The sequence below is a fragment of the Bombyx mandarina genome, chromosome 09, assembly GCF_030267445.1.
Source record: "Bombyx mandarina strain Sakado chromosome 09, ASM3026744v2".
NCBI classification, from domain to species: Eukaryota; Metazoa; Arthropoda; class Insecta; order Lepidoptera; family Bombycidae; genus Bombyx; species Bombyx mandarina.
Window position 1 is genome coordinate 2961617 of NC_143216.1, and position 144179 is coordinate 3105795.

General features: G+C 37.2%; 1 protein-coding gene across 1 annotated transcript; it reads right to left on the reverse strand.

Annotated features, from left to right (window-relative positions):
• Window positions 1-42087: 42087 nt before the first annotated feature.
• Window positions 42088-119706, reverse strand: LOC114240787 (protein amalgam). Its single transcript, XM_028171465.2, has 10 exons — window positions 119474-119706; window positions 54083-54180; window positions 51192-51396; window positions 50162-50320; window positions 48018-48146; window positions 47224-47361; window positions 46526-46675; window positions 46223-46330; window positions 45456-45560; window positions 42088-44963 (listed from the first exon to the last, which is right to left on the reverse strand). The coding sequence occupies exons 1-10, from the start codon at window positions 119562-119564 to the stop codon at window positions 44944-44946; spliced, it is 1203 nt and encodes a 400-aa protein (XP_028027266.2). The 5' UTR covers window positions 119565-119706; the 3' UTR covers window positions 42088-44943.
• Between the last annotated feature and the right edge of the window lie 24473 nt (window positions 119707-144179).

Sequence of the window (144179 nt, forward strand, 5' to 3'; positions counted from 1 at the left end):
TTTGATTTAAGGATGAAAAATGAAGAAAACCACAACACTACACGTCGCAAAAGAAGTTTCACTTCTCTCACGTGCATCAAGTTGCATGCGCACCATTTTTTTTTATTTACATTCTGGTACGAATCAGTCATTATTTATATACTTAATATCTTATCACCGTAAGATGGATACATACATACAATAAAATATATAATTTTTGATCATATCACCACATAAACTAAAGAAACATAAAGTTACTTCGCATTTACACGAAGCGAAATAAAAAAATAATAAGTTTTCTTCAAGTTTTATATCCGACATAACATTTCACTTCAAAATATAAGTCTCGTGTATCGTAAAAAAGAGAATTTTATAGTATTATTTTTACTGAGCGGTAATTTTATTTATTGGTCGTATATCATTTAATTGGTGCACTTGACGTTTTAATATTCTTCCTAAGGAAATACATAAATTCAATTCATCCGTAGCCGGGTGAGATTTAATTAAACTCCAATGAAAATCCTTTTGGTTTGAAGCTGCTAAAGATATGGAATATGAAAAAAGGAATACTTATTTAAGCATTGTATAGAAATGTCGTGAGTTTTATCAAGCCGCATGCGATTGCGCACTATTTAGCCCTAAATTATGACTTCGTGTATCAGTATTCGTGTATTCGTGTAAACAGAGATATAAAATGAAGACATAAAAGCTTTAATCCAAATGGAATTCAGAGATTTATCTGTACATACATACCTTTGAACACATATATACTAGTACATATATGGGTATTAAGTAAAATGTATTTTTTTATAAGACTAGCGACCCGCCCTCGCTTCGCTTCGCTTCGGAAACATTAAATTTTAATATTCATAGGCGAAGCCCGCCATGTTGCGCGCGGTACGACAATAACTGCAGGCGACGCCGCGGGGCGAAGCTAGTCTAAAAAAGTAGCCTAAGTTACTCCTTATATTATCAGCTACCTATTAGTGAAAGTCTTATCAAAATCGGTCCAGCCGTTCCAGAGATTAGCCGGAACAAACAGGCAGACAGACAGACAGACAAAAATTGTAAAAAATGTTATTTTGGTGTATGTACCGTATATATATTCATATGCATGTAGTAAAAAGCAGTTATTTCAATACTACAAACAGACACTCTAATTTTATTTATATGTATAGATTATTAATGGTTTTTGCAAGAAAACGTATGTTTTTATATTACTATCAGATTTCCTGATACTATATGCAAAGTTATTAGTTATATTTGAAATCTTTTCGATTATAATTCGAATTCAATTAAAATTCATATAATGTTATTGTTAGTTTATTTATTTATTTTACTATTTTCTTTGCGTTCGAATAGTTGAATTTACTATTCGCGTAATAAAATAATTAAATTGAAATAATTTTTACATCTATGGTACATCATTGTTCAACTAAAAGTCACAGCATGCTTCAATAAAAATTGTTCTATTCCAGAAAATTCTAGTTTTCTCAGATTTTGATATCGTTGAAGCCTATTTTATGTACGGAAAAACTTCAACCCTGGCTGTATTGTGTACAGTACATTCCCTGGGTTAGTTCCGTTGGGATTTGTTTGAGACCGTTCGGATTCTGTCTATCACCTTCATATTTTCTACCAGATTCGAAAGGATGTTAATGCTTAACAAAATAAATTATTGTCAATAGTGTGATTGCGAAAAAAAACCTGAATAATTTAAGGTTGTATAATGAATTCACCTCTGTATTCTACCAATGTGAAATGCTTCACCGGAAAGACCACAATATAATAATTTATGCCATAGAGGAGTGAGAGCACACGATTCATCTAATGCTAAAATATAACTGATTTTTTTTTTATTGCTTATATAGTCAAAGGAGCATGCGGCCCACCTGATGGTGAGTGGTTACCGTCGCCCATGGACTTTATCAATGCCAAGGGCAGAGCCAAGCCGCTGCCTACACACTTATGTGACGAAGCCTGCGATGATATGCCCTTCCGCAAGTCGACACTCGATAAAGTCGTTTTTTTGTTGTTGTAATAAGCATCAATTATCTATCGTATAAACCATTTTAAATGGACATTGAAACTAGTTTACATTTTGCAAAATTTACATGAGCTAAACCAATTAGTGATACTTTATCACTTAAACTGTTTTCTAAAGGATACAACTCGGTGTAAATTATCAAGGACTTTAACCTAAATCAAACATTGGTATTATTAAATTAAGGCTAGCATTTAAAATATTTAGGCATTTATTTATGTTATACTAGCTGACCCGGCAGACTTCGTAGTGCCTCAATCGATAAATAAAAGACAAAAGGAATCCGTCCGACGGGGGACACATCAAAGGACAAACAAAATTGTTATTTTTATTTAATTCCGAGCATTTTCATATTTATATATCTTTTAAACCTTCTCTGGACTTCCACAAATAATTCAAGACCAAAATTAGCCAAATCGGTCCAGCCGTTCTCGAGTTTTAGCGAGACTAACGAACAGCAATTCATTTTTATATATAGAGATATAAATTACTTAGCATTAGTAAACTGTTGGTGTGTAGAGTCTAGTTTTGTACTTACATTAGTGTGCACAGGATCGTTCTATAATATCGTTTATAGAGCATTTGATCTAGCCAAGAGTACCTACAGACAGACACATTAATTTCAAGCGTCTCATTGTCTAAGTACATTAAACATTTATCATTAGCGTGAACGTTTTTCTCGAAATACAATGAACGATAATATTTTATGTCGAAGTGATTTATTTCAAACGTTTTCATTGTGCTATTGTTCAATTTTTCATATAAATCGAACAATTTTTTGATGTTCATCATTAAATTGACGCCTCATCGAATCGGTTCGAAGTGATTTTTAAAACAAATTGCTAGGTATGGGACTCGACGAGATAAAAGTTGATCTTAACTCCATTTATACCATTATTTACATATTTTTATTATATTTTAATAGTTTAAGTAAAGTATCAGTTTGTACGACTATATAATTGAAAGTAAATGAGAGTGTTTTTTATTTGTAAATGACGGATCGTTTGGAATCTCTGGGTCTACGGGAGGGACTTCGGTTCCCTCTGTATTTTATACCGTGTGTTCCATGGGGAGTGCTCTGAGGAATAAAAGCGGTAGGCAGCGGCTTGGCTCTGCCCCTGGCATTTCTGTAGTCCATGGGCGACGGTAACCACTCAATATCAGGTGGGCATACGGCCCGTCTGCCTACAAAGGCAATAAAAAAAAATGTTTGAGATGATACCATAATCTCGTTTTTATCATCGCAACGCCCGTCACCAGAGTAGAGTTCATCCATATTACCTGGAGCCACTGCGTTCATCCACATTGTGTTTCCAGAGATCTTTTTGGCCACGTACCATCCGGCTTTGAAATGAGCTCCCCTCCACAGTGTTTCCCGCACGCTATGACATGTCCTTCTTCAAACGAGGCTTGTGGAGAGTATTAAACGGTAGGCAGCGGCTTGGCTCTGCCCCTGGCATTGCTGACGGCCATGAGCGACGGTAACCACTCACTATCAGGTGGGCCGTACGCTCGTCTACGGCAATATAAAAAATCTATACTTTTTTCCATAAATTAGTCAAGTATTCCAGAAGCTACTTACACCAATTTCAGATTATGCGTAGTACTGTTTAATCTGTTCCATAAAAAGGTAGAAATACCTACCGTTGCAGTGCCCCTTCCTCTAGGCACCCTACCACCAGTTATTATACAAATTACGTTTTTGCGGGGATTATTTTTATGATAAAATACGAACGTACTTCATTGACAAATTGGTACCTTTCCATCTGAATATTGGCATTTTCATATTTAGATACTAGTACACAAACAACACACCTTCGCTTTTAGACCACGACTTCGAACTAATAGTATCCATCACTTACACTAATAAGCTCATTCGAATTTTGAGGCGTAAGCCCCTACTTCTGTCGCGAATGTCATGCGGTCTAGTAAGAAAGGTAGATGAAAACTAGAATTCCAGAGTTATAGTGATACTTCGATAATTAACAGGTACCCCGGTAGCAATTTTCTAATGTCGAAGGATTTTATCGGTGACCCAGTGGGCGGTTTTGTTTAGAGCTTTGGGTAGCCCACCGATCCAAGACGCGGTGGTTGGGGCGTGACGACCGCTAGTTTTGGGTTCCGTGGGAGTTGGGAAAGTTGAATTCCGTACGTAACGCGTCGCCTTGCTCCTCGCCCGCTTTTATTGAGATGTCCCATCCAAAGCCTGGTTGTTGAGACACAGGGTTTTAGTCGGCTCAATTCAGACTTGCCCCGCCTACCTAACCCAATATATTAGGCAAAAATCGGAGGACCTATTCACAAGATAAAAAAGGGGTTTCATCAACTAGCTAAACGTAGGATGTCTGTTAGTTTATGCTATGAAGAAAACTCGACTGTATCCGTTTAGTATTGTTTTATTGGAATTAGGGATTACTTCAATGAAACTGTAATTAGATTTCTTTATAAAACACAATGAAATATATTTGGTCACTAAGTGACAATTAGTCTATAGTCGCACAGATAACAAACATAAAACAAAGCGGTCCGCAACAAAAAATTAACAAAGACATCTATGAACTACTTTATAAATTTATTTGATCAACATTTTTGCACGTTTTCAAAAAGTCATAGTAATGTTTGACAATAATAATTTTAGGTTTGATCTCGTTATAAACGATAATTTCGGTTTCTTCCAACAATTTCTGACAGTAAAAGAAACCTGCAAAAATATCCTTGAGAGAGAAACAAAACAAATCCATGTGTATGAAGAGCTCGTTAGATTCGTGACGTTTTAAGTACAATCTCAAAGAAAAAGTCAAGTTACGTTGATTTTTAATGAGTTTTCGCTGCTTCAAAGAGTCTTTTTTTTTCTCAAGAAAATGTAAAAAATAATCAGAACAAAAGTTAAAAGAATAACAATTATGATACATTGTGTGAACTTAACTAAGCTAAAAAATTGGTATTACATCACAATGTCCATGATTAAATTAGATTATGTCCCTCAGCTCGGATCTGAATCTAATGTCTTCGGAAATGGCTTCCATGATTTTATAATTGTCCGTGTGCTTGAAATAAGTCTTGCGAATGTAAACGGGCAAAAGACTTACTTGATATTAAAAAGTTTTTCCTGTTAAAGTAAGGCGGAACCCAAAACAATGTTATAAACATATGATTTATTACAAAGATGCCAATATCGCAGGAAGCTTACAACATATTCCGACAGCGCCGGTGTGTCTGCTATGAACACAAGGCCCGGTTATCTATTTATTTATACTAGAGGTCCCGCAGTTGTCGAAATTCGACTATAATTAATTGGAATTGTAAGTTTTTACACTATTATGATTGTATTTTATACTTCTATAATCACAAATTTCGCCAAGACTACACTATAGAAAATATAAACAAAGACAAACAATATTTAATTTTAATCTATTCTCAATTTGACCACAGACGTCAAGAACAAAAGTTTGACAATAAATAGTATGCATGCGTGTGTGCATCAAATACATGGTATGTAGTGTGTGTAATGTTTTCCTTATTGATTTAATGTATATTTTATGCATTATTTAAAAAAAAATATTAGCGTTGTGCACTTTTTCTCTATATTCTCTATAAGTCTGGAAAATTTCATACTCCTCCGTCCGCGCAATTTTCGTAAAAAGGGATACAAAGTTTTTACTTCACGTATTAATATATAGATACAAACCGTTTTATTACATGTTTTGTTACAAGTTCGAAAGGAGATTTATATCGGTAGCTGAGTTACAGATAAAATTGGATCCTATCTGATCGGCTGACGCGAGGCCTTACTTTTGAAAACTACAAATCTTTTGGGGGACAAAAGAAATTCTGTCACTATTTATTTGTTAACTTGTCGAAAACAATTTGTGGTAATCCCAAATGATATACGAGTTATTATTGGTCTTGCTACCAGTTGTTGCTTATTGAACACAGAACACGAAATTGATGTCTCAAGATTTACGTTCTTCCCATTTCCATCTGCAATTCGAATTTGTGAATATGCTTATGTTTTCATATCTATCTACATTATATCTATAGAAACATGTAGTTTGTCTCAAATGGTTTGGGTGATTTGGAGATAACAGAAAGCGTAAACTTGATATTTTTTTCCTACCTTTGCTGATAGCCTTGAGAGGCTATATCAGCTTCACCCTAACGTGTAGGTGAGCTCACGGGGCTCAAGCTGGAGTGGTGCTAACACTGGCCCCAGCAAGAGCAGTGCTTCGCAGAATCTACTACCGAATCGGAAACGCGAGATCCGGCGAGAAACTCAGTGGGCTTTGTCTGTGGGTTAATTCCCTCGTCGAGCCTTTCGTCGCAAGTGACGGGTTCGACGAGGACGGTGACCGGTGCTTGCGGTACCTAAAAGCACCGTAAATGGATCAGGAGTAAACTTGATAGAACATGGACTGTGTATCAAGAATTCCTATCAGGATGGTTTGTGATGCATTCAGAGATTATTCCCAAAGTCAACTCAGTTTGTATCAATACGTCAGGCTTAAGACACATGAAAGAATTCCTATGTGGCAAGCATGCATTCCAACTTCAAGGGCATTCGTCATACGATGCAACTGAGATTTCGGCTACACACCTCAAGGTCTGTGGTAGATTTTACACAATGGCATCTATAAGCTCTAGTAACCATTTTATCCCAGACTCGCCGCAGATTCACGGGTGAATCTTACTTAAAAATTGACATAATTAAAGGGTGTATTGTAAGATCACACGTACCATTTTGTATATTTCGGCTGTAAAACAACCATAGCACGTTTGAAGGATGGGAGCGTTGAGCTGATGAATCCAGGATTATATTGAATTTCTAATCTATTTCTCGATTTGGCTCCATTTACCCTTTAGCACCGGGCTAGAACAAGAGCTTAATATAATAATAAACAAAAATCATACGAGAACAGAACAAGAAAATAAAACTAAGACACCGGTCAAATAAAATACAAGATTTACGATGAACCAAGTTTTCTCTGGAGGCTAGCTGTTCGAGTTTAAAGTATTATTCGCTCTGTGACCTAATGTGGATGCGGACTCACACCAAACGAATCCTCCCGGGAAATTTGTAACGCAGCCAGTGTTTGAGATCCATACGTGTTTCTTAAGCGTCGACGTATTTATCACGTACTAGAGGTCCCGCAGTAGTTGAAATTCGACTATAATTAATTGGAATTGTAAGTTTGTACACTATTATGATTGTATTTTATACTTCTATAATCACAAATTTCGCCAAGACTACACTATAAAAAATATTAACAAAGGCAAACAATATTTAATCTATTCTCAATTTGACCACAGACGTCAAGAACACAAGTTTGACAATAAATAGTATGCATGCGTGTGTGCGTCAAATACATGGTATGTAGTGTCTGTAATTTTTTCTTTATTGATTTAATGTATCTTTTATGTATTATTTACACGTATTAATATACTTATATAGAAGATAAATGGTAAGTTGTTAAAAAAAATTATACCACCGAAACTATTTTTTTTGGCACTGTCACATAATTTGTCTGCTACCAGCCTAACTGAGCCATCAACCCAACATATTTATGACTGAATCATGGGTCATCGTTATTTAATTTAATCATTTTAAATAGTGTACTTATCGAATGCGAAAATAAATTCGATAGTACACATTAATATCTACAGTCTTATGAAGCAGTCAGAAGTCTTATTTTTTCACACTTGATATTCTAAAGTGTAATAAAGTCTAGTTTGCAAAATGAATGGTTGGGATTGAAAGCCTTATTCTTATTAATATACGTGTAATTGAAGTCATTGATTTTGATTTGCGGCATATGTCCATTTTGATGCACTCTGTCTCCATACCAAAACTGCCTCGCGGATTTATTTCATTTCTCAGTATAGTTACAACGGCTGCTCCACCCTTCAAACCGAAACGCATTACTGCTTCACGGCAGAAATAAGCAGGGTGGTGGCACCCACATGTGCGGACTCACAATAGGTCCTACTACCAGTAATAATTGCCGCAAATACGGTAAATCAATTTCTTGTTTAACCTCACTATGCTTCTAATGTAGATATCTATATATTAATACGTGAAGCAAAAACTTTGTATCCCTTTTTACGAAAATTGCGCGGACGGAGGAGTATGAAATTTTCCACACTTATAGAGAATATAGAGAAGAAGTGCACAATGCTAAAAAATTTTTTAATATAATTCATAAAAGATACATTAAATCAATAAAGAAAACATTACACACACTACATACCATTTATTTGACGCACACACGAATGCATACTATTTATTGTCAAACTTTTGTTCTTAACGTCTGTTGTCAAATTGAGAATAGATTAAATATGGTTTGTCTTTGTAAATATTTTTTATAGTGTATTGGCGAAATTTGTGATTATTGAAGTATAAAATACAATCATAATAGTGTACAAATTTACAATTCCAATTAATTATAGTCGAATTTCGACTACTGCGGGACCTCTAGTAAATTTAAAATTATGCATAACCAAAACAGACAATACGATTTATATTCAAAACAAGAAACGAGTGAGATCTTCCCCGCGCTTTATTAGCCGGTACGTATAGTTATAAAGTTATGCATAGAAGCCGCCTAAGCTAGCTCAGATGGAGAACTTCTGAACAAATAGAAGTTTGTGTCGGTTTGTGCATATTAAAGGTGTAGAAATTTTGGCGAGTTTTAATGCAATGTTAGTCTAATTATGAATTGTCTGTTAAATTTTAGCACTAGCAACCCTGAGGGTGGAGGGAATTCAATATATTCTAAAGCACTAATTGTATTTTCGTGTATTAGTCGATAGGAGATTTTTGAACTCTTTTTTTTTAGTAGCTGGCGTCTACGGGCTCACAGCGTGAATGCCAATCCATCTTGAAATGAGACTCTCTCTAATGTGATGATCTCTAATAACTGTATCTGATATTAAATAGTTTTTATTTATTGTGGTGATGGGTCGTAGGAGTCCTTTAATAATCATCAGGTGTTTGATGGTAACAATTGTCAACAAACTCCAAAACATCGCAGCTAAATCTTCGAAATAAAACAAATTAATATTTTGTAAGCTGATAAAATAATGATAAAACGAGTGTATTAACAGACGCGTATTCTTTATTCTGAATAATTTTCGAGTAGCACTAAGATAAGAAGAAAATATTAGATTTTAGCAAAGTTTTGAATTTAAGTCACCCAAAAATATAAAATAAATTTCATAACGATTTCAAGAACTATTAAATAGCTCGAGGCCTGTAAACTTAAGCGAAATACCAACTGCAAATGTTTTAATAAAGCTTAAAATAATTTCACACGATCCATCACAGCGCTAAAATTTTCTTTCAAACTACAAATTTAAAACGAGAGAAACGTCGAGTTTATTTTAAAAGTTTTGTTTTTAATTAAAACTGTATAAGTCTGTGAGAAAGAATCAAGTTTTCAAACTAACTAACAATGGCAAGGTACGACAACGTCAGCGCGAACAAAACCGAAGGAATTTAGGTGCAAGACGAAAAGTTTATTTAAAATTTTGCAACACCGCAACCCGCAAGTTTGTTTCGGGAATTTAGCAGGATTTATTGCATAATGCGGCGTGCCTGATGCAATGCGATGCGTTTTGCAAACCACAAAGCTCGGTTGAGTATGATTTGTATTGTAAATACGAGAGGTTTTAGTGTTTTAATTATACGCAAAAAAGAATGACGATCATTTTTCACGCACAAAAATTTAGTCTTCACTTCTAAATCTCATTCGAGAGGCGATAAACGTAAAAGTACATGGTAGCGATACGACTATATTGGTGTTCAAATCCTTGTAGGTAACGTATTTTGGAAGTAAATTACACTTATTGTGCGCTCGCCGTTATGTGAATTTTTATGTATAATGAAATTTTAAAAAAAACACTGTAGCACTCGGGGACTGCCGCGGTAAAGCTATTGCATAGCATTTTTTATCAAGTTATGCAATTATAATTAGACAATAATAATTTAATATTAAAACAATAAAAAACAAGACCACGCTATATTTTTAAACATCAACAAAAGCAAAACATTATCTGTCCCCTTCACACTCATAAGTTAGAGCGCGCCAGAAAGAGATGGACAGATTTTCGTAATGCGCATGCAGTGCGATGTCACGCCGCGCGCTTATTCACAAACACTACACAAGTGCAACGTGTGAACGTGTTGAACGCAAGCTATATGGTAGGTAGAGTATGGGGTGTTAGGTTTTATTTTCGTTACGGAATTCCTTGATTCGGCCGCTTCGCTAAAAGCTATGCAATAGCTTAAAAACTCTATAATAATCGTTCTACAAGTGTATTGTGACCCTGCACGTCCAGGTACGAATATTGCCTATTTCTGCCGCAAAACATTAATACGGGGAGTATTCAGGAGAGTCAGGAGAATGAAATAGCCGTTGCATGCATGTATGTATAATACAAACTAAATAGTTCTTCATTCATATGCTTGTTTGACAAAAAACAAAATTATTTTTCGCATCCACAGATTCGGTAGAATCTGGCGCCAAGTTCCGTTCAAAAATCCCGTTGTAAACGGAGCGCCAGACTACCGACTGTGTTTACTGTGAGCAGAACAGTTTTTTGAGGTTGCGAAATTTTATTTAATTCTACGGTACTTCTGGTTCCTAAATTGTATATTATATCAATCACTCACAACTTTATTTTACTGATATTAACTAGTTATATCAATTACAACAATTAATCTACTTGAAATTATTAATTTTATCACCACAAACTATGGCTCGCTCAAAAATTTCGATCCTGACTTTTTTCGATGTAAAAAGTGACATGCCACAGACTATAAATATTCGAGAATTGTAATCTACGGCCGCCAGGGTGCGCTGGAATTATTCCTATTTGTAATGGATTTTATGACCTGGTAACTGAGACCTTTAAGTCATGTCTTATTTTAATTTATATTCATATTTTTATGAAAAATGATATTATGGAGTGAAATGAAATGTGATATTATGGAGTGAAATGAAATGAAGATGATTAATTTGAGACATTAATCAAATGGGATGAAATGAAATGAGATGAGATGATATGGAATGAAATATAATCTCAGTAAAATGGTGGTGGTCATATACTAAGATCTCAGTGGACTTTTTGGAGGAAACCGAGAAGTTACGTACAGCGGCTTTGTTTAATTTTCCCACATTTGTGCACTTTCACAGATATTAAACAGTTAATAAACCACTATTATTACACATTTAAACCCGAAGAAACACTAAATAGACAAATTAAAACAAATCACACAACTTCACACCTCGCGTTCCCGCCAAAAAGTCCTTATTCCTACATAAACTGTAGCTTCAAGGGGATAGTTTGCAGTTCTTATTGAACGGTTTATACATTAAATAACGTTAATGTTGTTACTGTTAGTATTTTAGTTTAAGTACTGCTGAAGCAAGTACTGTTGTTACTGTTGGAGAAACAATTTTGTTTTGTAATGTAATACCGAAATACTTTACGAGATGGCGTTACAAAAAATCCCTTCCCAAAACTATAAAACCGTTGTGATTGTCTACGAATAATAAATAATATAATAACTAATATTTATTCGTAGGTGATTGTTTAAGATGCTATGAATATTTCGGTTTTGATTTCATCAAAATAACTTGAACTTTACTATTGAATTCCGAAGAAAATTCTAATTAAGGCTGAGTTAAGTTCAGCTTTTTATTTAAGCCTCTTACTGTAGTTTTTAAATTACATTTATGCGGACTGATGTTTCAAGGCTTTCAGATTTTAATTTTAAATTCTGAAATAATTAAGAACAGCGTCATCTACCCTTCACATTTGAAACAAAATTTAATTCGGTTTAAATTTGTAAAAGTTGATGTTGATTATTATTACACTGTAACGCAGCGTTCCGTTTCGCGGGGCAACAGCAGCCAAAGGGAATGTGACTCAGGTCCGTGCCGCGACGACCCACCCCGCGCTACCCGCGCCCGCGCATCTGTTGCATCATTCGCACCCCCAATTAGTGCGCGCCAGACTTTGAAGCGGAATACACGCGTCCCCGGTCGATACCGGAACTGACAACCCGAGAGTCTCATGCCAGTCGGGCACCTAACATTAAACTGGCAGCCCAAGCGCGGGCCCTTTAACTAGTATTTCGGAGTGAATCTACGTAATTACGACACGTACTCGTCGTCAGTCACGGCGTCAATCCGATTTTCAAGACGTTGAAGAAGAAATTGGTTCAACCGTGGGACCGACGCCAACATTTACCGCAAACAACATGGCGTCATTATAAGAAAGTCAAATGGCAGCATTCGAACGCCTACTCGACCGAGTTTTTGAGCATAAAACTCAACTCGAATCATCAGCAACACCGACGTCGGAGCCGACATCGCCGCCTTCCTCGACGCCCGCTCACCATTCTGGGAACTTCGCGTCATGCACGGCGCGGTTCAGCGGAGCGCCCGGCGACTCACTCGACGGTTTCCTTGACGCGGTCGAATCATACAAAGATTGTGCTGACGTAGGACACGCCATCGCGTTACGAGGACTCTCGATGTTACTAACCGGAAATGCAGCCGTGTGGTGGCAAGGCGTTAAAGCTAGCATCACTTCCTGGGACGACGCTTTATCATCGTTACGAAGCGCTTTCGGTGATTGCAGACCGCCCCATCGAGTCTACTTAGAGCTCTTCAAAATGTCGCAAGGACAAAGAGAGAAGACGGAGATCTTCGTTGCCAGAGCACGAGCCCTACTAGCTCGACTCCCACCTGGTGACCTTAGTGAGAAAGTTCAAATTGATATGCTTTACGGCCTTCTACACCGTCGTGTTCGTAAAAGATTAAGAAGACGAAATAACTTCATACGACACGTTATTAAAGAAAACGCGCCATATCGAGGACTCCATCTACGAGACCAGTCCGCCTGAATTTATTCATCATCCTCAGCGAGCGACGCCACGTTCATCGGGTAGTACCGTAGGCGAAGTTCACGCCGGTGCTTCGACTTCGCAGCATACATACGCGCGGATGACGCCGCGGAAAATATTCAACTCGGGCGCCGCTGGCGGCCCGCCACGCGACGACAGCGCTGCGCCGAGCACCGTTCGAGTCCTCGCGCCTCGCTACACGAACACTGATAATGTATCATCTACGTCGATTGTTAAAAGACTGTTCTGTGTTTATTGCAAAAAGTACGGACATATTCGTGATGAGTGTTTAAAATTAGCGTCAAAAACGAAATTCGACAACGAAAATACGCCAGCTGTATCCTCGTGTTACGGGTGTGGTACCAAAGGTGTTACTCGGTCTCAGTGTACAAAGTGTAACGCAAGTTATTACGCCGTTGACGCTGCACGGACCCGATCAGTCACATCCGATTTACCTATTGGTAAAGTAAATACACAGCTGTCAAGTTCAGTGAACTCTATTCATCGCGACAGCTCGTTGCATACAGCTTGCACTTCAAACACCGTAAAGTCGTCCATTTATATTAATAATCGTAAACAATGTTTTGTTGATAATGAAAATAATTATTATCCTACCGATTTTAAGGCGATTCTTCCTCCGCGCTTTTTCGGTACTGATAACAAGGTTAGACTTCAAAATTATTCTAGACTTAATCATAATATAAACAATAATATTAGTTCTAGGAATAGGCCCCTGATGCGTTACTCGAGTGGTACCGAACCAAAACATAGTTATTCCGAGGTACCAAGTGGCCGCGACAGGGTGACCATGATGAACGAAAATAGGGTGACCATGGAAAACGTCGGACATTTTTCGACGATTAATTCTAATGTGAAAAGTGTTGCCCAGAGTAACTCTACTGAGCACCAGGTTAGGTTAAGACCAATTTTAAGTGTTCAAATTTTAGGTATACGAGGTAATGCTTTGTTGGATACGGGAGCTAAGAGTAGCGTTCCCGGTGCGTTGCTTTATGAATTGCTGTTAAAGCATAACCATCCGTGTGAGGAAACCAGGCGTCGGGTGAGGCTTGCAGACGGTTCCGCGCGCACCCGCCGAGTTTTGCTCACTACTCTAGAAGTAAGGATAAGTCCCGAAAGGTCAGTAACCCTTGAATTTACTGTTTTTCCAGATGCTCAAAATAATGAAATTTTGCTTGGCATGGATTTTTTGGTGGCGGCAGGTATTGTGCTTGACTTTGCTTCATCCACTTGGCATTTTTCGGGAAAACGGGTTACCTATCCAATTGAATATGAGTGCCCTAAGCCATGCATGTTTGCTTCTACTGCTGACTTCCTGCGTGATGATAAGGGTTCTATGCTTGGCTCCGATGAACGGCAGCAGCTATCACATTTATTGCAGCAGAATGGAGACATCTTTAGGGTGGGGGGAGCCCCAACCCTTTACGCCGAGCACCACATTGATACCGGTGATCATCCGCCTATATCGGTACCGCCGTATAGGCTCACTCCTGTGCTTCAACAGCGAGGAGAGGTTCTCGCAATCGATTTGTTCGGGCCACTGCCAGAAGGAGAGCAGGGGGAGCGATGGGTACTCCTGGTAGAGGATGTAGCTACAAGATGGGTAGAACTCTACGCACTTGTTGATGCCACCGCCGTGGCTTGCTCCCGAGTCCTACTGGAAGAGTATTTCCTTCGTTATGGCTTGCTTATGCGTCTAGGGGTGTAACACGTAAGTTCATGCCACGACGGGATGGCCCGTATCGCGTAGTAAAAATAGTTAGTCCTACAACGTACTTCATAGCAGACTTGTCAAACAATGTCATCGGCAAGTATCACACCGCGGATTTAACCCACTCTCCGTCAAATTCAAGTACGGATCCAATTATGCCAAAGAGGCAGAGAGGAAGGCCGCGTCTTCAGACTAACAGTCCCAAGTTGGACTCGGGACGCGTTCCCAACTTGGAGGGGGAGTATGTAACGCAACGTTCCGTTTCGCGGGGCAACAGCAGCCAAAGAGAATGTGACTCAGGTCCGTGCCGCGACGACCCACCCCGCTCTACCCGCGCCCGCGCATCTGTTGCACCATTCGCACCCCCAATTAGTGCGCGCCAGACTTTGAAGCGGAATACACGCGTCCCCGGTCGATACCGGAACTGACAACCCGAGAGTCTCATACCAGTCGGGCACCTAACATTAAAACACTAATTAATTGAGCGTTTCATTAGCTTTTAAGCTGAGTGACTATTTATAATTTATTTTTATTAAGTAATAAATGAGCAAAAAATAATACTTAACAAAAAGATATGAAATCCGAACAAAAACAGTTTCACTGTAAAAAATTGCGCCAAGTCCACGTTTATAAAACTCATCTCAATAACATTTGCACTTTACAAAAAAAAGAAGACTTCAATAGCTTTCATTCTCTACAAAAATATGTGAAATACAAAAAAATACCAAGAAACCGTCATAAAGATGAAAAAATTAAAAAAAAATTGTTGAAAATTTAAAAATAAAAAAATAAAATTTTTATCGTACTTGGCGCGCGTCATGAGTACCCCAAAATTTTTCGGAAGAATTTCAACCCGAGAAAAAAACCATTTTGCTTTAATATACAGTGAAAGCTGAAAAAGTTACCCAGGTTGTCTTTTTCGCTCTTGTTAGCGTTTTATGAGAAATTGAGACAGAACTACGGTAATTTTCAACAGCTCTCACTATATACCTATGGGCTATTATATGCCAAATCGACCACTTTTGCGTTCGACCCCTTTAGATTCAGCTGAAACTTTATTATTCTTTTCTACCCTTTGAAAAGCATCTTTGAGAATTTTTTCAAATGTTTTGAAGCCAACGTATACATACGTATCGACTCGTAAGTAGCTTGTATTTGTATAAGCGAACACGAGAGGGTGTTAAGTTCAAATCATAAAAGATGAGTGGGAAATGAAAAAAATTCAAATAACAACATACGTATGAGATGTCGATTTTACTTAACTTTTGTAAAACTTATTATGAAATAATAATTCATTAATTACATTTATACATTTCATAGGTTGACCTACTTATAAATTTCTAAACATTGAAAGGATGTTCATTTATCCTGAAAATTTTGGGGTACTCAATGACGCGCGCCAAGTACGATAAAATTTTCATTTTTTAATTTTTAAATTTTCAACAATTTTTTTTTAATTTTTTCATCTTTATGACGGTTTCTTGGTATTTTTTTGTATTTCACATATTTTTGTAGAGAATGAAAGCTATTGAAGTCTTCTTTTTTTTGTAAAGTGCAAATGTTATTGAGATGAGTTTTATAAACGTGGACTTGGCGCAATTTTTTACAGTGAAACTGTTTTTGTTCGGATTCAAGCTACAGCGAACAAATTTACATGAGTGTTTCTATTGTTGTATTATTTTTATTAAAAATTAAATCGTCTGAGAGCAAATGTGTGCTGTAAATACGCTACAGCACCTCCTCGCCTAGACTCAAAGTAATGCACTTCGGAGACGTTTCTGAGAGTACAAATTATCATAAGCACCCTTTCTCTCTAAAAATAGAATGAAATAAGAAGAAAAAAACAAAACTAAAAATATTTTTTACCGTCTTCGAAAAAGGAGGAGTTTATCAAATTCGACTAAATTAATATATTTTATGTGTGTTAGTTAACACAGAACTGTTTTTATGTGAATAGATTTTCTCGATTCTTTTATTTATTTATACATTACATTGATGATATTCTCATTTTCTTCTATTGAAGTCAGTTTTATTTTTTATTAAAATTTGAGCATAATAATATGTTTTAACTAAATTATCTTTTGTTGGTCCACCATTTTATGTCTCAATATTGGTGGTATGGAAATATATATTGTATTGTGAACCATATTATACGATACAACATTTCTCTTACCGCGAAACAGTCAGCTTTTAAGTTTCATGAAAGCTTCGTATTTCAAGGGATGATTCAATAGTACATCTGAATTGATAGGGCGAGTTTGTCTATCTATCTAGTTTTTAATTGTGTAGTTAATACGTATCTTTAAGACAAAATGGAACACAACCAAAAAACGTGCGAACAAATTCAAACATCGCCGTATTTGTGTCTATAATGAACAGCCGTCAATATTCATTCGGAGTTGTCCGATTGCGCTGAACTAGTTTTAAGTGATGAAATATATGTTTTTCCTAATTTTCTCACAACTTACAGGAAAATTCTGTCACAGATCATTTCCCAACTAATATAAAAAAAGACGTGTGGCACTCGGAGACTGCCGCGGTAAAGCTATTGCATAGCATTTTTTATCAACTTATGCAATTATAAATCGACAATAATAATTTAATATTAAAACAACAATAAAATAGCATTTTTTATCAACTTATGCAATTATAAATCGACAATAATAATTTAATATTAAAACAACAATAAAATAAGATCCGGCGAGAAACTCAGTGGGCTAACTTTCAATGAATCTGCTACATTGTGAGTATTCCATTTTGACCGCGCACTCACTAGAGGGCGCTACATGGGATAGAGACACGCCTTTGGATGCTAGTTCTAACTCTCATTCGCCCAGAATCAACGGTTTAGCTAGTTTATTTTTAATGCCACTCCAATCACTGAATGAGTAGTAGGAGTAGTAATAAAATTCTTCGACTAAGCGATAGAAAATGGCACGCCCAACGCATTGTAATGTGATATAATTTTCTATTTTACAGTTCCGTTTGTCGCCGATAGATGGCGCTTGACGCAAAAGCTGAATTGCGCTATCGTTGTGTTACCCACGAAATTATATCACATATTTTGATAGTACATAAATCGGTTTAGACTTCTTACTATAACACTACACAAGCGCAACGTGTGAATGTGTTGAACGCGAGCTACATAGTAGGCGTAGTGAGGGGTGGAAGGTTTTTTTCGTTACGGAATTTCATGATTCCGCTCTCAAGCCGCACTCAAGGCCCGCGATAAAATCTATGCAATAGCTTAAAAATCATAAGTAATCAAATGTAATCAAGTTTTAGGTATATGTTTATTTATTTATTATTATTGTCAATGCACTGTCGATTGCATCTATAATTGAGGTGACATCTGCCATGTGCTTTTGTCAGTTTGTCAATGTTTTGTATTGATGATCACTTTATTGTTGTAACTAAATAAATAAATAAACTCTCCTCAAAGTTAGTTGGATATTTCTTCATTCGATTTTTCCGGTTTTTTTTCGGGTGCTATCGCCTTTACTATCAGAAGCACTGTTCGCCTTCGTATTCAAAATCCATAATTTACAGAACGGTAGCAAGTCAAAACAAAATTTGCGAACAGATGCAAATTTGAAATGAATTTTCTTTATTATTTTATTTCGATTCGAATACATTTTCCTCTATTTTATTCGTACTATGGCAAAAAGCACTCTCGATTAAAATAAATAGTGGACGGCCACGTTGATTTGTGTAACGTAATTGAAAAAAATAAAATTGAATTCATGAATCGCGCCTACCAAATTGTGGTGCTTTTTTTTTTTTTATTTGCCTAGCTACCGGAATTATTGTGTGTGCATGTCATACATGTTTTTTTTTAAAGGTAAGTGAACAGTTTTATTATAATTATTCAAGAATTTAAATTTTTACCTCATTTTTTTACCACTTAAGCAATAAAAAAAGCTCTAGAGCAATGGCTGCTTTTCCCTTCAAACCGAAACGCATTACTGCTTCCCGGCAGAAATAGTTTGGGTAGTGGTGGTCGCCTTCTATTTATCAGGTAGGCAGCAGTGCAGCGTTATCAATAACCATGGCAATAGCTGTCTCTCATCAAGTTTTGTTGACAATAGTATGTACAAGTACTAAAGGAAATTTCTTAAGTCAAAATTAGTCGAATTTAAAAAAAAATATATAAGTTTCAGAATAAATCAAATTTTCAATATAAACAAGAGGGTATAGAAAATCAACATCACCGGCCAATTGTTGAGTTGTACGCCACCTGTCTGTCGCATTGAAGGTGTTAATTCTCGATTCAAATTTTTAATTGAATTAAAGTGGAACAATAGCGAAATTCGAGGTGTTTCGCTTATTTAGGTACGTTTCAAGCGGTGCTTGATTAATTCAATTAGTGTTAATTTAATTTTTTTGTTAGTCGCTCCTGCTAGCCTTGGTCATGTTGTTCGATTTTCGTTTTGAGATTTGGAATTAGAAACACTATATATTAAATAATTGGGGTATTTAAAATTGTGTTTTATTCTATACTAGCGACCCGCCCTCGCTTGGCTTCGGAAACTGTAATTTATTATTGATTTCACCACTATTTAATGGATGTTATTATACATATAAACCTTCCTCTTCAATCACTCTATCTATTAAATAAAACCGCATCAAAATCCGTTGCGTAGTTTTAAAGATTTAAGCATACATAGGGATATAGGGACAGAGAAAGCGACTTTGTTTTATACTATGTAGTGAAGTAGTTGTATTGTTACAATTCAATCAATATCAGTACAGTATAAAAGCATTACTGCTTCACGATAAAAATGGGCAAGGTCGTGCTACCTATCCGTGCCGACTCATAGGACCTCCTACCAGTATCAGTAAATATCAGTAAAATATCCAGTAAATAAGTTGCCTATTTACTTTTGGTGGAGCGCATTGTGAGTTTACACTAATAACAATCGCCATCTTGCGTAATTTAAAAAAAACTAGTGTCCCTGCAGTAGTCGAAATTCGACTATAATTAATTGAAATTATAAGTTTAAACATTATTATGATTCTATTGTCAAACACTATTATAATTCGATAATATAATCACAGTATTCGCCAAAACTGCACTATAGATCAATAAAATTAAAGACAAACATTATTAATCTATTTTCAATTCGACCACAGACTTTAAACAATAACAAAAGTTTCCCAATTGACAGTAAACAAAGAGTAAAAAACAAAGACATGGGGTAGTGTGTGTAATGTTTTCATTATGCATTATTTAAAAAAAAAAATTGCATTGTGCACTTCTTCTCTATATTTTCTATAAGTGTGAGAAATTTCATACTCCTCAGTCCGCGCAATTTTCGTAAAAAGGGGTCCAAAGTTTTTGCTTCACATATTAATATAATAATATAGATTACAAAAAATCCCGATATTTCTTTTCATTTTAATTTCCAGTCAAATATTTACTTAGACTACACCGACGACCACATTTTTTTAATGAGAGCTCTCACGAATAAATAACTGATTATGTTGCCAAATTGGACGTGGTAAAGTTGGTAGTTACTCTCTCATTATCGTGTGCCATTTTAATTGGGCCTCGTTTCAAATTAATTCGCTACTAGGTCAAACACTTTTTCGGGTTAATTGAGATTGATAAGTGTATCAAACATTTTAAATTACCATAAAAAATTGATTTGAAGTATTTTTTTATTTCATAATAGCAATTTCTTATGGTCATTGTATACCTAGTCATTATATAGACGTTATAATATATTAATAGACATTTTAGGCAAGTTTTAGTGACCTAAAGACGGACCTACAGATAGTCAACCACTATGAGATTTGAGTCCTGAGTCTCTGTTTTAAGGTATAACGGCCACCTAACCCTTCCAAACGAAGTAAATTACCGCTTTACAGCAGAAATGATTGTATCTAGCCCTTCGCGACTACTACCAGTGGCTATGCAAACGTTATGTTAATGGTAGGCAGCGGCTTGGTTCTGTCCCGGCATTGTTGACGTCCGTGGACGACAGTAACCATTCAGGTGAGTGGTATGATCGTCTGCCTACAAGGCCAATAAAAAAAAAAATTGCGCATTTCATTTTTATTACATTACTGTTCTTTCACTATGGAAGTCATTTGTGTACATTTATTTAGTACGTATTTCGTTTCAAAAATTGGTATCTCCTTGCTAGATTCGAACATCGACATCGTCGCATCGCTCGATACGAATGCAGCGGGCGTCTTATATTCTAGACCAGGCTGTTTGAAGTTGAAAGATTATGCATTTAGTGGGCGTTTAGTGGGCTTTCACTAGCCGGTACCAAGACTGTCGTGATGTAACAATGCGTTACGCATTGAACAATGTTTTACAATAAATGTGAGACTAAATTTATAAGTTAGTCTGGGTAGATAACAGCGTTGGTTCACCCATCTACGCAATAAGTATCCAAAAATGAAATTCAACAAAAAGAAAAAAAAAAACATTTATTCAAGAACTCAAATAATGATGTGTTTATCTGCTTGTACACAAAATTCGGGTGGACCGCAAAAAGGCGAAAATAACATTTTCCCCGAGAACCGTCATCATAAAATTAATTTTCATTTGTAGCGAATTTTCTCGTCGCACACACCTTTAGGATAAACACATCTTTTTAACCGTTCCCATTCAAATACGGCGCATTGAAAAGAGTCACAAAGAATCGGAGTTTAATCTTTTCAGGAAGCGGGCGACCCACGTTTCAACTGTCAAATAAATAAAGGCCCCGAACCGGTAATTTAACGGTTCTCGAACGTCAAACGTGAACGATTACGTTTTTGGTTTTTGTATCGTGTTTGGTTCAAGCTGCGCGCTGAAGCGAATTTTAACTTTAACTACTAAATCGATTTTTTTTACTTTCAAAAATTTGCAACTGCTTTTTGAAGTTGTATTTTTTAATTTATGTATTGCTTATGTAGGTGGGTGAGCTCACGGCCCTGGTATGCCACCACCCATTTTTAGGCAACAGCTCGGCTTTGCCCCTGGCATTGCTGAAGTCCATGAGCGACGTAACTACTCACCATCAGGTGGCCCGTATGCTTGTCTGTCTACAAGGGCAATAAAAAAAAAACACGTCAAGACATAAGTTCTAAGCCTCAGCTTTAACAGTACAACGGCTACCCTACCCTTCAAACTGAAACGCATTACTGTTTCACCGTAGAAATAGGCAGGGTGCTGGTACCTATCCGTGCGGACTCAAGATGTCCTGCCGCCATTAAAATGGGCAGGGTGATGGTACCTATATTAAGACTTTTTCAAAATTTATGATATTGCGCTTATTATTATTATTTTGCCCTCCACTGGGGATGGAGGGCGGGGCATGTTGGAGTCGAACCGACTAAAGCCTCCTGTCGCTCAACAACTCACGTCCGAACCCCGCATGACAGAACTCATCAAAAGGCAAAGGGTGGAATGTGAAGCGCTTAATGCGGAGCACATCTCTCTCATCACCCTCTCTCTCAGGTCGCCGGACCGACGGTCGTCGTCGCCACGACCACCTGACCTCTCGGGTTATGATATTACTATACGAAGCCCACCTAGATAGCGCCGATCAGAATGGTTTATCTTACGGAATAACCAGCTGAGTCAGAATCAGCGTGGGTCAAGGATAGCCGGCCTTCCATCACCCAGATGCTCTTGCGTAAAACGCGTGCAGAGCAGCTTGCAAGCAGTCTTCTTATAAGCTACTCAATGATATTGTACTAGTTTTTTCAGAGGCCCTGAAGCAACAACGATTCTAGCCTATATACAAAACTGCATGCAACTTACCTTTTGTACGGACTTGTATGCTCACAATATTACTACTATGATTTCAAAAAGAAGGTATGATAATTCTAATAAGTAAAATATCTAATTAGCTTTTAAAATAGAAGGAAATGCTTTTTTTAGATTTAATTGGCAGCAATTCATTTCTCGATTTCTTAATAGATTAAATTTTATTTTATTTTCTTGGACCACACAGTTTTCTTGGTTTGGTGGAGCGGTAGCACGACAGTATTGACAATACGGGTCGTACGAGGTCGCACGCTATGTCGCGACGTCACGTCCATTATTTCCGGACACCTACGGGTCTTCTTCTGTATTTTCCACTCGAGTAAAATCCGTACCACCTCTTTCCATTATCAGAAGTAGGCAGATCCATTTAGTATTTGCAATTGAGGTTGTGAGATCTTTCGGTCGATCCTCATCTAAAAACTACTTGATGTTCAACTTATATTTGTTAGGGAATTATCGCAATATGCTACCTCCAATCGTGGCTATTTTGGATAGTAAATTAACCCTTCACACGACCCACTGAGTTTCTCGGCGGATCTTCTCAGTGGGTTGCGTTTCCGATTTGGTGGTAGATTCTGTGCAGCACTGCTCTTGCTAGGGCCAGTGTTAGCAACACCTCCAGTTTGAGACCCGAGAGCTCACCTACACGCTAGGGTAAAGCTGATATAGCCTCCCAAGGCTATCAGCATAGGTAAGGAAAAAAATATACTTTGGTACTGTCGTTTAATGGTTATGAGTACGATAGTGGTGAAAGTATCTGGCCAAAAGCGTGTTTGTTGAAAGATAGCCGCTATACAAATACAACAATTATCAGTCATATTTCTAGTTGGGTAAGCCACAAAATTTCCTTGCATCCAGTTTTTACGAAATTCCCTTTTAAATGAATCTAAATACCTGCGTTAAGACAAAAGGTTTATCTTTATAATTAGTGGTACTCATCACCAAACAATACACCTTTGGTTTGTATCTAGATATGAATTATTTGCTTAACACCCATACATTAGTTGCGCCCGAATAAAAGGGCTCCGTTTGCCAAATATACGCGAATGAGTCTGCGAAATCTACGTGCATTTATCTTGGACTAAGTCCATCATAATAATTATTGCGTAGTTGGGCGCGAGTGTCAGCGACTTTTGCTAATTAGCTTATAAAAATATTATCTTACCTACTAAACAATATGCAGTATGTCTTGATTTAAGTTACACCAACCAATTTACATTTGAACTAACAGCGGAGATATCGTTTTCATTCATGACAGAATTTTGCGTTTCACTGCAAACTGACTGATTTTGACAATGTAATGGTTAAATATAATTTCAAATTTAGTACATATATTGGTACATTCAATTAACTTCTTCTTAACTTTTTTCCAGTCTTCGCAAAGAACGTTTTTTAAAGTTACGGAATTTTAGCATAATTTATTTTAATCACAGAGTGTAATTGTATAAATAAAAAGCTGTTTTTTCCAAGCTTAAATCAAATATACACTTACATACATAGTTATTTAGGTATTCAATTGAAGTGAAAACTTAAGGAACAATTTGAAAAAAATGTCTCTAAGTCATACCCCACCTTACTCGTAAGAGCCGGAGGCGTGAACAAACACCGCTTTGTTGGGCCGGTTTTCCTTTTGTTGTTCTAACTCTTATATGTTTATACAAACAGTGTTATACTCGTAGTTGGCAACATATTATCATTACCCGAATTTTGATTACAGTCATTCGATGAAAGAATCAATTTTTTATGTGAATTCATTCGATAAATTGTTGATTTTGTTGAACGTCAAAGTATTAAGTAGCTCAACGGTTCTGAAAATACTTACAGTACCAAGAAGACGTGCCGGATAAATTTTGTGACCGTGTTTTCGTTATATTTTTGTTTACATATTATGTTCTTTTTTATTGCCCTTGTAGGGCCTTGTAGGTTGTAAACGAACATACGGCCCACCTGATGGTGAGTGGTTACCGTCGCTCATGGATGTTAGCAATGCCTGTGGCAGAGACAGCCGCTGTCTACCGCGGAGTACTCTCTGCAAATTTTATCAAGGATATATATGTCGCAGCAGTCAGGAAACGCTGTGGAGGGAAGTTCGTTGTATAGCTGGACGATATAACACAAAAGCTATCTATGCAAAGGAAATGTGATGAACGCAGTGGTTATGGGTGGTTTGGAAGAACCTCAGTGGCGGGCGGTGCAATGATAAGAACTTGATGACAAAATCATCTCAAACAATTCCGCAGAGCACTCCCCGTGAGACATACACTAGAGAACATAGAGAGAACAGAAGCCATTCCACAGACCCGGCCTTTGAGAGCTATGCTTTCATCGCAAAAAAGTTTCAGAGACGAAAACGCCGAATCCGATTTTGTTCGGCAAAAAATTAAATAAAACTCTAGTTCATTTTCAATTTGACAACGAAACCGAAAATGCGTCATTTCAAATTTCTTAACCCGATTCGAAGTTTAAAGAAAAGAGGGCACTTTCTTTTCAACGGAGGTTTTTCGAAAAGCTTTTACTTGCCGTGGAAAATTAAAAAAGTTTTCCTCGTCCAGTCCGGTGGGGGAGTTCATTACATTCCACATCTTTAACGTAGTTCGAATCATTCAACTCAAAAATGTACATTGGCGGCGCCATCCCTCGGGGTGAAACTTTCATAATTTTATTTTATTATTTCATCTTTTGTTTAGTTCAAAAATCGTTTCTAACATTTAATTGGTTCTGATAAAAAACATTGACCATTAAATGTATCTGAGTGTGAATTCGCATTTCGTTTGTAACGTGTGTTCAAACTAAGGTACTTAATTAGCGAGCTATTTTAACATTTATTTCTGATAAACGTTTTTTCCGTAAATCTTGATATTTCTAATTAGTCTTTTAAATTATATAATCCAGAGTTCAAAGAGACCTTTCTTATGATGTTTAGTGTATTATTTTTTATTTGTGCTGTAAAAGCAATCAAATCTGAGTTGGATATTTTTACTTGTATATTAGTAACGTTTATAAAAATGCTCAAGGGCATCCTCCACGTTAGTAATAGGTCAGTAGTGTAATTGTTTATTGTGAATAAAATTATTTCCTTACATAATAAGTTCGATTAGCTTTCGTTATCGTGTTGTTCTGTCGTAATTGTAAGGAACGTTGTATACAAATTCAGCACTATATGTTTTGTTTTGTCGTGTGCACATAACTTATGTTGCAAGCCAGATTTTGTTTCTTTTACTTGTATTTTTTATGTATCTTTTTAGCTTCTGATGTGTATTGTGAGCCTTATAAATGAATAAATAAATAAATGATAGAATGCATTATCGCTACAATCTGTCTGATAACATACCTTTAGAATACCATTACAAAATTTTCCGTAAGAGCAAATTTACTAAGTCAAGTAGTCAATAAATAGTGTGTGTAGAATTTAAAGCTCATGTATTTATGATGGACTGACTCGGTGGTGTAGTATTTAGCGCCCTTGACTGTAACGCAGAGATTCTTAGGTTCGACTTCTACATCGGGCAAACATTCGTGTGATGAGCAGGTTTGTTTTCTCTTTGCCTGGGTGTTTAATTATTACTACTGTTTACTTACTACTACTACTCATTACTATTACTGGTGGTAGAACTTCTTGTGAGTCCGCACGGGTAGGTACCACCGCCCCGCCTATTTCTGCCGTGAAGCAGTAATGCGTTATGGTTTGAAGGGTGGGGCAGCTGCTGTAACTATACTGAGACCTAAGAACTTATATCTTTTTTTTTTCTTTTTTTTATTGCTTAGATGAGTTGACGAGGTCACAGTCCACCTGGTGTTAAGTGGTTACTGGAGCCCATAGACATCTACAACGTAAATGCGCCACAAACCTTAGGTTATAAGTTCTAAGGTCTCAATTATAGTTACATATCTCAAGGTGGGTGATGCACTTACGTTGTAGATGTCTATGGGCTCCAGTAACCACTTAACACCAGGTGAGCTGTGAGCTCGTCCACCCACCTAAGCAATAAAAAAGTATCTATGTCTATTTAAACGTATATACGTATTTATGTCAGTCTCTAGTACCCATAACACAGGGAATCCTAAATTTGTTCCTAGTTGTTTATTTATTTGTTACTAGCTGACCCGGCAGACTTCGTAGTGCCTCAATCGATAAATAAAAGACCTAAACTTTTGTATAAAATAAACTTAAACAAAAGGAATCCGTCCGACGGGGGACACGTCAAAGGAAAAACAAAATTGTTATTTTTATTGCATTTTAACAATTTTCATATTTATCTACCTTTTAAACCTTCTCTGGACTTCCTCAAATAATTTAAGACCAAAATTAGCCAAATCTGTTCTGGAGTTTTAGCGAGACTAACGAACACCAATTCATTTTTATATATATAGATTTTTATATGATACAATAATCGAATTAACTTAATTACATCAATACTTTTTTTTGTAATCTAAGAAAAAGAGAAAGTTTCCAAGCTTCAAACGGACTTAAAATAAAATCTTAAGTGGCTTTCCATTCAAAAGACTAAAACCAAATTAGCGAACTTATTAGGGACTCTAAAAATATAATGGACCAATTTATAATCAATATTATGTGTCCTTAATTGCGTTGAAATACCTATGGAAATTAGATACACTTTTTTTTTTACTTTCCTCTTATACCTTACAAATATAAAGGCTTATAATTACGAACTTCTGAAACTTCTCCGTCAGGGACACGCGTTCTTATTTTTAATATCTTAAACACTTACTTAATTAAATTGTAACCGTAAAGCTGGGTAATGACTTTTTATTAACAATGTAGGGTTATGGTCGTAGATTTGCAGTTAAACAGTTATGTGCTCTGAGTGATTGCTTGAGATGATCCCATCATCTGGTTTTTATCATCGCATCGTCCGTCACTGGAGTGGAATTCATGCATAGTACCTGCCAAACAGCAACACTCGGACCGTCGGTCTACTGAGAAATATTACCCGATTCATGGAAGAACTTGCCCTTGTCGCTACCTCCTAAAAGTCCCACCCTTAAAACAGATTGCATAACTGTTTCAAGGCTAAAATAAGTAGGACCATAGTATATACGATAAAAGTACCAACGCTCAAAATAAAAAACCCGTTGAACGATAATAGTATTATATCTGTCCATGTCATCAAATTGCAAATATTTTCTTTTTGCATGCAAGTCAAGCCGGAACTTTTGATGAGAAAACTTTCGTTGAAGATACGGAAAAAGTTCGTTTGTCAGTTAGTAAATTAACATGGTTTTGTTTTGTTCGTAGCATTTTTTGTAAACTGTTGAAAACGTACTGAATTTCCAGTTTTAGAGCGGACAGAGTTATGTTTGCTTTAAAAGCTGTAACAGGCCGCCTGCCATCAATGACATTTGAGTTAGCTCCTGGTAATACTAGCGGTACTGAAAATGTAATTTAGTTACAACGAAATTTGTAAAAAGAGCTAGCTTGTGGCTATATCCGTGGTATTACTGATGTTTATATAGACAAGGATGACCATTTACCATCCGGAGTAGTACGATTGTTTGCCTTCTCTTCTGAGACGGAGTTTCGCATGCCTACGACCCCTTTAGGAAACAGTCTCCAGCCCGGTAATTATGTGGCATTGACAGCGGTGCGCTATCAGTATTTTAGCGTACCGCTGGTTGCGGTTTCTACGAAGCTGTCGTTCTACGGATCTGCTCTCCACGCCTCTGTCCGGGTTCTATCTCGAGCGAGGATCGGACTGTTAGGCCTGCAGGGGAATCTTTTAGTCGGTGGACCTTTGAAATCTTCGGTCCCATCCTTTAAAATTTTTAATCCCGGCCTATAACATCTTCGGGCACTGACTCCTAAATACTCCGCACCTTCCCTAGATAAGACAACCTCGTATTATGGTTGAACTTCAGCTTAATTTTTATAACGAAATACTTACTGTAGGAATAACAGAAAACGTAAAAAAAGAGAGACAGGACCAAATTCCCTCCGTAGACTCAGAGATTACGAATGGTGAAGTCGGCATTATCGACAATTTGAACTACCTTCGTTTGTATGGATTGAGATGGAAGAAGCTGTCATTTGGGAAACATCGACCTTAAGAACTCCAATACTATCGGTGCATTACAGAAATAACACTGGTTATCAATATCATCACTATAATAAAAAGTCGAGAAGGTTTAATATTTTCTTTATAACTTTAATTAAATCCAATTTAAATGCAGCATCTGTTTCAGAGCTAAGACCTGTTCAAATTATACTGGTATTCAAGATAACATTGGACAACAGAAGGCCATTATCAAATTAACCGGAATGGAACCCCTATAAACGCTACACAGGCCGCGACCAATGTAATAGGGTTTGTCTGAAATATTCACGTGTTAAATTAATGGTAGCTGTCGTAAATTATACCTCATATGGAGGTCACTATCACCTGTTTCGTGTTAAAAGGGCTCTTTAAAATCCTCGCCAAATACCCGTACATAAGCGTAGATGATATATTTCCTGTCCCTTTTGCTTAGTGATGTGCTTTAGTGATTTAGATTTCGTAACTATTCTAAGTGTTTTCCATTCGAGTCTGCACAAGTTTAGTTTGGTGTTTTTTTTTTATTGATTCGCCGAGGTGATACTTCTTGTCCTAGTGTAACCCTAGTTGAAGATATGGTACAGTTCACCATACTTGTCAAACTCGTTAAAGAGCTCGTGCTACTTATCAGTTGCTTTAAGCATTATGATATAATTAAAAAAAAGCACCCGGAACCCAAACCTAAATGTTGATTCCACAATTCGCCTTCAAACATAGCATCGAAGTCTCAATTTTACAGTTAAACGGCTGTCAAACCATTCAATCCGGAATTCATTTAAACTTTGTAATAGAAATAAACAGTACACACGCATCTCAATACCAACACACCTTACTGGTGGTGGAACCTCTTGGGAGTCCGCACGGGAAGGAACCACCACCCTGCCTATTTCTGCCGTGAAGCAATAATGCGTTTCGGTTTGAAGGGTGGGGCAGCCGTTATAACTATACTGAGACCTTAGAACTTATATTTTAACGTGGGTGGCGCATTTGCGTTGTAGATGTCTATGGGCTCCAGTAACCACTTAACATCAGGTGGGCTGTGAGCTCGTCCACCCATCTAAGCAATAAAAAAATAAAAAACTTAGATCACATAATATGTTTTATTTCTTTGCTTGTATCCACTTACGATACATTTACTAACATTCATTTAGTAATTAATCTTAATCCGCAATTTTATTATTAGATTATTTTAATTGTTTTAGTGGTCACCATATTTAGGTATTCTATAACACTTCCACAACTGACACAAATCTAATGACAGCTCGTATTCTAAAATCCGTCTAAGACTTAGAGTGTAGAGTATGCCAAAAAATTGGACAGTAAATTGGAGAGTATTAAGCGGTAGGCAGCGGCTTGGCTCTGCCCCTGGCATTGCTGAATTCCATGGGCGACGGTAACCGCTCACCATCAGGTGGGCCGTATGCTCGTCTGCCTACAAAGGCAATAAAAAAAAAAAAAAACATTCTCCAAAAAAAATATTTCTATTCGTTCACGTACCTTGGTTTTGTTTGTGCATTAAAAAAAACTTATAATCTATCGATCTAAAACATTTCTAATCATCGAATGCACATAGGTGACGTCATCGCATTAGTGGTAAATGCCTTCGATCCTATCTTGACACATTGACAGAATAAGTTTCATTATTTAAAACAACTCTATTTTGTCTATCTTTCCTACCATGACTTGAAACAGCAACGCCAAACCAGATTTTCTAAAAATATCATTACCATCTTCTTTCACTGTCTCATGATAATCAAATTCAATTTATATCTGCAACAACGCAATGACCAAACGTATAAAATAACATTTTTATTCCCTACACAAACCGTAGAATAAGTAAAATGAGGGCTTTAAAATAAATGGCTATTTTTATGATGGTGACATGACAGCAGTATAGCGCAACATGTTTGGTTATGGCAGGTTATCAGAACTGAAAATTTTCAGAGCTCAACAGAAATGTGTTTAGAAAATGGAAATGTTAGAAAATTTCCAAATCATTCCGAAATGGGGTTTTCCTGTGGGCCAAAGCGTTAAGCCTTCTTCGTGTACCGTCGGATTTCCAATTACGGATCTGCAATGTCTTGTCAAATGTTAAATAATAAATTGATGGTGTATTCACGTTTTTTTTTAATTTATTGCTTACATGAGTGGACGAGCTCACAGCCCACTTGGTGTTAAGTGGTTACTGGAGCCCATAGACATCTACAACGTAAATGCGCCACGCACCTTGAGATATAATTCTAAGGTCTCAGTATAGTTACAGCGGCTGCCCCACCCTTCAAACCGAAAAGCATTACTGCTTCACGGCAGAAATATCCAGTGCGGTGGTACCTACCCGCGCGGACTCACAAGAGGTCCTACCACCAGTAAGAACGAAATCACGTCCAATGAAATAGCTTTTAATGATCTATTCCATCTAGAAATTCAATAAAACACACGACATTCGTATTGAAAAGTTGATTATTTTTTAACAATACATAAAACAATTACTATTTTAAATATTAATTTACTTAAATAATTTAATTCGAAACTAAAATCACAAAAGGCTAGATTACAACAATAGTTTAATGCAAATCACACCAGCGTTATTAAGTTTCGGAGGATCTTCCACAACTTCGTCATTACTTGGGCTCCCGCAAACCATCAAACTTGACTGATGGGTCGGCTCGATGCATAATTGATTAGAGCCATTTCGACAACGATGAAAATGGATTTTGTCCTTACGTACCTATTTACAATTTACTTGGTAAATAAATGAAACAATGTTTTTCCGGGTTCGATAATCAATTACACAGAATATATTGATTAAAGCCACGTCACAAAAAAACAGTTATTAATTTTAATGTAATGTCGTCGTGGCCTAAAGGATAAGACGTCCGGTGCATTCGTATATAGCGATGCAACGGTGTTCGAATCCCGCAGGCGGGTACCAATTTTTCTAATGAAATACGTACTCAACAAATGTTCACGATTGACTTCCACGGTGAAGGAATAACATCGTGTAATAAAAATCAAACCCGCAAAATTATAATTTACGTAATTACAGGTGGTAGGACCTCTTGTGAGTCCGCACGGGTAGGTACCACCGCCCCGCCTATTTCTGCCGTGAAGCAGTAATTCGTTTCGGTTTGAAGGGTGGGGCAGCCGTTGTAACTATACTGAAACCTTAGAACTTATGTCTCAAGGTGTATGGCGCATTTACGTTATAGATGTCTATGGGTTCCAGTAACCACTTAACACCAGGTTGGCTGTGAGATCATTCACACATCTAGGCAAAAAAATAAAATTGACAATATTTTGAAATGAACTAAATGCTTTGATGACAATGATCAATTAAAAACTTGATTAAGCTTCGATCTTATCTAGTACTCGAAGGTTTTAGAGCAACGAAAACTGTAGGTAGATAGTTCGATTTGACCCGGTTCACGTAATTGGGTATTTCAGATCCTAAGCTAATAAACCGAGATCAAAGGTATCTTGTAAATACAATGAAATTAAACACGGGTCGGATTGATCAGAAATTTGCAAGGTGTTTGCTTTTTGAAGTGTCTTCGCGCTGTTCATTATACATAAAATTTCCTGAAATCCACCATCTTAGTACAAATAATATTAAAATTGCGTATGTGATTGAAAATTTAAATAAGTAGAAGCGTCTCGAATGTCCAGTCAACATCGATAATTATACGGTACTATTTTTTGTGTCTATTCGTTGAAGAAAACAATACAATGATGTTTACATAAACCTGAAACCTTTTTTTCTGTCTCTTTGCTTGTACGCTCCCCTAATTGAGAAAATTCAATTAATTTTGATTCAGTTTCCAAGAATTGACTAAGATATATTTCAAGAAATTTATAGATTTTAAGATACGATGTTCCAAAGATAAAAATTTTATTGAATTATTTTTGGAATTTACATTGATACTTTAAGATGTTAATAAGAAATCCTAGAAATATTATTAACATACTTTACATGTTAAGTAGCTCTGTTCCATTTTCATAGCCAAAACACTGAACCGATTTAAAGAAAATTCGGTATGTACCTAAATAGCGTAATCCTAGAAAATAATGTAGCTTACCTTTATCCCACTAATACGCATGGGACTCCGCCCACGCTATACAAAGCGTAGTTAGTCTACGTAGATAAAGAAGCTATAAACGAAAACCCAGTATTTTATATCTTGACTGCTGTACCATAAGATCTATACGATTTCCAGTCAGAATAGAAGTTTTGTTAGAGATATTTGGTATGAAGGATTAGGCGTCTTGGCTTAGATGGGTGGATGAGCTCACAGCCCACCTGGTGTTAAGTGGTTACTGGAGCCCATAGACATCTACAACGTAAACGCGCCACCCACCTTGAGATATAAGTTCTAAGGTCTCAAGTATAGTTACAACGGCTGCCCCACCCTGCAAACCGAGACGCATTGCTGCTTCACGGTAGAAATAGGCAGGGTGGTGGTACCTACTCGCGCGGACTCTCAAAAGGTCCACCAGTAAAAAATCACTCTATTGTCTTGTGTGTTATCATTACAGTAGTTACGGAGTAATGGTCGCAAACAGGAAAACTATTGCTTTGGGCCGTCGAGCATGGAATGTTAACATTTATTTAATTTTCATCGTATCTCTAATCCTTAAACTTCTTCGGAAAATATTAATTGGACAGTAAATAAGTAATATTCTTTAAAGAAAATCCCGTTTATATACCTAGCTTACGTCATCACTATTGGAAAGGCAATTAGTCCGCTCGGAGTTGTAATTCAAGCTTTATCATTTATAAATTTTATACTTTATAATTACACTGAGCTGACAAGCATGAAGATACCTTTAATTTTACGTACTTTTCAATAGAATTAATATTTGGAGCACTCAGGTTTAAAATTTGTTCTCAGAGAGATGGTCCTTTGATTTAACTGTTTGTTTTTAAACGACACAGTACACAGATATTTCAGTATTGTGAGTATTTAGTAAAAATATATATTCGTTACAACATAAATAAAATAAAGGTATGGTAATGTAAATTTTACCTACCTAAACTAGGTTCTTGACGGGCCCATTTCCCGTTGGACCGATGACTTGCGGCGATATGCTGGAAGTGATTGGATGCGGAAGGAGGATCGTTCATTGTGGCGGACTATGGAAAAGGCCTACATCCAGCAGTGGAGAGACACAGGTTGATGATGATGATGATGAGGTTCTTGAGTTTAAAAAAAATGTCGCAGGTAATAAATAACGCGTTCTATTTTGAAGGGTAGGATAGTCGTTGAAGCTCTCTGATATCTATCTTCTAGAACTCTCTCTGCAAGACATCATGTAGGATTAGTCTATTCGCGTTTCTAGACCATGTTTGTATAAAATATAATTGACTAGCTTTTGCCCGTGAGTTCGTCCGCGTAGTTCAGTATTAATGCTTCATTTTAGAACAAATTTGGTTAGCATAAAAAACGTTTTAGTGAGCCAGCCTTAACATATAGACATATGCTGTCGCGGACTTCTTTTAGATCTTTTAAAGAGGAACAATTCTCTCATACATTACTGTTTTCGTAGCGCATGCAGTTAAAGCTCTCAAAAGGGAAAAAAAACCCGATTTTGAAACATTCTTTATTGGTGCTACGCCTGCATTGGTCTTAGCGTAATGTTATATAGCCTATAGCTTTCCTCGGTAAATGGGCTATCTAACACTGAAATAATTTTTAAAAGACCAGTAGCTCCTAAGATTAGCGCGTTCAAACAAACAAACTCTTCAGCTTTATAATATTACTAGCGACCCGCCCTCGCTTCGCTTCGGAAACATTTAATTTTATTATTGATTGCTGAGTCCCGCGATGTTACCCGCAGTTACCTGCGAGGCGAAGCTAGTCTAAAAAAAGTAGCCTAAGTTACTCCTTATATCATCAGCTACCTATCAGTGAAAGTCTCGAAAAATCGGTCCACCCGTTCTAGAGACTATCCGGAACAAACAGATAGACAGACGGACAAAAATTGTAAAAAAAAATTATTTTGGGTGTATGTACCGTCCCGTGTATATATTCATATGCATGTAGTAAACAGCGGTTATTTCAATATTACAAACAGACACTCCAAATTTATTTATATTTATAAATTACAGGAGACCATATTTCTTGTGCCGAATCCCTAAATTGCATGACTGTTTGTCCCTTAGCTGTTTGACGCGACGTTCATCGCTCCGTCCATTTTAAGCTGTAATTTGGAATTAATTAATTCGCATCTCGACGGGAGTTGCGTTTGTTTATCATGTTCATTTCGTCTGCTCTAGAAAAGCTGTAGAGCTGTGATCCGTGTTCAGCTTAACATCGTCTCTTACGAAATCTCATTTAAACGACCTCCGCCTACAAGAGTTTTGTTGTAGCTCTACAATAATAGAGTCTGGCATCGAGAGACGTTTGATTTTATCTAGATTCGTTTTAATTTAAGTCTTTGCTTTTGTAAATTAACTTAGAACTGTAAATAGACAAAAGCACTAGGTTTGGATATGTACTATAATGAAACTATAATGAAATCACTGATAATGAAAGTCCAAATAGATAGTGTGCTCACAAATCATTTACATACCTAATACCGTTTAGAATGCTATGACAAATTGGTATAAAACCTTTTTTATTGTTGTGGTTGTGGTTTTTGACATTACTTTTGAATTTTGAATTTTGAAAATTTTGGAATGTCTTAGATTTGACATTCTCTTTTTTCCGTGCTATTTATTGTACGCGAATTATAAAATTTCCAAAAATAAAAATTTTATACGTGCAATCCTCAAGAGTTTATTTATTAAGATCCTCGCCCATCCTAATCCTACAGTCCACTACAGAGGAGGAACATTTTTCCACCGGGCAACATATTCCCTTTCGTTATCTCCAAGGTAACATTAATAATATGGTAATATAATATTAGTGTTAAGGATGTGAAAACAAAACATTAGTTTCACCTCCGGATATTTCACGACATAATCCTTAATTAGTGTACGGCCTAATGATTGTAATTAGACCTGTGTAATATTAAGGAAATAGAGAAAAAAAACAGCGGAATTATGTCAGTCAAATTTTCCTTGAATATCTTTTGTTATTGCTTAGCTGGGTGGACGAGCTCATGGCTCACCTGATGTTAAGCGGTTACCGGAGCCCATAGACATCTACAACGTAAATGCCGCCGCCTATCTTGAGACATGCGTTCTAAGGTATCCGTTTTTACGGTACAACGGCTTCACCACTCTTCAAACCGAAACCCATTACTGCTTTACGACGGGAAGGGACCCATTACTGCTCCACGAGAGGAGTGAGTGTGTAGATGACGGTTGATAGAAGAGAATGGAAAAGAAAAAGTAGCTGTGCCGACCCCACCTAGTGGGGCAGTTGTTGTAACTATACTGAGACTAACTTATATCTCAAGGTGGGTGGCGCATTAATTTACATTGTATAATAATATGTCTATGGGCTCCAGTAACCACTTAACACCAGGTGGGCTGTGAGCTCATCCACACATCTCAGCAATAAAAAAGTGTGCATTATTTTATTTAAAACATATTAAATAATATTATGATAGTGGTCAGAATGTTGTAAGCAGTCGAAGAAACGGCCCACCTGATGTTGAGTGGTTACCGTCGCCATGGACATCAGCGATGCCAGGGGCAGAGCCAAGCCACTGCCTATCGTTCAATACTCTCGTAATATGTCAATCTGGGCTTATCATATTTTGGGACACTAATATACCATACTAGTGTTGTTAAGTGATTTAAATGTAATTTTCACCTTAAATCGTTCAAGTCGTTTTCTTCCAATCAATCTTCGTATACAGAAACTATTAATAATCATAATAATTTTGAATAATACAGTAACTACTGATGATTTTAAATTTAACTTTCATTTCTATTGAATAGAAAAAATCTCTCCTATTTATAAATATTTTGTGTATACATTTTTATAACAAGAAACTGGGGCTTAAGTGTTCTTAATTTCGAGACGATCATTAATCATTATAATGTAGAATATAGAATTTCTTTATGCTCGCTGTGGGCGTGCTTCAAAGTTTTTATTTTATTTTGGGAAGAATAGAATTAACGATTATTTTTTTATAACTGAATAATTCGAAATTAAAATCTGAGTTCGTACAATTTTGATATTTCTCTTCTAATCAGTAAATTTAATCTATTCGTAGCTTAAACGGGAATGCTCTGAAATAATATTCTCAATGATTTCGTCAAATTATTTTGTCGTTCTCCATGTCTGTCGACATTTTATTCTTGTTGTAACCTGGAACAACTTCGCTCATAGATGTACATTGTGAAAATACAATCAAGTCAAGAAAATACAAGTCAAATGCAAATAGTGAATACATTTATCTATTCGTATTTATTTTATTTTATTTGCCCTTGTAGGCAGACGACCATACGGCCCACCTGATGGTGAGTGGTTACCGTCGTCCATGGACTTCAGCAATGCCAGGGACAGAGCCAAGCCGCTGCCTACCGTAATACTTTTAGGGTTAAGTTTCTCGTTTAGACCTCCTTTTTTTGGTCATGAGGAAATCGCCGGACTTCCACCCTCCACTGGGGATGGCGAGCGGAGCATGTCGGAGTTGAACCGGCTAAAACCTCCTGTCGCTCAACAACCAGCATTCAAACCTCGCATGAGACAGAACTCATGAAAAGGCAAAGGGGAGAAAGTGAAGCTCTTAGTGCGAAGCACTAATCACCCTCCCCCTCGGGACGTCGGACCGGCGGTCGTCGGCGCTACGACCACGGGCCCTCTCAGTCCAACTAAAACCTCCTTTCATTCAACAACCAACGTCTGAACCTCGCATGAAACAGAAATTAATGAAAAAGCAAAGGGAGAAAAGTGAAGCGTTTAGTGTGGAGCACATCTCTCCCATCACTCTCCCCCTCGGGACGCCGAACTTTCGCGCCGAATACCCCATTTCTGTTCCTGACCGCTATGACACTTCTTTTCCTATTCTCATCTACCTTCAATTACAATAATACATATACATGTCTAGGCTTTTCGTGTGTCATGGATGTAATAGAAAACGACTTCGTTCTAAAAGAATTTGTTTCAAATTTAGATTTTTATGCCTTTAGAGTTTTGTTATCCTGTAAATAACTCACTCAAAGCATTAGAAAACGAATCATTTTTTTAATAAGTGTTAATATTTCTTTAATATCATTGGACAGTTATATTGGCGGTAGGGCGTGTGCAAGCTGGCAAATGTACTATCCCGTGAAGCTACTTCGATGGGACAGTTTTTATACACAACAATTCCGACCTTACGTCCTCATTATTAGTGGCGGTTTTACGTTGTGCCGTCTATGGGCTCGGATAACAATTAAACATACCGTTGAACACGTCCACCCATCTAGTGCGATAAAAAGCTAATGTAAAAGTGATTTGGAGATATTTGTTTTCCGAAATTCAGTAACAACGCCTGCAATAAAATGTTACGGATACTCTAAAACTGAGGTAAATAGATTATCGGCGTCTATTGGGTGTCGGGATCAGCTCGTAAACCCGAGCCTTATACGACCCACGTAGCTAACCAAAAATGTTATTATCCATTCGCCTTGTTTCCCATACGTCGCGGGACGAGGTTTTGGTACACAACGAAAATGTTTTGACTTATACGTTTTGGTGCTGCGATGCTTACGTAATGACTTTTTATAATTATGCTAGACGTACGTAAGCAATTCCGTTTATTGTATTGACGGGTTGGCAATTTCACAGTCTGTTAAACGATTGGTCAAAAATTCGAACTAAATCAAACGTAATGTCCGTGTTAAGTCCGGCACATTTTCCTGGGTAGGTTAATAGAAAATCTTCTCTAAATTCGGTACAGAAGCATAAATCGAAACTCAAAAGATGTTATACACTTTGAACCATGAGGTAAGTAATTCGTATAATATAATTAGAAAGTAATACCTACCGAATCACATGATGAGGAGAGCCGCAGACCGGGCTCAGTGGTATGGATTGGGAGAGGCCTATGTCCAGCAGTGCACGACTGTGGGCTGTTGATGATGATGATGATGATTGAACCATAAGTTTCAAATCGAATATGATGCATCAAAGTAGTGTCACCCTTCAAAACGCACTAAAAATGGATTAAATGAAAATAGTATTCGTGTATTCTGTTACTGATAGTTATCGTAGTGTCCCGATGAAAAATTGATTCTATTTAATGATCGTAAGCGGTCGTGTTAGTAAAATTCTGATTCAGCACTTAGGGAATCCCCAAACGAAAATATACCATTAAAATGTCAAGTTCACACAAGGTCAAGGTTACTTACAGGTATAATTCATCACAACTTCTTATCTTATTTTGAAAAAATGATTCTTTTTGATGATCGTAAGCGGTCGTGTTAGTTAGATTCTGATTTAGCACCTAGGGAATCCCCAAAAGAAAACACACCACTAAAAAGTCAAGGTTAGTTGCAGGTATAATTCATTAGAACTTCTTATCATAGCACCAGTATTACTGCGAATAAGTACTGTGAATTTCCGATCAGCCTTGGTTAATTCTCCTCCTTAAAGCTGGACCTCATACGCCACAACAGATGGTCTCTGAGCTATTAGAATTAGGGTCGGAGGTTTGCTGTCATCTACAGTACATTACCAGGCCTAATGCCGACAGACTCCTACTATTTTCAAACTTTGAACAACTTCTTGTCAAGGAAGCACAAAATTCCTTTCAAGAGTTTGTTGACTCCCGTACACCTGACTTCTTCAATAAGGGCCATGAAAGACTACCAATGCAAATGCAATGCAAAAATGCATCGACACCACAGGTACAGTGATAGATATTAAAAATTATAAAAAAAGCAATAACTCTCTGTACATTAGACGGCAATTTCGTAGGTAATGACCTAATGTAATGACTACAAAAAGACGCAAGATTAAACCATAACGATATTTTTAATTCATTTAAAAAAAGTACATTCAAGAAAACATATATTTTGGCAAGCCACTAAGACCCGCTGTAGTATCACATAAACATAAGCTTCTGAGGAAAATCGACAGTGCAAAAAACGAATGAATTCACAAGCGCCCAATACCTATATCATTCAGGTGCAATAAATAGGAACTTCGCACCATTAGTCCGCGATAGCGCTGTTTTATTGTAATTTTATTCGCCACATTAGAGCTACAAACGTTCGTAGAAATTCGTAATGTCAGCCTTGATTAATTAGCAGAAACGTAAGTAATAGCACACGTCTCGGAATGAATATTATGCTGATTTAATTCACGCTTAAATATAATTCTCTCGGAGAAAGCACTTTCCATTTAATCTTTATTAATAGCTATTATTAGGTATGATTTGCAGCATTAAAATAGGGAAAAATTTGGTTTCTCAAAATTCCACTCTCAATTAATTGTATTTAATGACGACCGAATCACTTACCCCATTTAATGGTAAGTGGAAAGCGTCGCTCATGGCCAACAATGCCTTGTTCAGCCAACCTGGTCATAGCTCACAGATAAGAACGTCAAGGATTGTTAACGTCGATGTTTGCTGCGACCGAGTGACAATGCACTTTTGAATCGTTTTTTTTTTTTTTTTTATTGCCTTTGTAGGCAGACGAGCATACGGCCCACCTGATGGTGAGTGATTAACGTCGCCCATGGACTTCAGCAATGCCAGGGGCAGAGCCAAGCTGCTGCCTACCGCTTAATACTCTCCACAAGCCTCGTTTGAAGAAGGACATGTCATAGCGCTCGGGAAACACCGTGGAGGGGAGCTCATTCCATAGCCGGATGGTACGTGGCAAAAAAGATCTCTGGAAACGCACTGTGGATGACCGCAGTGGCTCCAGGTAGTATGGATGAACTCTACTCCGGTAGCGGGCAGTGCGATGGTAAAAACGAGACGTTGGTATCATCTCAAACAATTCCTCAGAGCACTCCCCATGCGGTACAAAATACAGAGGGAACCGAAGTCCCTCCGCAGATCCAGAGGCTCCAAACGATCCGTGAATCGGTGTATTGCATCAACCCAAAAGAAGAAAAAAAAAACCGAAAAAGGAACATATTACGATAAACATAAGTGAATTCGCTTTCAACATCAAATAAACAAACAAACTCTGTTGCCTCAGGGACAATAGCTGCCTTAGCAAACAAACTAAATCTACTCCTTATTACATTTTATGAGATAGGCTTTCCACCGTGAGCACTACCGTTTCACTCATTATATTTATTTATTGCTTACATTAGGTAAATGTGCTCACGACTACCTTGTGATAAGTTTATTTTTTATTTTATTTTATTGCATACGTGTGTGGATGAGTTCACGGCCCACCTAATGTTAATTTGTTACCGGACCCCATAGACATCTACAACATAAATGCGCCATCCACCTTGAGATATAAGTTCTAAGGTATCTTTTTGTTTGATTTTCATTTTGTTTGTTTTTTATTTTATTACTAAACAATGCATAGAGATCGCCCTAAAGACCGCACCGCATCTAAAAGCTCTGAGTTTTTGCATTATACTTTAAAGTCATCTTCCATTTTCGTTACCATAGACGTAACTTTGACGCGGTACTAATTAATGAAAGCTATTTCCTTTCTTTTTCTTCTTTATTATGTATTCAGTTAATAAAATATAATACTTTAAAAATAGATTTTAAGTAAATTGTTTGATAATTATTGAAACTGCTAGGCATAGTAAATTAGTCTTGCCGATGCGGACATTATTTTGCATTCCAAACTGTTTTTTTTCCTATATACTATTTAGTTTAACTTAAAACATGTTTTAATAATGTTCTAAAAAACGACATTAATCATAGAATTCGGTAAGATTGTTTCTGTTTTTGAATTGTTTATTAAAATGTCTATCTAGCACGAGATGAAATTTAATATAGGCTTTTCTGCAATGACGCAACATTTTTAGCTGCCATGAAGCGGGCTCGTAGCAAGTACTTGATTTGATAGACCAATACATAATCATGGAAATTACTTTACCTTCTTTTGTTTTTATGGCTTAGATGGGTGGACGAGCTCACAGCCCACCTGGTGTTAAGTGGTCACTGAAGCCCATGGACATCTACAACGTAAATGGGCCACCCACCTTGAGATATAAGTTCTAAGATCTCAGTATAGTTACAACGGCTGCCCCACCCTTCAAACCGAAACGCATTACTGCTTCACGGCAGAAATAGGCAGGGCGGTGGTACCTACCCGCGCGGACTCACAAGAGGTCCTACCACCAGTTTTAATCCAATTCCACTTATATCTAAAACTGTAACTACGAGTCCAAAGTTTAATGAGTACGATCATGTAAAGCGCACATTATCAATGTATAACAAAAAATTTGAACATGCTACCAACTAAATCAGTGAATATTTCGTATCGATCATTTCATATGAATCATCATTAAGACAGAGAGTTATTGATTTTTTTTTTTTTTCCATCAAACTGAGTCAAGAGTGGTTTGAAGCAAATAAAAAGCTTAATTGAAAAGTCTGGAGTCTGATTAGTAACAGCTGAGTAACAATTACCATTGCTCGAGCTGAATCATGGGAAATTAGAAATTGTGATGTTTAGTAGTTGACAGCCATACCTTGAATATCGTATACTTAATATTAATGCAGTGAGAGTGAAATAAAAACAAATTAAAAATTTACAATTTATTTATACAACGGAACAATAATTACAATTTTAAGGATCGCTTTATACATATTAATAGTTAGGCATAGATAATTTAATTATAAATAACACGGTTTACGAAAACAAATTGGATCAGTACACACAGAAAAGCTTTCAAATATTTAAACGAAATCAAAAGGTTTAGACACGAATCAATCATTTCATAATTGAATCATAGCCTTGATAAATTTTCCATAATATAAATCCAAATAATAGATCCAAAGATAGCCAAATGATCGTTACGAATGTGACTTAAGCTTGGATTTTGTTGAGGCGAAAACACGAGTTTTGGAAATATCATTGGTTGAACATATAATTCAAAAAATTATGAAACTAATAGAAGAAACACTTAAGTAGTTTTACCATCAGCGTTTAAGGTATAAATTACATCGAGGACTGAAAGGCTTTGGTCTAAGTGACATTTTTGCAACTTACAGGATATCCATTTAAAGTTTAAAATTAAAAAAAATATATCTTAACAAAAAGACTTCTTCAGCTATATGATTGGAGTAAACTTAAATGAAGTTCAATTAAAACATCGAACTGTTAATGCTAATAAAACGCATAAGAAATTTCGCTTAAGCCAAATGGCCTTTCACTTTTAGATTTATTTCCAGAAAATGATCTCCAAAGCACCTAAAAGATAGCGGTCATAATTAAAACTACTTGTACGGTTTAATCTCATATTTATTATTTTCAATTTATTATTTCCGACGTTTCAAATATTTTACAGCTTTAAAGGTAGTTTTAGATAGTTGATTATGTAAAAGTAATTTTAATTACGGTTACGTCTGGTGAAAACCGAAATAATAGGTAACGGTCAGTAACTGTTGAAAGTAAATTGTTCGTCAATTACAAATAACCTTCTTGAACATCAAATAAAAAGGATTAAGATAATATAGCACAACGCGATTCGTATATTTTAATTAATTTCGGGTTAAGAGACAAGGAAAAGCTTATAATGCTGACAGAGACTACGTGGATCAATCAACTAAAACCATTCAAATTGGATGAACAGAATGAAAAACTCGCCTATATAATCGGAGTAGATGCCAAAGGTTTTAACATAATAAAGTATTTTAGAAATATGATATGGCTAGCTTCTCGAGGAATTATATACAGAGATTGATTTTTTGACGTGACAACGTCTTATAATTCGATGGAGCCGGCTGCATGCACGAAAAAACATGACTCCTTGAGACATTCCATTTAAGGCTTGAAGTGCAAGCGAGAGCGCGCAACGAGCGACAAAGAGGCACAATCGGACTCCGCGTTCGGCAGCGTTCGTCATCTATCTCTCCTACTTTAGTGAGCGATGCATCCGCGTGGACAGCTGATAAACAATACATTTACATGTTTTCGTCAAGTATGAAGTTCAGTGAAAAGTGAATGTGATGTCAATTTTCCATACAAAATATCTATCAAACAAATAAAATTAAAATTTTCTTTTGAAAAATGAAACCATTCCATCAGTATTTTCTTATGACGTTGTCACGTTCAACTATCATCAGTAAACCGACTTTACAGACAACCGATTTTTTTTGTTAACAATGTGTCGATTATAATTTGCTTAACTGTTCACAGCGGAGATAGCAAAAAAAATATGTTTATTCTCTCAAAGGGAACAATCTCGTACAAATCAACATTAATTATTTACATTTATCGATAAACTCAATTTTCCGCAATCGTTGCGTTGTTTCCAAGCTTAATGCTTCCAACGAAACACTTAATTTCCGAGAAGCTTACAAATCTGTTTATAACTTCGCAAAGTTCAATTTAATTCTTGTAACTAAAATTCGTTTGCTACATAACCTCTTTTATCTCTGTCGAAGACTGAGTGTTAAATGAAGACGAAAATTGCAATTCTACTACTGTATTAAAATTTACTGTTAATTAAACAGTATTAATTAAAGATAATATGCTTCTTGGAAATAAAGTGATTCAAAATTAGCAATGGAAACTTAATTACTTTACTCTAATTCGTGGGTATAGAGTTTCAGGAAAGTCATCACTGTCTTCAACTGAATACTCTATCTATAGTTAGATTCACATCGATCACTTACATCGTAGCATTAAACAGTCTCTTCCTACGCGTGGACAAAATCGTTACAAAACGGAATGTCTTATTTTCAATTGGAATCATAGTTTGTAAAGGCTTCATCAAACAGAACGCGTACTTAGCGCAGCGTTTTAACGTCGCGCTCTTTTCATGTCACACAAATTGACTAGATGAGTCCAACGCTCCTTGACGTAACGCATTCGCCAAATCATAGAGCCTTTCGATAGCAGTGTGAAAATTTAAAAGTATTAAGATGTCGAGTGATTCAGATGTTGCATTGTATAAAAATAACTATTTTCTAATTCCATAAATTTTTCGGGTATTATCCAGTATTTTAATACACATTCACACCGACGCTAAATTAATGAAATTTGTAAAAAATTACAACGCCTGACGTCAAAGCGTCCTAACGCCGCGACAGAGCATTGCGTACTTATAGGGCTAGTGCTCTGTTTGACAGTTTATTACCATAATAGTACAACACATCTCGGCGTCATAGCGCGCCTTCAGTTTAGCGTTCTGACGCGCGCTAAATACGCGTTCTGTTTGACGAAGCCTTAAACGTATCATTTAGGAAGCCGCTTCAACAATCTTAGTTACAAAGTTCAATTGTCATCATAGCATACAATTCTCACAGTTCTAAACGTCACGCTATTATCACGAACATTACGTATAGTCCAATGCTGACATGAAAATTTCTCGGTGCTGAAGCTTCCATTGGAGGCCAACCGTCACTCCAGGGTCCACGAACCCCGGCCTCTGGTCACATTGTCGTCATCATTTCTATAATTATTCACTCTCAATAAAACACAATACAAATTAATTCCAATAACAGTGAGGCTTGTGTTATTGAGATTGATTAAAAGCATACATCGAAACTGATATATAGAAACATTAAACACTTTTAGTGTCAAGGCATCACATAGACTTTCCTCAAGGCTTTACACACAAAAACTAATTCCAGAGACTACAAAACATTTTTCTGTAAAAATGTCTCCCTAAAATATAACATATCATACATTCAGATTATATTTTTCTTACTGATGTCCGTATGGGTAGGTACCACCAACCCTGCCTATTTCTGCCATGAATGGGTTTCGGTTTGAAGGGTGAGGCAGCCGTTGTACTACTATACTGAGACCTTAGAACTCATATCTCAAGTGGCGGCATTTACATAGTTGATCTCTGTAACCACTTAACACCAAGTGGGCCACGCACTCGTCCACCCATCTAAGCAATAAAAAATATATTATTTGAATATGATTTAATGCATACCGAGATTCTGCATTTGGTGTTGGCTGAGAACAACGTATGGATTGTTAAGAGCAGGATCTTCTAAGACTCCGCGGTGAAGTTGTTCTAGATGCCTTTCTGTATCATCTAAAAATTATAAATTAATTTCTTCAACTGAACATAATAACCTACCAGAACTACTGACCTAGAATCTACCCACTTATGTAAAGCTCTCCTTCTTTAAGAACGGTTAGCTGGTAGACAACTCAATTGTTGAGTTAAGCTCGCCATTTTATAACTTTTCGCAATAATTGTATTGTATTAACTGTGTGCACAATAAATAATAAAGAATAATTTGGCTGTGTGGTGTTTAACATCATCCGAACTCTTGTCGTTAGTAGCGTAAAAACGACTACGGGATATACCAAAAAAGGATAACGTTCTTTGCCTATTACTCCGGTATACAACGATCGCATTTATTGGTTGTAAGATCTATTATAAGCTCACATGGGTAGGTACGCGAAGAAATAACGTGTTGTGGTTTGAAGGTTGGAACAACCGCTAAACAATATTTTATCATATTTGAGACTTCAATCTCACACGTCAAGGTGGCAGGATTTACCTTGTGATTTCTATAACAGTATTTCTACATTAACACGAGGACCCTACCCAATTATCCAACAATTGATTTTTATAAACTTGAACTTAGTGCAACTTTACGATCAGTTGGGCGTGCAGAAATTTAATAACACGGTTAGATATGACGTCGGAACTTAGCAATCAAATGTTACCAAAAATTGTAAACTTACATGCGACCGGTGTAGTTGTAGGCGGTTGACTCGTAGTTGATGTTGTGGTTGTAGTTGTAGTTGTAGTAGTAGTAGTAGAAGTGGTTGTCGTGGTTGTTGTTGTTAGAACTGAAGGATAGAATATAGTGTAAATAGTCAATATAGATTTATCTATTAAATATGGATTGTAAAAACTAGTTTTGAGGAAGCATACAAGAAGATACTGAATGAGAGTAAGTAATACTTGAAAAATAATATAAATATGGGCTGCTTAGTCGGTTCAATGGTTTTTATTTGGTACTTTCCTCGAAATTCAATACTCACGATGTAAAAACAATTCCGCCTGGGCTTTCCCAAGCGTGTTCTCGACGTGACATCTGTAAGCTCCAGCATCTTCTATAGACATGTCAGTCACAACTAAATTCACCGTATGTCGATATCCTCTTGAACTAATACTCAATCTATGTTTTGTACCTATAAAATAAAATGAGTATTTTCATTGTTCATTCCACTATACCGGATTTGAATAAAATTTGAGGAATTGAACAAATGTTTATCTTAACCTAATCTAATCTAATATTTTATATCGTGAATCACTTTTATGTCAAGCGGTCAAATAAGCATAATGTAGCTATAACATAAGTTCATCATATGATCCTAATGCCAATTTCCCTTATACATGTATTGATTATCTATTCACGAATGAAGAGAATAAATAACAATATCAGACTGGCAAAAAATAAATAGTCAATTACTTATAGTAGAGAATGTTAGATAACAGTAGCGGTGTGGTAGGCTATTAGTGATTTTCCTAAATGTTTTTGGGGTCAAGCAACAGTGTATCTGTTTTAAAGAGATGGATAGTCATTATTCCAATAAAATAGAGATTTTGACGACACGTTTCAGAGTGAGAGTAACGTGATACTTTATTTGTGGACCCTGATAATCGCTTGATATAAGATCTATGCAAAAACACTTATCATATGTGAGAAATGCAACTCTACTAAGAAATTAATCCTCACCGTTTACAAGTCGCTGTTCCCCATTTAGTGTCCAATATACACCTGGATGCGGAAATGCTTCAGCTGTACACTGAAGGCTTACAGCACCTCCAGCTGGTGCTCTTACAGCTACACGACCAGCCCATACTGATGGCCCGACTATAATAAAATTATATAGCACTAATATTATTGCTTACATTTTATTAAAATAATAAAGCGTTTTATTAGCTTGTTCGAACACTAAGAACATCTTTAAATGCCTCAAAAGTAGCTCTGTGTTTTAGTATCAAGACTTTATACTTTGTTCGTTGTTGCTTACATTTCGATGCCTCCAATGTACACTACTTTGACTCAAAATTTTGAAATTTTCGTTTTTCACGCAAATCGCTTCACTATTTTAAAAGTATTACAAATTATTATTGATGGGGTTCGAAGCAAGAGTAAATCAGCTAGTTTCACAAAAAAAAAACCATAAATATATCTGCAATAATAAAGATTTTATCAACTTTTTTCGTTTAAACGCTCCTCCTGTAAACCTACGAATTTGGAGTTAGCGTAGTGTTCATTGGAGGCATCGATTTTATCTTTGTGCATATACAACGTTATAAATACGAGTATCAAAAAAAATTTCCAAAAAAAATCTAAGGACGTTTGTGAACCGAAAAAATAAATAAGAAATTTACCTGCTCTCCCCAATCACGTTCTCTATTAAAATGAACCCATGCAAATTGTTAAAGACCAAATTCTACAAACTTCAGTTTCATATCAAGCATATTTTATAGAATTTTAGACACAATAACTATTTTAAAACTCACACATAACGTTGATTGGAATCCTCTTGCTTACTGAAGGAGGCACGCCATTTGTGGCGATGCACAGATATGCGCCAGACGATGCTCTCTCGACTCCGGTTAGATTCAACCACGGACTGTTCCATTTGGAGACTTGAACAAAGGACAGGAAATTGATGCATTCATACATTGTTCTACAACAGAATTGTTGCACCAGAGACATACGTATCTATGTGTTACGCATTTATTGTATTACCTCTGTGTACTATATTATCTATACTCTATACTAATATTATAAAGAGGAAAGATTTGTTTGTTTGTTTGTATTGAATAGGCTCCAAAACTCCTGAACCGATTTGAAAAATTCTTTCACTGTTTGGAAGCTATACTATTCCCGAGTGATCTTTTTTAAAAAAAATTAGGGATCCTTACTAAAACTCCAATAATGTAACCCAAGGTGTAAAAAAAAAAAACCCAAAATATTATTTACATCGAAAATTATTGATGATAGAATAAAATAATGTACTACGGCTTTGTAGAACACATTATTATTTACAAAAAGTGTCGGGACAGCATATGTCTAACTATTATAGTTATGCCGCAATAAGTGTTATTTTATTTTAAAAAATAAAACAACGTTAAATATCGTTGAAATTTTTGTTAAAGACCCGAGTGAAGCCGGAGTGGGCCGCTAGTTATCTAATAAAATTTAAAATGGAAATATATTTGTTTTCGTTTACCAATGAACACAAATTGAGGATCATCAAAGACATTTTGTTAGAATATTAATATAATTATGATAAACCTCGCAAAATTAGCACAATTTCCCTTAATTCCCCAAACAAACAATCGTTTTATTTAAATTCGCTCTGAAATAGCCTTTATCTGGCATTCACACTACTGTGGCTCGGCAAACATACAATGCGGAGCTCAGCAAAAACTGTCACAGTAATGCACACAAGTTGTCGCCATTCCAACAACTAACTACGGCCATACAAAGGAGAAACTTTTGTGGCTGCGGTTATAAATTGAATGTAAACTCTTATTTGCATTGTACGCTTAAACAAACTCAGTACAAAACTGCAGAGTATTATTATACTTGAGACTTTCTAAGTATTGAAACATCAAGTGCTTGTTTCAAGTTACGTTGGTAGAGACGTAGTCGGTTTCTTGTTATCTGCAAAATCACTTCGAGGTAGAACTTTGGAGATGTTTTCGAATTGTTTTGTTTATAAGCTACCACCAATTATAGCTAATGCTCCATAATAATAGCTGTAACATTATGCTTTGCTTTTGGGAATTATAATTGTGCAATATTGTTTAATATAATACACAAATTCCGAAATATTTTGGACAGTTTAAACAAAGGTTAATTGTGATCTTACGATATGTGTATTTACATAAAATGCGAGGAAAAAATTATATGAAATTGTTAATTTTTGTTTTAATGAGTGAACGAAATCACGGCTTAACCAATACAAAGCTACCGCATAAAATAGAAATTGGGACTGTAATGACGCCACCCATCCAGAAACATATTCTGTTGCATAACGATAGTTCAAGCTTCAATTTATGAGCGTATATTCGGAGTAGAAATAATCAGGATTCTCGTCCCGAATGATCTCAGAATATGCTTTCGAAAATTTTGATTGACTATTAACTTTATACGGAAAAATTCTACCTGTGATGAGCATAAAAGAAATCCTTCCAAGAAAATTCCGAATTGCCTCTCAATGAAGGTTTTTTTGGGATTATTGAGCTTGATACCCACACTAGACTTCCGAAAGATTATCGAAAAACGACTCACACGTGTATTAACGACTGAACGAGGATAATATCATTACTTGAAGAGCATTAGAGGCTTTTCGGTTGTCCTGAATTAAGATTGATTCATATTAGTAGACGTAGAGATAAAGAAATTCCAAAAAGTATATATAAAATCATTAAGCGGCTATTAGCATTTGTTTGGAAACGATGAAAGTTTCTCACGCTGTCGATAGTTCTTGGTTTTATGGACTAGATCGAAACCATTGATGCTATCAAACTTACAACCAAAGACTTTCTTGAAATTAAGGCGGTAGGGCGTATCATAAGCCCGCACGTGTAGGTGCCGCCGCCATCCTGCTTATTTTTGCTACAAAGCGTAAACATTACTTTCAGATACTCACCTAATGTTTGATTATCTATTTTGAAGTGTCTAGAGTCTTCCCTTCTCCATGTTATGCTGGGAAGTGGGGTCCCGGTGGCGATACAGCGTAACGCCGCACTTTCTCCTTCTTTTACAAGTACCTCACCACTGCTTGCGTCATCGTCAATATCTGGTGGAACTGGTGAAAAAACAAACATCATTGGCTCTTCTTTACACAAGATCTTGACAAGAACAGAATCTGGTTCGGAGAACATGAAAATTGTGGGCTACCTATCATCCGTGCTGCCTATTTCTGATGCAAAGATATGCGTTCCGATGTATAGGGAAGAATAACTTTTGTTTCTCTATATTATGAGATTTCGATTTATGGTCGAAACCTTGATGGGGGCATTCTTAGTATGACATCTATGGCCTAGGCTCAGGTGTGCTCTCAGCGTTTCTACGCTAATTAGGATTTGTATATTATTATAATATAAAATTGTTTTGATCACTTTTTTTTTCTTGATAGATTTTCGAGAGTTGTAGATATAATTATAACTACTTTATACGGTTTATTATTATCGTTATTTCCAACCTTTTGATTACATTACCGGTTTCGTGGTCACGGATGACTAACCTTCAAAAACATGCTTAGAAATTGGTTTTATGCTCTTCAATGAAAGCAGCATAGCATAAAATTAAATATGATCGTTGCCTATTTTCATAAAGTAACACTGCTTGCTTAAAATGATTTTAAATGCTCAAGTTTTCAAACTTTCTATGTAGCTGTTTTTACGATCGTTTCCTACTAACTGTCACTGGATAACTTTACCGAATAACTTCCTGCTGCCAAAATGCATTGCATTACTTTTGCAGGTAGGAATATTGTCATTATAATACATGGCAATGATAGCTTCACTATGTTAATGAAAATAAAGCCTATAATAAGCGATATAGTTGACATAGTCTGCGTCAAGTATGAGCGAAAGAGACAAAACTCTGTGTATGTCTATAATATATGGGACTTTTTACTAAGACTATATTCTAGAAAAATATTAAAGAGAACATACCGACAACTTGTAGGAAGTGAGTCTGACTCATCATTGGTTCGGTGTTGACCTGACACATGTATCGTCCGCCGTCAGCTGGGCCGATTTCTTTCAGGCCTAATGTCCAGGCGCCGTCGCCATGGCTGACGCTGATCCTGTGGTTCTTGGTGATCACGTGTCCGGCTATTGTGAGTATAGTTTGCGTGTCAACGCGAAGCCATGCGACCTATTGGAAGATAGAGTTAAAAAAATAATAAATTTAGATTTAAATTAAATTTTTAAAGTGGCCGATTTATTTTTCGGTGACCTTTAAATGCAATTGCAATTGTACGATGAAAATCACATTGAAAGTAATTGTTATATACATTAACGCAACAAAATAATTCATACTTATAGTGGGGTGTATGAAAACCGCGTAGTACGGTTACCGTCACCCATGGACATCAGCAATGCCAGGAACAGAACCAAGCCGCTACCTACCGTTCAGTATTCTCCACAAGCCTCGTTTGAAGAAAAACATGTCATAACGCCCGGGAAACACCGTGGAGGGTAATTCATTCCAAAACCAGATGGTACGTGGCAAAAAAGATTTCTGGAAACGCACTGTGGGACGAACGTAGTGGTTCTAAGTAGTATGGATGGACACTACTCCGGTGGCGGGCGTTGCGATGGTAAAAACGAAAAGATGGGATCATCTCAAGCGATTCCTCAGAGAAAACTAAACGAAATGGAAACATGTACACGAAATCGGCACGAAGCTTCCTATAAACGACCTATTAAATTATATTCTGTAATATTATAAGTGTAATGTGATTTCGATTATCGTTAAACATTTACGCGGCAGTGTGGAAGAATCGTTCGGTAAGACATTTCAACATTTGGCCTTAATGTTTCAGTTACTTCGTGGTCCAATTGGTGTTTAGTTTTATACTTAGCAGAGAACATCATACCGAGGTCTGAATTTGGTAAGGTCTGCCCCACACCTTGAATCGGATTTGCACAGTTGTTTTGTGGCCGAAACAGGTATGTATCTTTTTTTTTTCTACCTAAGCTGATAGCCTTGAGAGGCTGTGTCAGCGTAACTTTAACTAGTAGCTGAGCTCACGGGGCTGAAACCTGACGACGTTGCTAACACGAACCCTAGCAAGAGCCGTGCTTCGCAGAATCTACCACAGGATCGGAAACGCGACCCACTAAGAAGATCCGGCGAGAAACTCAGTGGACTGTGTCTGTGGGTTAATTTATTTGTCGAGCCCTTCGTCGCAAGCGACGGGTTCGACGAAAACGATGACCGGATGTATCACTTATCCGTGCTCCATAACAACACTTCCTAGGATTTCTAGTGTTTTTACAAATTTACAATCGCATCGATTTGATATAAGTGACCCCCCGTTCTGACTTCACAAATTTACAATTTCGTCAATTTGATATAAGTAACTCCCCCATTCTGACCTTCGGCTTTATTGTAACAACTTTTACAAACAACGATAAACTTATAACTTAGGCTTACTAAACAAAAAAATATTTTACCTTTATCGAACAAGGAAAAGCAAATAACAAAGCTTATGAACTTAAAATCAAAATAAATCATAAATGACGTGATTTTCAAAGGTGTTGTTACGTAAAAGAATTGCAATGTTAGCTTTCATAATGCGTTTCGATTTGAAGGGTGGGGCAGCTGCAGTAAGTATACGAACCCATCGCTTGCGACGAAGGGCTCGACGAGTGAATTGACCAACAGACACAGCCCACTGAGTTTCTCGCCCTATCTTTTCAGTGGGTCGCGTTTCCGATCCGGTGGTAGATTTAGCGAAGCACTGCTCTTGCTAGGGCCAGTGTTAACAACTTCTCAACGGTCGAGTGGTTCGCGAGACGCTCTGTCTCTTTTCTCACTCTCGCTCTTCCTAAATTGTATTTTTTCTCTCTATCCGTAACGAATCTGTCGCGAGTTAAATTTTACTCTCAACGCGTCTAAAAAAGTTTCACTTCAAAAAGCAAGTGACGATATTCACTTTGTGATGTGTTTGGGCCACAATGACCACTTAACACCAGGCGAATCGCAAGCTCGTCGGCCCGTGTAATACAACAAAACACACCGTTGCCTCAGAAAGCATTATCTACGAACATAGCACAGCAAACCTTTTCACCACCGAAAATTGAAAACGAACTAATTAACACAATGCTATCGAGAATCTGATCGGAAAACTTTACTCAATAGTAAAATACTAAGATTTCCTTCGACGAATGGCGAAACTTAAATAATAAATATTGAGCAAGAGCCAATAAACGTAGTTAATTAAACCGACTTTATGAAAGCTCGGTGTTCTATTGTGAATAAATTACGCGCCACGCCGTAATACTTGTTCGATTTTGTTTTAAAATAATCTAAATTATTCATTGAGCAAAATCAATTTATCGTCAAACAGGAAATACTTTGAAGTTTTTTTTTTTCGTGTATTACTCGAGTAATTTTTTTTTCACTTACCCAAAAAAAAAATCTTATCCACATTATATTCATAATGTTACTGATTAAACTAGATTTCAAAAAGCATCTGTTGTATATTTTTGGTGCCGACAAAACGCTCGAAGCTTCAAGCTTAGTGAAAATACATGTTTTTTTATTTTTATTTTTTTATTGCTTAGATATGTGGACGAGCTAAGTGTTAAGTGGTTACTGGAGCCCATAGACATCTACAACGTAAATGCGCCACCCACCTTGAGATATAAGTTCTAAGGTCTCAGTACAGTTACAACGGCTGCCCCACCCTTCAAACCGAAACGCATTACTGCTTCACGGCAGAAATCGGCGGGGCGGTGGTACCTACCCGTGCGGACTCACAAGAGGTCCTACCACCAATAATTACGCAAATTATAATTTTGCGGGTGTATATGTTTGTGTTTAAAAATTTCACCTTGAAAGATTGTAGGTTATCGACTTGACATGTCAATGATGCATCTCTGCCCACTGCAACAGTAACATTTGAGCCAGCACCCACAAATTTCGGAAGATCTGAAAGAAAAAGAACAAAGGTATCTATTAAATAAAAGTACTAAATCATAATAATATCATTTATCGTTGACCTGTCTCTTGGACCACATGATCGTGTAGTTATCACATAGATAGAGAGAGTTTTTTTTTATTGCTTAGATGGGTGGACGAGCTCACAGCCCACCTGGTCTTAAGTGGTTACTGGAGTCCATAGACATCTACAACGTAAATGCGCCACCTACCTTGTGATAGAAGTTCTAAGATCTCAGTATACTTACAAAAGCTGCCCTATCTTTCAGACCGAAACGCATTACTGCTTCATGGCAGAAATAGGCAGGGCGGTGGTACCTACCCGTGCAGACTCACAAGAGGTCCTACCACCAGTAAAGAGATAGATAGATAGATAGCCCATAGATATCACAACTTGAATGATGCCGCCCAACTTGAGACATGAGTTCTAAGTCTCAAGTGTAATGGTCGTCCTACAGTTCAAATCGGAGAGCATCACTGCTTCGCGGTGGATACCCATAGGGTAGTTATTAATTATACACAATTATTTTATGTGTCAATTCTAGATACGCGAAAACTATGCACTCAAGTGTGTTCAGAAGCCGTAATCAGGGTCAAGTCAAATGCGACATCTCCAAACGGCACATAAAATAGATAAGTGACCTAATATATTATAAACTGCCCACGCATATTCAATTGCAACACTCATGAATAAAATAAAAAAAATACATGTGTGCAATTCACACGTGGTAGAAGTGAAACCTTCCAAAATTAAAATACAATTATCCTAAACGTCTTAAGTATATGTAAAATGTTGTCATTAGTAAATAATTGTAAGGTAGCGCCCTCTGTGAATTGATATTTTAATTTCACGTATAATCCTAAATTAAAATTCACTACAAGAGCTTTCATACACACGTTAGTATTAAAAAATCTCACAGATGGCGCTGTATTAAATAGTATGTATATTTCTGTCTCATTCTTTGCTTGCTTCATCCTACACATTTTTGTATTTGTGTCTCTTACCTGTCGTTTTTTCCGTTGCATCCGGTTTCAAATCACAACGATTCTAAAGAAGTTTTCACTTCAATAAATTATTGAATTTTAAATCATAGGTACTTGACGGCTTCAAACCTAGACGACTTAGACGAACGACACAGTTTATACCTACTTATACATTACGAGTACAATTATTACACAGCTCTTCATTTACTTACATAATTACACTAACAAAAAACATGTGTATAACTAGAACTTAGGCTAAGATTTTCTTCTAAAGGTACACAACATAAACAAAAACATAAACACGAAATGAAGTATCGGTTGAAATTACTACGAATACCAATCATATTTGAGGTCGTCCGCGCAAAGATGGCCTAAGCTTATCGTATCGTATGTCGTAAGCTTACCATAGTTAATATGGAGATCATGAGATTCCATTTTAATTTTACACTGCTTCAAAGGCTAAAACAATACGCTCAAAAATAATGTTTACAAAGGTATCTGTTATCTATAGGTGAAACTAGGGATAGGCCAGTTTTGCATCAAAACTTTTCTTATGTTTTGAATAAATTGCAGTATATAAATACCAATATGAGAATTTGTGGGCTAGGCCACTTTTGCGGTGAAGGTCAAGGGGCGACCTGAGGCGGTAAAAGCCGCGCGGCGCGCTACCAGCACTCTAGCGCGCTGCCAAGAAGTAATAGAGCGACCGATTGGCGGTGTATCGCGTCCCAACCCAGCAGGCTGGTTCTGGTCCAACGGGGTATTCCGGGACACCAGCGGTACCGTCTGTGCGGCCTCACGGGCTGCCGTACCGAGACGGCCGACGTTTCAGAGCCTTCGATTCGCCTCGAAGGCTCCGTCGGCTGGGCGTCCTTGGGGTGAGCCGCGCCGTCTGGTCAACACTACGTTGACCGCGGTTATCCCCCTACCTCATCCGGGTTCTGCCCTCGGAGGGGATCGGACGTCGGGTGTAAGAGTGCAGGGGAGTCGTTTAGTGGGTGGGCCCTAAAATCCTTGCGCGCGGTTTGCTCACAACACCATGCAGATCGTTGAGTCTCACATACCCCGCGCGCCTCTTATGCGCGGGGACCTCGGAGGAGGTTCGGACCCCGGCCGAAAAAAAATATAATAATAATGAAAGGCTGCTTTTGCGCTGACCGCTTCATTTATAAGGACACTTGTTGCGGCTGCATCTTACAGTAATCAGTTATTACAAGACTGAAAGTGATAAAAATATTTTATGTACCCTAAAGCTAAACGCAGCCATGCTATAGTAAAACGCATTATATGATGTTGACCGAAATTGACTCGTGCGGTGTACACTGCACTCTGAACTAAATCAAATTACTAAAACCAACCGAAATTCAATGTGGGACGGAATTTGAGAATAGAGGTTTCATGAAACGCACACGTTGCATATTCATTGAATTATTTGTTTTGTTGTTTTTTCGGTGCTGACCGATTAATGTTTAAAACCATTTTGTTATTGAGGGTTGAGGGCGGTAGTCATAGGTTAGGATCGACCTATCTTTTTTATTGCTTCGTTGGGTGGACGAGCTCACAGCCCACCTGGTGTTAAGTGGTTACTGGAGCCTATAGACATCTACAACGTAAATGCGCCACCCACCTTGAAATATAAGTTCCAAGGTCTCAAGTATAGTTTACAACGGCTGCTCTACCCTTCAAACCGAAACCCATTACTCCTTCACGGCAGAAATGGGCAAAGTGGTGGTACCTACCCATACGGACTCACAAGAGGTCCTACCACCAGTAATAATTTAAAGAGACAACTGCTATGAAATACAGTGACGATTTCGGCATGCCATCTCAAGGTGGATAATGATATCCACGTTGAGATGTTTATGAGTTATGGTTACCTTTTTCCACCAGTATATTCGTCTTCCAGTAAAAAGCTGTAAATATTCCTAATTAACTGATCAAAAAAGTAATAACATCAAGTAAGCAAAAAAAAAGCGAACATCATCTGCATTATTCAATGATAAACAGGAAAATACGAAAATGATAAATATGTTGTCACTAGCAATATAAGAAGAGAAACGAATGGGTCCCGAGACAACGCCAGCGAACGTATGAACGAAATGTTCTGAAAATGCATTAGGGAGCATTCAGCGCGTCCGATCTCGATCGTTATAGTTTTCTCATTTTCCAAGATATGAGTTTGTTCATTCGTGGAAATAGAAAAGTATTTGTTGTGCTCCGCGAATTCGTTTTCCGAATAAGTACCGAAAGGAGAAATCGAATTGGTTTCGCTACTTAACTTTCAACTATAGTTATTTAATGCGAATACAAGTAGTCAAGGAGACTCCGTGAAAAGGTTGAACGATATCTTAAATCGTGTAGAGTCATACTATTATTTTATTATTATTTACTTCTGTTTTTTTTTCTCAGCAAACGCTGGTATGTATTTATTATGTACGGGCCTTAGCCAAATAAATAATAAGGAATAAATATTTTAATGTCCGTTAGTTGAGTTTTCTTCTGTTTCTAAAAACTTACGAACAGTTCTACAGTTCTAATATAGCATTATTATTATTTTTATTTTTATTATTACTTGGATGGTTAGACGAGCTCACAGCCCACCTGTTGCTATGTGGTTATTGTACCCATAGACATCTACAACGTAAATGCGCCACCCACCTTGAGATATAAGTTCTAAGGTGTATAGTTACAACGAAGGGTGGGGCACCCTTCAGAAATTAGAATGTTTTTTTAGGTGATATAATTAAGTACTACTATTGTGATATTTGAAGGACAAAGTATTCGTTCGTGCCAACCTAAAGGATTTAACGATAGAAACAAAACGGTTAAGGTGGCCACTAAATGCACTATTAGTACATACTCTATTATGATTTTCACTCATTTTCGTAAAGCATGTTGTGATATTTACTTTGACAACTGTCATATCTGAGAGTTCTGATAATTTTCACTGTGAAAAAGAAGTCTGCTTATCTACAGTCTCTAATTAGCAGAAGTTCTAGGATAATCTGATTTTTCAAATTTATTTCTTAGACGATTGAATGAGCTCACAGACCACCTTTTGTTATGTGGTTTCCGGAGCTCATAGACAACTACAACGTATATGCAGACACCCACAGCTGTAGCACTACGACGGCCGCTCCACACTTCAAATCGAAACGCATTACTGCTTCACGGCAGAAATAGGCAGAGTGGTGGTACCTACCCGTGCGGACTCACAAGACGTCCTACCACCAGTAATACGAATCAAAGCTTCGTTCTCTACCATTAACTATCAATTCACGAATGTCACGATCACCTTAATCCTTCCTACCTTCATTCTAGTAATCTGTAAAGATCCAAACACGATTACAACACCCCGAAATTCCACGTTAACTCCCCAACAAAAGTACAACGAGAACTCTATAAACTTGAACAATCATATGCCTCTACCTCCGGTTACGGCGCCATTCAACTAGGCAAAGTAAGAAAGTTTCCTACATCCACTAAATTAGTTCTGATTTAATTTGTGGACCCTGTAGGAGCCCAGGGATTAAAGGTATAGTCACCTTCGTGATTTAAGTAAGATTACGAACTCTACATTAACTCTACATTGGATGCTCTGCTAAATATATATAATTATTTATTTATTTTCATCTATCAATAAAAATAATCGTAATTCTAATTTCAATTACAGAAGCAAACAATTGAATTTGTTTAAAGCTCTAGTATTCATATTGTGAACCCGCACGGGAATGCCCATAACCCTACTTTTATTGGAACACAGCCAATTCCAGTTTGAAGGGTTGGACGGCTGCTATTCAAGGCGATCACGACCAGTATTTTGATCTTGAAACACGTAACTACTTAATTTACTTAATACAGTAATTACTTAATGGTTTGGAGTCCACGTTGTTATTCCTTCATTGTCAATTGTTTTTCCCTGCCTGCGGTATCCCTGGGTGGGATGCCTGGGTGTATTAAGCGATGGTTGGATGGATAGATATGATGACCTCAAAGCTTTGTTCCATGCGTTCCGAAAAGTTTACGGTACTGGTGGTGGGCGTTTCAAGGAGTCTATAGATTCAGAAATACTTCGTAGCAGAAATAGGAAAAGAACATATGACTATATTATGTACTACTTACTGACTTAGCTACGGTGCAAGAGGATCGGAATGCTACAACGAGTTGGACCCATAACCTCGTAAAATACCTTATTGGAAGATATAACTAAAGAATGTCCGATATTAGTTCCGGTTGGCATCTTATATAAATTACAATAACAAAAAATTTGACATAAAACAGGTAAAACTATTTTATATTTAACGAAACGTGACGTATGCGGTAGGCAGCGGCTTGGCTCTGTCCCTGGCATTACTGAAATCCATGGGCGACGGTAACCACCACCTGATGGTGAGTGGTTACCGTCGCCCATGGACTTTAGGTATGTATTTTAGAGACAACACAACAAATTTTATATAGAAACCCGGTAACATCGACCACGGCTTAGCCATTCACCTCACTGCAGATACAGCGGGTGCTATACAAAGATCCTACTTCTGCAGTATAGTAGCAATCCAGAAAGCTGCTACTGAATTTGTTTACCTTGCAAAATTATATCACATAAAATCCCATATACAAATAAAAATAAATGCTTAGATAAATGTTTATTCTTCATGTGCTCCCAAATCAGTCATCCGTTTGTATTGAAACTTTGATAAGTTCTTGTGGCCACTACAAGGATAAGTTTATGTGGTAGTTATGTAATTATATTAATGTAATGGCAAGCGAGTGGCTTCAAGAAGTCGACGTTTTAAATACAATTCGAAATAGCTAGAGCAGGATATCATTATAAATAATAACCAAAAAATTATGACGTAGTTTGGCAAGTCCCGCCATCATAAAAATTAGTTTAGTAAAAATAGTTTAGTGTTTAAAACAGGATTTTTCCGGGAAAACGCCAATTGCAAATGATCATGACTTTACTTCAGTAAAATTAACAGAATATTTTACTGGTGGTAGGACCTCTTGTGAGTCCGCACGGGTAGGTACCACGGCACTGCCTATTTCTGCCGTGAAGCAGTAATGCGTGTCGGCTTGAAGGGTTGGGCAGCCGTTGTAACTATACTGAGATCTTAGAACTTATATCTCAAGATGGGTGGTGAATTTACGTTGTAGATGTCTATGGGCTCCCGTAACCACTTAGCACCAGGTGGGCTGTGAGTTCGTCTACCCATCTAAGCAATAAAAAAGGAAAAAAAAAAACATATCTCAAGGTGGGTAGCGCATTTACGTTGTGGATATCTATGGGCTTCAGTAACCACTTAACACCAGGTGCGCTGTGAGCTTATTATTGTGCTGTATGTGTGTATAGCAGGATTATTATTGTGACATGATTATTATTAGGTAGGATTCTTCCTACTTGTTCCTACACGTGTGTATCAATTTAAATATACTTACTTTTAGAATTAGAATTCCCTATTCTAATTCTAAAAGTATATTATTTAAACTAAATAAAACATCGGGAAATGTTAAAGAGCCAAGAGCCCGTTGTCAGAAGATTGTTGTTTAGTCGTCATCTCTCAAGATTAATAGCGGTAATCACATTATGATTTCTATAAGCTTCTAAAACCATACAACAGCAATTGCGTAGGCTAGTGTACAGATCTTGTGCACAGGAAAATTTAAACGATATATTTTCTATTATATATAAATACGAGACGTGCCGGATGAGCGACATCTTCGCCTGCCTTCGAAAGTAATACAAAAAAATATTATCTTCAATTATACTACATAATATTACAATTGTAGCAATTGGAATATAATATGTATATAATATGTACATAAAAAAAGATGTGTGGTGTCGTGGGACACCGGATAGGAACGAAGTTCCTTATTATAAAAATATTAATTTTAAGTTCTATTCGAGGTATAAAGAAAATAAAACTAGAGGTTTTGCAACAGCCCACGGTCATTCGGTAACGTGCGCACTTATTGTGGTACACTTCATTCACGGTTGTTTGCATAAGAGTTAGTGTTTTACGCAAACGAACGCTCTGAGATCGTGGTCAATTAATGATAAAAAAATGTTATTTTTTGTACTTTATTACAAAGTTAAGTCGTACACTGTGTGCATTACTAATAAAAATCTTACGTTACGGACGTTTTTCCCGGTTAGGGTACCCCACCGCATCGTCCCATAAGGAACTTCGTTCCAAAACTTCGTTCCAATATATTGCAATAAAACTAATTGTAAATTTTCTTTACCTGTTATGCTATATATTTTTTGATCGGTATTAATTAAAAGTTAATCGCATTCAATTCCCGGTTCATCCACTTACATTATTAATCCTTTTATGATGTAATCTGTCGAGATGTAGAAATTTGGTTTAAATCAAATTGATCTTATTCAAATATAAGGGTCAAATTGAACTTTAAAGTGTTCTGTTTTGGGTCAAAATTTAAATGGTCCTTAAAATGTAGCTAGCATTTTGCCTTTGTAGATACTCCGGTTCAAATCGCACCCTTAATTACTATGACAATAAATGCGCAACTTCTAATAATAACTTGTGCTTAAATGTGATAATGATAAAGGCCAATTTGAACATTAACAGGCTCAACCGTCGGTTCAAATTGAAGTTGTTCTTAAAATATGTAACTAGCATGCTGAACTAACTGGCCCTTGGCTATCCATTTCAATTAAAACTAAAGGGACTGGTGGGAATTTGCATAATTTATTTAACCACTTCTATATTAATACAGTCCGGTAAAGGGCACAAAATATGGAAATTAATCGAAGACATTTGTAATTTGTTATAAAAAAATGTAATTAGTAGAAGAGAAGTGAAGAAGTTTTTAAACCTATGCGTCTTCAAGGGTGAAAGCATAGTTGTTCGGTCTCAATGAATTTTTAACTTGAATTGATTATACTAGCAGGTTCAGTGAATAATACAGAGCGTAATAATTCGTTTTCGGATTTTTTTTTCGTATTTAATTTATCTACAACGATGAATGAAGTCGCTTACGGAACTTTACTATAGCCTGCGAGAAAGCAGTAAACTACTTTCAGTTATCGAAGTCTCAGTTATATTGTTTTATAGCTGCCCTTCTACAACGCAAACCAAAAGGCATGATAGCTTCGCCTCTCCTATTATATACGGATCATGACATATATCCGTACGAGATAATCACTACATAGTATAAAAAAAGTCACTTTCTCTGTCCCTATATCCGTCTGTCCCTATGTATGCTTAAATCTTTAAAACTACGCAACGGATTTAGATGCGGTTTTTTTTAAATAGATAGAGTGATTGAAGAAAACGGTCTATATGTATAATAACATCCATTAAAAATAAAAAATAAAATAAAATTAATTTAATTCAGACCCTCTTAAGTCCATATGTTGTAAGTAGAATAATGCTTAGAACTATGTTATTAAAATTAAAATTAAAATTAAAATTAGCAATTAAAACATTTAAACATTTAATTCATAAATCTGCGCTGCTTTGAGGCACCTGGTATATGGGTATGTATATGAACCCAGTGTCTCAAAACAGCACATTAATAAATATAAAAATTGAAACAAAAAATCAATAATAAATTACAGTTTCCGAAGCGAAGCGAGGGCGGGTCGCTAGTAATACGCTAATCACCAAAAAACATACGAATCTACAATCCTCTAAATAAAAATGTACGACGTAAACCGCTTACATGAATAGAAGCAGGATTCGTTTAGAGTCGCGAAAAAAAAAAAACGCACGTACGAACACACATCAACTGCGCGAATATTTTTACGTGTGTTTTTATAGAGAACCATAAAAGTGTATCTATAAAAAAACAGAATAACATTCTAAACGCTGTAAAGGTCTGGTAACGCGGAGAAGTCTAATAAGAGACTGAATAAACGAGTTTTTATCACCAAAGTTTTTTGGGTAAGTCGTAAATTGGAAATGTGAAAGTGTATAGTTAATTTGTGAAAGCCTTTGGGACTAAAAAAGTAGTCAGGACCGAATTAACTACTTTTTTAAATTGGTATTTTTAGTTTGAATTTGATTTCTTTAATAATACGAGATTCTGAATATCTTCAATTGTCATTGTTAGATGAGTGGACGAGCCCACAGCCCACCTAGTGTTAATTAGCTACTGGAACCCATAGACACCTACAACATAAATGCGCCATCCATCTCGAGATATAAGTTCTAAAGGTCTCAGTATAGTTATAACGGCTGCTCCACCCTTCAAACCGAAACGCATTACTGCTGGTACCTACCCGTGCAGACTCACAAGAGGCCCTACCACCAGTTAATACTACAAGTCACCACCTGGTGTTAAGTGGTTACTGGAGCCCATAGACATCAACAACGTATTTTATGCTCCTCCTCTACATTTCCAGTATCCATCCATTCTGGTAACATGATTCCATCTTTTTCTTACCAAATGTCTTCCGACGAAGTCGTCGCAGCTGAAAGGAGCTGAAAGCTGTCTGGTGCATTCGTATCGAGCGATGCGAATGTCCCAATGTTCAAATCCCGCAAACAGGTACGAAATTTTCTATGGAAATAATATACGTACTTAAAAAATGTTCACAATGTTTCACAATGTGAACTTAAATCTAACCCGAAAAAAATATAATTTGCATAATTACTGACGGTAAAGCGTGTTGTAAGCCCGCATGGGTAGGTGCTCTGCCTAATTCTGCTGCAGTAATGTGTTTTGGCTTGAAGGATGGGGCAGATGACTATAAAACTGAGACTTAGAACTCATATCTGAAGATAGGTGGCGGAATTTACGTGCCTAAGCGTCCACCCATCTAAGCAATACAAAGAAAAATACGACCTTTGGTATCCGGTTAACGTTCGCTGATCCATCAGCTCATTAGATCAGTAATGTAGAGGGTTTTAGTGCAAAACTCTTCTTCTTTTTCTCCACCTTATCTCATTAGGTGCGGTCGGCACAGCTAATTTTTCTCTTCCATTCTCTTCTATCAGCCGTCATCTCAACACTCACTCCTCTCTCCCTCATATCGTCATTCACACACTATATCCACGTCTTCTTCGGTCGACCTCTTCCCCCTCTACCTTGTACTACCATTACCATACATCTCCTAGTCACATGCATCTTCTCTCTACGCATCACATGTCCATACCACGCTAACCGTCCGCTTTTTAATTTGTTGCTTACCGGGGCTACTTTCACACTTCCTCTGATATACTCATTCCTTATCTTGTCCATTCTTGTCCCTCCACACATCCATCTCAACATTCGCATCACTGCCGCAAGCACTCCTTTTTCATGCTTTATTTCGTCGCCCAACATTCAGATCCATACAGCACGACTGTCGTAACTTGTCACAGGTCTAATCGTTTTGTAAATTTTTTCATTGTAGTCGGTAGTGCAAAACTACCACATAAAAACATAATTGGTTCAATAAATTGTTTTGTTGAACGCGAAATAAAATGGAATGAAACTACCTCATTTCGCTGTATATCTCTTTACAGCAGTAATTTTAATTGCACTGTTAAAATCCTTTCAATTAAAGCCACAAGGGAGTTATACGTTTGGTCCGAATACTGAACTGTATGAATGATCATTCCCTCGGGAAGATATTATGAATTGTTCAGGAAATCTCATCTAATCCAAGCAGTTCAACTGTATCGCATAAATTCCAAAAAAAGGTCATATTTTTGTTTTTTTTTTGTTAGTGCATTTTTACGAACAAACTTAATAAGTGCGGGAAAAATGTTTTTATTTTTCTTTAACATTACTTTTCTTTTACTACTAAGAAAAAATAATTCATGGTAATAGATCGTTTTATGACTATTTTAATTGCTGAAGTATATACGCAAGGTGAACGCAATTTGATTAATAACTTTGAAGTCGCTTTTGTGTTATATATACGACCGTTTCAAGTTAATTATGTAAAATACCATTGGTTGCTTCTTCACACAGTAGCTATACAAAGCTTTTGGATACTTATAATTCAACTGCGAATCTAACCTCATAATATTTTGAGGCGTCATATGCGGAGGGTTTCAGTAACCGCTTTACTTGAGGCGAGTAATGTTAAGGTGAGGACTGCACGAAAATAAGAAAATTATAATACATGAAAATTTTCAAAATGAAACTCAGCTTTGATGTAAACGGTTTCACCTTAAACACCGAATTCAGCAGAATACCTCAACTCTCTCCAATTAAAATGAAACGTGGTACTTTCGTCGAGTTTTCATTAAACTTATTCACACGAGTTAATGCTTGCTTTGATCAATTATTCTGACATACTAACCTAATTTATAGATTACATTTATTTTTCTAATACTTAACCCTGATATATTACACTAGTGGACCCGGCGAACTTTGTTCCGCCACACTGTTTGTTTTAAACACGTCAACTTCAAAATTCTACGATAATTAACCATAGAATATATTACGTTTAGCTGTCAGTTGCGTTTTGTTATTCCATATCAGTTGCGTTTTGTTATATCACGTTTTATGTCACGTCCCACGGGAACGTGATAAAAAGTATCCTATGTCCTTCTCCTGGTTCTAAGCTACCTCCTCACCAATTTTCAGTCAAATCAGTTCAGGCATTCTTGAGTTATAAATAGTGTAACTAACACGACTTTCTTTTATATATAGATATAGTTCTCATGTCAATAAAATAATGAAAATAAAACAATCGTTTACTAAATTACAAGGTATTAAGCTATATAATAAATAAAATAAAAATAATGTGAACACAAAAATCACGTGTAAAAAATTCTACTGTGCCCAAACCCATGAAGCTATTAGTGGTCATTCAAGAGTCAAAATATAGGAAATCTCTGAAAGTTTGTGACAGGTAAGACCTACTAAGCCACTATAATATGCTCAGTGCGTTCGTACTTGTCCAATTGGGACTACGCGTCATATTCGAACAAGAGAGTAATAATTAATTGGATATCCGATATTTCAATGCATTTGAAACTATAACCTCGTGTGTGAATGTGGGTGGTATTCAATTTGTCGAATTTAGTATTTGGACTTCAATTGCGTCAAGAAAGGCTTCAGATTGAATCCTTGGTGATGTATTAGTTGTAGAACGATGCGGGCCGCATGCTGTTCTGCCTTTTGAGGCTATTAGATAAAGTTAAACTCAAAAACAATTTACATATTCTGTCGTTAGTCCCAAATACATTTATGTTTTAATTAATAAGTGAACATTTAAAAAATATATATATTTTAAAGTGAAAATAGTTTGGATATTGAGCAAATTAAGTGAATCTATACTAATATATAAATCTACAGTGGTTTTTACGGATGTTCTGTTATAACTACTGAACCATGCATTCGATTGACTTGAAACTTGGTATCCATGTAGAAAATACATGTACTTAATGGATAGGCTAATATTTATATGAGTGTTGGACTCCCTACACCAGTTGCGGGGGCGTTAATGATGAGAATCTTTGTGGGGGTGAGAAATAATAATGTTAATTTTAAATGCCTAGCGAAGCGGACGCGTACAGCTAGTTTCTTATAAACTTATTTCATATTCCACTTCATTCTAAAGTAACTCAGTTAACTCCAATCGATGTACACTTGATAAGGCATCTTCAATAAATCATTCAGAAGGTTGATTTTTGCGGTTCATTACCAGAGACTCGTTCTAATTAACTCGACCTTCTTTAGGGAAGCACTCTATCGTCTCATGACGTCCAATAACAATAGCAATAAGGGCAGCCGCAACTTCAGCTGTCACGCTTCGAGGCCCAAGCCCAGAATGATGGATGCGAAACCCCGCGTAGATTTGACCTACACGATTCCCGTTTCGTGTTTTAACTGGTAATGGAGTGAAAGCGAATTCCCGCCGCAATTGGGAAAAATAAAGCAATTCGTTCACGTATTTTGCTAAATCTTCAGTGTCTAATTCAAAATGAAAGAAATTAAAGCAAATATACACCACTTTTTTATTACAGCTTAGTATATCTAAGAAGAAGCTGAGGAGTGCGCGTTTGGGATGGTATGGAAATGTGTTCAGACGTTCAGAAATGAAACTGAGGTTGGTAAGAGAGTTTTAACTATGAATGTGGAAGGATATAGATGAAGAGGTAGACCTAAGAAGAAAAAAGATCTAACAGCTCATAGACACTCAAATTAACTGGATGGGGCAAGGGTCGTGGATTAGCAAAAATTCGTATAGTGAACAGGTTTATTCGCCCCTTGTTTGACTATGATACATCAATAAATGCATATAAATATGTATAATAATATCTATATATAAGAATACTGTTACGCTCGAAAAGAACAACGCCATCTATTGTCAGATAGCGAAAACACATGTCGCAGCTACTCGACCTGTCAAGAATGTTCTCGATAATTGTGGAGATGTCGTATCGACTATAAAACCTCTGCAGAGACAACATGAAGGCAGTTAGTAATCGGATCTACTCGAAGCGAAACAGCGAACGGATCACATGAAGCGAAGCGGAAGAAGTGAATTAAGAATTTTAAAGTATCCGTTAAGTGTTCTAAGTGTTAATACAGTTTTAATTTGTACTTCGGTGGAAGTTTTATTTATCCCGAACTCCAGCGCGTAGCAATACGCATACTGATCAGTATCTAATGCCCATAGTACAGGGAGTATTAGTTTGGGATCAGATGACTGTCTCTGATTTTGGAACGATCGTCCTTCCATTTTTTTAACAGCTTAGAAATAAGCCCAAAAAAACGTTATTGATCCGCAAGACATCTCTTCCTACGAATTCTGCAATCATTAAAATTGTCATAAAAGCAGTTATTTGATAATAACTGCTGTATATAAAAAAAAAAGTGAGAATTTAAAATGTACTGACGTTTTTAATTAAGATAATTAGTAAGTTAAATAATAATGGAAACTTAAGATTTAAAAGTTAACTAATTCGACCAGTTTTTGCATTAACCTTTCAACTCTTAAGCTCTTTTGCTTCTTAGAATGATTGATGACTCCGCGAATTTCATTGCCCTTTTCACCGACAAGTCTAAGCATCCTCTTCAACTTTTAGTGTAGTCTTTTTGTGAAGTTCATTTATTTGAATTACTATGATAGAATTTCTTCTTTAAGACAAAGATTGATTTCCGCAACGATTACCGTTAAGTTTTTATTTATTGCATAGGTGAATGAACTCAATGTTTATTTATGTGATATCACGACGTGAATGCGATCAACCGAAGCGAAGTCTCAATTGTTGCATTATGGTTGTCACATGGTTCAAGCCGAGAAGAATTACTGCTTCGTGGGAGGAATAGGCAGGATGGTAGTAACCATTCTTGTAGGCAGTTAATCCCAGCTAGCGATCTTAATGTCGTACTAAAATAGGCAGATATCATAGATAATAATACCCTCTAGTGGCTCCTGTTACCTTTTGCGACCCCTATTAGAAGAGATGAGATGTTGCTATTCTTGACACAATCATATACTAAATTGTCACGGGCCACGTCCCGAATTGAAACCTAACGTCTCTTAAGGTGGAAGTCGACTTTAACGTAGTGGGTACAAGTAGGTAAATAGTAGTTTTTTAAGCTATTGCATAGCTTTTATCGAGGGCTTTGAGTGCGGCGACCGAATCAAGAAATTCCGTAACAAAAATAAAACCTAACACCCCCACTCCGCCTACCATGTAGCACAGCATGCGCATCATGAAAAGTCTGCCCATCTTTCTCTCGCGCGGTCTAGCTTATAAGTGTGAAGGGGACAGCTAATGGTTTGTTTTTGTTAATGTTTATAAATATAGCGTGGAGGTGGTCTTATTTTATTATTGTTTTAATATTAAATCATTATTGTCTAATTATAATTGCATAAGTTGATAAAAAATGCTACGCAATAGCTTTACCGCGGCAGTCCCAGAGTGCCACACGTGTTTTTGCTTAGATAGTTGGACGACCTTACGGCAGCGAGTAGTTAAATGGGCTCAATTATCCTGTTTGATTGTGTCGCTGCGTTTAATTTTAATTAATTAATTTATTTTAATTAATAATAATTTTAATGTACTGTAGTGGTAGGGAAGGTGACTTGTGTGCACGCACGGGTAGGTATCAGCATCTTAACTATTTCTGCGGTGAAGCAGTAATGCGCTTCGGTTTGAATGGTGCCGTCGTACTATAAAACAGAGACTCAGAGCTCATAAATTATCTCAAGGTGAGTGCCTAAAGTTGACAATAGCATCCAAATTAAGAAATGAAATTTAAATATCCATTTTAAGCAGTAAGTTTTTCGTCGTGAGATTTCATAATATTCGCATTTGTTCGAATTTTCATTTTTCATTTCTATTTTAAATGTGTATTTGATAAGGTTGAAAAGATACAGACGAAAAATAATAACGAAATCAACTGCGCGGAGTTGAAGATAAAATGTTTATGTAGCCTTGTTAGACTCAATGATTGTATTTAACCTAATTACTTTTAAGATTATATTTTAAGTAGAGTAAGAATTATCTACTAATAATTTTTAGAAGAAATATATTCTGATTTCGTAATGAATTTGAGTTTAAAAAACAGTGCAATAAGCATTTTTGTATGTTAGATGAGAGATAGAAAGTTCCATCTATACATACATATAAATAAAATTGGAGTGTCTGTTTGTAATATTGAAATAACCGCTTTTTACCACATGCATATGAATATATTATTATATACGGTACATAGACCAAAATAACATTTTTTTAAATTTTTGTCTGTTTGTCTGTTTGTTTGTTCCAGCTAATCTCTGGAACGGCTGGACCGATTTTGATGAGACTTTCACTAGCAGGTAGCTGATGATATAAGGAGTAGCTTAAGCTACTTTTTTTAGACTATCTTCGCCCCGCGACGTCACCCGCAGTTATTGTCGTACCGTACCGCGCGCAAATTTTATTATTGATAAATAATAAAATTTAATGCTTCCGAAGCGAAGCGAGGGCGGGACGCTAGTCTTCAGTCAAGTTCGAATTAAAAATATTATAAAATTTGATCAACTTTCGAGTGCTGGTTGGTACTTATTTACATTTATTATACTCCATGCTGGGTGCTAACATTGAAAAAACTTATTTGACATGAATAACGTACAAGCAAAAACTCAATCTTTTAAGAATATTCAAAAAACGTGTCCATTTTACTAACATATGAGAACACTTACAAGGGGTGAAATTTATGAATAAAAAATAGTTTTAGCCCTGTCTGACCCTGGCGCCCCTACATTCCCTAGTGATGGATGATATGGCAGGGGAGTGTGATGTTTTCCGGGCGCCATCTTGTTTTTCTCAATATAGGGTTACTTTTGTTTACTGAGAGTTTCCGATTTGGAAACGACCCTTCGGTTCATGAATAGTTAGAAGAGCGGAACATATGTATCCCGGTTCAGTTAAAGAAAAAGTTCAAGATTTTTTTTGGTTATGACTTATACTTCTGGAAACGATTTTCTTGCTACATATGAGCAAATATTGTAGGCAGCGGCTTGGCTCTGCTCCTGGCATTGCTGAAGTCTATGGGCGACGGTAACCACTTACCATCAGGTGGGCCGTACGCTCGTCTGCTTACAAAGGCAATAAAAAAAAAATTACTTGACGTTGTGACCTGATGTCACATAAGTACAGTTTTAAAAAGAGGCCTTGGTGGCTAAGGAGTGTTTTAGCGTAGCTGATGTTCATTAGCTTCATGGCCGCCGTATGCTTATCTAACTTTTTAGGTAGTAAAAGACAAACGCTTGACGAAGAAGGCGATCGTACTATTAAATGAAAACACAAAGCTGTTCGCCAACACAAGCCCGCAAGATAGTAAATGCACAATGTATTTGAGTTGCGCAGGTTTGATTTTATGAGGCGATTCTATTCATTTATCACAGAAGTCATTAGTTAACATATCTATGATATATAATCTAAAGAAAACACGGTATTATTTACAATAATATATTATACAAGCGGCCACTTCGGATTCGCTCGGGTCTTTGACAAAAATTTCTAAATGAAAAATTATAATACACACACATTAACCCTTATATTTGCGTCAGGATTCTAAAAATAGAAAACTATAAAGGTAGTTTGAATAATTATTATTATTTTAATGAGCTTTTATTTTCATTTAAATAATATTTGTATATAATATTTCTATAAAAACTCAATTTTTTTATTATTTTAATATTATTATTTTTCTAATTTATTAACACTATTATATTAACATTATTGGAGTTTTAGTAAGGACCCTAAATTAAAAAAAAAAAAATATAGCCTATTTCACTGGGGAATAGTGTAGCTTCCAAACAGTGAAAAAATTTTTCAAATCGGTTCAGTATTTTCGGAGCCTATTCAATACAATCAAACAAAAAAATATTTCCTCTTTATAATATTAGTATAGAAGTATAGATTTATAATATATTTAACCTTTCAAAGTATATTCATTTTATCATCGATTTAGAATACAGTTTCATTTACCAATAATAATCACTTTATTGAAATTAATTTTATTTTCTCCGTGACTTATGTTTTAATATTAAATTGAATAACGATTTTTAATATAATATTAAGACGGCTTAATTGAAACTCCCTTGTGTATGGACTGTTTCACAGAAACAAACTCATTAAGCCGCAATACAGAACGGGAAGAGCTCCCTTAATCTGTCATTTTCCAGTTTCTTGGCTCCATCAAAGCAGATATTCGGACCAAGCTCTTTTCATAGAACGCCTCTTTGTACGAAGTACTTAAGATCCGAAATTGAACACAGAATAAAAATTGACAGAAAGATTTGTATGTTTATCTCGCAGAAATTGATCCTTTGCCAGAATCTATGGACACAAAAGTGCGAATTTCATCACCTTCTTTCAAAAATGTATTCGAAAACTAAATTTTATTTTCACTTGTCGCTCACAAACCTTTTATACCTAACAGAATTTGGCAATCTGGGGTACCTGTCTGGATGCGTTCAAAATAATATCAAACACCAATTTATTTTTATTTTTTATTGCTTTGATGGATGGATGAGCTCATAGCCCGGTGTTAACCTGGTGTTAAGATATTACCAGAGCCCATAGACATCTACAGCGTAAATGCTGCCACCCACCTTGAGATATAAATTCTAAGGTCTCAGTATAGTTACAACGGCTGCCCCACCCTTCAAACCGAAACGCATTACTGCTTCACGGCAGAAATAGGCAAGGCGGTGGTACCTACCCATCTAGACTCACGAGGTCCTACCACTAGTAAATCCATCCAAGCCTGGATTTTATTTTAAAGTTACTCACCAGCCTTTTAAACCTCACAGAATTCGACAATCTGGGGTACCTTTCTGGATAGGTTCAAAATAATGTCACACCACTTGCTTACAGGTTACGTATGACTTTCAAAAACAAGAAGCTATCAATATTAATTACCAAGACGATACTTCAGCTCGTTCGATTTTGAAATTGCTGATGCGTTCAATAATACGAAAGATTAAAACTCGAAATAAACAGACAGATCGTCTCAACAAATTTACTTATTCATTCGAACGGGTTCATTTGCGTCAACAAACTTTCTGAAACTTTATCGGGTGCCCTTTACATCTTCGTTATTGTCCACGCCGCTGGCGAAAACTTGAACAACAATAAGGCATCTATTGTTAAAGTCAACGAAGCTGCTATCATCAGTATAATCCCTCAATCAAACAGTAAGAGCCTCCATCCATTCCTCTTTAATCAGCGTCGCCTTTTGTCAGCTAAATTGTGCGATGGTTTTAAGATTGTAGTCGGAAATCATGAAACATCCAGAGTTGTTCGTCTGGCGTTTTGATTAGTCAGATTTTTGGACTGAGATGATGAATTTAATTGGTCATTAGAGTCCCATATAGGGCTCTTAATTAAAAGCCTCTTTTGTCCTTTAGCTATACTAATTTATACTAACATTATAAAGAGGAAAGATTTGTTTGTTTGTTTGTATTGAATAGGCTCCGAAACTACTGAACCGGTTTGAAAAATTCTTTCACTGTTTGGAAGCTACACTATTCCCGAGTGACTTTTTGAAAAAAATTAGGGATCCTTACTAAAACTCCAATAATGTAACCGAAGGTGTAAAAAAATTACCTAAAATATTCTTTACATCGCGTGCCCTGCGAAAGCTATTGATGACAGAATAAAATAATGTACTATTGACTTTGTAGAACACATTATTATTTACAAAAAGTGTCGCGACAGCATATGTCTAACTATTATAGTTATGCCGCAATAGTGTTCTTTTATTTTAAAAAATAAAACAACGTCAAATATCGTTGAAATTTCTTAAAGACCCGAACAAAGCCGGAGCGGGCCGAGCTAGTTTAATAAATAAACATATTAAGTGCTAGATTGAATGGGCGTCTTAATAGACGTTCACTGGATTTTTGTTCAGGAGCGGAGAGCGACGATTGTGCTATGTTTGAGTGAAACCAACTAAATAACAAGTTCTACCGAACACGGATCCATGCATTACGCGTGAGGTATACAAGAGTGCCAATACTGTAGAAGACACCCACTATCACTATACAGCTCCTCTTCACTCTCACCCAAACGTCCGATTCTCGCCTGAGACAGGAATCCGTGAGAAGAAGGACTAATTCAGCTAAAGCATCAGCATTCTAGAGAACCCGGGATACATGGGACGGCCGGAGGTCACAGAAATTTTCGTTTAATCGTATGAACTTTTCGAAGCCTCAGAGAATATAAATAAAGTAAACTATATTAAATAACTAAAGCACAAAAAATACTTCCTAACCTGAGTAATAAAAGGTGCTGAAAGCAAGAAAGTTTATCATCAGTAGTTTTAAATTTTTAGGAAATTAAATGTAAATAGCTTGTCAGGCTTATTTATGAATTGTTGGCGATCTTAATTTTACTTGTCTCCAATAAGATTCGATATTTTGCTTTCAAACAACTTATTAATATAATTATGAAAATGACTGGTTCATCATCATAATATATATTTGCATTCAGCTGGGCTCATTTAGACTTATAAATTAAAATTTAATGTTTTCATGGTTTTTTTAATTCAATTCAGTTCTTTTAAAAAAATATATATCCATAAGCGGGCTTGGAGTATCGCCAATGCGGCATTAAGTGCTGTGGTTTAAGCGCTCGAGTACCAAAGCCCTTTATTAATCTACAATATATTGATTTCGATTGACAATAGCTTTTTTGATAGTTTTCATTTTTTGAATTTAATGCGCTGCTATATTAGTAATTATATATTAAGACTTTCTGCAAAGATTTCTCATTTTCTATAAACAAAAATTTACAAAAATAATTATACAATAAATTCTCTGTAGGCACGTGGAAGCAGGATAATTAAATATTGATTTATTCTCCCTTCACGCTCCCGCTAAGAAACATCTCGACTATATTAATTACAAAGACACAGTTTATTTAATACAAATACTAGAAATAAATTGGTGTCCTATTGAACAGTTTATGTATCTGTGATTTCGTCAAACAGTTGCAAATTGTTAAAACTATCGTTATAAAAAAGAAAAGATGTGTGGTGTCGTGGGACTCCGGATAGGAACGAAGTTCCTTATTATAAAAATATTAATTTTAAGTTCTATTCGGGGTATAAAGAAAATAAAACTGGAGGTTTCGCAACAACCCACGGTCATTCGGTAACGTGCGAACTTATTGTGGTACACTTCATTCACGATTGTTTGCATAAGAATTAGTGTATTGCGCAAACGAACGCTCTGAGATCGTGGTCAATGAATGATAAAAAAATATGTTATTTTTTGTACGTTATTACAAAGTTAAGTCGTACACTGTGTGCATTACTAATTTGTAAGTTATTACAAAGTGAAGTCGTACACTGTGTGCATTACTAATAAAAATCTTATGTTACGGATGCTTTTTCCCGGTTACGGTACCCCTCCGCATCGTCCCATATGGAACTTCGTTCCAAAAAACACAAAAATAAGAGTTCGTAAAGTTATTTTAAAAAACACTCTTCCTCTTTCTTGAATACGATCTAGGATCGCGTTTTCGCTAAGAAATTCAACGGAAAATGAGCAGCTTTATTCTGTAAGAACTAGTATTTAGTAGTGTCTTTCGAACTATTTATTAGTATTCTCTAGTATTTAAAAAAAGTTGACCAACTGACGTTTACTGGTAAAATGAGTAAGTCAGGCGGATGGTTTTTTTTTTCACAAGAGAAAATCGCCGGATCCCCACCCGCGCGGCAGGTGGGGTATGTGGGAATTGAACCTCAATAAAAACTTCTGCCGCTCAGGGCCGGCGCCCTACCTCAGACCGGGTCGGAACCCAGTCGGGACTTGAGACGGCAGGGGGCGTATGGGCATAACGGTATCATGCTTATTTCTACTACGAAACAGCCAGGCATTCCTATATGTAGAGTGGCACAGCCATTGTATTTCGTAACCACGATTTTGACTTTGCATTAATCACTAATTGGTGGCTCGTAAGCTCGACTGTCAAAGTAGCGAAACGCCAGCAATATTGAAATTTAATTTAGTATACATCAATGTACATAATATAACCAATTTTTGAATTAACTCTCCAGGGAGGCAACGAAGTATACCCAAACACAAAGTGATGGGAAAAGATACATTTATTACAGCAAGCTTCTTTTAAAATCAATGATTCATGTACCTGTCCCCGCAAAAAAGGAGATCCACAAGTGAGTTTGTACTTATGAGACCGAACTTAGATCAAGGACCGAATGCTTACAACTTTTTCCGTTAAGCCGTACCTAACTTCTGATAAGATTACAAGAACTGAAACTGTCTGTGGGGATATGTGATAGTGTCGTAGCCATTGACATATTTTTTAAGACTTTAAGATTTTCTTTTTATGATTAACGTTTTTTTTATTGCTTATATTGGTGAGCGAGCTCACAGCTCACCTGGTGTTAAGTTACTGGAGCCCATAGACATCTACAACGTAAATGCGCCACCCACATTGAGATATAAGTTCTAAGGTCTCAGTATAGTTACAACGGCTACCCCACCTTTCAAACCGAAACGCATTACTGCTTCACGGCAGAAATAGGCGGGGTGGTGGTACCTACCCGCGCGGACTCACAAGAGTTCCTAACACCAGTAAAAAATTATGTAGGTAAAACATTATGTTGATCGGAAGTTACAACAATCTCACTTAAATTAATGGGCGAACTCACAGCCCCCACGATGGGGATGAAACCCATAGAAACCGGAACTTGAATATCACTGGTCAAATTGAAAGATGAGATTAAGCTCTCTGAAACACTAGAAACTTTCCCGGAAACTCCAAAAAGTACTGTTTGAGGATTCAACTAAATCGGATAAATCTTACGGTAAGAACAGAAAAACGAATAGCCGCTTACCTACTGTTTGACTTTAAGATTTTAGTTTGTTATTTGTGATTTTTGTCGTGTGTTAGGTTGTTAAACATGCGCCCGGCGGCACGATTGCTGTCAAGTCGTCGTGGCCTAAACGATGAGACGTCCGGTGCATTCGTGTTGAAGCGATGCACCGGTGCTCGAATCCCGCGGGCGGGTACCAATTTTTCTTATGAAATACATACTCAACAAATGTTCACGATTGACTTCCACGGTGAAGGAATAACATCGTGTAATAAAAGTGAAAACCGCAAAATTATAATTTGCGTAATTACTGGTGGTAGGGCCTCTTGTGAGTCCGCGCTGGTAGGTACCACCGCCCTGCCTATTTCTGCCGTGAAGCAGTAATGCGTTTCGGTTTGAAGGGTGGGGCAGCCGTTGTAACTATACTGAGACCTAAGAACTTATATCTCAAGGTGGGTGGCGCATTTACTTTGTAGATGTCTATGGGCTCCAGTAACCACTTAAAACCAGGTGGGCTGTGACCTCGTCCACCCATCTAAGCAATAAAAAAAAAATCCTACCTTGAGGCTTAAGGTCAAATTTTCAATTGTTTTATGTAACGGCTGACCTATTTATATAATAATATATTCTTCAAGCGCATATCTGCCACGCCGCTAATATAGACAGGACGGTGATTAAATGCTGTGCTGATGCACAATACAACGAGTAAATACGCAAATTTATAAATTTTATGGTTATATTTTCGATTAAGCAATGTTATTTTCTTTCATGGTGGAATTATTTCGTGCGCACATAAGTGCTACTTCCATAATCGCTGATAGCCCAAGGAACTATTCCAACTACGCGTGGCTTGGTAGGTGAGGTCATGGAACTCAAACTGAGAGGGCTAGCAAGAGCTGCGCTCTGGTAAATCTACCACATGACCGGAATCGTGATCCACCGAGAAGACCCGGCAAGAAACTCCGTGAATTAACACGTGTTGAGCTCTTATTACCTTAAAAATCGATTCCTGTCTGCCTATTTCTTTATACTATATTGCTATCCTCTAAAGATAATAATTACAAAGTAAATATTAAACGACCATAAATTTGATTTTCAATCTGACTAACTGATTCTGAACTATTTTTTGGTGCAAAACATTTTTGATTATCCGTTATAGAGGATATCCTGATAAATGAAGGACTCAATGTAATGTGAGGACGAACAGTGAGATCTAATGGAAGGATTTTGAAAGGTCTCACTGAGATGAAACATGAGACGATTTAAACTAAGATTTTTTTATCACTGCAAATATTTAGATGATCTGAGAGTCTAACACATTGTAACTGTCCACCTTTTGACTGTTTGTCGAAATTCACTTGCATTGAAATAGCTATTTCAGTTTTCAGCCCATAACTGTCTACGCTCCACGGCATTTATAGGTAAATAAGTGTACCATAGTAATCATTTCTGCGAACTGAAGTCACACCCTATTTATAGTCATAACAACTATTTATAGAATGATACGAAAATTACCCAATTTCGAGGAGAAATCCGAAAGAAAATACGAAGTAGATAATTAAAGAGAAACGTTTGTAAAGAGATCTTCAGAAAACTGAATGTTTACAGAGAATATAGCAGGCACATTAAAAGTTGTGATGTGTATGTTGTGATGTAATTAAAAACAAATAAAAAACCGAAACGGCAACATTCACCGGGCCTTTATTTTCTTTTGTTTTTTCTTCTATTGCCTTTTTAGACAAACTAGAGATCCTGCAGTAGTCGAAATTCGACTATAATTAATTGGAATTGTAAGTTTGTACACTATTATGGAACAATGTCCGGTTGTCTTGTACGCTAGACGTTTGCTAAACACTCCCGATAAACAAGGAAAATCAGTGAGAAATAATAAGCCCACCTTTCAATAGTGCAACACCAAATATTTATGGAACGTGTGTTCATCGTTATGAATCATAGTGAACTTAAAAACACATTTAAAAAGTGATAAATCCTGTACTCAAAATCTAGTTAACATTGTTCGAGATCTGTCAAAGCGATAAATTGTACTGCTACCCGCAACAGCGATACCAATTTTAAAAAAGAAAAAAAAAAAAAAAAAAAAATTTACGTTCAGAAACTAGTTTCAAATTCCGCTCAACTTTACGTTTCGTTTCACATAAAAATGTCGTTGTCACCCGAGATGTCACTGCTTTTATCTAAAATGACGGAACAATTGAACTTGCAAACTGCTACAATTACGGAAAATATAACTGCAGCCATATTACACCAAGTCGACGAAAAAATAAAACCGATCATAGAGGAGAACGAAAAACTGAAGCAGGAAGTTGAGACATTAAACAAAAAGATTCTTACCCTCGCGTCTATTACCAGGAAAAACAATATATTAATTCATGGCTTACCTGAAGAGAATGATGAAAAATTCGAAGATCTAAGTAACCTTGTAAAATCAACATTGCGCGGAATCGAAGTGGAAATTAAAACAGAAGATATTAACTTACTTCAGAGACTAGGGAAAAAAGGATCCAGAGATGGCAAAACTAGACCAATTTTGCTTGCTACCACGAGCCTACAGAAGAAAATCCAGATTTTGAAAAATAAAAAGAAATTGAAAGCTGACATATACATCACGCATGATCTACCAAAGGAAGTACTTCTAGCCAAGAAAGGAAATAAAAATAAAAATTCCGGCGACAGCAAAAAAGACACAGAAAAAAGGAAAAGATCTGAAACTCCAAGTCCTGGCAACCCAATTGCAACAAATACGAAGATGCACAAGATAGATGCTTTTCAATACTTACGACAGAGATCACACTCCTTTTCAGAAAAAAACACAAACAAAAACTAATACTCCATCAAGAACCGGAGGATTACAACCGACAACAACAAACAATCCAAGTCAACATTTATTTGAACTACAACTAAATATGTCACAGCTAAAACAACAAAATCAAATACTCCCAAGACGGCTGGTCACCGAGGGAGGATTAGACCATCACCCTCTAACAATAAAACAAAAATTAGATACTGCAACCCCAAATATTAGATCTACCCCAAGCCGATTGGTGGGGATAGGAACCACAACCCCCCAATAACACAAGAAATCAATTGCGAAAACAGCTACACGAAATCAAAAATTTATATTGCATCCCTCAATGTACTTACACTGAAAAACGATGAAAGCCTTACAGAACTAGTATATGCGTTGAAACAGATTAAATGGGACATAGTCGGCCTGAGTGAGGTAAGGCGAATGGGAGAAAGAATTATTTCCCATCCAGACTTCCTTCTATATCATATAGGAACGACCCCAGGTCAGTATGGAGTTGGTTTTATTATAAAAAAATACCTCACAAACTATGTTGAGAGCTTTATAGGAGTATCAGAACGCATAGCACTGATGAATCTTAAGCTACCTGGGTACAAAGATCCATGGACCATCATACAAGTATACTCACCCACGGAACAATCCGATACAGTATCAATAGAGTCATTCTACCTAGACCTAAATAAAACAATCCAAGACTATGCTTACAAAAACCTTGTTGTGATAGGAGACTTCAATGGCCAAATTGGAGAACGACAACCAGAAGAAGACACAGTCTTGGGACCATTTGTGTATGGAAAAAAGGCCAGAAGCAGAAACGGAGAAAGACTTGTAAACTTTGCACAGGAGAATGGCTTGAGAATCTTAAACACAGTGTTCAAGAAGAAAGAAAGTAAGATGTGGACCTGGTCATCACCAGACGGGAAAACAAAAAACCAAATAGATTTTATAATGTCTAATAAAAGTAGATACTTCTCTAACATGAAAGTTATAAGCAATTTCAACTTCAATACAAACCATCGAATTATTCGAGCAGAACTAACGACAACCCCGCCAAAAAACTCAAGACCAAGAAACAATATGATGAACACAAAACCTACCAAATACCAAATATCCCAAATAGCCAACTCTGTAATGACAAAACTTATAGATTACAAAAAAGAGACAACAAACATGGAGGTGCAAGAAAAATACGACTGGTTAGAAGGAGCAATCAAAGCAGCTATTCAACAAGGGACTAATAACAAAGACCTATCTAACAAGTGGATGACTACCAAAACAATCAACCTTCTCAAACAAAGAGCTAACTTAATTAAAGAAAAAAATAGTAACGATAATCGAAAGCCAATAGCAAAACTCAGCAAAGAAATTAAAGAAAGTATTAGAAAAGATAGAACTCAAAAAAGAATGGAAACAATAGAGAGACACATTTTACAAACAGGAGGTATAAAAAAGGCACATAAGGAATTATCAAACAAAAAGGACTGGATCGTACAGATGAAAGATAGTAATAGCTTGAAGGAAAATCGAAGGCAAGGAATATTAGGAATTGCTAGATCTTACTACAAGAAATTATATGAAAACAACATAGAGGAAAAAGAAATAGAGTTGTTGGAAATCTCATCCGTGCCCAGCATCATACAGGATGAAATAGAATTCGCTATAGAAACTCAAAGAGACAATAAAGCTCCAGGACCCGACAGAATAAGTAACGAAGTACTAAAACAAGCGAAACAAACAATAACACCTATTCTCAAAGAAATCTTCAACGATATCATCAATACAGAAACGATTCCCCAGCAATGGACTAAATCCAATATAATCCTTCTGTACAAAAAAGGTGATCAGTACGATATTGGAAACTACCGACCTATAAGTTTAATGTCCAACCTGTACAAAATATTTGCAAAGATCTTGCTCAAGCGAATGGAGGGCAAACTCGACGAGCAACAGCCAATAGAACAAGCAGGTTTTAGAAGAAACTACTCAGTACTTGATCATATCCATGCTGTTAGGCAAATCATTGAAAAATATACAGAATATAAGTCGTCGTGGCCTAACGGATAAGACGTCCGGTGCATTCGTGTTGAGCGATGCACCGATGTTCGAATCTCAGGCGGGTACCAATTTTTCTAATGAAATACGTACTCAACAAATGTTCACGATTGACTTCCACGGTGAAGGAATAACATCGTGTAATAAAAATGAAACCCGCAAAATTATAATTTGCGTAATTACTGGTGGTAGGACCTCTTGTGAGTCCGCGCGGATAGGTACCACCGCCCTGCCTATTTCTGCCGTGAAGCAGTAATGCGTTTCGGTTTGAAGGGTGGGGCAGCCGTTATAACTATACTGAGACCTTAGAACTTATATCTCAAGGTGGGTGGCGCATTTACGTTGTGGATGTCTATGGTCTCCAGTAACCACTTAACACCAGGTGGGCTGTGAGCTCGTCTACCCATCTAAGCAATAAAAAAAAAAAAAAAAAAAAAAAAAATATCAACTCATATACTATCTAGCATTTGTCGATTACACCAAAGCATTTGACTCATTAATACATGCAAACATCTGGGAGGCGTTAAGAGAACAAGGAATAGAACAAAAATATATAAGATTGATTAGAAATGTTTACAAAAACAGCTCGGCGTGCATTCAGCTAGAAAAGAAAGGAGATTCGTTTAAGATACAAAAAGGAGTAAGACAAGGAGATCCTCTCTCTCCAAAACTTTTCTCCTCTGTTTTGGAAATGATCTTCAGGAGCCTTGATTGGGAGAATCTGGGTTTAAATATAGACGGCCGCACACTAACACACTTAAGATTTGCCGATGACATTGTGTTATTCGCAAAAACACCGGGAGACCTAAATAGAATGTTAAACGAACTAGCCTCGGAGAGTGAAAAAGTAGGACTAAAATTAAATCCCGAAAAAACAAAAGTAATGACCAACGGAACCAAAAGCAGCATAAATGTAGGCAAGTCAGAAATTACCTATGTCGAAGAATATATATACCTCGGACAGCTGATATCACCTAAAGATAATATAAACAAAGAGATCAAAAGAAGAATTGCAAACAGTTGGAAGAGGTATTGGGATCTAAGAGAAATAATGAAAGATAAAAACCTTCATATAGGAACAAAAGGCAAACTATTCAATGTTTGCATTCTACCAATTTTAATGCATGGAAGCCAAACATGGGCCTTAACAAAAAACATAACCAATAGAATTGCTATTTGCCAACGAGCAATGGAAAGAAGCATGATAGGAGTAAAAAGGAAGGATAAAATAAGAAACACTAACATTAGGAAAAATACTAAGACACAAGACGTAACTCTAAAAATAAAAAGGCTAAAATGGAAGTGGGCGGGACACATGGTCAGAGGAAAAGAAAAATGGAGCAAAATAACTACACATTGGTACCCAAGGGAAGGCAAGAGGAAAAGAGGCAGGCAACAAAAAAGATGGGACGATGATATCAGGCAGGTTGCGGGCATAACATGGAGTAGAGTAGCCAGAGAGAGATCAGAATGGAGTAGGTTAGAGGAGGCCTTTGCCAACTGGCAAACGGACTTACAGAGAGTAAACAAGCACCAAATACACCAATTTTAATTTTCTAAAATACATATATATATACATATATCAGTATAAGTGCAGTAATATAAGAAACTTAATTTTATATCTGTTTTCCGAATAAAGGGCTCTATTATTATTATTATACACTATTATGATTGTATTTTATATTTCTATAATCACAAATTTCGCCAAGGCTACACTATAAAATATATTAATAAAGACAAACAATATTTAATCTATTCTCAATTTGACCACAGACGTCAAGAACAAAAGTTTGACAATAAATAGTATGCATGCGTGTGTGCGTCAAATACATGGTATGTAGTGTGTGTAATGTTTTCTTTATTGATTTAATGTATCTTTTATGCATTATTTAAAAAAAATATTAGCATTGTGCACTTCTTCTCTATAATTGTGAAAAATTTCATACTCTTCCGTTCTCGCAATTTTCGTAAAAAGGGATACAAAGTTTTTGCTTCACGTATTAATATAAAGATTAATATACGATCGACCGCTCGCCACCATATGTGATTGATGGCGATGGTGTACCATGCAGTGATCATCTTTCATGGACATCATTAATGCCAGATGTACAGTCAAGCTGTATAGCCTACAGAGCGAACCGCTTAAAAGGAGCTTTCAACGGCTTCAGGCTAAAAATTTTTTTTTTGTTATTGCTTAGATGGATGGACGAGCTCACAGGCCACCTGGTGTTAAGTGGTTACTGGAGCCCATAGACATCCACAACGTAAATGCGTCACCCACCTTGAGATATAAGTTCTAAGGTCTCAAGTATAGTTACAACTGCTTCTGCCCCACCTTTCAAACCGAAACGCATTACTGCTTCACGGCAGAAAATAGGCAGAGTTGTGGTACCCACCCGCGCGGACTCACAAGACGTCCTACTACCTGTAAAATTTTTCTCGAGTGATATGAATTCCAGGAAAATAAAACATAATAGACCAAATTACTCGCGGGTTGTGGGACAAAAATTGTCAAAGAATTTAGATCAAATTACTTAAACCGAATTATTTCGCAAGATTTTCGTAGCAAAATACAAAAATAAGATTTAAAGAATTGGATCATAAATCTTGAGTTGCGAAGGTTCCGTATTCAGATGGGCCCGATTTTATTTTGTTTGATTTCTTTCCTTTGAGACAATTGCGAGGTCTTGAAGAAGGTCACAATTCTCTGTGGTGAAGAAATGATTGATGAGCCTTACTGGATTGGGTACGTACCCTTTGGCTGACTCTACGAATATTTTATGTAAGGATTTATGTGATCAGTATACGGTGTATCCCAAGGATTTCAGTTTATTTCCTAAGAGAATCCGTTTCTTTGTCGATTTCTATACGCTGTACAAAAATTTAGTGGTGCTCTTGATTTATTTGACAGAAAAAATAAAGCTTGTCTGCAGAGAGATTCCTTGAAACTGAGGCGCCATTTTCGCTGTAAAAAGGAAAAGGTTGTTCTTTATTAAATTCTTAGTTTAAATGTCTTAATAATTTTGTTAATTTTAATTTTACTAACATAGTTATAAGTATTACTCTACTAACAACATATGGACTTATAATGGTCTAAATTAAATGATTTTTTTATTTTTTACTGAACGCTCATGAACCACAAATGAATTGTTTCCTTTATATGATTTTTATTTTCACATCTCTTGCTAGTATGACCAGCCACGGCTTGTCTGTATCCCCAGCATCGCTAATGTATTAGCGACTTTGACCACTCACGATCAAACTAACCATATGCTCGACGACAGTGAAAATTCTACTGCCCGATTGTAATTAACACAATAAACATATACATTTTTTTTATTGCGTAGATGGATGGACGAGCTCACGGCCCACCTGAAGTAAAGTGGTTACCGGAGCCCATAGACATCCACAACGTAAATGCGCCACCCACCTTGAGATACGAGTTCTAAGGTCTCAGTATAGTTACAGCGGCTTCCCCCATCCTTCAAACCGGAACGCATTACTGCTTCACGGCAGAAATAGTCAGGGTGGTGGTTCCTATCCGTGCGAGCTCACAAGAGGTCCTACCAGTATATATCTATATATTAATACGTGAAGCGAAAACTTTGTTTCCCTTTTTACGAAAATTGCGCAGACGGAGGAGTATGAAATTTTCCACACTCATAGAGAATATAGAGAAGAAGTGCACATTGCTAATATTTTTTTTAAAATAATGCATAAAAGATACATTAAAGCAATAAAGAAAATATTACACACACTACATACCATTTATTTGACGCACACACGCATGCATACTATTTATTGTTAAACTTTTGTTCTTGACGTCTGTGGTCAAATTGAGAATAAATTAAATATTGTTTGTCTTTATTAATATTTTTTTATAGTGTAGCCTTGGCGAAATTTGTGATTATAGAAGCATAAAATACAATCATAATAGTTTACAAACTTACAATTCCAATTAATTATAGTCGAATTTCGACTACTGCGGGACCTCTAGTGTATATTATTATTTAATTTGTACAACTTAGAGCAAATCATTGTACACGACGTTTCTGAGGAACAATCTAGTACGATAAATTATATGTCAACTAACGTAGTAACTTCAAACATTGTCAAGTAGATTCAAACGATTATCAACAAAGTCGTTGGTTTTTGGCAACGTACAAAAACATTTAGACAGTATTTCGCTTCGGCTGTGTCACAAATTTGGACGTAATGCGACTCGGATGACTGGAATAAGGCGAACAGGAAAAGGGTGGATTGCGACTTTTGGTACGAAACAGCTTTTTATTAACACCCACAGACGATTATGGCCTTATAAAAGTTTCTATAAATGATTTTTGGAACGATGTTTTGGAACGAAGTTCCTTATGGGACGATGCGGAGGGGTACCGTAACCAGGAAAAAACGTCCGTAACGTAAGATTTTTATTAGTAATGCACACAATGTACGACTTAATTTTGTAATAGCGTACAAATTAGTAATGCACACAGTGTACGACTTAACTTTGTAATAACGTACTAAAAATAACATATTTTTTTATCATTCATTGACCACGATCTCAGAGCGTTCGTTTGCGCAATACACTAACTCTTATGCAAACAACCGTGAATGAAGTGTACCACAATAAGTTCGCACGTTACCGAATGACCGTGGATTGTTGCGAAACCTCCAGTTTTATTTTCTTTGTACCTCGAACAGAACTTAAAATTAATATTTTTATAAGGAACTTCGTTCCTATCCGATGTCCCCCGATGCACCACACATCTTTTTTGTTTTTTTTTTTTACTCCCCGTGTAGTCGAGTAAGTACAGCCCATGAGGGTGAGTGGTTACCGTTGTCCGTGGACTTCAGCAATGTCAGGGGCAGAGCCAAGCCGCTACCTACCGTGAAACTTGATCACTTGGGAAGCTTATTTCGTTTTAATGAACAGTATTAACTTATACATCTTTTCTATTTGTATGTTACTAAAACAATAAATAGTTTTACTTTGTTTAATCTCTCAATCAACGGTTGCGTAAATGATCGCCCCTTGTATTTTTGTTTTCTAATTGTGTTAACTATATTATTTTGGAGCAGTGAGACAGGGTATCGGAATTCCATTTGCATGCGAATACCGGGTGCAATTAGTTCAGCGTTTGAATCGATTGACAAAATGGTAGATCCGACCAATCACAGTATGTCCTACTTCACAGCGATTCGGATTGCAATTTAACTACTTAGAAAATTCTTTAAGAAACTAAATGTAAATCACATCTATACTAATATTATAAAGAGGAAAGATTTGTTTGTTTGTTTGTTTCGAATAGGCTCCGAAACTACTGGACCGATTTGAAAAATTCTTTTTCCATTAGAAGCCGACATTGTCCCTGATGAACATAGGCTACTAATTTTTTTTTTTTTTAATTTTTTTTTTTGTTTTTATGTGTGTTTTAATGTTTCCGAAGCGAAGCGAGGGCGGGTCGCTATATTAAAATAAAGAATATTATTAAACCAATACATAATATATTGTAGATGATTTCAATTAGGGAAAACGGGTTTGCATTTTTATTTATTGCTTAGATGGATGAACGAGCTTACAGTCCCAGTGGTTTCTAGAACCCACAGACATCTACAACGTAAATGCGCCACCCACCTTGAAATATAAAGTTCTAAGGTCTCAGTATAGTTACAACGGCTGCCCCACCCTTCAAACCGAAACGCATTATTGCTTCACGACAGAAAAGGCAGGACGGTGGTACCTACCCGTACCGACTCAAGAGGTTCTACCATCAGTACAGGTTACAAGTTGCATTACCGAATATTAGCCTGGCAGTGTCACTAAAAAGGAAAAAAAAATGACTGAGTTATTTTCGTCTGCTTACGTGGCACCGTGGTTTTTTAAGAGCACAGTAAAGGATATACAAAATAAAATATACGATTTTGCATTTCAATATTAATAAAGAGGGACTCTTTCCATAATATGTACGCAGAATGATAATCATAAAAAAAAGGTCACTACAAACCCGAAATAACAACTTATTAAGCAAACAAAACATTAAACTTCGGTACTTCATGAGAAATGCTGTTATATTTATTTAGTCGTGACTTCACACACGTTTGTGGCTGACGCATGATAAATGTAGGCTTAAAAGGAAATATGCCGGCTGTCATGATTTTTTCTCATGAATTATTCGTGTGGAGACGACCGACATTATGCCGCATCATGTCCCCAAAAACATACAGCGAACAATTACATAACGTTACTTCGTAAGTCTTTTTAGTGCCTTAGCAAGCTAATAAAATGCCTGTAAGCATAACATTTTATTTATTGCTTAGATGGGTGGACGAACTCTTTTTTTATTTATTGCTTAGTTGGGTGGACGGGCTCACAACCCACCTGGTCTTAAGTGGTTAAATGTTTGATGTCGTCGTTGCCTAAAGAATAAGACGTCCGGTGCATTCGTGTTGAGCGATGCATCGGTGTTCGAATCCCAGGCGGGTATCAATTTTCCTAATGAAATACGTACTCATCAAATGTTCACGATTGACTTCCACGGTGAAGGAACAGCGTCGTGTAATAAAAATCAAACCCGCAAAATTATGCGTAATTACTGTGGTAGGAACTCTTGTGAGTTCGTGCGGGTAGGTACCAACACCCTGCCTATTTCTACCGTGAAGCAGTAATGCGTTTCGGTTTGAAGGGTGGGGCAGCCATTGTAACTATACTTGAGAACTTAGAACTTATTTCTCAAGGTGAGTGGCGCATTTACGTTGTTTAAGTCTATGGGCTCCAGTAAACACATAACACCACGTGGGCTGTGAGCTCGTTCATCCATCTATGCAACAAAAAAAAAACATAGAGACTCACACATATCTGCTGATAAAAATAACTGAGTTCATAATTTTAACGAAAATCCACCGATTGACAAAGACAGCGCTTAGTGTTATAGGAAAAAAGCTTCGATTTAATATATTTTCTTTTATAAATGGGTGAATGGCTTCACAGTCTGGTGTTATGTGGTTGCTGAAGCACGTATACATCACAATATGTAAGCCGCTACCCACCTTGAGGCTTGAGGTTTGTTGTCTCAATTGGCTCTGCCACCCTTCAATACTGATGGTGCCTGTCGGTGTGAATTTACCCTACTACTGGGTGTGCCGTCTTCGCGGCAAATTTTAAATGTGACATTTTACAACGCCAATCGATCTCCACGTTCGGATCCATCAAATGACAGCGAAGCTACATCGCATGCACACACACATCGATTACGAACGGGAGCCGAGCAACACGCAACCAAATCTATAATATTTAAATATAACCGAATTTGACGACCGTGGGTGACGTTCAATTATAATAAACTAGCTGACCTGGCAAACTTCGTAGTGTCTCAATCAATAAATAAAAGACCTAAACTTTTGTATATTATAAAATAAACTTAAAACAAACAAAATGAATCCCTGTCCGTCGTGGGACACATCAAAGGAAAAACAAAATTGTTATGTTTATTTAATTCCAAGCATTTTCATATTTCAAACCTTTTCTGGACTTCCACAAATAATTCAAGACCAAAGTTAGCCAAATCGGTTCAGCCGTTCTCGAGTTTTAGCGAGACTAACGAACAGCAATTCATTTTTTTTAAATAGAGATTAACAAAGGCTTAGTGAATCTAGAACAGTGCACTCGTCCAGGAGCTCCGTGTGGCAGTCCCAGGTGCGTATGTGCATTTACTCATTTTTTGAATCCTAGACGTACATCGGGGACCTAGGATACCTTGCTGGGCAAGTTCCGTATCCATCCCCGACCAGGGATCGATTGGTTTGTCCAGACCCAGTGTGTGTGTCGTGAAGATAACCGGTTGAAACAAAACCACCGAGCCGGGAACAAAAGTCTGACATACAACTGGGTAAATTTGATGCAAAGTAATAAACGTTCCGTACCTACTTTTTATTTATATTACACGATATTATTTCTTTGTCGTGGAAACCCCTCGTAAGCACGTGTCGAACATGTCCGTACAAAAATAAAATCCAGCCAACTGGATTTTTACACCGACATAAAGTTGCATCGCTTCTAACGGCTTCACCGAGGACCTTTATTCTATGGGCTAGAATGAGTTTCAGAGGCGTGAAGTTTTTACCATAGATGAGATACTGTGCTATCTGCAAATTTGGCAAATTAGAAAGCACGACGATAGATCGACTCATGCAGGTACTGGATACAAATACACCGAGCTCCACGGTCATCGTTCTTGTCGAACCGGTCGCTTGCGACGAAGGGCTCGGCGAGTAAATTAACCCACAGACACAGCCCATTCAGTTTTTCGCCGGATCTCCTCAGTGGGTCGCGTTTCCGATCCGGTGATAGATTCTACAAAGCATTGCTCTTGCTAGGGTTCGTGTTAGCAGCATCGTCAGGCTTGAGCCCCGTGAGCTCACCTACTAGTTAAGGTTACGCTGATATGGTATCTCTTTCAAACTCATCAAAACTTTAATTTTTGTGGTCTAAAATTTAATGCTATGTCATCTAACAATCAATACTTGCGAATTATTTAACATAATATATTTAAAGAAAAACATCTTCAGTTTTATAAAGAATTTTCTTAAACAAGTTCACTCACTTGTCATTCAATGAAGAGAATAATCAATTTTACATAATTTAATAATAATGTCTAAAATATTAATTGAAATAGAGATATTAAGGGCTTTAAATGTTATTTTCGTATTTATATTACAGAAAACGTAGTTAAGTCTTTCATTGTCATGTAATATTACTGGTGGTAGGACCTCCTGTGAGTCCGCACGTGTAGGTACCACCACCCTGCCTATTTCTGACGTGAAGCAGTAATGCGTTTCGGTTTGAAGGGTGGGACAGCCGTTGTAACTATACTGAGACCTTAGAACTTATATCTCAAGGTGGGTAGCGCATTTACGTTGTAGATGTCTATGGGCTCCAGCAACCACTTAACACCAGGTGGGCTGTGAGCCCGTCCACCCATCTAAGCAATAAAAAAAAAAAAAACTTATTATATATTTCCATAATCACCAAAATAAATTTATTAAGTTCTCGAAATAAGCTCGTAAAGCCTACAATGTGATTTGCATTGTGGGCAAAATATGCATTTATAATAACGGAACGTTATGAATGATAGCACACCACTGTATGAAGGTACAAGCACCGTGGCTAAGTACGCACCATCAGTCCAACGAGACAACGCAGTTCATCAAGCAGCCATGCTCTGACAGGCAATCGGTCTTGGAACGTGGTCCAAAGAAAAAGAATTAGCGTTTAAATATTAAATTATTTTAAAGGATGCGTCTTTTTGGTATTAGCTAAACTCGAATATTGCGATAAAAAAATTTAACGACACATTTTTAATTGCCAAAGAAATAGTATTTATTGTACGTTTACGAGTCAGTACGGTAATTTTTTTTTGTTTAGACAGGTGTACGGGTTCACGGTCCAACTGTTGTTAAGGTGTTACTGGTGCCCCTATGGGCAGATGATTATGGTGTTGATGTCTATACATCAACACCATAATCATCTTGAGACGTGAGTTGTAAGTTTTAGTTTTACAGTACTGTGGCTTCCTCCTTAAAGCGAAACGCATTTTTGCTTGACAATTATTCTTGGTAGGACGTCTTGTAAACCCACATAGATAGATACCGCTATCCTGCCATAAATAATGTGCCATGGAATCCGGTAAGCACTAAACATGAGTCGGACCGTGAACTCATCAACGCATCTAAGCAATAAAATGTACGGACCGCATACTGCAAGTATATTATTGGTTTTACTAAGTAATGTTGGTACAATTCAATAGCATCTTAAGGGCAGTAGACTGTTCTTAAATTGAAATAATTTATTTAATCTTCAATTCATCAAAACATGCTATTTGAATATGGCTACAAAATATAGCATAAATCTGAACAGATGTCACTCATAGACGTCGACAATGCCTGGGGCAGAGCTAAGCCGTTAACTACCGCTAAAAAATCTTCACTAGCCTCGCTTAAAGAAGGTCATGTCATAGCGCTCGGGAAATACTGAAGAGGGGAGCCAGATAATACCGAAAATATATCTGTAAAAGTACTATACGCGGTGGTTCTAGGTATTATGGATCAACTCTACCCCGCTCTTGGGCGGTAAGATGCTAATATCGAGATGATGGGTTCATCTGAAACAATTCCTCAGAGCACTCCCCATGATACATACGATGTAAAACATCAGACTCAAAGGTTCCAAGCAATCCGTGAGAATATGATTTTCGACAATCCGATTGGTCATTTTATCATATTAATCCTTCAATGATATTAATATTATTTTTTTTTTTTTTTTATTGCTTAGATGGGTGGACGAGCTCACAGCCCACCTGGTGTTAAGTGGTAACTGGAGCCCATAGACATCCACAACGTAAATGCGCCACCCACCTTGAGATTTAAGTTCTAAGGTCTCAAGTATAGTTACAACGGCTGCCCCACCCATCAGTTTTTTTTTTTTTTTTTTTTATGATTCAAGGATTACTGGTGGCCCGGAGGCCTTTCCAGTTTCATCAGGACAGGTGGGCGAGCAAAGGCTCAGCCAGGAGGGGTGGGATTTGCTAACAGCTGCCCGAGCGCCTCCGAAGGAGACCTAACAACTCAAGAGTAGCTGCTTCGCGAATGAATCTACTACCGGATCGGAATCGCGACCCGCTGAGAAGATCCGGCGAGAAACTCAGCGAGCTGATTCATGGGTTAGGTTGCACGGCGAACTCTTTGTCGAGTTCGACGAGTACGGTTACCGAGGTCCCTAAGCCTGCTCCTAGAGCTGAAGGCGTCTAGTGCAAAGGTTATTGGATCTGATGGATCCGTAAGGACGTGTCTAGGGCGTCGACGGTGACTGGCTCCTGCATGATCAGGATTCGGGGAGTAGTCAGCGGCGGCTACGATAAGGCGATTATCATGACGCATAGCCTTATCGAAGTATCGTTCCGACGCTGACTTCATGTATTTCCGAATTGATTCGAGGCCCAGGTCGTCGTGTAGGTCAACGTTCCTCACGAACCACGGAGCCCCGACAGCTAACCTGCAAAAGCGGGATTGTGGGGATTGGAGGGTGTCTATGTGTGTGCGGGCCGCGTGAGCGAACACCACACTCGCGTAAGTCATGACGGGCCTTATGCAAGTTTTGTAAAGTGTCACCTTGTTCCGAAGGGACATTTTACTCCGCTTACAGATCATGGGGTAGAGTCTACCGAGAATAAACGCGGCGCGGTCACGGACTGATTTTATATGCGGGCGGAATGTCATCGATGCATCCAGGGTAACGCCCAGGTACTTGACCTTCCTGGCCCAGGGTATGGATTGACTAAAGATAGTAATCGGGGGTGTGAGATTCCTCCTCCTAATACGGGAGGAAATCCGTGTGGAGCTTCCCCTCTGAAATAGCACCGCAGTACTTTTCGCTGGGTTGATGTCTATGCGCCATTTTCGAAACCACTGTCCTAGGGCTAGGGCTGCGCTCTGAAGCTTCTTCGCGATTAGGGACTTGTTTCTACTGGAATAGTAAACAGTCGTGTCGTCGGCGAATAAAGCTAAATGGGTCGGCGGCGACCGGGGAATATCGTTAACGAATAAGCTAAATAGGAGGGGTGAAAGGACAGAGCCTTGCGGGACTCCAGCTGTGAGAGGTCGTGGGGAGGAGCGGGTTCCCTCGACTCGATATCGAAAAGAGCGGTTCGACAAGAAGTCCCGTATGATGAGCACGAGACTATCCGGCACACCCATGTTGAATAGTTTGAAAATCAAACCGTTGTGCCAGACTTTGTCGAACGCTTTTGCGACGTCGAAGAAGAGAGCTCCCGTGTATAACGGTTTTGGTCGATTAAGCCCCACAAGAATGTGCTCCGTGAGGCGGTGCACCTGTTGAACGCATGAGTGATTTGTACGGAATCCGAATTGTTCATCGATGAGAATGCCCTTGGATGAGACGAAGTCTCTGAGGCGTTTGTAGAGCAGACGCTCATACAGTTTGCCTAGAGACATGAGGAGGCTAATCGGGCGGTAGCTCGTCGGATGATTTTTTGGTTTACCGGGTTTATGTATGCCGATAACGTCCGCTTCTTTCCACACCGCGGGAAAGATACAGTTCGCCATAGCGGCATTGAAAATAGATGCCAACATCACGATGAGTTGGACGGGTAGAAGTTTAATAACGCGGTTGGATATACCGTCGGAACCGGGAGCCTTGCGAGGACGTAGGTCTTTGATCAAGTCTTTAACTTCCATCGGGGTGACGGGTGGTAACGCATCTGAGGGTGGCAAGGAGACTCTGCGTTCTACCTCACTGTCTACTAATTCTACATGAACAGGGTCCACGGATTGAGTGCTGGGCGTGCACTGGGTTTGCAATGTATCGGCCAGCAACTCTGCTTTTTCGTCATCATCAAACGCCGCGAGTCGGCCTGAGGGGCCTACGAGGGGGGGCATAGTTACTACCGTATCCGATTTGAGAGTACGAGCTAAGCGGTAGTAAGACCTTTGGGAGGGCGCGAGTCCTTCTAAGAAATCAGACCATCTGGCATCTCGGACTTCGGCGATGCGAGACTTTACGTCGCGTTGTAGGGCACGCATTCGAATACGATTTTCCGCGGTAGGATACCTGTCGTAGGCGCGTATCGAGGCGTTCTTAGCTCTAAGGAGTTCCCTAATATCATCGGACAATTTGAAGCGGTGAAGGAAGTCCTCCGCTACAACTTGTTTCGATGATCTATCTAATGTTGAGGTGATGTGTGACGTTAAGATGTCTATGGCTTCAGCGGTATCCTGAGGAGACGGGGTAGAGTCCGGGTTAAACGGGAGGGATGGTGGATCAGATTCAGCCAGGCTGATGCCCAGCGTGTGCCAATCCACCACAGTCCTCGTGACGGGATCGGAGTCGGGAGCGCGACCGAGCTTCATAACGACGGGACGGTGGTCTGAATCTAACTCTGAAACTACTTCGATCGAGTGTAAGCTCAGAGTTACGTTTTTTAATAACGCTATGTCGAGTATATCCGGGCGATGCGCGATATTTAGCGGGTAGTGAGTCGGTGTTAGCGGAGCGACGATATCGAAGGCGAGATTATCGACTAACGCGTCAAGCCGCCTGCCATTCGGGGTTGTGGTGTGTGAGTTCCACCTGATGTGTTTACAATTTAGGTCGCCCGCCAGAATGACAGAGCTCCCCATGCTGAGCAGCGCCTCGATATCACTGCTTAGAACGATCTTATCCGGTGGAAGATAAACGGACGCGATAACGATCGGCGCGTGTCCCGTCAGTGAGATTCGGCACACTGATGCTTCGATATTAGCGAGCGCGGGAGGATCGAGCGGAACGCAATGCAGGGCTCTTCTATAGTAAATGACGGTACCACCACCACGAGCAGAGAGCCTGTCGTTCCTGACCATGTTATAGTTCGCGATTTTAGGGTCACGGCGCGCGGGCTTAAGTAGGGTCTCCTGCACTAAAAAGATATCAATTTGATGGTCACGCAAAAAGTCAGAAACCTGATCACGTTGATTTGCGAGACCGTAAGCGTTAAAAAATCCTATCGTTACGGATAGGGGCTTTATTCTACTTATATACGCCATTGATTACCGGCGGAGTGAGGGGAGGACGTACGTATTTAATGACGCGTATACGTCGGCGTATTCTTGCACAACGGCGATAAAGTGTTGTGCAGTGGAGGCAGCGCGAATGGCGTCGCCCAAAGCGTTAACGCGCTCAAAGTTGATCGACTGAAAGAAGTCGATCGCTAAAGCGAGATTGTCGGACGCGGTCGGAGGGCAAGTCGCGGGAGAGGGACGAGTTGCGGGGGCGGGACGAATCGCGGAGGAGGGAGTTGTAACCGTGTTCATGTACGGCAGCGGTTTCGCCCAAGCCGAGACACTGGGCACCGGCGCCGGAACGAACGCTGGCTTAGCCTGCGACACAGAGGGTGCCGAGGCTTTGATGTCTGGGCCGGAAGCTCGGAGGCGGTTTTGGCGGGCGACGCGGCGATTTATTTTCGGGGCTCGGGGGCATCCGCGGTAATTTGCGGGGTGACCCTGTGTACGACACAGGACGCAGCTAGGCGGTTCCGTCGCGGTTTTTTGATCGCGAGTGCAGAGGGCCGTGGCGTGATCTCCTAAACACTTGACGCATCGGGGGCGCGCGTGACAGTTACGGGAAGAATGCCCGTATAATTGGCAGTTATGGCACTGGCTAGGTGTGCCTTTCTTGTGTGGGGTTTCGACGGCGATTCCGGAAAGGCTACAGACCGTTCGGATGTTGAATATTTGCTTACCCTCGGGGGTAGGCTGGAGGGCGACGAGAACCATGTTATATGGCTCCCTTCCGCGACCTGTGTGCATGCGGTGTACGGAGTTAACCGGTAGGCCTTGTTCGAGAAGGTCGGGCTTGACTAGTTCGGCATCCAACTCTTTAGGGATGCCACGTATGACGGCACGGAGTTCGCGCTCCTCCTGGAGCGTATACGTGTGGATCGAGTATAGTTATAACGGCTGCCCCACCCTTCAAAAAGAAACGCATTAATGCTTCACGGCAGAAATGGGCAGGGTGGTGCTACCCACCCGCGCGCACTCACAAGAGGTCCTACCACCAGTAAATGGTGACCCCGACGTAATTAATATCTAAGTATCATAAATTAATATCTAAGAATTAAAGGATTCACATATCTTTATGCGAAGATAAGTCATCGCTACCTCACCTCGAATAGACCAAGCATTAATATTCGCTACTCAACCCGAAACTTGGCTCATGAGGCTTATAATAATAAGTTAAATGGTTTATTTCGTGTAACGTGCTCTCGTCTCATTAGTTTTCAAGGCAATTCCGTTTACCTCTTCAATTATTAAAGTTCCCGATTTCGAGACTTCCAGTATACACACACATTATTAATTGGCAGCTAATTTGTAGTCTATTACATGAATTTCCTATTACATGTACCGAGACCCGTTCCAATCGTGTTTTAATTGAGTTTAAATTAAACTCGGTGTTTCGGGGTTTTTAGAAACGCGTATACATTTAAATAAAGTGTTTCGTATAACTGCGTAACAAATGCGGGTCGATCATTTATCATAGGCCTTTTGAGGTGCTCGTAAGCCTTTGAAGGCGTACCTCCGGCGAAAATCGGAAAATTATTCGGTCTTAAAATGTTACATGTATCAGAGACTCAAAGAAAATATTAATTTATAATTGTATTGTTAGGGTCATTCCTCCTCCTCCGTGCGTCGTATTTCTCAGGGCTGAGAGTCATGACCTTTACGGAGCACTTTTGTTAGGACTATGTTCCTCCATTCATTACTATCCTCCGCGCAGTGGATAGCGACATTGATGCTGGAGTCCAAAATCGTCTTAATCTGATCGGACCAGCGCATGGGACTACGTCCCCTAGGCCTCTTTCCTTCCACTTTGCCGGTGATGAGAAGTCTTTCGAGATTGTCACCCTTTTTCCTCGCAACGTGACCGAAAAACTCTAGAATCCTACGTAGGAAAATGGTGGAGAGTCTTGTGGAGACACCTAGTTCTTCCAGGACTTAAGCGTTTGTCCGATGCGCCGTCCAGGGAATCACGGTCTATGTTGCCCTTGTTCTGAAGTATAGAGTCGAGGTACTTGAAGTCGGAGCAGACTGGCAGGGATACACCATCTAAGACGATTGGCGTGAAGTCTGAAGAAATGCCAAAATCACAAAACATGTACTCGGTTTTTGTTCGACTGATCTTCAAACCCACGTTTTCCAATTTTTCTTTCCATTTTCCCAGTCTCCTCTGTACCTGAGGCCCTTCCTCTTCAACGAGAACATTGTCGTCAGCGAACAGTACACACCAGAGTGTGATGTTAGGTTTGGTAGATGTCCGATGTTAGGTCATCCATTATTAAGATGAACAGGTAAGGGCTTAAAGCTGATCCCTGGTGTAAGCCTACCGCCACACTGAACTCATCGGTATCGCCAGCTGCGGAGCGTGCGTACAAAATTTAAATTTTCGTACCTACCATACAATTGATACGTAGACTTCAAGTTTCAAGATGAGTTGGAACGCATTCACGATGTAATAATTTTTTTTTTATTGCTTTGATGGGTGGACTAGCTCACAGCCCACCTGGTGTTAAGTGGTCACTGGAACCCATAGATATCTACAACTTAAATGCACCACCCACCATGAGATATAAGTTCTAAGGTCTCAGTATAGTTACAACGGCTGCCCCACTCTTCAAGCCGAAACGCATTACTGCAGAAATGCGGCAGAGTGGTGGTACCTACCCGTGCGGACTCACAAGAGGTCCTACCACCAGTGTAAGAAGTATATATCGGCTCTGGTAACTACATATATAGTGGTGATTACCTGGTGGTGATTACTGGACCGTACATGGAACGTAAGCTCGTTCTATGCGTAAAAAAACCATAGCAGCTTAATAACAAACACTCATTAAAATAAAGCAGACTGTAATCTTCAACGTAGCTGTCCAATTTTACTAACAACTCGTCTAATGACGAAAGTTAACCAGACCCGGGACCTGGTTGCGGTCTTGTAAAGAATAACTTCTGACTTAATCTGATGAGACAAATTAAATGTTGCTAATTTTGAATATTTTATGAAACGTTCAAAAATTTGCTTGTACGAAATAAGATTTTTGTAAAAAAAACTTACTCCTACCAGGGCGAAAGCTCGTGGAGTACCGAGCCGGGGTCCAGAAGCGAAGCTCCGGTGGGGTCCCGGGGCGAAGCCCGGGCGGGGGGTAGGGGGGCCAGGCCCTCCCATACTCATAAAAACAATTGAACTGTTTTTTGATATTTAAATAAACTTCTACTAATTGAATAAGAACTGTCTGATGAACTGATCTTTGTTTAATACTTCACTATTAAATTTTATTGCCTTTTGTTTATTTCACTTTTACACTAAACACAATATTGCAAATTACCCGAGTACAACAATGGCGGAGAATTTTAGGTGCGTGAGAGCAGACGTAGACACTAACGCGCATGCACACTTGTCAGTACCCAAAAAACTTATCTGCCCTACATACTAGGACTACGAGTAGATTTACTATAAGATTTACTATAAGTTCAATTTAACAACATGACGTATATTGCGAGTTCATCTGTTCCAATAATAAATACTAAACATTAATGAAAATCTTACGGTAGGCAGCGACTTGGCTCTGCCCCTGGCATTGGTGAAGTCCATGGGGGACGATAACCACTTAACAACAGGTGGGGCGTATGCTCGTTTGCTTACAAGGGTAAAATTTTTTTTTTACGAAAATCTCAATTTTTATACTGGAACCTCCTAAAACGTGAAAATATTTCCAAAACCTTCGCAGATTTCATAGTTTGTACCCTACGTCACGTATTTTCAATTATCTACAGCCAGTTTTCAACCATACACTCTGTAATGAGATCCCGACAGTCTACTTTCTACAGCAGATGGGACTATTAGCAATAATCGCTATATAGGTCGACAATAGATCGCAACAATAGTGGACCCACAATGGCCGAGCCTTTCCGTAAGCTTGTTTGCTGAAACTTGAAGGCTTTCTGAATTCCGCATTGTCGCGATAGTGTCAGGGAAATTGTGTCACTTTGACAGTGTTCACGGGGTCTTTTGTTGGTCCTGCCAGCATGAAAATTGGTGAGCTTATTTCGGTTTTTATCCAAAATTACCTTTATTGAGCTTTTTGGACTTGATGTACTGACAAAACAAATTCAAGAAAGCTTTACCTTCTAAAATTTGTAGTATGTTTTTTTTCATGTTTTATTAATGGTATGGTAAGATTATATAGCTAAGTACTTAGTAAATAGCGTAGATCATTCTGAAAAATTCTGCCAGGTACTCATATACCATGAGACACTTGGTCAAAGTTTCTATCACCTCATGTCTCATAACGTAGTGATGACTATGATCTCCAACAATCAATTATCGTCCAAAGTAATAATTTCTGCTAGGGCCCTTCTAAATAAAGAATGCTAGAACTTCAATATTTTCCACTTATAATATAGTAAAAAACTGTTTTATCAACAAATTTCTCAGTGTATATATTTTTATTCTAAAAAAAACTTTGTAAAGCTTTCAGGACTTTAAATCTTCAGCGAATCCTATTATCAGCTGCCCATAATCGTTTTACACGTACCAGAAAGAACTACAATGGAAGCCTTGATAACATAATGGACTTACTTGAACAATGGTTAGTCTTAGCTTCTTTGACTCGGAAAAGCTTTTCTCGGCATAGATATCTTTCACTGGCCTTTCAATGTACCGGCTAGCTATTGTGTTCGAAGTCACAGTTTTAAATTTTAACAATGTTTGAGAGGAATGTTGTTTGCTAGTGAAGGCATTTGCTAGCAAAGGGGGAGGGGGTCTTAAAAATACTTAGATGGGCTGTGTGAAAGAAGATAAGCGCGAAAAGGGTCTTAGTGCAGAGATGGCGTATGATGACCTGAATGGAAATAGAAAATATGCTGCGCTGACTCTCCTTAAATAGAGGGATAGTACCAAAAAGAAGAAGCGAATCATTCTATTTAATATTTTTCTGCTGTCGTAGTTAGTATGATAGCGCTCGGGAAACACCGTGGAGGAAAACTCATCACAAAGCCGGATGGTACGTGGCAAAAAAGATCTCTGGAAACGCACTGTGGATGAACGCAGTGGTTCCAGGTAGTATGGGTTAACTTTCCTCCTATGGCAGGCGGTGCGATGGTGAAACCGAGATGATGGTATCATCTCAAACAATTTCTTGGAGCGCACCCCATGAAAAATATGGCACAAAATATAGAGGGAACCGAAGTCCCTCCATAGACCCAGAGGTTCCAAAGGATCCTGGAGAATGGGATTAACGACAATCCGAACGGCTCTCTTTTATTTTATTTATTTTAAATTTTATTGAATATTGAGCTTTTTAAAAAACTTGCTCTTTCCCAATTTTTATTAATCCCACTAAAGCTCGTCAATTGGTATTAAGCATATAAGAGCGTTTCTGGAACATTCGAAGCCCAAAAAAAAAGTTAAATTAAAAAAAAAAACTCAATAGGATCATCATCGTCGTCCACAATAATAAATCAAGATGACATACTAATATTTAAAGGTGTCCTTAAATTTCGTTGCGAAGTATCCGGAAAATGAAATGGCATTTTCCGGGTCTTCTTTTCATCGTCGAGTTTCGATAAAAAACGTAAAAAATAATGGAGCGCCGTTTTTGCACGTACAAAATGATCCGTGGATTATAATGAGAAAATCGTGAATTTTCGGATTTTGTGAATCCGTCAGAACGATCTCGATACTTTAATTATAAAATAGCGAATCCAAGAAAATTAACTTCGGATCGCGTATTAAGTATATTTAAGGTTCACAGTAATCGAACATCCGTAAATGTTAACGATAAATTATATATAATTTTCCAGAAATTATGGATCTTATTTCTTAATTTTTTTTCGGGTCTGTTTTATTTGAAATAAAAAAAAATTACGAGCTTCGGATGTAATTAAAAATTTTCTTTAAATTATACTAAAAAAATACTGAAAAATGTTAAAAAGCATACAAACAAAAGCCGTGAAGAAAGACTCAAAGCACCTTACATAAATTTCACTTAATTTAAAAAAAAACAATACATAATTATTATTGATATCTGAAATATTATTAAATTAATTACAATGTGTGATCTATGGACCCTAATTAGATAGCTACTATTCGGCAGGCCGTGAGATCATTCTTTTTCTTTTTTAAATTAAAAATGCTTCTTTTTTATTTATTGCTTATATGGGTGAACGAGCTTACAGCCCACCCAGTGTTAATAATAATAATAAATATTTACTAACAATCACGCCACGTTTAACTAGTCCCGTGATAAGTTCGAAAAGAACTTTTTTTTTTTTTTTTTTATTGCCTTTGTAGGCAGACGGGCATACGGCCCACCTGATGGTGAGTGGTTACCGTCGCCCAGGGACTTCAGCAATGCCAGGGGCAGAGCCAAGCCGCTGCCTACCGAAAACTTGTGTTACAGGTACCAGATAACGGAAATAAATGTAATATTTTTATTATACACATACATATATTTAATATACATCCATAACCCTGGAAAAGATAATACAAATATCTTCCCTTGGCGGGATTCGAACCCGCGACCCCCTTGTGTAGTGACCATGTCACTTACCACTACACCAGACGGCCGTTAAGTGGTTACTGGCCGTTAAGTGTTAAGTGGTTATTGGAGCCCTCTACAGGCCCTAGACATCTACAACGTAAATGCCGCCACCCATCTTGAGATATAAGTTCTAAGGTCTCAGTATAGTTACAACGGCTGCCCCGCCCTTCAAACTGAAACGCATTACTGCTTCACGGCAGAAATAGGCAGGGTGGTGGTACCTACCCGCGCGGACTTACAAGAGGTCCTACTACCAGTAATTACGCAAATTATAATTTTGCGGGTTTGATTTTTATTACACGATGTTATTCCTTCACCGTGGAAGTCAATCGTGAACGTTTGTTGAGTACGTATTCCATTAGAAAAATTGGTACCCGCCTGGGATTCGAACACTGGTGCATCGCTCAACGCGAATGCACCGGACGTCTTATCCTTTAGGCCACGACGACTTGAGACTTGACGACTTTCTTCTCTAATAACAGAAATATCTATAAACCAGGATTGCATTCATTAAACGAAATGCTAAAACCATAAATCAATGACCAAACAACCGCCTGAAAAGCACAGGGATCAATAATTTTGGGTAAGGGTAATTAAGGATAAGACTGACTTTGGGTAAGGGTCGTTTTGAATTGGTTTAGTGCAGTTTTAGCTTTTTTTGCCTTTGTCTTTTTGTATTTTGTATACAATAATTTCATGCTTTAATAACTACATCAAATAAAAACAGCAATTAACTTCAGATCGTTCGATAGGCACTTAACTTTTGTGATGGAGATTCGTCCAAAATTCATTGGATGTTTTATTAGTTTCATAATGGAAGTCTTTGTTGGGTTTTTCCATAAATTAATTTAATTTGAAATTCTCATTTTAGTACAGTTCCCTTTAGAATGTGATAAGTAGACATGTGTAAGTAATGCGAGTGATATTACTCCGGTAATATTACTCTACGATGTAATGCAACATCACACATTACGCGAAGGAAACAAACATCACACTATCACCCAACATGTTTCTTTCTTTGTCGTGTAATGTTGCATATTACACGAACGGAACCGAGCGAGCGAGACAGACCGATCGACCAAAATAAATGAGCAAGCGACACGGAATTATTCCTAGTGATTTTGAACCGTATGCCCTGGGCGCTAGGTACATTTTTATACCTATGGTACGTCTGAATTTTAATATAGGTATTTGTGTTTATATTTTTCATGCGGCCAGCCAGTAGTTCCCCGCAAGTAGTTACTTAATTTTTAATTCGCAACTTTTGTAAAATCGCTAGTCGCTCGTAATTGTTTAGTAATATTTCATATTAATTTTTGTGTTTGAATTACTTAAGCACTTGTTTGAAAATAGTTTTATTATTTGTTTTAATGCGTGTTTAATAAGTGAAAGAAAGAACGGCGTCTAAATGAAAGTACAGTCCTCCTTGGATGCACTTTGAGGAGACCGCACCGAAACAATGCATCTACTGCTCTCGTATATTAACATTATTGTCGAGCTCAATTTGCAGTCTAAGTCGCCATATGAAATCCGTTCATCCCGCAATAAATTATATTAAGTAAAAAATAAAATTATTATATTATTAAGTAAGTCAATCTCTGTCAAGTAATTTATCAGTGTATTACAATACAAAGTTCATACTTTGTATTGTAATACACTACTGTAATGACACACCCGAATCATTACCTAAGTGATGTGTATCAACACATCACTTAGGTAATGATTCGGGTATATAGATACAATGTATTCGTCGTCACAGTATCTATTGAACGCACCGAGTAATGTTAAGAGTGATGTGTAATGTTTTCGAGTAATATCACCTGTCTGTAAAAGTGATGTCATATCACATTACATTGGCAAGTGATGTTTTGCGCAAGTCTAGTGATAAGCAAAAAAAAAAGATGTGTGGTGTCGTGGGACACCGGATAGGAACGAAGTTACTTATTATAAAAATATTAATTTTAAGTTCTAGTCGAGGTATAAACAAAATGATTATTTGGGTACACATTATTTATTATGATTTTTTTATTGACAAAAATAAAACTAATCGCAAGGGTCAACCACTCCTTCAGTGCAATGGAGCAGCCTCGCCCTGGGGGAACCTGCATGATCACGGTATTTCCTACGCCAGGTAAGTATGATTTAGCTTTAGCAAGAGAAATACGAGAACGTCTATCAACTGTGTAACATCTCGTCACTGCGATTCTGGAATTGTTGAATTTACGTGCAGCGACATCTGTTGATAACAAACTAAGTAGAAAAAATCTTACGCTACGGACGTTTTTTCCCGGTTAGGGTACCCCTCCGCATCGTCCCATAAGGAACTTCGCTCCAAAAATATTTAAAAAAATATATCTTTGAAAATCTACTCCGCAAATAAACTGATACATAGACCAGAATTAAATCTAGGCCATGCGAAATTCTTATGTACTTAATTTCTACAAAATATCCCGCTGGATTTAATTTAATTTCAAAATCTTCAGTCGACTCAGCGCACAAGCCAATGGATCCTGTCATGTCATGTAATGTTTATTTCAGTTCACTGAGCGCGGATGAGTGCTCCGTGATTATGTCTCGCTCTTTAAGATTACCATAGTATGTATGAATACGTATTGTTGTTAAGTCATGTGTAGCTTTGAATTGAAAGGTGTACGTCATCGGTTTTTGTTAGTAAGCGTCTTTGATGTGAGGCTTCATGTTTTGATATTATTACATAATAATATATGTTTTTTTTATTGCTTAGATGGGTGGACGAGCTCACAGCCCACCTGGTGTTAAGGGGTTACCGGAGCCCATAGACATCTAATCTACAACGTAGACGCGCCACCCACCATGAGATACAAGTTCTAAGGTCTCAGTATAGTTACAACGGCTGCCCCACTCTTCAAACCGAAACGCATTACTGCTTCACGGCAGAAACAGGCAGAGCAGTGGTACCTATCCGCGTGGACTCACAAGTGGCCCCACCACCACTAATTACGCAAATTATAATTTTGCGGGTTTGATTTTTATTACACGATGCTATTCCTTCACCGTGGAAGTCAATCGTGAACATTTGTTGAGTACGTATTTCATTAGAAAAACACGGGATTTGAACACCGTTGCATCGCTTCAACACGAATGCACCGGACGTCTTATCCTTTAGGCCACGACGACTTATAGGTATATATGTAAATGTTGTGGTCTCAATTTTGTGTTGTCTGAAGTTTATTTCGTTCATTGTGTTTTTATTATGTAAAATCAGCAAATGCTAGAGTAGAGATAAAATGAACAGACATTCTATTATCTATATTACCTAACGAACCTTTTCGTTTTCAAGAAAACGTACCGAGTCAATAAATTATAAGCCAAATCTCGATATCTTCACGGAGCATATCTTTTTTTATTGCTTTTCTAAAGTATTTTAGTCATCATTGACTTTAAATCTTTTCATTTTTTTAACCATTCCACCCCTCCTGATCAATTGATTAATTGAAAACAATCTCCGTAAAATATGTAGTAATAGAATAAAATGTAATGTGGATGATTTAACGCTGCCTATACAATAAAAACAATTACGCTACAAGTCACCTCCCTAATCACGTCAGCATGCGTCGATAGATTACACGTGGCTGTGTAAATTTGTCGGCGTGTGTTTTCGTACGGCTTAGTGAACACCAACGGCCTTTAAAATAGGGTTTAATTTCGCTAATTTAGAAGAGCTTCGATTATGTAAAACTAGCGACCCGCCCTCGCTTCGCTTCGGAAACTGTAATTTATTATTGATTTCTCCACTATTTAATGGATGTTATTATACATATAAACCTTTCTCTTTAATTTCTCTATCTATTAAAAAAAACCGCATCAAAATCCGTTGAGTAGTTTTAAAGATTTAAGCATACATAAGGACAGAGAGATATAGGGACAGAGAAAGCGACTTTGTTTTATACTATGTAGCGAAGCACGTTGAAATGGTTCCTTTTTGTGGATATTTAAATCTGCAAACTGTAGTTTTAATTAATATGGAGGAATCAAGGCCATCCTAACTTTTTAAGTGACAAATTTAAATGTTGATTTTATTTTGAACGGGTACGTACAAATAGCTGTTATAAAACATGTTCATAAAATACATGCTTACATTTTGCATTGCAAAATCATTTTCTGTACAACCAGTTATACTTTGGAATTCTCTCCATCCAAGCATACAAGCGTGCAAAACCATAGCAGCTTTCAAGAAATCTGTTAAAGAACACTATTTATCTTAACTTACCATATTAAATTAAAGTATATAATAATATATTTGTATCATGTATTATAATATAGAGTAAGTATATGTATGTATATATATATCGTTTTGTATCTTATAATAAGTATATATTATTATACGTAATGTTTACTGTATGCACTAGGTTTGTGTTCATAATTCTTCTTTCCTTTTGCGGGCCTACTGGAAGAGATTTCAACATGAAATAAGCAGTGCCCTTGTACTCTGAATCCTTATTGTCGTGTTTCTTCTAACAGGTGTGTGAACAAAATACATTAAATAAATAAATAGTATGTTTTCTATTCACTCTATTTTTCATAAATAATCTTCATCTATATATTATAAAAATGAATTCCTGTTCGAGTCTCGCTAAAACTCGAGAACGGCTGGACCGATTTGACTAATTTTGGTCTTAAATTATTTGTGGAAGTCCAGAAAAGGTTTCAAAGGTAGATAAATATGAAAATTCTCGGAATTAAATAAAAATAACAATTTTGTTTTTCCTTTGATGTGTCCCTCGTCGGACGGATTCCTTTTGTTTGTTTTAAGTTTATTTTATAAAAAAGTCTTTTATTTATCGATTGAGGCACTACGAAGTCTGCCGGGTCAACTAGTATAAAATAAAGACCAGAAAAATTTGCATGGCGTGATAAATTAGATTTGCTTCTTCAAAACAATTGAACTATACATCATTTAGAAAACATTTGTACTGATCAGTACCACACGAACTCTCTCCACACTACGGAACTTACGATTACAATCAGCGAGTGAGTCTCCATTGTTGAACTTTGGAAGACTCTGTCGACGTTGACGTCAGAAAACAAAGGAATTCGACCAAGCACTGACTCATTGTTCACTGAAATTTCGAAGCCACTAATGATCACGTGTTGATCAGTCGGGACCGCGAAAACGTGATGCCAAAAGTCACGCTCTACCCGAACGTCGACGGGATTTCGAAATGAATTATCCATGAGAAGTCTTTGGCGAAAATTGTTTTTATTCACACATACGTGGCCGGGTTGTGTAATATGAAGGGAGGACGTTTGATAAATATTATCGTTGTATCGAGTGTTGCGATTCTGCTGAGGTCGACGTCCTCTGGAAAGTAATTATTTTTCTTTATATATAAAAATGAATTGCTGTTCGTTAGTCTCGCTAAAACTCGAGAACGGCTGGACCGATTTGGCTAATTTTGGTCTTGATTTATTAGTGGAAGTCCAGATAAATATTAGATAAATAGGAAAATGCTCGGCATTCAATAAAAATAATAATTTTGTATTTCCTTTGATGTGTCCCCCGTTAGAGGGATTCCTTTTGTTTGTTTTAAGTTTATTTTAACCAAAAGTTTAGGTTTTTCTATTTATTTATTGAGGCACTACGAGGTCTGCCGGGTCAGCTAGTTTTCTTTATAAATACGTATAAAATAATGAGCTCATTAATGACCTCCACGAAGAAAATAAACGCAGAATAAAATGAAATTTACCCTATAGATTTACTTAATAACTGCATGTAGAGAAATAACGCACCCTTAAAATATAAATGACACTATACGAAAATGTTCATTTTACAGTATGGCCGTTTTAAGTTTTTTTAAGTATTGTATGGGTGATATGGAACATAAAAAATGTAAATAAAGCTTCGTGATCGGCTTAAAATAACAGTTTAACTAACGCTGTTTCAGAATCCAGTGGCGTACCATAAAATTATTGATTATTTATCAATGGAGAAGCATTTAAAAAAAAAGTTTTGTATAGTGTCGGTTATAGTTTGATAGTTATTCAATAATTTTTGCTTAATGACCTCTAAGTCGTTATTTTACCTACATTGTAATGATAAAAAAGAGACAAATAAAACAATATAATTACTGAAATATTAAAGAATACTATTTATTTGACACACGCTCACAGTTTTAGGTCAAAACTAGCGCAAATAATCATAAAAAAAATCTGTCTAAATCTAGACAATGGTATTGTCAAAAAAACAGAAACTTAGGATTTGTGTTGGAATAAAATTCGTAATTTTATCAGAATTACTACTTACTAATCAATACAAATTAATAGAGGTATTCCAAATTAAATACCAAGGTTAAAAGTCTTTCAAAGTAGGAACTGTAAAAGTTACGTATAAATCAGCGTATTAAAGGCTTAATCACAAGAGTCAGCAAAAATATTATTTATTATAACTTACAGTAGGTACTTAACTTAAAAATATTGTTTTTCACAAAAAAACGTAAGTAATTATAAAAAATATTGTATCAACATCATGTAGGTAGGTACATCCTATAAAATCTTGTAAAACTGAATTTAAAACTGAATTATGTAAGAGCCTGTCGTCTTTTAGCAATTCGGTCTTAAGCATCAAGCTCTAGAACCGAGAAAAATATTAATAAAGTGACAGTAACTTAAAAACATTTCCGCACAAAAATCCGTAAAATAGATCACAAAAAAACACCTATCAAAAACCTCTTCTTACAAATAATAATTAATCAACTACAAAAGGGTGGACACTACCCACCTAGTTCAAAACTCTGTCAAAGTAGGAATTGTAAAAGTTGGGTATCAAAACAGCATCTAGAAGGCTTTTCACGTCACTCTTCTTTCTTTCGGATAAATCTAACTTTTGGTTATACAGATGTTGCAATTCTTCAGTCCTCTGGTTCCTTGCACTGGCTTTTTTAGGTCCCAGGTTAAGTTCTTTGAAATCATCAACGTAGGATGTTTTGTAACAAAACTTTACCTTATTATCTTCAACTTTCACCACTTTGATGACTTTTATATCAGACACCTTTACAAGCTCACTTTCAACGCTTTTGTTCAGTCTAGGAACGGGCAGTTGTTTGATGTCAATGAAATCGTTATAAGCCATTTCGTTTACTTTGAATGATGTGCCATGTTTTTTTGCACTTCTGATGTCGGTTACGTACTGGGAAGGCACATAAATGGGTCCAGATTTAAGTATTATTTTTATTTGTAGCTCAATCGTTGAATGTGCTGCATCTCCTTCGTTCTGTGTGTGTCCACGGATTTAAAACTTATGTGTTATAGATGCTACTTTTCAGTTAAGTGCACATCATCGGTATGTACTATGCAAGATGTACATAACGATGATGAATTGATTTTCCGCTGGCCGGAGCAGTTATCTGAATAGAAAACAAATCTAAGTCTTCGTCAGCTAAAGAAGATTTCTTCGCAAGTATTTCAAGACACAACAGCCTATTTCATTTGCTCCACGGTTACCTTGCAATTCGTCCCAGAAAACACATTCAGTATTATGTCTTGCAAGCTCAGAGATGGTAAAATTCAAACAATTTATCTTTGACTTGTAGAAGACAGAAAACAAAATCCTAATTAAAGTTATTAAATAACTGACGTTAAACTCAAACTGCCACTTATGCACTTACTCACTTGTAAATATTCGAAAGTATATTTATTTAATAAGTGACACTGAACACAATGTGCCAGTTTTTTACTCACCTAGACAAGGGAACCCTCCGATGACTTGTCGCGATCTGGCATAGTGCCGGTTTATTAGTTACCGACCGTACAAGTTGTTACAAATTCATAAGTGACACTAGTAACATCTAGCGAAAATTAAGCGCGTTAGAGCTACAGGGGTCTTTGCATTAGGCGCGTTTCGTCTTACGCATTTTGACACTATACTTAACTAAAAAATAGCATTTTTTGTATAGTGCCATTTATGTTTTAAGGGTGCGATAAGTATAGGGGCAGTTACCGCCATGTCGATTTGCTGCCGTAAAGCAGACATGAGTTTCGGTTTGATGCAGCCATTACAAAATGCTAATCGTTTTTTTATATTTTTATTGCTTAGATGGGTGGACGAGCTCACAGCCCACCTGATTTTAAGTAGTTACTGGAGCCCATAGACATCTAAGACGTAAATGCGCCCCCGACCTTGAGATATAAGTTCTAAGGTCTCAAGTATAGTTACAACGGCTGCACCACCCTTCAAACCGAAACGCATTACTGCTTTACGGCAGAAATAGGCAGGGTGGTGGTACCTGCCCGCGCGGACTCACAAAAGGTTTTGATTTTTATTACACGATGCTATTCCTTCACCGTGGAAGTCAATCGTGAACATTTGTTGAGTACGTATTTCATTAGAAAAATTGGTACCCGCCATGAATTCGATCACCGGTGCATCGCTCAACACGAATGCACTGGACGTCTTATCCCTTAAGCCACGACGACGATCGTGATTTTGTCTTCACATCTCATCTCTGGATGAGGTAGCAATGAAATTTTGTAGTTTAGGAATTTCGATAATCCCTAGCATCACGTAGATCTTGAAGATATCCACAAGGAAAAGGTGTAAGTACAGATAAATATTATACCTTTAAAGGAGCAATCCTTGTATACCTATATATAGTTATATATAATCTGAATCTCAGAAACGGCTCCAAGGATTTTTATAAAATTTAGTATACAGGGGATTTCGGGGGCGATAAATCGATCTAGCTACGTTTTATTTTCAGAAAATGTTGTTTTATTCCTGTTTTCAATTATCAACTTTATGACTCTTCCCGACATCTATTGGCGAATAATAATACTATTTTTTTTAATTGAGATTTCTTAATAACACTAAAGCTACTTCAGCAGATGGCGTTGTTAAGCCACCCGAAGCCAATGAGCGTTTAGTTTAAGGTTAGACCAAGAAAATGAACTGTTTATTTATATTATTTGTGTCTTTTTAACTCACGTGTCCACTTAAAAATGCCTAAACGAACTTGGAATATTTCATCATTTTATCAATATGTAATTCGTATTTAAATATAATTTCTAAAAAACACAAGTTATAAAAAAAAATCCGAGCAAAGCTCGGTCATCGTCTAGTAGATTAGTAAAATGTTTATTCTATTTGTATATTGTGGCTTGTCGTAGTTCAACTTCGACTTTTAGAGTTAGGAAAAGGTTAACGGAACCAAAGACTGCAGAGCGAATAATAATAACTGAAGAACTCGTTGGTTCTCCAAAAAAATATTTCGAGCTCACGAACTATACAGCAAGTTAAGTTCTCGTACAAAACCCAATAGACATTGCTTACAAAATGTTACAGTGTACAATTTCAGTACAATGTTTCTAAATGTAGAAGCTTATTCAATTCATCGCACTGCAGTCGGTTGCGTCCCGTGACGTGAATGAAAAATACGATCGAACGAATCGAAGTGGTCGAAACTTCCATTCGGAATAGGATTCTTCGCTTTCCGTTTATTGCTGCATCGCGAAGACAGTTTTAGTTTGTATGAGAAATTTTGAGAAATTTCACCGTCGATATTCGAGAGGTCGTGACTTTTGGGAGATTCTAAATTGGTATTGAGTTAGACTTTTTAACGACGCGGTTTCGCTGTAACTTCTTGAGGAATGATGAAGTTAAATTTGCTTCAGGTATTATTTTTTCGGTAAGCAGTTTAATATTGGGTATCTTAAGAGCCTGCAAACGAAATGGTATCCCGTATCATAAACCGGCACAAGTAAGTACTATGTAGTTTAGTGTTGAAGTTTGGGCCCCTCCTTCTTGCGTCGCTTTCCTCATTACAGAGGATTGTGACTCCCTTGCTACATTTTTTTTTATTGCTTAGATGGGTGGACGAGCTAACAGGCCACCTAGCGTTAAGTGGTTAGTGGAGCCCATAGACATCTGCAACGTAAATGCGCCACCCACCCTGCGATATAAGTTTTAAGGTCTCAGTATAGTTACAACGGCTGCCCCACCCTTCAAACCGAAACGCATTACTGCTTGACGGCTGAAATAGGCAGGGTGGTGGTACCTACCCGCGCGGACTCACAAGAGATCCTACCACCAGTAAAACACACAGTACATTGAGCCCGATTATAATTAGAATTATTCGATATGAAAATTGAAATTAGGATTGATTGTGTGGACAGGAAAAGAGAAGAAAAAAATATCGGTGAAGTCCCCATGCAGTACAAGTGGAACCTTCAGCTGTGTCATTCTCCCGCAAGCTAAATCCATTATTCTCTTTTTATTGTCGCTTCTTCGTTTCATCGATTTTTTTTTATTATCTGTGTAATCAGACGAGCATACGGCTCACCTGATGGTAAGTGTTTAGTTTCGCTCATGGACGTCAGCAATGCCAGGGAGACAGCCAAGTCGCTGTCTACCGTAAAATGATCAAGGGCATCCTCCACGTTAGTAATAGGTTAGTAGTGTAATTGTTTAATTTTATATTGTGAATAAAATTATTTCCTTACATTATAAGTTAGATTAGTTTTCGTTGTCGTCTTTTTTGTCGTATGTAGGAAGGAACGTTGTGTACAAATTCAGTACTTTCTCTTGTTTTGTCGTGCGCACATAACTTATGTTGCAAGCCAGATTTTGTTTCTTTTTACTTGTGTTTTTTATGTATCTTTTTAGCTTGTAATGTGTATTGTGAGCTTAATAAATAAATAAATAAAAATAAAAATCAAATCATAAAGCTGCTCAGTATATTATCTCTTTAAAAACGTTCCGCATTCAACGGAATCACATCACCGAATAAATAATAAATCTTCTTATTCGTGGAACCACACATTTAAAAACAAAACAAGTATAATCAGATCTTGAATAGCAAATATCTCTTTAGCCATAACTCCATTTGGGACCAAGCCCGTACTTCGTGGTTTAAGTAGGCTAGGCCAATTGAACAATGAAGCAAAGTCCGCATACAAACTGTTATTTTAATAAAACAATTACTATTATTCGCTACGTACTATTTCGAGTTTACCCACGTCTCTTTAAGAGTAGAAATCAGATAATTCATTTTTAAGCAAACGCTTCGACAATAACCCCGTAATCTCGTAATGCGATGATTATATTAGATAACTGGCGTAAAAATAGCCACTTTAGTGTTGTTACGCTTGCTGTTATCGATGCTCGCGTATCGATATTCGCCTCGGGCTAGTGCCGAGATTAGGGTTACGTTAAACGAATGTAGGCTGCTCACTAAATTGAGTTTTGGATATCGAAAACGTTTATCTGTGTTGTTATTATTCAAGTCGGTTGTGTTATGTCAGTTTAGTGTGTTGTGGGAACTTTGGGTATAACCGTAACAGCTTTTGCATATGTCCCAATAGCAATAATAATGGAAATATTAGTATAAAACATTTGTGTTAAGGACATCTTGTGAGTCCACGCGAGTAGGTACCACAGCCCTGCCTATTTTCTGCCGTGAAGCAGTAACGCGTTTCAGTTTGAAAGGTGGGGCAGCCGTTTTAACTATACTTGAGACCTTAGAACTGATATCTCAAGGTGGGTGGCCCATTTACGTCGTAGATGTCTATGGGCTCCAGTAACTACTTAACACCAGGTGGGCTGTGAGCTCGATCATCTAAGCAATAAAAAAAATGTAATTAAATGTGTTGTAATCTCTTGCTGTGGATTGCACTCATCATCATCATCAGCCCACAGTCGTCCACTGCTGGACATAGGCCTCTCCCAATCCACACCACTAAGCCTGTTCTTCTTGCCACCCGTTCGGAGGACATCGCATCACCTAGCCAAGAAGCGTCTCACGTTATGTCTTCCGCTGCGCAGTCTTCACTCAAGAACCCATCTGCTCCAGCGATCGTCAGTTCTACGGCCTAAATGGCCAGCCCATTGCCACTTCATTTTGCAAACTCTTTGAGCTATGTCGATGATTTTAGTTCTCTGTTCAGGACTAATGTTCTGAATGAAATGCATACTGATAAACGTTTAAATTTACACATAACTAATAATATGTATATACCTATACATAATATATATATATAGATAACTAGCGACCCGGCCTCGCTTCACTTCGGAAACATTAAATTTTATTATTGATAGGTGAGTCCCGCCTTTTTGCGCGCGGTACGACATTGACTGCGGATGACACCGCGGGGCGAAGCTAGTCTAAAAAAAGTAGCTTAAGTTACTTCTTATATCATCAGCTACCTATTAGTGAAAGTCTCATCAAAATCGGTCTAGCCGTCCCAGAGATTAGCCGGAACAAACAAACAGACAGACAGACAAATAATGTAAAAAATGTTATTTTGGTTTTTGTACCGTATATATACTCATATGCATGTAGTAAAAAGCGGTTATTTCAATATTACAAACAGACATTCTTATTTTATTTATATGTATAGATAAGTTAATAAGCATCCATATAAAGAACAAAGTAAACATACTTGTTTATCACACGCACATCTGCCCGATGTTGAGTCGTACCCACGACAATTAATAATAAAGAGTCTTTGTACATTACGTGAATTCTATTTTGATTGGTCATAGTTACGTTCATAGTAAATTCTTCCGAGAAGGGATAGCATATGATGAAATTCCTATCACACCAATGTTCCTTTCTCCCGAATAACCACATCAATTGTTCGGGCTGTTAGACGAATTAATACCTAATTGCTTTACAGAGGGCTCTCAAGTTCCCAGGCCGGCTCCCCGAGCCCGGGACCTTAGTGGTACAACCCAATTATTTCCCGGGGCGTGTTCGGACTTGAAAAGAACCGGGCGAATCGACATAAAAGTATTTCTTTTGATTAAATCGAGAGCTCATCCAGTTTTTGTCGATTGAATATTCATTTTCTTTTGAATCGGAAAATCTTTTTGATTGAAACATCTGCGGACGGAATCCTGGGTACGTTTAGCGGTACTTATTATCGAGCACGTCATTGTGTGACTCTTCAAATATCTCATGAGCTTGGTGCCTCAATATTGTTATATCTTTTTAGTCGCATTAAATCAGAGAAAAGCTTTTTTTTCTTCTTCTTAAAATTGATTCTTTTGAACAAAGAGCAAAAGCGATTTGTTGAGATATTTTCAGGAAATGAGATGCGGTAGGCATTGGATCTTTGTGCTGTGACCATATTATATTTACGTTCGGGTTGTATGCTTATCTGATCGATGCACGGGCCATCAATGTCGCTAAAAATTTAACGGGTAAACCAATGTTTTTTTATAAATAAAATAAGGGCATAGTCTGCAGGATACATTTAGCATCTTTTATGTGGGCATAACATGTAGACAATGAATTTAAGTGTTATTTTATTTTCTTGGTTAAGTAATTATTGACGATCTTTTAATGTTATCGAAAAAACATTGGAAGTCACTTGTGTTTTTCAAAAAGACAATATTAAAAAGAAAAGCAAAATGTAGCAAATAAAATGAGTCTTAATCTGTAGATGGGTTTTAGTCTAATTTCGATTACTTGGTGTTACAAATGTGATGTAAAATATACAATAGACTATGAAGCGATAAGGCTGTCGAAGCTGTTTAACTATAAGCAGTGAATGGTTTTCGCTAAATTACATTGGAAATAAAATTTTATTAAAATATTCCATTAAAATTATAATAATAAATCAATTATTCTCTTTCCAGCCGTGATCGTACAGAATTATTACTTAGCGCAACGCCTAATAATATATTCGACATCACTCAGGTATTGACAACCCGTCACTTAACGTATAAGAGGTATGGTGTAAATTTAATATGAATTGAGTGATACGACTATATCGTGGATCAAGTTATGTTCGCAATTGTGTTCATTAACAACTATCACGATGAACATTGTAATAATAATTTTTCCCTAAATAATGACGACGGGTCTGAACGAGTGGGTATTACCATTTTGACTATTGTACACACCATTTGGATTATAAAGATCAGAAAAAAGAATTAAGTGATGATATCATAGTCACAGCTGGAAAAGAACTGATGAAACGAGCCAAGGACAAAGAAAATTGGATTAAACTGGAGGAGGCCTATACCCCAATAGGGGTTCCTATCGAAGAAAAAGTTTGATGTAGACAAATCAAACGAACAACACTATAGAAAAAAATCTAATATGAAAATATGTAAAATTGTATATAAATCAAAATGTAAAAATCATATATTTAAAAATGTAATACTTGGGTTATGGGAAATAAAAGACTTTATTATTTTTCTTTTTTTTAGTAGCCGCTGGTACGTATTATTTACTGGCCTTAGCCAAGTAAATAATAAGGCACACTTTTGAATAAATATTTTTAATGTCCGTTAGTTGAGTTTTCTTTTATTTCTAAAAGCTTACGCACAGCTCTACGTGTATTTAATTTAGAAACTTTTTGTAGCTGCATGAAAGTGTTGGGTTTCAGATCATTTAACTTCAGTCTGTGGTGGAGGTGCTTAGGGACTATTGTTATTATTATTATTATAATACAAAGAGGCCTTATACTCCTCTACTACTCTTAGGGGTTTTGTTACAAAATCATTTGAAACTTCATCCGCTCGCTTATTAAAGGTGAATACGTTCATCTTGGTCAAACAGGTTGATCGTGAAACAAACGAGATTTTAATCACTAGTTATATTGTTCGTTAGAGGCGATAGGAATTTAAGCTTGTCTCTCAATGCAAATCCCGTGGATCTATTAATCGAGATTGGTAAAGTAATAAACCACACCTGCTATTAAATGTACATCTATTTCTATTTTCGTATGTTAGACCTTTTTCAACTCCTCGGGGCAGAGAGCAGGCTCACCAAGTACTGAATATGTTTTCCTATCGAAGGCAAACGGATTTACAGAATATAGGCAGATGAGTTTCTTTCTCTTACTCATAATACAAGCAGATCGGCAGAGGAATTTTAACTTTTGACTAAAGCAATAGGTAAATATCAATAAGAAAACTATAACACATCGAATGGCATATTATTATATTGCAAATAAAATCAAATCAAATCAAATTAAAAAAAAAAATTCAACATAAATGAACGTTGAACGTCAAAAAGAACTACCGCCAATTGTAGGCAGCGGCTTGGCTCTGCCCCTGGCATTGCTGACGTCCATGAGCGACGGTGACCACTTACTATCGGGTGGGTCATATGCTCGTCTGCCTACAAAGGCAATTTTTTTTTTTTAAATATTCACAAAAACTAGCCTCCGTCCTGAGAAGAACTGGCAAGAAACTCAGCGGGCATGTCCTTTTTTTTTAAATATTAAATTTTTTACTATGAGTATTATAACGTAACAATTATTGCAATATTGAAATGCCCGGAGCGAGAAACTCATTCCCACTTTGTGCAATCTTCTAGATAATCATTGACTTTAAGGTAAGCTTTATTGCACAGATGTTCTTTAATCGTTTTCTTAAGCCTGTGTATATGTAGGTTCTGAACATCTTGTGGGATTTTGTTGTACAGGCGCACAGACAAACACCCGAATGAATTTAGTATCTTATGTAACCTACTCATTGGCACAACAAGCTTGTGTTTGTTCCTAGTATTTCTATAAGTAGTGGTGCCTCGGAAATTATAAGTTTGTACACTATTATGATTCTATTGTCAAAGATTATTATACTTTTATAATCACAGATTTCGCCAAGACTACACCTTAGACAAATATTAATAAAGACAATCAATATTTAACCTACGAGTATTCTCAATTTGACCACAGACTTTAAGCATTAAGAAAAGTTTGACAATAAACAAATAATTGTAGCATACATGTGTGTGTAACAGTTTTTCATTATCTTAAAGTACTTAAACGAGTGATTTTTTTTAGATAAAACATGCAAATGTCAGAAGTACAAAAAATGTTTTAAAATTGCTTAGTGTCCTGAATGGCAGATTTTACCGGAGGGATACATACATCTTCGCTCACTTGGCTCTAGCCAGTAGGTACCAGTGGTATCTATACCACTGTTCTGCCTAATTTATTCGCGAAGTGGTCAGAGGTTTGGGGTGAAGTGTGAGGCGTTCCTTATGCAAATGGGACTTCAATCTCATGTCGCGAGGGATCAACTATTTGATATTTATAGATTCCCGCAACCCTCAGGTAAGTTGTAACCGACTTCATATACATTTAGTTTAAAAATAGCACGGATATACCTACCTTTGTCTTCCTCGCTACGATTTGTACAAGCATAAATTGATTGACGATCTTACGGTAAGAATATCCACTAATTACCACATCGGTCTCATCTAAAGAGCCAAGAAACATCAGTTCCAGTCAGTTCAAATAATAAAAATCCATAATACTTAGCAATGGAATTAAAAGTAATATCGTACAACGTAGCGCGAGCATTCATGTGATGGATTCTCAGGTATAATGAGCCTTGTATCTATACGAAAAAGGAAACATTATCGTTATCTGAATTGCATTTATACAAGATAAACTGTCTTAGACACCCAGACGCTAATTACAGCAAATCTAAAGAGTAAAAGTCAAGGCTTTCGTTAAAACGAGTTTAGGATGATTTCTTATTGAAAATACATATTTAAGTACTAGAACATTCCACAGCCGTATTGTACCTATATAACCATACAGTATTATAGCTGTTGAAGTCTACATTAATAATATTGATTGAGACAGGGAAAGAGACAGGCAAAGGTTACTGACAAATTTGAATATATTATAACAGCTTGGTGCGACGACTCTTTAAAGCAATAAGAGATTTCGGATCGCGTACCTACATTACGTCATGTTTCAAATCTGATCTTAGTGATTGATGTTGATTAAAAAATTCTTTGCAAGTATCCCGACAACCACACTGTTAATACTGAACAGCATATTTAGATACAATGGGTAAGAAACTCAATGTCCTATTCTAGATGTATGTAAGAGCTCACGGCCCATAGGCGATGTCCTAGATGCGATACTGGAAGCGATACTGGATGCGATACTGGATGCGATGCGCCTTATACGGAGGCGGCGTCCTGGAAGACTTGAACGGACTCTGTGAAAGATGATCCGCGAGAGAAGGGAGTGAGTGCAGAGATGACGTATGATAGGCATGAATGGAAAAAGAAGATATGCTGCGCTGACCCTACGTAGGATAAGGGCAAGAAGCAGAAGAAGAACAAATGCCTCAATCTTCAAGCCGGAACGCATTACGGCTTTGCGATAGGAATTTTGACGAAGGTGGTAGTCACCCAATCGGGCTTAAAATGCGCCTATCAATTGTTATGAAGTAGCAAGCCTGTTATCCACACTTTTGAAAAAGTACTCTTTGAAAATTTGCTTAGTGTTGCGAAAAGGTTTCTAAATACATTAGCTTAAGTTTGAAAATAAATAAAAACCTCATAACAAATCCGGCATAACGATCGAATCTATCAATTCATGTGAGCGGTCGTGTTAGCAATTCTCTAAGAGAACAAGGACATGTCATTGTTCTCGCGCAAATCAATGTCAATGCGTAATTTTAAGATCAGGTGAAAACGTTGATGAGATTCTAGTGTTAATGCTAGTTTCTCTAAATTCTTGACTGAGATAAGTAGGCGGCACAATTGATGGTAAGCGATCACTACCGCTTATAAAATATATTCCGGCAATGTCAAGACCATGGCCAGGTTGCAGCTTACATTAAGTTCAGAATACTTAACTAATTAAGATTTTTTTTGTAACTTAATAATAATATGTTTTAGAAATTTAAATTAATTTTTATGCCTTTATTTTTAAATTACGTCTTTTTTGTTTTGGAAAAATATTATAGTATAATATTTCTTTAATAAGTCGCATTTTTTTTTTGTTATATAAGAAAACGCTAAATTAGTTACTATAAAATCAAACTAAGTGACACAAACTTTGAAAGTGGACGAGCTTCTCTATGTTTTTTTTATGTTAAACTTCAGTCAACTTCAAACCCAAACATAATAATATATCACAACAAAAATAAAGCATAATTCTTCAGGGCGGTATTACTTACGAGATTAGTATAATACGCCTTATTATGAAATAAACAGCAAAAATTCCTATTCTAAACATATTGACTTCCTGAAAAACGGAATAAGTAAAAATAAAAATAAAACTGCAAACTTACCGACGGAATCCGTGAAACGAAACAACACTGAAACTCCAAAAAATAACAGCCAAAATGTCCACATTCTCACAAATTTTCTTTTCAAACTCATAATTCACATTAAATACTTCAACGCACGGGCCATTGGTGAGCTGGAAATCAAAGTTTCGTGTTTCGTAGGCGCGTCACTCGATCGCTTTAATACAGAATAGGGCATCGCATTCACGACCGGCCGGCGACTGACTCCGTCGGCGCGTTTCGGAGGCTGCCGCGACCGCTAGCACGCATGCGCGCCTCACAAAACTTGTATGCAAGCGTATTTTCAGAGCCACCGCGGCATTTCCCCTTTGAATTATACTGTATTTCCTTTTGACAGTTTTAGCGCAACTCGCCTTTGACTTGAGTCATTTCTTTATTTTCCTTTCATTTTTCTTTGTACGCGAGTTGTTGTACGTATAAAGAGGCACCTTGTTACAAAAAACGAAAAGAGTTTTTTTTAAAGTAAATTTGAATCTAGAATACGTTGGTATTTTTTAAGATATTGCATAGCTTTTATCACGGGCTTTGAGCGCGGCGACCGAATCAAGAAATTCCGTAACGAAAATAAAACACCTCCCACTCCGCCTACTATATAGCTCGCGTTCAACACATTCACACGTTGCGCTTGTGTTTGTGAATGAGCGCGCGGCGTGACGTCGCACTGCATGCGCATCATGAAAAGGCCCATCTTTCTCTCGCGCGGTATAGCTTATGAGTGTGAAGGGGATAGTTAATGTTTTGCTTTTGTTAATGTTTATAAATATAGCGTGGTCTTATCCTATTATTGCTTTAATATTAAATTTTTATTGTCTAACTAGCGGACCCGGTGCCTCAATCGATAAATGAAAGACCTAACTTTTGTATATTAAAATAAACTTAAAACAAACAAAAGGAATCCGTCCGACGGGGGACACATCAAAGGAAAAACAAAATTTTCATATTTATCTACCTTTTAAACCTTCTCTGGACTTCCACAAATAATTCAAGACCAAAGTTAGCCAAATCGGTCCAGCCGTTCTCGAGTTTTAGCGAAACTAACGAACAGCAATTCATTTTTATATATAGAGAGATTATAATTGCATAGGTTGATAAAAAATGCTAAAAAAATTATAAAAATGCTTTGCCGCGGCAGTCCCCCAGTGCCACACGTATTTTTTTTATATGAATAGCAAATGATTGTTTCTAAAAACTATACAATCTTTTACAGATTAATATTCCATTTTGTTTCTTGAATTCCTTCGAGCAGTTCAAGATTTAATTGAAGTTAGGTCATTGTCAATGTTGAGCCAAATCTGTTCAAATACAAACGCAAAATAACAATAAATCTTACATATAAAAAACAATCTTAATTCGAAATAGCAAAATTTGAAATTTCAATTGAGACGTATAACAATATCGTTCTCTGAAAAATATTTGCAAGAGCAATATTATGTAACAGAGACTTTTAATATCCGTTTTAGAACGTTTTCTATTGTTATTAATATCATAAAGTGCCTTTTATCAGATTCCTGCGAAGCTTTACGGCTTAATATTCTTTTTTTTTACTCTCTTCGTTTTTTTGGTTTTGTTTTTGTGTTTCGAATTTAAAGATAACGAGATATAAAAATCAAATTAACGTTTTTAACTATCATCACGATACGGGCATATGAAATACACAATTTGTTTGCTTTTTAAATGTCTACTCATTGACATTACGTATGTGTGAACGAATGTGAACTTCGCCACTAATTTTAGTTGTGATATAAACGCCTTAATTGTATTGTATAACGGCTTTCTTACCCTCCACAGCTCAGAGTCTATGATTGCTTGGCAGCAAAGTTAGCAGAATAATTATACCTACCTGTCTGGGACAAAGCGCGTTCTTGCTTTATTAATGATTTTTTTATTGCCTAGATAGGCTAACTTTGAACACCTGGAGTTAAATGTTTACTGGAGCCCATAGACATCAGCAACGAAACGCCCCACCCACTCTGAAACATAAGTTTTAAATCTCAGTACAAGCCGAAACTGATGGTAGGACCTCTTGTCAGTCGGCGCGGGTAGGTACCACCACCCAGCCTATTTCTGCCGTGAAGTAATAATATTTTTCGGTTTAAAGGGTGGGGCAGCCGTTGTAACTATACTGGAGACCTTAGAACTTATATCTCAAGGTGGGTGGCGCACTCACGTTGTAGATGTCTATGGGCTGCAGTAACCACTTAACATCCATTAACTTTGGTAGGCAGCGGCTTGGCTCTGCCCTGGCATTGCTGAAGTCCATGGGCGACGGTAACCACACACCATCAGGTGGGCCGTATGCTCGTCTGCCTACAAGGGCAATAAAAAAAAAAAAAACATCAGGTGGGCTGTGAGTCCGTCCAACCATCAAAGAAAAAAAACGCGTTACTATATTGCGTGATTAAAACAAAAAATGTTTCAGTAAGCACTTGCATCCGTTAATACACATTAAATACCATAGTTTGTATGTAAATAACGTTTCTTTAGATTGCGTTTACAGAGCATTAAGGTTGCTCTCGGATAGAACCGTATACGTCTAAACATCATCAATCAAACGCATATCGTTCGTTGCGTGTTCGCAAACATGTCGCGTCTCGCGTCACAATGCGCGACGACGATTCGGTAGATAGTTTATGGAAAGCTTTGTTTTCGGTAGAACAAAAAAATATATACATACATATGTATCATCATATTGTTTGGGACTTGTTTATTCTTTTTCCGTATTTGGAAGCACGTTCTATTCGATGTTACGTAAGAAATTATTATTGTATTATTCACTTGTATGATATTTGTTTCTTTCGAAGTTAGTGCTGGGGTAAGTAAAAAAGTAGGGGGTGGGTTGGTATGTTTTCAGGAACACACTATATTGATTAACGTTTTTTTCATTGTTTAATTGGTTATATGAGCTCACGTGGGCTAAAGTGGTCATAGCAGACCTAGTCATTAAGACATGAATGACTCCACTCACCTGAAGAAACGAGGTGGAGGCCTCTATTGCATTGTTTGCAGCTTTGTATTCATTCATAGTGGCGTTCATTATGGAGTTTGTATATTATAATAGATGAAGTGTTTCTTTATTTTCCATTTCCAATCCTCGTTACGCGGAAGTTTTTATTTATATGTAAGCTTTTATGTCGATGGGTAAAAGGCACTTTGGTTTAAGCGGCATTTTGCTTAATACGCGACAGTTTACTGGTGGTAGGACCTCTTGTGAGTTCGCACGGGTAGGTACTACCGCCCCGCTTATTTCTGCCGTGAAGGAGTAATGCGTTTCGGTTTGAAGGGTCGGGCAGCCGTTGTAACTATACTTGAAACCTTAGAACTTATATCTCCAGGTTGCAGATGTCTATGGGCTCCGGTAACCACTTAACACCAGGTGGGTCGTAAGCTCGTCCACCCATATAAGCAATAAAAATACTTTGTAATTAATGGTACGTTTTATTTGGTATTAGCATCAACATTCCATGTTTTTGATTGAACTTCAATTAAGTTTACTTCATTCAAAAGGCTGAAAAAGCTATTTTGTTACGATATTATTTTTCAAATTTTAAACTTTTTAATGGCTCTCCTGTAATATTGCACAAATGTCGCTTGATCCAAATAACCTTTCACTTTTCGATGTATTTTTATTTATGACCTGACCCAGCAGACCTCGTAGTGCCTCAATCGATAAATAAAATACCTAAACTTTTGCATAAAATAAACTTAAAACAAACAAAAGGAATCCGTCCGACGGTGGACACATCAAAGGAAAAACAAAATTGTTATTTTTATTTAATTCCGAGTGTTTTTATATTTATCTACCTTTTAAACCTTCTCTGGACTTCCACAAATAATTCAAGACCAAAATTAGCCAAATCAGTCCAGCCGTTCTCGAGTTTTAGCGAGACTAACGAACAGCAATTCATTTATATAACTATATATACCTATAGATACCTATACTAAAGTGTATTGATAAAGACACCGTCAAAAAGTATTACGTAGGCACCGGCACAAATGTAATTGTATCAAAAGGTCGAATAAAGATTACGAATGTGACCAACTATGGCCGAGAAGTGGAATAGAAAGTGCATTTCCATTGCACGCTTTTCTTATTGCAAAATACCTAAACATTCGCAAGTTCGTGTGTACAGAATTTCATTAATTACGTTAATTGAGCTTTGAAGATAAGACAGCTGTTACAAAATTGGAACTGCGACCTTATTATAATTAATATTATCTAACACGGATTTGCCATTAATAAAAAAATGGATAGGCTGAAAGAAGATGGATATATTTGTATGCTCGTAACATTATCGCTTGTAGGGCCATAACGTCGGGAGCTCATTAATTGAATGTCCTGATTAAATATAATCGTGGTACAAACCCGTCAAATATCATTATTTATAATTTAGACAATAGCGAAGCTTTAAAACGCTTGGTCTTCAAGTCATGATTGTTGGCTATCCAACAAATTTAATAGTAACCGAGTCGTAAAATTCACTATCAAAAAACTAAATAGTTCCTATACATTCAGAGTTGTTCGTGAGCATATGCTAATTAGACTAGTTAAGAGTCCGCACTAGTAGGTACCACCCTGCCTGTTGTAACTGCCGTAAAGCAGTAATGCGTTTCGGTTTGAAGGGTGGGCCAGCCGTTGTAACTATACTGAGACCTTAAAAAAAAACTCATATCTTAATCAAACTATACAAAAAATTTTTGTGAATTTTCTTAAAAAATGCGAAGAAACTTTTTCCCCAACCTATTATACTGAGATCTTAGAACTCATATCTCAAGGCAGGTGGCGGCATTTACATTGTAGATGTCTATGGGCTTCGGTAACCACTCAACACCAAGTGGGTCGTGAGCTCGTCTATCTAAGCAATAAAAATAAAATAAAAAATTAAGAACGTATATTGAATTGTTAAAATAAAAATTATATTTACCACGCATGTTATTTTCATTTCATTGTTATTAAATTCAGTACGAGGCTCAGAATTCGAACTAGATCACGTCATTGTCGTAGATAAATGGACACGAGAGTCCATACATTAGTATGCGGGTCGACGCAGTTGGTAGCTATTGTGGTTTGTTTATCGACAAATTTCCACCTGAAAATACACCGAACAAGATGAAACGGCCTGATTTCTGTTTATTTTACATTTGATCCCCTTTTTACGTTGCAACCCCCTTCCCGCGTTCATTTGGTGAGCCATTTGAGACTGATCCAGTCGATCTTTCTCTTTTGCACTTATTAAAGGACTTTGGTTTTGTTTATTATGTTTTAAGGTTGACGCGAAATGGATATCGTGAAAGGAAGGATTGCTTTTCCTTCTTACGCGTTTTAAATAATAGTGTAGGATTCATTAACGTTTGATAAATCATTAAATTAAAATTAAATACTAAAGTAATAACATTCAAATAATATTAATATTATTAAATAATAAATAATAAAAATAATAATTTAATAACTAAAATATATTATTAAAAGGAGTCCCTTTAGCCAAGGTTCCGAAGATACTGGCAGCGTTCCCCCTTTGAATAGCTAGACTAATTCATTTATATATTAATGTAGGAAGATTGAGCACTCTTCCAAATTCACAGTAGCTGCAGTTTTGCAGCACATTTTTGTTTAAATACAAACATTGCTAACAATTTTGCAATTCACGAAAACCTCAGTGAGTGATAATTAAAGTATTTAAAATATTTTCCTAACATAATTTCGATAAGCTTTCTCTTTTTTTTTTATTGCTTAGTTGTGTGGACGAGCTCACAGCCCACCTGGTGTTAAGTGGTTACTGGAGCCCATAGACATCTACAACGTAAATGCGCCACACACCTTGAGATATAGTCCTAAGGTCTCAGTATAGTCACAACGGCTGCCACACCCTTCAAACCGAAACGCATTACTGCTTCACGGTAGAAATAGGCGGGGCGGTGGTACCTACCCGTACGGACTCACAAGAGGTCCTACCACCAGTAATGATCTTTCTTTCTAATCTTTAGATTATTGATCGATAAGAGAAAAAAAGCGTACAAGTGAAAGAATTAATTTTGGTAAGAAATGTATCCGACTCTATTTAGTGCTATTTGAAAATAGCTGTCCCCGATTACCCTCTCTGGTCAAGTACCTGGAAATCACCCGGGATGCATCGATAGCATTGCGCTCGCATATAAAATCAGTACGCGACTGTGCCGAATTTATTATCGGCATTCCTTACCCCATGATCTGTAAGTGAAGTAAAATGTCCCTTCGAAACAAGGTGATTTAGGTGAGTGTGGTGTTCGCTTACGTGGCCCGCACATACATAGGATCTTCTCACTCGCTGGATCTTCTCAGTGGGTCGCGTTTCCGATCCGGTGGCAGATTCATTGCTCTTGCTAGGGCTAGTGTTAGCAACACTCCCGGTTTGAGCCGTGAGGTAAGCTCGCCTACACGTCAAGAAGCTGAAATAGCCTCTCAAGGCTATCAGCATAGGTAGAAAAAAAAAGAACTTAAAAAACTATTCAATACGAACGAAATTCTTTATTTAACTATGACACAATGGTCACTCTAGTTCTCTTTAGGAGGCCACAAATCAAAACTTTTTTGTTTGGGGTCGCAAATCGTTTGAGTGTGTAAATCATAAACTTTTTGTACAATTACCATAATTTTGGGTTTAGAACGGTAAATTGTGAACGGTCGGACGATCTTTCGAGTGTTGGGAAATTTGTTCGTTGTATTGTGTGTTTTATAATGATTTACCTTATTTTTAATACAATCACTTACATATGTAGGCTTGTTAAGTAATCATAGAGAGGTATAAATTAAAATATCAATTCTGTGGCTTTTATTACAAGCTTATGTTATTTTTAAATGTGATAATTGGAATTATGCATCTCTTCCCTGTGTTTCAAAACGAAATATTATACGATAGCTGCGCGCTGGTAATAGGCAGGATACTGTTGAATCTGCATATTTACAACAATGTATATTGGTGGTTTTTTTTCCCCTATCTATGCTGATAGCCTTGAGAGGCTATTTCAGCTTCACCCTAACGTTTGTAGGTGAGCTCACGGGGCTCAAACCGGAGAGTTGCTAACACTGACCCTAGCAAGAGCAGTGCTTCGCATGTATTAAGGTGGGTGGCGGCAATTACGTTGTAGATTTAGCTCCGGCGATCACTTAATACCAGGTGTGCCGTGAGCTCGCCCACCCATCTAAGCAATCTTAAAAAAAAACTTTCAAATCTATAGCATCAATTTAGAAAGTATTTGGAAACCCAATTCGAGTAACAATTTATTTTATAATTTGAAATAACGGACTTACATAATACGTATATCAGAAACGCGAAATCAGTATTTGCCATTCATATTTTACGAGCAGGCATCGGTGTGTCACACGCCTAACGTACTGTGTAATGTTTTATTACAGTGTGTTCAAAGCCTTTCAAAAACGTTCGATTTTTAAATTTAATACTTTCTTTGTCATCAAAATATATTGTTCGTTTTAGCATATTTTTATTATTAAATAAAGCTGTTTTATTTTTTGTTGACGACTCGTAATGAATATAATAAATTCTTTTAGAGCATCTTTTCAACAAGATCATCAAAAAAAACGGTCAATCTTCATCTCAGCATAGGTTTAAATAGTTCATCAAATAAAATACTTAAAATAAGGCATATTTTATAGTTATTTTTATTTAAGGATACTAATAAAAAAAAAAAAGTGTGTGTGTCCGCTCCGACGCACGACTGGAGTTTACTGGATATAAAAAATTAAACGAAACAATACGAGAAATAGTTCTATATTACGACAACACGATACACTACAGATTATTAACAAATTAACGAGACACAAAACAAACTACTAACAAATATATGAAAATACAATAATGAGAGAAACGCGCGATCAGTACGAGGCTTTGTGGCGGACTGCCGGCGCATGTACTAGCATGTCACACGAAATGCGCATAACGCATTTCGTGTGACATGCTAGTACGATTTTGGTCCCCATAATTTTCATACCCCGGGCCTATATATGTAAATCGATTCTAAAGGAGTAAACTCCAAAAATTACAACACCGTTGACTTTATTTCGCCGGTTCTCCTCAACACTAGTCATTAATATAGGTACATAGGTATCCAATTAGCATCCAATTAAAATTTAACACATATTTATTTTTATTTTATATTATTATTTATTTAATTTTTTTTTATGTTTTACTTGAACTCACTCTCTCCCTTCCTAGCTATTCATTCCACACGGTCGTGAGGTCAGTTAGTTTTCCTTATTTTTCTACTCCATTTCGGACTGCCTTTTTTTTTTTTATTGCCTTTATAGGCAGACGAGCATACGGCCCACCTGATGGTAAGTGGTCACCGTCGCTCATGGACGTCAGCAATGCCATCACATCCTCCTCCTTTCACGTCCTCGTCAGTGAAATTGCATTCCATCTTGTCCTTGAACAAGCAATGTTTTACTAGAACTAAAACCTTCATTACTTCAAAAATTAAAACACTATTACTTCCCTAAAATAATTAAACGAACTACAAAGGTTTTATTTGAAAACAATTGCTAACGTGGTCATAGTCTATGGTTATTGCTACTTTATAAAGCAAAGAGAGTACACATAATCCAAGGTTTACAAGAATTTTCTTTTTTTGTGACACATACGCCGCCATTAGACGCCACACTGTCACTAGATATATTTCACGTAGCCGTTACAGATATTCCGGAATTGTGTCAAGTTATTGTAATGTCGAGATAAATATTCTCGTTTCATAGATTTATTGCTTTCCTATCGTTTGGTTCAGCACCTGCCTGGTGATTCCTATTTTTGGGTCAGAAGCCAACTTGAATTACTGCCCTGTCAATTTCAGTAGAAATTTATATATTTACGGAATAAACCAATGCGGTTTTCTTTATTTATTTTAGCATTATATTCGTAAACCTATTAAAGTGTATGTTAAGAAATTGCAAATATGTAATGAAAACAATGACTTTGATTTTAAGCTTATACGTAATAAAATTGATTAATAATAATAATAAAGTATATAAGTAAATAATAATCGTTAGTGTTACTTTTAATCTATGTCAGTAACTTAAAACATTAGACATTTTTTTTTGATGTTTTCATAATTACCTACTGCAAAGGATGTTAATTAGCAGTTCCTCGATCTTACTCGATATAACGTAATAATAATTATTAAATATATATTAAAAATAAACTTTTTATGTTACTATAAAGTTACTAAGCTCTAGTAGAGTCGATAACTCCTTCACCTTCTAAGCTTTCAAGAAACCCGTTCTATTTATTAAGCTCGAGAATATATTATGTTTGGTGAACATTTTCCTCATTGCCTTTTCTATGTTATTGTTCAAACAGTTGTTCTCAAAGTTTCTTTGCTTTGTTTTTATAATTCCGCCAATCTGTAATAATAAGATGTTAGTACTCTAAAATTATATTATACAATTTTGTTTTATACTAACATCATCATAAAATTCGTATAAGCTCACAATTCGTTCCCTTGAAACAGAATAATTTATTTACGTTCGTTGAGGAAGCAACATTATCTAAATCTCATTAGTCGGCCGCGAAGTGCGACGGTGTACACAAAACGAATTATTTATTACGTTCAAATGTAAAATCGCTTTACTGACACGACCTCGAATTTCGGTGTTAGTTCACGCTCAACCGAATTGAGGTATTTTTCTGAATTGAGTCTTCATGAAAAATTCACGACGTTTGCCGGTGTGGGTTTTAAATGATCATTTGAATATTTCTTATGGCGTAGGCTAAGTGGTGCGATTAGAATCGAGACCCGTAGTTACCGAACGTTGGTGATTTGGGACAACTGATGTCTACGGGTGTTGTAAGCAACAAGCCACTACCCGTCTCAAGACATGAGGTTGAAATCATTGTGTATTAAAATACAGACAAAAATTGTGGGCCGGTGGCCGAACCTCCTATGAGGCCCTGAGGCTACGGGTCGCGTGGGATATGTGGCGAAAAATTGTAAAGGGAAACCCATTCGGCATTCCCTCCCGACCCAGGAATTTTCGCCCCCAAACAAAACGCGAGCAAAATACCACACCTATCACCAGACGTTGTCCAGCGGTTGTTCCCAAAGATGCCCGGTTGACCACCACAGGCTGCCACTTGTAACCCGGAAAACTCCGGCTCACATTACGGTTACAGTTAATGCAAGTTAGTGATTACTTTATGTAGGTATAATAAACAGAGAATGCCTATTCTCCGGTGAATCCCTTAGTCACAGTATTCCACTCAGGTGAAGAAATAAGTGATGCTATTCTACGCCAAAACCAAACAGTCTAAGGTCTCAAGATGCTTTATTATTATTGGTTTGACGGGTCATTGAATTCAAGGTTCGCCTGGTCTTAAGTAGTTACCGGAGCCCATAGAAATCAAGAACATTATTGCCGTCATTCATCTTGGGACATGAGTTCAAGACGTCCTACCACCAGTTAATAGTTTACTAGTTATTAATAAGCCCTCTCTGATGTTAGTTTTACTAATGGTATGGCGTATTATGAGTTCAAATGGCTAATTACCACCCTACCTATTTTTGATGTAAAATAACAATATGTAGCAAAAGGATACAGTATCTCAGTGTGGGAAGCGGTATTAGCATCATGATGTCAATGAACTCCCGTGACTATTAAGTACTATGTGGGCCAAAACTCCATTAAACAAGAATATGGAAAACGCATACATTATTACATTTTTTTTATTATAGTTTATGTAGGTGGACGTGCTCCCACCTGATGTTAAGCGGTTACCGGAACCCATGGACATATACAACGTAAATGCTGCCACCTACCTCGAGATATAAGTTCTAAGGTCTCAGTATAGTTACAACGGCTGCCCCACCCTTCAAACCGAAACGCATTACTTCACGGCAGAAATGGGCAGGGCGGTGGTACCTACCCGTGCGGACTCACAAGAGGTCCTACCACCAGTAAAAACATTATTAAAAAAATCATATTTTCATTTTGCTGAATATTGTTTTGTAATTTCTTCAAGCACAGCACCACACGCAGTGTTTTCGTTGAAAATGCTCACTGCAGACAGATAAATGTGTTATTTGTTTGTCGTTTGTTTTTGTGATGCATGCGTTTGTGGAGGAAAATGTGTGTTGAGTGTTTAACTCGCATTGACTCTGATTCGAGTATAGCTTCGTTGGACTTGAAGATTGTAAAACCTTCTTAACTTAATGTTACATTTGAGTTTATGGGTTTTTGAAGATATAAGATAAAAGAAAGATCTTCCACCGAGCGCGTGAAAATGTTTGATAGACCCATGGTCCAAAATTATTGTTCGGAACTAGTATATATGCAAACTTATCTTGAAAATGTCGTTAGCCACATTCAGTCTTGTAATATTTTACCGCACCGTGTCATGAAAAAATCATACATTCAAGTTCAAAGGATGATATAGTTGTAATTAGGGAAGGCTTTGTCTCAATGGGACAACCACATTGTAGTGTTTATGCAGATGGACTGAAATTTAGCGCGGAATTCATTCGTGAAGATGTATTTTATATATAGGATTTCATCACACGAATATGCCGGGTGTATTAAGTTTTTTTTATAGATTAAATTATTGGACGAGCTCACGGCCCACCTGATGTTAAGTGGTAGCTGGAGCCCATAGAAATCTACAACGTAAATGGCGCCGCCCACCTCGAGACATGATTTGTAAAGACCCAGTTTTAGCAGTACAATGGCTGCCCCACCCTACAAACCCAACGCATTACTGCTTCACGGCAGAAATAAGTGGGGTGGTGGTATCTACCCGTGCGGACTCACAACATGTCCTACCACCATTGACCACAACCCAGCCCACAATCTCCCTGGGCTATCGACGGGTCGACCCATAATACCATAGTGACAGCGATTATATAGTTACATATTACATAGTTACAGAGGTTTTTACAACAAGCGTGATTGACAGAAAACTTCGAGAAATTGTATGTATATGGCCTGACTGATTGATTTATCGAGATTAGAGCTTAAGTCACTACAACTACAACAGCCTGGAAATATTGGTACTCAATGTCTTTTAACTGTAAGCATCCATTGAGGAAGGAAATTTACAAATCTTACTTCTAGTAGACTGAATTTAGGACTTGAAATTTTAAATGGAAAATACATTAATTTTGAAAAAACAACATGAAAAGTATTAGGCATTTTATATTAATTTTAGTTATTTTTTTATTTTTTGGCGACCTATCGGCTAGTAGCTTTGATGGGGTATTCTGGCTTCACCTAGACTGGTGTGTCAGCTTACAGGGCTCAGCCTGAACTTGCCAACATCTACCCTTATAAGAGCAGTGCTTCAAAGAATCTACCACTGGATCAGAATCGCAAACCACTGAGAAGACACGATGAGAAACTCAGTGTGTTGAAGTTTTATGTAAAAGTATTTTATAAAATTTATGTTCGCTACATTCATTCCCGTACAAAGCATGGCCGGATTAATAATACAGTTCACAAACAGTGGAGAGAAAAGCGAATTATTGAAAAAAAGATGTGTGGTGTCGTGAGACACCGGTTAGGAACGAAGTTCCTTATTATAAAAATATTAATTTTAAGTTCTATTCGAGGTATACAAAAAATAATTATTCGGGTATACATTTTTTATTATGAATTTTTTTATTGATAAAAATAAATAAAAAACTACTTTACAAAGTTATCAACTTTATTTTATTCACAAATACATATTTATAAAAATATATAAAGAAAAATTTCAAAAAATATACAAAGAAACGGCTATTTATATGAATAATAATAATAACCGTCATTACGTAGACTATACATTAGACACTGTCTAGCAATCATACTAAGACTATACATAAATAATAAAAATCTTACGTTACGGACGTTTTCCCGGTTGGGGTACCGTCCAATACTCGTCCAATAAGGAACTTCGTTCCAAAAAAAAACAGCTTAGATAATGGACACGTGGATCACATGTTTTACATTTCAACGGTATACGCTTCAATGTACCAAATCACTCTTTTTCGTTTGTTCGACGAAGTTTGGCCTCGCAAAGCCGCAGCTGTGAAGAACTTTTTACACACAAGACGATACTCCGAAGCGGGTACTAAGTACAATTTAGTGTAATCTCATTGGCTTTGCCGCATTGTTGTCATTAGTACCACAATGATTTTGCATGGACATTCTGCACGGTTTCATTAAGCACCCTTTGTTAGGATGAAGGACTGCTGGTTGTCCAAAGACCAGATTCACGCAGACGGGTGGGTAACCGTAGGCTCAACCAGGATGTGGTCATCCATTGTCAAATTTTCCTTTTTGTCAATGTGCCGTACGGCCAGTTTATGTCGATTGGCCATCTAAGTGTACTGGTAAAATACTCAGAAAATACTGCGGTCCATTCTCCGGTAATCTTGTTATACATTAGCACCTTTTAAGTTACCCACAGGAAGAGATTGGGTGGTGCTATCCTAGGCCACTACTACCTATCCAATTATTGAATTTTCTTTAAGAAATATTTAACCAAGATTGCGACTCAAACTAAGAATCATCACACTCAAATCCCAATTATTTTCATTAATTTATGACTTTATATTATAATTTACTTTAAATTTATATAAGTACGCAAGGTTAGTTGTCTGAGTCAATGGACTACGACATATAATATGTCACCATTCATCCCCAAATAGGAGGTTTTAATGTCAACTTGTTAATAGCGACTGTCTTTTATTGTACTAAGTGAACATTTTCTGCCAAAACCAAGGTAACTGATGGCACTTACATATGTGGCCCCACAATATACATTACCACCAATAAAAAGTTAATGTCATTTATTATGACCACGCATTACCGAAATTTAAATCTGATTTTAAAATATCCCATGAACATTTTTATTTGTGGCCACACTGTTTATGTACAAACTTGGACCATAACGACAGTGTCGACTAAGTCGCGAAACAAGGATTAATTCCACCCAAACTGCATCTCAGTGGTGGATCTGGTTGTTGCTGGCGACGTAGCAAAGTTGCACCGCGGTCGCTTGCCTTAATGCTCTCTAGCATGCACTCTGCGAGCGTAATTGAACTTCATACTGTATTGCGGGAATGCTTGGAGCGTGAATTTGTAATAATGGCTTTTAATGTGTTTCCGTCGTGGATCCCAGTGTTCGGTTTATTTATAATTTGTCATTAACAGTATTGTCATGCGTTCGTCGGGTCGTCCCGTTGCCTTAGGCACGTCATTACGCATCCTCCCGATACATTAACGGTGTTTTTAGGTACCTCATGCACCGGTCACCGTCCTCGTCGAATCCGTCGCTTGCGATGAAGGGCTCGACAGTGAATTAACCCATAGACATAGCCCACTGAGTTTCTCGCCGGATCTTCTCAGTGGGTCGCGTTTCCGATCCGGTGGTAGATTCCGCGAAGCACTGCTCCTGCTAGGGCCAGTGTTAGCAACACTCCGGTTTGAGCTCCGTGAGCTCCCCTACACGTCAAGGAAGAGCTGAAACAGCCTCTCAAGGCTGTCAGAATGTCAGAAAACGATGTTAAAGTAAAGGTCAAAATTTAAAACATTGCCGATTTTTATGGATAGTATGGACCAATCTCATTAGATAAGTCCATCTGTTACCATTAGTAAAAGATTAAAACTTTGAACTAAATTTTAATCTCAACAGCTAAAGCGCTAGAAAAAATAATCTAATACAGACTACGTATAATTAAAACCACTTTTGTTACAAATTACGTACACATGTACAAAGTAAAGTAAGAAAACTTTGAAGTAATCGAAACTGCGGATTTTTGTTTTTGCTTAGATGGGCGGACGTGCTTACAGCCCACCTGATGGTTAAGTGGTTACTGGGGCCCATAGACATCCACAACGTAAATGCGCCACCCAGCTTGAGATATAAGTTCTAAGGTCTCAGTATAGTTACAACGGCTGCCCCCTTCAAGCCGAAACGCATTACTGCTTCACAGCAGAAACAGGCAAGGCGGTGGTACCTACCAGTCCAGACTCACAAAAGGTCCTACCACCAATATAAATGCGAGGGATTTAATCCTGAAAGCGGTTTTAATGTTAATTAAAACTAATTTTACGTTAATTAAAAGTAAAACTACGTTTACGGTTTTACCGTTATTTATTGTCATTTTACTATTAGATTTCCAAAGTTTCGAGAGCTTTATAGTTTACACAAAACAAGCGGCTAAAGCGTTATGTATACGTCGACTAATAATTATATTTATGATAGCGACCTGTCCTTGCTTCGCTTCGGAAACATTAAATTTTATTATTGAATAGCTGAGTCCCGCGATGTTACCCGCAGTTATAGTCGTACCACGGGTGACGCCACGGGGCATCATCATCATCATCTCAGTCGTATCACTCTTGATAGAGTGGTCGTGATCGTCATGTAGTGTTGGAAGGGGCAGACTTGATGCGTCTCACGATGTCGCGCCATCTCTCCCTGCTTGAGGCCATTCTACTGCACTCATTTAGGGGACCTCCCACTGCAGTTTTAATTTGGTCGGTCCACCGCATTGCCACGGGGCAAAGCGAGTCTAAAAAATGTAGCCTAAGTTACTCCTTATATCATCAGCTACCTATCAGTCTTGTCAAAATCGGTCCAGCCGTTCCAGAGATTAGCCGGAACAAACAGACAGTCAGACAAAAATTGTAAAAAATGTTATTGTGGTGTGTGTACTGTATATACCTATATATTCACATGTACTAAAAAGAGGTTATTTCAATATTACAAACAGACACTCCAATTTTATTTATATGTATAGATATTACGAGAAAACTGAAGAAAATACTAAAGAGTATCTATATTATAATATGTATCTTCTACCGGAAATTGGATTCGATAAGCATATCGTATTTGATATACAATACACATATAGTATATATCGATAAACATGTATGTCTCTGTGCTTTACCCTGTCAATTCGCGAAACTAATATCGAACTTTATGAAGTCACGGCGAAGGTAGCCTTCGGAGTTTGGGCGGGGTAGAGTTTAGTATAACGCGACTGCTGTTAGCGACTAAATATAAAATGATATAGCGTGAATTTAAACGGTTACCCTTTTATATTCACGCTACGCCATTACTGGTGGTAGGATCTCTTGTGAGTCCGCACGGGTAGGTACCACTGACATGCCTATTTCTGCCGTGAAGCAGTAATGCGTTTCGGTTTGAAGGGTGGGGCAGCCGTTGTTACTATACTTGAGACCTTAGAACTTATATCTCAAGGTGAGTGGCGCATTTACGTTATAGAAGTCTATGGCTCCAGTGACCACTTAATACCAGGTGGACTATGAACTCGTCCACCCATCTAAGCAATAAATAAATAAAAACTTCTAGGAAATCTGTATGGTGTTTTGGAACGAAGTTCCTTATGGGACGATGCGGAGGGGTACCCTAACCGGGAAAAAACGTCCGTAACGTAAGATTTTTATTACTAATACACACAGTGTACAACTTAAATTTGTAATAACGTACAAATTAGTAACGCACACAGTGTACGACTTAACTTTGTAATAACGTGCAAAAAATAACACGTTTTTTTATCATTCATTGACCACGATCTCAGAGCGTTTGTTTGCGCAATACACCAACTCTTATGCAAATAACCGTGAATGAAATGTATGGGTTTTTATTGGATTTTATGGGTTTTTATTTCGATTAATGGTCGCTATATTTATTAATTAATAATAAAACTACATATTTCTAATGTTGATTATTGTTATTAATTGTATGTTTCATAAATCCAAAACAGATGGGGCCATAAATCAGTTTTTGCCGACAATTGTAATACTGTCTGATATAAATATCTCATAGATGGCGCTGTGTTAAGAACACCAACGTTTCACATAAGCTACGATTTAATGGCATCAACACCACGTGTGGCTGAGGCTAAAGTATAACTGAAATTTATTTCGTAGTAAACGCAATACAGTGAAATCTAATTGTTCTTACTTTGTTTATTTTTGGTATTAGCATAGTTATTTAGAAACAAAAACCTAAGCCACAGCAACGTGTGGCCGGGTCTGCTAGTATGATAATAAATATCTATATATATAATATATAAATGAATTGCTGTTCGTTAGTCTCGCTAAAACTCGAAAAGGGCTAGGCCGATTTGGCTAATTTTGGTCTTGAATTATTCGTGGAAGTCCAGGGAAGGTTTAAAAGGTAGATAAATATGAAAATTTAAAAATAACAATTTTGTTTTTCCTTAGGTGTCCCCCCCATCGGACGGATTTGTTTGTTTTAAGATTATTTTATACAAAAGTTTAGGTCTTTTATTTATCGATTGAGGCACTACGAAGTCTGCCGGGTTAGCTAGTAAAATATAATTTATAGCTAACAATCTGCTTTAGTGGGTATGAGTAGCATAACTCGGAATTTCACCTTAAAGTTAATTCATAGGAAACGTGCCCTGACGCTCGTGACTCCGTCGGCTTATCGACACAATTCAACGCACGTCGGTATCTCTCGGAGTAGCTTCGGCTTTTAGGAAGAAATGAAACACACGAACACAAAATAATATGATAGGGGATTTAGGTTTTATTAAAGGTCGCATGGCGGTCGGCAGAATGTACTCTGTGGTATTATCGTGTTATGTCTGATGGATAACAAAAAATCAAGAGATTAGGCATGGTATATTTTTGGATTAGTTTGAAAATACAATTAAGAGCAGGATAAACTTAAGGAGTCATGTATTCCAGTTTAAAGTGTGGAGCGGACGTTATTAAGTTATTCCGATGCTAAATTGATAATGCCGTAAGTTATGAAGTGCTATTTAGCGTTCAATATTTCTGAACAAGGAAATTTACGATAAATTACGTAACATTTTAGTGTTAGCGGAGTTATTATTGGCAGGTTACTTGTGGCTGTACTCATTTTATGACTGATATCATCTTACGATTATTATAAGAAGACATGCCCTGTTGTGAATTTAGCAATAATACACGTCACTTCGGATCCACTATCGGCGCTTTTAGGTTATCGTTCTTGTCTAACTCGTCAAGTGCAACAAAAGGTTTGGCGAATAAATTAATCCACAGACACAGAGTTTCTCGCCGGATCTTCTCATTGGTTCGCGTTTCCGATCCGGTGGCAGATTCTGCGAAGCACTGCTTTTGCTAGGGCTATTGTTAGCAAATTCGCCAGATAAGAGCTCCGTGAGTTCACTTACTAGCTCGGTGAATCTATTATAACCCCTCGAGGTTAGTGGAATAGGTATAAAGAACACGTGTTATAATTGAAGCTTCGATATGCTTTGCGTTAGACTTAACAGAAAAATAGCTCTTAGGTAGTTCATATAATGAGCAATGGATCGCAAAAATTACCCCATAGAAAATGACATGCATACTAAACAGCTACCAATACCATAAAAATAAATTTAGCCACGAATACGGAATACAGGCCCGTATATTTGAAACATTGGTACATTATGATCTTTACGCTTATACGAAAGATAGGGTCGACATGAGACGACTATATTCCATGTTTTGGGACTTATGCTAACCCTTCATATATGTACATGACGGCGTTAACGATATTTATGTTATACAGCACGTGCAATAGGAGTGACTCACACAAGCCAGGCGCGCCGGCCGTGTCGTTCCACTCGTAAACAACAGCTGCAACAGAAGTGACTCATAAGCCAGCTGCGCCGGCTAGTATAAAAAGGCGGAACGTGCCTTGAAATGAACATTCGTTCGACTGCGTTTGCCCGGTGCACTTACTATATCGTTGTTACGTTGTGTGATTCAGTGACTGTTGTACGTACTGGTTAAAGTTGGACAAGTGTTAAAGTGAATTGTCAAGTTAACATATTGTTGATTAAATCAGAAACCAAAGGTGACTTCGTTTTACTCGGTGTTCAACAAGATAATGTCTACCCTCAAGCTTACATACATATTTAGTGTCATCTTATTGAAGTCTCAAATAATACATTGGTATATCATGTTAAGGGTTTTTTTTATATTGCTTCATTTCTTTTTATTATACTTATTATATGTTTTGTATTCCTGTAATTGCTTTGTATTTTTGTAATTGCTTTGTATTTCAATAGGAGGGAATGAAGTCTTATTTTTTCATAGTATTTATAGGCAGATGATGATGATGATGATAATGAAATAGCCAAGTTGCTGCCTACCACTGAGTACTCTCCAGAAGCCTCGTTTGAAGAAGGACATACCGGGAAGGGGAGTTCATGTTAGAGCCTTCCAGAAATATTTTAAAGGAGACATTGCACTATGGATCAACGTAGCAATAGATAGTATGTATGTAGATTCAACTCTACACCGGTGGTGGGAGTGGTGATGATAAAAGTAGATGAAGGGGTCATTTAAAACGATTCCTCAGAGCACTTTCCATGGAATGGTGGATACGGTGTCTTATGCAGCCTTTTTCACCAAACAAACATGAGTTCTGGAATGAAGGATAGAACAGCTGTAGGTGCGTGGTGGCACTCTACGTATTTTGTGATGTCTACGGGTTCCAATAACATTCAACACCATAAGACAATAATTTCTACACATCTAAAGTCATTCCCCTGCCCTTCTCCCAGTCATCTGGGGTCGGCGCAACATGTTTTTTCTTTCCATACTACTCTATCATATACTATTTCTGCGCTCACTTCCCTCTTACACATATCGTCTTTCACGCAATCCATCCATTTTTTCTTAAGTCTACCTCTTCCTCTATATCCTTCCACATTCATAGTTAGCACTCTCTTACCAACCTCATTGTCATTTCATCTCATCACATGTCCATACCATCCCAAACGCGCACTTCTCAGCCTCTCTGACACAGGTGCCACTTTCAGACTTCCTCTAACATATAACATTCTACTCATCTAAAGTGTGTACTGGAAATGAAAAAAATATTGTCCCCATTTTAAATTAATATTAGAATTTTTTGCTTGTAACCGTTAGCAGTGCTGAATAAAAGAACGAATTCACAGAGAACTCTTAGCGTTTATGTCGACCTGGTACTTTGAAATGTATTAAATGCGTAACCGCGTTTTGTTTGGACGAAAAGACAGCACACCTTATCGTCAGTAAGCAAAAAGTTGGTTCGAGATGCGAGCACTCCTGATGTTAAGTTGTGATAGGCCTCAAATGAATGGGGTCATGAGATGTGAGGTCAAAAAATCTCGTATGACTAATTATATAGAAACGAAAACGATTCTCGTAGTCCGATAGCCCACTATAGCGCATTCTTGTAGATATAAATAAAATATTCCTTTAAACCAAATTACCTCCATTGAATTGAGGATAATTGAAAATTACTTTGTATCGTTGTGTATACTTCGCTCTTTTTTACTCTATTTCCGTAGTCTCAGAATATATAGCTCTCTATCTCTTTCTCTCTGCGTCATATTTTCCTTCGCTATCCAAGGCAATTCTCTTCATAAATTCTCATAAGTATTATATTGTTAATAAGTAAGATGTTTCCTTTCAAAAATAAATAAATTGTAAGTAATAGTAATAAGTAGTCTACCTAGGTGCTTCCAAAACTACACATTTATTTACAAAAAATTCATGAAAATGTTTATTTATGTTCCTTTAGAGAGAAGATGCATGTGACTAGGAGACGTAGAGAGAAGATGCATGTGACTAGGAGATGTATGGAAATGGTAGTGCAAGGTAGAGGGGGAAGAGGTCGACCGAAGAAGACATGGATGGAGTGTGTGAATGACGATATGAGAGAGAGAGGAGTGAGTGTTGAGATGACGGCTGATAGAAGAGAATGGAAGAGAAAAATTAGCTGTTCCGACCCCACCTTAACTAGTGGGATAAGGTGGAGAACAAAAAGAGAGTTTATTTATGTTCCTTTCCCGAAAAATCGTCGGATTTGTGTTGAAACAATGAATGAAAAATCACAAGTATCTTTCGTCAATTGAACGTTCACGGTCACGAATTACAATGGTTGAATAACTCTTAAACGAACTATTGTGTGTGCCCACTGATATTTCATTCCGAACTATGGCGATCGAGTTGAAATCGTTCGGAAAACTAGTGACAAAAATACTAAATGCCACTAAAATACATTGTATTTTACCGGGGCTTTTTCAAACGGAATGAACAAATTGTCGTTTCACTCCCGACTGATTTTTGTTTTAGCTTTTACTCGACAATTAAAATGATATACGTAGGTTTTTTTACATTGTCCTTAAATTACATTGTACTACATACAACCAGACAAACAAAAACTCAATATAATTAACATTAATATTGAATTAAATGTTTCTGCACAAATTTGATACGCCTCATGTTGTAAATTATTTTCTATCAAAACTAATTTATAAATATAGTACACTCCTCGACTATTGCATGTCGTAGACATTATCAAAAGTGCTTTTACGGGTTAATCTTTTGTGTTTTTTATTGTCATTGTATTATTGTGCATGCTTCGAAAACATTCCGGTTTCCGTGAACACGGATAATTAAGGTGTTATTTCATTGACTTTTGATTACTCTGCTTATTTTAATTAATATAAAAAAACAATATCATTTTTTCCAATTTTAAATGTTAAAGAAATATTTCATTCAGCATCGGTAGATATCACCTGGTTAGTTGAATTCGAAAAAAATGTATTTCTCCCATATCAAGCTATCAAGTTCAATACATTTCTCTAGCATTGAAAGCTATAACCAGTTTTATCAAAATATAGTGAATTTAATGAACTTTATTTTGAGTGCAAACGATTCAAATTATTCCTAGGCCTGAATTTTGAGGTACCTACACATAATTTTGTGTATGGCAGTAGCACCTTTTTTTCAGGCTAACATGCCCACGATCCGTGTGATATTGACTGATACTGACTATGCCTTTTACATTAAGAATAATACCAATTATCTATACTAATATTATTATTAAAAAGAGGAATGATTTGTTTCTTTGTTTGTATTGAATAGGCTCCGAAACTACTAAACCGATTTGAAAATTTCTTTCATTGGTTGGAAGCTACGCTATTTCCGAGTGACACTGGCTATAATATTTTTTGAAAAAAATTACGGATCCTTACTAAAACTCCAATAATGTAACACAAGGTGTAAAAAAATTACCTAAAATATTCTTCACATCGCGTGCCCTGCGAAAACTATTGATGATAGAATAAATTGTACTACGACTTTGTAGAACACATTATTATTTACAAAAAGTGTCGCGACAGCATATGTCTAACTATTAAAGTTAGGCCGCAATAAGTGTTCTTTTATTTAAAAAAATAAAACAACGTCAATTATCGTTGAAATTTTTGTTAAAGACCCGAGCCGAGCCGGAACGGGCCGCTAGTATTCTACAAATGTTGAGTCCCTTGCAATCTTTAAAATTCTAATTTTTCATGCTCAAGCATTTTTAGCAGATTTTGTATCACTAGTCTTTCGATTTCTGACACTGATAAAAAATCTGAAGAGAGGGATAGCCGTTAAGCCAATGTAACACTGACTTCGACTTAGTGCCTCAAGGTGACTAGCAGTACTCAGATTGAGATAGAGAGAGAGTCGATGGGTTCCGTGAATTTATATACTCATACTAGCTTTTGCCCGTGACTCCGTCCGCGTGGAATAGTTAGGTACATTGGCATAGCGCTAAATTTTACCCCTCACTTCATTTACGTAGAAAGTCAACATATTCTGAAGCATTCTTTATTAGTGCTCCACTTGTATGGGTCTTATGATGTTATATAGCCTTCCTCAATAAATGGGCTATCTAACATTGAAAGAATTTTTAAAATTGGACCAGCAGTTCCTGAGATTAGCGCGTTCAAACAAACAAACTCTTCAGCTTTATAATCTAATATATTTATAAAATTCTCGTGTCACAATGTTCGTTCCCATACTCCTCCGAAACCGCTTGACCGATTCTCATGAAATTTTTTATGCATATTCAGTAAGTCTGAGAATCGGCTACTATCTATTTTTCATACCCCTAAGTGATTAGGGTTGTCCACCCCTAACATATTTTATTTTATTTGAACATTTTTTTTGTTATAATGAGGTATTATGTGGTTGAATGAGGTTTTGTTATTTTTATTATATATTCCCTCATCGTTCACAGCACTACCTCTTTCACTCATTTACCACATCCTTACACACTTACAATAAGTTAGTTTTTTTTTCTACCCTAGAAATTCCCTAGAAATCTTATATATGGCAAAACAATGTTTGCCGGGTCAGCTAGTATTACTATAGAATATACTGCAAAGATTTTCACATGTCGATCGTTTCACACTTGTGCAGACACATCCAGACGATTCGCAAACGCACGCAGTCAACACATACAGAATTGTATTTACAAGTTTCTAAACCAATTCCTCGCTTATATCTGCTAACGTTTCCCGCATTTACGTTAATGTCGCTATATTCGTGCCTATGATTATTGCGTGACGCAAGTGCTCAGCGTTTGTAGTAACAGTCTCGCTGTTTTAATTTCTACTTTATAGCTCACATAATAAGGAACGTTTATGCACTACAGAAAATTGCCAGAAAATCTTAATGGTCGTTGGCTAGCTATTTAGCAGACTTAACAATTATAGAAATAATAAAAGTAGTGGCCCCGCAGTAGTCGAAATTCGACTATAATTAATTGAAATTATAAGTTTAAACATTATTATGGTTCTATTGTCCAACACTATCATAATTCGATAATATAATCACAGTATTCGCCAAAACTGCACTACAGATCAATAATATTAAAGACAAACAATATTAATCTGTTTTCAATTCGACCACAGACTAAGCAATAACAAAAGTTTCCCAATTGATAGTAAACAAAGAGTATATTTTTGTGTATGTGTAGTATCAAATACACGGCAGTGTGTGTAATGTTTTCTTTATTGATTTTATGTATCTTTTATGCATTATTTAAAAAAAATTATAGCATTATGCACTCCTTCTCTACATTCTCTATAAGTGTGGGAAATTTCATACTCCTTCGTCCGCGCGATTTTCGTAAAAAGGGATACAAAGTTTTTGCTTCACGTATTGATATATAGATTATTTTAAGTGTAAGCTAGCGTCTTGGTTATTAACATTGACGTGAATATTTCTGTCATGTTTGAAGCTAGCGAGTCACGTTATCCGACGTGTCGCGACTCTACCACTATCTACCCCTTCGAACTTTTACTATCTATAGATACATAATATATTCTTTATGTGTCTCTACGTGACGTAAATAGGTTAACAAATGTCGTGCCTTGAAAATTTAGAACTAGGCGTATAAGTTTCTTTCTCAGAAAATAGTTTCTCACTTTTTCCTTATTCTCTTTCGGCTCGTATGTGTCAATCACTGGTTTTACTGGTGGACTGGTGGAAGGACCTCTTGTGAGTCAGCGCGAGTAAGTACCACCACCCTGCCTATTTCTGTCGTGGAACAGTAATGCGTTTCAGTTTGAAGGGTGGGGCAGCTGTTGTAACTATACTTGAGACCTTAGAACTTATATCTCAAGGTTGTTGGCGCATTTACGTCGTGGATGTCTATGGGCTCCAGTTACCACTTAACACCAAGTGGGCTGTGAGCTCGTCCACCCATCGAAGCAATAAAAAAAAAAACATATGACTTGAGACCTTAGAACTTATATCTCAAGGTGGGTGGCCCGTTTACGTTGTAGGTATCTATGGGCTCCAGTAACCACTTAGCACCAGGTGGGCTGTGAGGTCGTCCACCCATCTAAGCAATAAAAAAAATTACAAGTT

Excerpts from the sequence above, each read along its gene's own strand:
- LOC114240787 (XM_028171465.2), bottom strand. The coding sequence starts at position 119,564 with ATGAGTTTGAAAAGAAAATTTGTGAGAATGTGGACATTTTGGCTGTTA. Across the intron at positions 46,676-47,223 it reads GGAACAGCGACTTGTAAACG|GTACAAAACATAGATTGAGT; the intron begins GTGAGGATTAAT and ends TTTATTTTATAG. Across the intron at positions 45,561-46,222 it reads TACAACTACACCGGTCGCAT|ATGATACAGAAAGGCATCTA; the intron begins GTAAGTTTACAA and ends TATAATTTTTAG.